Below are 144,179 nucleotides of genomic sequence, written 5' to 3'. Positions count from 1 at the left end.
GAGGTTGTAGGGGAAAAAATGGCCTTTAAAAGCCTCTGGCGATCCCAGCTGACTTGCCTGATCATCAGAAGCTTCTAAAAGCATTTTTTTCTGCAACCTCTTAAGGTTGTAGAAAAAATGCTTTTAAAAGTTAAAAAAAAAAAAGGTGGCCACGCCCACCCAGTCAAATTACCCCCCCCCCCACACACACACACACACACACACCAAGTCATGCCCACAGAACCGGTAGTAACAAATTTTAGATTTCACCCCTGGCGTGGCCAACTCAATGTCACTCACCCAGTCACATGATCCCTAGCCATGCCTACCCAGCCACAAAATCATTCTCTATGTCTCTCTCCCTATCTCCCCCTCTCTCCCCTCTCTTTCTGTATCTCTGTGTCTCTCTCCCTCTCTCTACGTATCACTGTGTGTGTCTCTATGTCTCTGTCTCTGTCTCTGTCTCTCTCTCTCTCTCTCTTTGTGTGTGTGTGTGTGTGTGTGTCCCTCCCTTCAGGCGACTGTCCTCCTCCTCCCCTCTCCTCTTGTAACCCCCTGGCCGGCTGTGGCTGAGCCAGGAGTGTATACACACGTGGGGAGACCCTCCTCAAGCAAGCGCCAGAGTGCAGCAAAGACGTGCACGGGGTGGGCAGCTGCTTCTTAGGAGGGTCTTAACAGGATGCGGCTTCTTCCTGCACTAATGCTCTGGCCATCGCCTTGCCATGTCATCCCCCACCCCCGGCAGCTCTTCAGCCAAGCACGGAGGATGCAAACTCCAGCCCGAAGCAGCAGGAAGTGAAGGCTGCCTTAAGTGCAAATGTGGAACGAAGGCAGGTACAGGGAAGCTCCACTCCTGCACTCTCTGGCGACCCTCTTCCCCCTCCTCCTCTCAGGACGTCCGGGACAGCTGTGGCTGAGCCAGGAGCATGTGCACGCTGGAAAGACCCTTCTCAAGCAAGCGCCAAAGCTCAGGAAAGGCGCACACGGGGCGAGAAGCAGCTTGCCTAAGGAGGGTCTCCCTGCGTGTGTACACGCTCTCGGCTCAGCCACAGCTGTCCAGGGGGTCATGAGAGGAGGCGCCACATTCGTGCGTAAGGCAGCCTTCGCTTCCTGCTGTTTTGGGTTGGAGTCCAAAAAATAAGAGGGGTCGGGGCAGGGCCAACCAGTGATGGGACAGGGAGCTGTGGCAGAGGGTCCAAAGAGCCGCTTGCGGCTCTGGAGCCACGGGTTGCTGACCCCTGACCTATGCTCTTCTAAGGCATCCATTTCATAAATTGGGCCTCCTTTATCCAAGTACTAAAATGTTTTAGCATGCCTTTTCCTCCCCATTTTACAAGTCACTCAATTACTTGAAGACTTCCTTTATTTTCTGGTTTTCCCAAACATTTTCCATAGCTCCCCTAAATCCTGCTTCCTGAACTGCTTTTCTCCATTGACAGTTATCTTCCATATACCTAAAAAGACATCGATGTACCAAGTCCTAGTTTGGAATAGGCTATCCTTGATCTGACCAGACTATCTAGAAAATGATCTTCCTTCCAGCTTCAACATTCTTGGAAGACTGCCAGCCTCCGACTTTACTGCTTTGGCTGCCATAAGAAACAGGTGGGAGAGAATTAGAGACCGTGGGGGGGGGAAGCGTGCTGGAGGATTTTTGAAGAAACGAAACCTAATCTCCGAAGCGGCTATCAGGTCAACCGTCATCGCGTTCCTGATGGATGACGATGCCAGACGGGCTTCCACCTGACCTCTGGAAGACCTTTGGATTGGGTGATTGATGATGGACAGTGGGAGGGGATGCTTTCTATATGCAACTTTTGCGCCTCTTGCTTTAGTTTCAGCTTTCCTTTGGTTGCATTCATTTCATCTTCCAGTAAAAGTACATTACTCTATAAAATATGGAGTTTGGCTCATTCTTTCCTGGACTTTGAAGGAAGCACACCTGACATTATATTCCTATAAACCCAGAAACACTGCAATGCAGACATAGAAAGTAGCGCTAATTTGCTATTCAGTGAAATCACCAACCTCTCCACTAATTTTCACATATAACGAGGCATGCAATCGAAGAAATGATGTTGCCCCAGATGGAATAATATTTAGATCCAGAAAGTCTGTTTCAAGCACAAACATATTTGGTCATTATAGCAGCTGCTCCATCAGTTAACATTTCCCAATAAATTGCTATGAAGATTGACTCCTCAGAATTAAGTATTACATATTTCCAAGCAATTATAGTGCACAGTTAAGATACGGAAACTTTGGGTATGAAGAATTATCTGTGACTTCCCTCAGCATCGCTCACCGAAATCATTCATATTGGCTTTGACATCAATTATTATTTTAAAATAATCAGGTTATGCTTTGGGGGCAAACATGGAGAGTTACTTGCAATAAAGTTCCTGTATTTTAATATTTGAATTTAGTTATAAGTTAGCAAAGCAAGATGAAGAAAAGATATCAAGAAATCCAGATACATCTATTTTCAACAGTTTAGGACAGAATGTGTATTCCCTTAAATTTCTGAACAATTTGAATTGTATTTTTTGTTCAACAATTATGATTATTGTTGTACTTTTACTTAAAACTAACTGTGCCCAGACAACACACTGTTCAGATAGATGTGGAACTTTTTCTGTTTATTTTTTTTAAAGATGTATTAATAAAACATATATTTAAAAATAAAAATAAAAACAATTCAGCTTTTTGCTTTGGAGTTGTATCTTTTCATTTGTTAATATAGATCCATACAAACAGTCTTCTACTTAACAACTTTTGAATTACAAATTTTCGCTGTTTCTGATGATGTTACCTAGTTTGGGTAATGAAACTTCTGCACAAATACAACCAAGCTCAGAGAAGCTCCAAGGACCCCTCATTTCACCAGTATAAACAAACCTGACCTCTATGGAGATTCTCAAAGGTGCTTTTCCTCACATTTATGCCCGTGCAGCATTCTTAACAACCATGTCACTCATTTCACAACTGCTTCTCTTCACCATGGTGACAAGATAGGGCAAAAACGTAAAATGTGAGGACAGTCGTAAGTTCGAGGACTGGTCAAAAATGCAAGGACCAGTCAAAAATAACTTTTTCAGCCCTCTGAGTAGTCCATATGCACAAAAGGACTAACCAGAGGGCTGAAAAAAGTCATTTCTGACAGGTCCTCGCACTTTTGACTGGTCCTCACACTTATGACCATCCTCACATTTATGCCCGTGCAGCATTCTTAACAACCATGTCACTCATTTCACAACTGCTTCTCTTCACCATGATGACAAGATAGGGCAAAAATGTAAAATGTGAGGACAGTCGTAAGTTCGAGGACTGGTCAAAAGTGTGAGGACCAGTCAAAAATAACTTTTTCAGCCCTCTGAGTAGTCCATATGCATAAAAGGATACAGTAATAGAGAGGGATGAAGGAAGGGAAGGGAAATTAGAGTAGGAGTGACGGTAAGAGAGGGAGGAAGAGAGGAGGAGAAGGAGAAAGGAAGAGGAAATAGGGAGGAGAAGAAGAGGGTGGGGGGAAGAGAAAGTAAGAAGGAAAGAAAAGAGAGGTGGTAGGTTTGAGGAGAAAGATTGCTGTACAATAAAAAAGATGAATGGGAAGAAAGCCAACCCCAAACAAATATAAAGATATTAAGATAAAGAATGAATTGTTAAACTTTAAAGAATAAAAGAGAACAAATATGAATAAATAGCAATAATTAGAAACACACATACAAACATACAATGTATTTTCTTTGAACAGAATATTTGGCTGGTTCACAAATTTAAACAGTGTTTAGTCATTTCAATTAAATTTACAATTTCTATATTTCCTTTTTGCCATATTTATTCCTCATCTATTTTTTTAAAAAAACAATATTACCCTTCATCCTCATCTCTAATCTTAATCAAATTCAATTTTTCCCTTCTATTCTATATTATACCCCTTCCCATTGTCATCTATTTTTATATCCATCCTCACATTGGTTAATTATGTAATTATGTAATACAGTTGTTTAATACAAATTCAACATTTTAATATAAATCAATTAGTTATATAACTATCTTTTTTGTATATTAATCAATATGAACATGAATATTCCAATTATTTCCATGCAATCCAATTTCTTACAAATCAATTAATTATACTTACCAATAATAATAAACCAAATAATTTCCCCCATATATTCCTCCAAACCACAACTTAACCATTTCTGCTTTCAACACAGTATACAATTAATAGTATCTCAATTATTACAATTCCCTAGTTAAAAAGAGCTTTTTTTTCTTTTGTGTTTTAAAATCTTGAACTCTCCTCTTTTGCCCTAAATAATTTCCCATTGTTTGCACCTACCTTTTTTGGTGAGGAAAAGGAAAATAAATCTGCTGCCTAATTTTCCAACGTTGCAAGCAAACCGCAAAGCCAACAGCCTGTTTTACTTTCAGTTTCGTTTTGAGCTTGGTTTGCACAAAGAGAAAAAAAAAACTGCTGAGCAATTTAGCAAGAGCAGAGCCCTGCGCAAATCAGCTGAGAGGGGGAAGCCGAGCTAATTAACGTAGGGCGGCCCTTTGAAGCCCCGCGGCAAGAGTTTAAACAGGTTTTTTCCCTCTAGCCATCAGCTGGGACTCAGGAGGCAGCCGGGACTCAGGAGGCAGAATGAAAAATCGGGACTTTTTTAAAACGCCGCGGGACGCAGGACAAATTGCTCAAAAGCGGGACTGTCCCGCCAAAAGCGGGACATCTGGTCACCTTAATTTTATACAAAGTCAGCTTATTGCCCCCACAAACCGGGTCCTCCTTTTACCTACCTCGGAAGGATGGAAGGCTGAGTCAATCTTGAGCCTGGTAAGAATTGAACTCACAGTAATTGCAGACAGCTGGCAGCTAAATACTACTTTAACAGTAGTTTAGTCCACTGCACCACCAGGCTCCTTAGTATTATTATGGCATACCGGCCACTCATATAAGGTAAGAACTGTATTGTGCATTTTTTTTAAGTACTTGGTTGGACTTACAAACAAAATGGACTTACAAACAGCCTCTTAGAATATAACCGATTCATAATTAGAGGACTAGCTGTACATTTTTTAAAAATGTGCTTGAATTACAGAAATGTAAATACATTCGCTCTTTGGGAAATATAAAATTATCCTCCCAAACACACACAATCACTTGTAATTAAATTATATCCTTGCTACTCCTTAGATATTTTTAGGTTTATCACTAATGGATCAAAAGAAAATAGTTTCAAACTTAACTAATCTATAGAACATAATAGACCAAAGAGGGATCAAAACTAAGAAGAAGATAGGGAAGAATAGGACATAAAATATCAATTCTAAGGGAGGAACGGCAAACCAGGGGAAATTGTTTTATATGGGACTTCCCATATAAATAATACAATGTTTACTCTCTCTGTTTTCAATTTTCTTTATACAATACAATATATAGCTAGAGACTTTTTGCAGATGTTCCATTCAATAGTCACTAAGTTATACAAAAAATTGGTTTGGATATGAAGTTCAAAGGTAATTCAGTTGACCCACTGGGAGATCAAATTGTTTAATTTAGGATCTACAAAGGGCAGAAGTGTGATGTGATTGGGCAAAGCTGACTTTCCTAATCTATTTTGATTTTGGGACTTAAGGGTCAACATGGATTTTAAGTTATCCTAGTGAAAGTTTGGCTCTTATTTTAGCACAAAGAAACCACCCGCCAACACTGGCAGTTTGACCACCAGATTCGAAAGATACGATCTGGATTAGGGGATTGTAAAATAAATTGTCTGGGGATTCATACCTAGCCTAAAAGCTGCCCCCCTCTGACCAAAAGGATTTAAAAAGCCGAACAGGGAGACGTTTGAGTAAGTGTTCCTAGCAGTAGATCTCAAGATGCATTTTGTACTTGACTTGCAAGACTTTAATAAAGCTATTTCTCTTCCGGCTTGGTGTTCCCCTCCCTGCTCCTCTGTTTGAACATTCAAACCATTCTGAACATCTGCAAAACACATATTGGAATGAAGTAGATGACACATCCTATTTCCATAAACACACAAGCTCACCAAGAAAAGTCCAGCTCCGGAGGAGAATGCAAAGTTTTCTTTAAGCATCTCTTTAGTGCCCTTTGTCAGCAGAGATTCCAGGCAGAAGTTAGTGATTAACATCATGCTGATACAAGCAGTCTAAGTTCTTTAAGGGGACCTCCAAAAAAAAGAAAAATCACCTTCAAGGCAAAATCCACCATACATTTCTTGCACGCTGTTTTCACTGGAAAGGAAAATGTCTGTTTTTATTTTCTACTGCAATTATACTTACCAAAGGAATCTGCCACAATGTTAGCCTTTCTGCTTATAAAGAATTTTCTTCACATCTAATATCACTGTTGTTAACACAGCCTTCATTTTTACTCAAAACACCTTCATTTCATGACTTCTTTCTAAAAGGAAGGAACTGTGAAGATCCTATATGATTATAATTTGATTTATTTTGCACTGCTGTTAGAACTATTGATATTTGTTGGTAGAACATGTATTATCTTTTTAATACTGCACAATCTTAATATATAAGAAGGGAAGGGAAGGGAAGGGAAGGGAAGGGAAGGGAAGGAAAGGAAAGGAAAGGAAAGGAAAGGAAAGGAAAGGAAAGGAAAGGAAAGGAAAGGAAAGGAAAGGAAAGGAAAGGGAAGGGAAGGGAAGGGAAGGGAAGGGAAGGGAAGGGGAGGGGAGGGGAGGGGAGGGGAGGGGAAGGGAGGTGGGAAGGTGGGAAGAAAGGAAAGGAGGAAAGCAGGAAGGAAGTAGGGGAAGGGAAGGGAAAGGGAAAAAGGGAGGGAAAGGAAGGGAGTTACAGGAAGGAAGTTAAAGGGAAAGGAAGGGAATTAAAGGACAGCTCTTGAAATGGCTTCATTAAATTGTATCTCCTTCGCAAATCAAATCACAAATATAAACTGATTTGAAAGACAGAGTCAAATCAGGGTTGATTCACATACCCCTAACAATAATTGAATTGACCTCCACATCTTTGTCTCCGAATTAATCCCTGCCCTTTGCCCTCCAGCCATGATGTGATAGAGTGATAGAGGAAAACTGATGACAGCCCAAGACCAGATTGCAGCCATGACATAGTGGTTGAGCCATAATGGAGAAGAATTCAACTGTTTTTCAACCTCTGATATCAATAACGGTTCCAAAGGATTCAATTACTGAGAGCATCCAAAGATATTCCCGTGTGGTAGAAAGGCCAACTCATGAAAGGGTTCTTTTTGCTTTCCTTTTTTAATCATATGCCGCACTGATCATTCTTCATTAAATTGCTTGGTGCCTCTCCATCATTTGTCCAATTATTTTATGATCCTCAGAATGAACAGTTTCTGTGTATTTACTTGGATTTGCAGATGCTGTTGCTTGTATCATTGATCAAGTGTGACAACCATGGTCATCTAAAATGCATAAAGCAAAAGCTTTACTCCAGCTAGTGATAACTACTCTGGGAATTATGATTGTACTTGTTTCCTAATTTTGCTTGAAAACAGACTTTTTTGAAGGTTGGGTGGGCAAGAATGGTTTAAACCTGTGTTTTTCTACCTTGGCAACTTTTAGATGTGGGGACTTTAGCCAGTTGTGGAATTCTGGGAATTGAAATCCATGCATCTTAAAATTGCGAAGGTTAAGAAACGTGCTTTAAACTATTCAGCTGCATTTTGGTTTGGAAGCAACATCTTATGAAATAGAGAAGTCAACATATTTGAAGAAGAGCAATTTGAGAACATGGATGAATATGAGATAGGACACGGCACATCACCTACCATAAATCTATGGACTTCAGTTGGCTCAAGGGCCACTCGCCAAATTCCCAAAGTGGTCAAATCCAGGGCTTACTTGGGGATGGTTTTAGGAGGTAAAATGGGTGCCTTAAATGCTTGGAATTGTGGGAAAGAAAGTTGAGAGCAACTGATGGGAAGACTCTGAAAAGAAGCATTTCCAAGAGATGTCACCTTAATTAACTCACCAGAAAGGAAGTTGGTGAGATATTTCTTCCAGCTTCAAGATGCTCTGTTTACCTCAGGACTAAAGACATCTTACAGAAATCCAGGTTCTTGTTGCTCCCTTGATCTTGGCAGCCAGATGGGGTTTGGCCACTATCTGTTGCAACATTTTCAAAGCACCCCCTTTAAAGTATTCTATAAACAAAAGCAAGGTTATGTCAGCCCTATGAGGCAGACCAGACCAAGAAACAAACCTGAAGGAAGTCTAGAAACTATTTATATTTAGATTGGCTATAGTAAACTTGGAAATCTGATTATGCTTCCCCCTTCCCACTCTTTAATATTCATGTGAATTCATGTTTGTGTTGACTCAAGCAATGTTTCCCTTTTCAGTAATGGATCCTTGCTCTGTCAAGACAATCTTTACTTCCTACAAATTATTAGTTTTCCCACTCTGGGGAGGTTCTGGGATCCACAACTTGTTTTGTTTTGCCCCAATTTTATATAGTGTTTGAAGCTACAACCACACAGTATGACCAGATAAGCAAACTAGTAGGTTGAATGTCCAGAAATAAGAGGTGAAGATACAAAATCCTAGAAACTGAATAAGCCAAACCACCTGTCCTCATTTATGAGTGAATTCATGAAGAGATGCTCTGTGACTTCTTCTTTTCCCCAGAATACAAAATAGAAGAGCTAATTTCCTTTTCCCCAGATAAGGCTGGCCTGGGAACATTCATCTCTTCTGCATCTGTGAAGCTCCAAAATATTCTCTTTTCTTTCTCAGCCTGACTGAGTTCTTTTACATGGATGTTTTGGGTCTCTCCTCATGATTTCAGCTTCCCATCCTTTGCTTTCTTGAGTGCCAGGCTGACCTGTATGGATAAAAATATGTATGTGTTATCTACACTTGCAGTTAGACCACTTGAGATGCAGGATGCTTTGGGATCAGTTTATATTTCCCCTTTTTCTAGCTCAAGAGAAGTTACTCGTTTCAGGGCCCTCTGTGAAAACTTTAATTCAATGAAGGATCATCCTAAAAGGTGCTTTGAAGCAAAAGAAACAGCTTTCCCCTCCAAACCACAAAGTTCGAATGGCCTCCTTAATTCAGTCAAAGCACTTGACAGACATTCGAGAATAACATGCACGTGCCCCATTAAATCAAGAATTTATGATAGGTTTTAGTGGGAAGTAAATATAATTACAGTGCAACCCAGTGCTGAAACCTGATTGGGTTGAGGTAAGAATGGACACGGAATCATAAACTACATCAAATGGACTAAGTTCTCCCAAAATGCTAAGTTCTAAAAAAGTCACTTGGTTTAGTATGGTGTAAAAAAGCACCTGCCAGATCCTGATTTGGTTAAACAAGGGACATGACCACATCTTGTATGAATAAGACTAGGGAGCAGTAGTCAGTGGAAGGTATTGGCAATGTAGCACCTTGGGCAGGGGTGTCAAACTCAAGGCCAGTGGGCCAGATCCAGCCTGCAGGGTGTTTAGATCTGACCGACAGGGCCATCCTGGAAACAGTGAAGGACCGGCCCTCAGTGCCTCTGCCAGTGAAAATGGAGCTCCGCATGCAGCCCTCCTGAGCTCCATTTTCACTGGCAGAGGGTTGCAGGAGGCCATCGCAGCCTAAAACGGAGCTTGGGAGCCTGTTTTCACTGGCAGAGCGCTCAGGCTACCACAGGCGCCCCCGACATGAGATGACGTTGAGCTGGCCACACCCATCCCAGCCCCCCGAAGTCAAACACAACCCTGAAGCAGCCCTCAATGAAATCGAGTTTGACACCCTTGACCTATGGAAATAGCGAGGGTGTCTGCAGATTACTTTTAAAAGAGACTGGAAAGCCAGTTTGGTTTAGTGGTTAAGGTGCTAGCCTTGAACCTAGGAAACTGTGAGTTCTAGTTCCTTCTTAGGCATGAAAGCCAGCTTGGTGACTTTGGGCCAATCACCAGGAGACAGTGAGTTCTAGTTCTGCCTTAAGAATGGAAGGCGGCTGGGTGACCTTGGGCCAGTCATTCTCTCTCAGCTCAACTCATGTCATAGGGTTGTTGTAGGCAAAATAAGAAGAGAATGGAATATTATGTATGTTTGTCACCTAGAATTATTTATAAAGTAGTAAAGGTAGGATAAAAATCAAATTAGTCAATGAATAATAAAATAATTTAAAACTGTAGACATGAAATGAAGAAGACCAAAGTCCCACAAGATCAGGACATCTCACAAGGTTTCGGTAGGAAACATTTAAGGTCTCCTCGGTGGCTGGCTGATTTTTTTTGAAATGTAATGATCCTGAGATTTTAGCATTTTTAAAATTATTCTTATTGGTGAATTCTCAAGGCTTTCTACAAAATGAAGGTTCCTGACTCCGGAACAGATTGCATTTAAGGTTCTTCCAAGGTTACTAATCTTAGGTCAATATTGTGTCACCTATGAAAACCTGTTAGTAGCTTGTAGAAAGCCTCCTCAGCAGCATTGATCTCCATCCATCTCAAGAAAGAAAAAATTCAGTCCTCAAAAAACGTTTCCCCTCCATGGAGAAAATATTCACAAGCTCCGTTTCATGCAAGAGCAGTGAGGGCACCTCTTCCGTTCCCCACTGCACAAGCCACCAGGCCAATCATACTGATCTGAAGGACGTTACTTTAATGAAGCAATTTATGCTGTTAAATATTAATCTGTCAAAGCAGTTAAAGCTACATCTGTAACAAAACCAAGCAATATATAATGGAGAAAGGTAATGAGGGGAAAAAAAGCACTGCCAGAAGTCAAGGTTAAGAAGCTGTCTAAATAAAACTGAGCAAGGAAGAGAAAGAAGCGGATAAGCAAAATCAAATTCCTCCTCTTTGAAGGAAGGCGAGTCGCAGACTGGACAATTGGCATGTAAAAGATGCATCAGCACACAGAAGAAGGGGAGGTGTGGGGAGCATTTCAGAAGCCCCCCAGTTTTCCAGAGAGTCAAAGAAAGGAGAAGAGAAATATTTTTAGTCTTGCAAAATTAAGGAGAAACTTCCTAACAGTGACGACAATTAACCAGCGGAACAGTTTGCCTACAGAAGTTGTAAATGCTCCATCACTGGAGGCTTTTAAGAAGAGATTGGCAGCCATCAATCTGGAATGGTATAGGGTCTTCTTCTTGAGTTGGGGGTTGGACTAGAAAAGGGGTCTTCAACCATGGCAATTTTAAGTCTGGCGGACTTCAACTCCCAGAAAAGCTGGCTGGGGAATTCTGGGAGTTGAAGTCCTCCGGGCTTAAAGTTGCCAAGGTTGGAGACCCTTGGACTAGAAGACTTCCAAGGTACCTTCCAACTCTGTTATACTGTTATACTATTATTCATGCCCTTAAAGCTTTTTGTGATGTGGACAAATCTCACTTCTTCATGGATTCCCAAATTAATATCCTTATATATAGAGATCGTGGCTCTCTGCATAATATTACAGCAGTATTTCAATGCTCCCAAACCAAGGTAATCCCAAAACATCATCACAGATCAAGCCACTGCAAAACAATGATTAAAAATCATGGCAGGTAATATACCCTTTTGGAAACTTTGAGTCTCAAAGATGCAACCAACATTTGCACTGAAAACAAAGCTCAAAATCAGAGTTTCGTAGTAGGATTTGCCTCCCTATTAAAAAGAACAGCTGCAGTCTGCAAAGCCTTCAGATCAGAGATAATAAAGTTAGTATGCAGAGGCTAGGGCACATTTAGATCAATGTATTTTTGGAAACATCTTTGTGATGAAAACAGCCAATTTCCTTGGTAAAAGAAAATTAAGCCATCAGCTCTATAGAATCCGCTTCTTTCTGAAACTTTTAATGAGCCTGGAAAAGTGAGCATCACAGCTGTATTTATATCTTAATTTATACAGCAGGCATGGGCAGCTCAGAATTGCATGATTGAATGGGGCCTCCAAATGATTTTCTCAGTTCCTCTCACAAGCCTTCCACCACGGCTGCTAAACTTTTGCAGCCAGCTCATGATCAAAAATCAACAAAACCCATCGAGGAAGCCCTAAAATAAGCTGGGAATGGCTTTGAAAGATCTTCCACAGATGAAAAAAAAAATGGGCAGGCAGGAAACAGGACAAAAACAACTTTATATCCTTTTAGAAAATGTTTTAGACAAAAGGATAGCTCAGCTCTCTCCTAATGGATAAAGCTTAAGCATTGTCAGATCCTACGTTGATGAGTTTGGAATCCACCCTATTTCTCCAATCCTTTCAGCTGGGGCCTTACCTAATCTTTTAAATCTTTCTGAACTTGGTATTATTTGTCGAAATAGAGCCATAGTGGCTGCAAGTATATCAGCCAGTTCATTCAACTGGATCAAGGGGTGAGAAATCAAGTTGTTGATGATTTTTTTAAGAGTCAAGGAAAGATAGATAGGGATGGGATTGGTGTGTGTATTTAGCATTCAAGCTTCATGATAATAAAAGGTTTAGGTTAGACTCAAAGCACCAGGAAACACAAAGCTAAAATGCTGAGCTTGTCGATCGAAAGGTCAGCAGTTCAGCGGTTCAAATCCCTAGCGCCGCGTAATGGGGTGAGCTCCCGTTACTTGTCCCAGCTTCTGCCAACCTAGCAGTTTGAAAGCACCTTAAAAATGCAAGTAGAAAAATAGGGACCACCTTTGGTGGGAAGGTAACAGCGTTCCGTTCACCTTTGGCGTTTAGTCATGCTGGCCACTTGACCACGGAGACATCTTCGGATAGCGCTGGCTCTTTGGCTTTGAAACGGAGATGAGCACCGCCCCCTAGAGCCAGAAATGACTAACACACATGTGCGGGAGAACCTTTACCTTATCAGGAAACGCACACAGAAGATGAAGATGATATTTTAGTGTTTTTTCCTGCAACAATTACTTAAGGCATCTTGATATGATTTATGGTAAAAATAGAGACATATAAATCGAGATAAACTGCATTAAGACTTTTTTTAGACTCATCTCAAGACTCTTTTTTCGGCTCTGTATTCACAATGGACTGTGATATACATATACATGTATTTCTATTTGTGTGTTTGTGTGTGTGTGGCATATGTGTATATATATATGGTTATATATTTATTTCTTTTCTTTTGAGAGCGGGCATCAGAATTTCATTTTTCAATGTGTGCCAGGGCATTCATAGAAAAAAGTGGCAATAAAGGTTATCTTGTCTACCTTATTATTATTATAATTGGTGCCCATCCCAATCTAATCCCTAGCAGCTTGCTAAAATTGCATGTTATTTTGATTTGTATCTGCAACAAATTTGTAAGAGCAACAAAGGTAATTAGGAGACTGAAAGCTAAAACATATGAAGAATTGTCGCTGGAATTGAAAAAGTAGAGTCTGGTGAAAAAAAGGACCAGGGGAGACATGATAGCAGTGTTCCAATATTTGAAGAGCTGCCATAAAGAAGAGGGGGTCAAGCTATTCTCCAAAGTACCTGAAGGCAAGACAAGAAACAATGGATGGAAACTAAGCAAGGAGAGAAGCAACCAGGAGAGGAGAAACTTTCTAATAGTGACAACAATCAACCAGTGGGATGCCTTGCCTCCAGAAGCTGTGGGTGCTCCGACACTGGAGGTTTTTAAGAAAAGATTGGATAACCATTTGTCTGAAGTGGTATAGGGTTTCCTGCTTGAGCAGGAAGAACTTCATGGTCCCAGCCAACTCTCGTATTCTGTTATTTTGTTTATTCTGAGGCCCGATACAACCCTTCTGGCCTTGAATTCATCTAATTCCTTAATGGAATAGCTTGCAAGAAATTTTTAAAAAACCATGAAGGCCATTATATTTTCTTTTGAGTAAACACTCTAAATGCTATATTTTTTTCTTGTAGAATCCGTTTTGTTGTTCTTTGATGGAGCGCTCTCTCTCTCTCTCTCTCTCTCTCTCTCTCTCTCACTCACTCTCTCTCTCTTTGAGAAGTTGACATCCAAGAAACAAGACCTTAAGAGTACCGTTCATAGTATTGATTAGAAAGTTCATAGCATTGATTAGGAAGAAGGTTAAAGTTACAACACAAGAATTCTAGCAAGTATCCTTCTTTCAAACGAGATCAATAAAGAGAACAATTCAATTGTCCGTTTCATCCTGCCTTCTGGCTCTTCCACACCCATTAAATGAAACCACCGCATTTCAGCTTTTTTTTCCCCCTAAATCAGGCTTTTTTAAAAAAAAAAATCCATTTCTCAACTCTCTCAGTCTCTTGGACAAACACAGACAGAGAAAAACATCCCTGTACCCAGCCTATCATCCTCCAAGCTGTATTGCATTTTTGTCCCATTTTTCCTACAATGATCCTGAGCAGGAAACTCATTAAGAAACCAAATTACTACCTATCTCAGGTTGGAACTAATGTATTGACATCCACAGCGGTTGTTAAATGAACTGTAAATCCAATACATGAAAATAATTTTCAAGTGAATCAAATCAGGTTTCAGTCAAAAGCAAAGCACAGGAGACTTAAGGAGTGCAGTTTTCTGAGAGTTCACCGACTAGATGGTTTTTTTTTTTCTTTAAAAAGGGGTGGAAAAGCCATCCAAATTTGAGAAATCCAGGGCAAAAACCATAAAATGGCATTAATCAGACTGTACACAATGACAAGCAAACATCAAATCAGGGGTGGGTTCTACTTACCTTTACTACTGGTTTGCAGCGGGGCCGCACGCAAGCGCAGAAGCGTTTTGATGACATCGGGGTTGGTGGGCGGAGCCTCCCGCCGGTTTTACTACCAGTTCTGTAGAACTGGTGCGAACAGGGAGCAACCCACCACTGCCTCAATTGCTTGGATTTTAAGGACAAGAAGGTTCAAATAATGTTGGTAAACCTGGAGGCCATCCATGATTTTTATTTCCAGATCTAAATAGAAGAAGAGGAGAAACCCCATAGATACAATGACTCTCCATAAACTTCTCAAGACCTTCCTTGAGTACATTCATTTAAACACACAGACACAGACAGATAGACAGAGTGCTAGAACTAGAACGAGAGATAGAGACCGTGTGTGTGTGTCTGTACAGGTAGTCCTCAACTACAACCATTCATTTAGTGACTGTTTGAAATTACAATGATACTGAAAAATGATACTGACCTATAACTCTTTTTCACACTTGCAACGGTTGCAGCATGCCCATGGTCACGTGATCAAAATTTGGACACCTGGAAACTGGCATGTCTTTATGATGGGTTGCAGAGTCCCAAGGTTGCCACCTTCTGACAAGCAAAGCCAATGAAGAAGCCAGATTCACTTAACTAGCTTAACAGCAGTGATTCATTTAACAGCTGGGTCAAGAAAGGTTGTAAAATGGGTGGGGCAAAACTCACTTAGCAGCTGTCTTCTTTAGCAACGGAAATTTTGGGCTCAATTGTGATCGTAAGTCAAGGACTGCCTGTAAAAGGATAAGCGACATGGCTGCAAAATTCAGTGCTTGGGATCGGCTACCTGTGCTTCGAAAGGGTTAGATTTCAGTTTAACATGACTTACTTTTTGTTTTTAATGCTCTTGCTTGGTTCTACGTACCATTTGGTCATACGTAAAGAGCACGGTATCAGCAAGTTGGGATCAAAATTTGCAAATGATGGCCACAGTGTTGGAATGAATAGACATCATGTGCTAAAAGGGTGGCTTCAGTTGTGATACCGCATCCATCATATTGCAGCTATCCCTGGTTTCAGGCTCTGGCCCACCTGCTGTTTGATCCTAGCCCCATGATGGCAAAACTATGGCATGTGTGCCAGAGGTGCCACGCAACGCCCTCTCTGTGGGCATGCGAGCCATCATGTAAGGATTGCCTCTCCTTCCAATTTAAGAAAGTAAAAACTCTTGAAATGTGGTTGCTCAAAAGAGATCTTTTATTAAGCAGAAGTGATAGCCACCCAGTTAAAGCAAGATCTGAAGGCAAAACGAATAGGATTAAAGCAGTAGAGACCCCTCCCTTTAAGTCACAAGTGTGAAGATGTTTTCTTTACTAGTTTCCCTGAGAACCCGAACAACCATGCATTCACACCATTATCCTTTAAAGTGAAACAACCCACATGGCTATCATAAACATTCCTCCAGGTAAAGAGGGTCTCAGGGCTCTTTGGCGCCAGGATATAGATTGTAAAATATCTGTTGACACAGGCAATGCTAGTAAATCGAATCCAAGTCTCCCCCTTCCTCCAATTGAATGGCAGTATCACTTTTAGGGATCTGACACATCACCCCAGTTCAGCTCTGGCACGCATGTGCGCACACCTCCCGCACACCAGCTGGTTTTTGGTCTCTGCCACTCATGCACAGGGGGGGGCGCATGCATGGGGTATGTGTGCATGTGCAGGATGTGTGTGCATGCACGGGGCACATGCTAGGGGCGTGCGTGCATGCATGGGGATGGCACATGCGCGGGGTCCACGCATGCATTGCATTTTGGAGGTTTGGGGGCGCGCTTTCGGCACTCTGGCTGGAAAAGGTTAGCCATCACTATCCTAGCTTAACCAACTGTTTTGACACTGGTCCTCGGCATGTTCCAGCACAATGCAGAAATATTGAGCTCTCAGAATTAAAAGAACCAGTTTGGTCTAATGGTTAAGGCACCAGGCTAGAAAGCAGGAGATTGTGAGTTCAAGTCCCACCTTAGCATTGAAAGCTGGGCCAGCCCCTCTCTTTCAGCCCAACTCACATCACAGGATTGTGGGTGTGGGAAAAATAGGAGGAAGGTGTCTTGGATATACTGTATGCACCGCCTTGAGTCATTTGTAAAAATAATAAAGGCAGGATACAAACAAATAAATACGTAAAAATAAAATGAGTGAAGGAAGAATAACATGGTAGTAAAATACAGTAGCTGATTGTGCAACCTTGCAACTAACTCTCAGGTTAGCCCCAAGGATCCTCATCTAAAATCTGTTGTAACTAGGTGTCTCCCACCACTTGATTTGTTACAAGACAGTTAGTGGTGGGAGATTCCTAGTGTGTAAAAGGAGACTTGTGCAAGCTGCAACATTAGAAGATCAATGCAAATGCTTCCAGTACGAGTCCAAGCGTAGCAAATATTTTCTCTGCCATGTGTGTGTTTTTGCTAGGGAGAGGAAGTTGGGAAGACGTGGGGGAGTTTCAAACAATGGACCTGGAGCAATTTATGAGCCTGCATTAAGGGACTGATAGAATGGGAGAAGACAGCCCATTAACCTGTGCACACAAAATATGTCTGTTGTTATTATTGTCCATAAATTCCTCAGTTGCCTGTGGAAAGAGGCACCGTAAAAGTAGTGTGACTGATAGAGAGCGATAGTAAACAGCCTGTTAAACAAAAACAGTAAACTCCGCACAAATGGACTTGGTTTTAGGCTGCAGTCATAAAACCCAGCACAAGCCACACACTTCCAAGGAGCACGGTGAAAACCTCTCCAAAATGTGTTTATGATTCTAGAAGCGCAAAGCAATGATGAAGTGGCTGGCAAGTATTCACAAAGGTGTAGTGTTTGTTTTCAAACTCCAAGCTCTTCTGTCCAACTGAGTGTCAGCTAGCTCGGTTCTACGACATTAAATAATCCACTGTTTGGGTTGAAGGCACTTTTCAAAGGAAGGTGTTTCAATTGCAGTCGTATAACACTCTTGCCTTTATGATTTTACAGCAGCATAATCCCCCTTCATAGAAGTGAACCCTAAAGATATCGGCTTTTTAACCATTTTTTGAAAAATGTTTCATCAAGTCAAGAAGAGGATGTGGAAGAAGAGGACAACATGATGTTTATTAAAGAAAGTCTGGGCTCCATAGGATTATAGAAAATAACTTGAAGGGGAAATGTGAGATGTAATTGTTTAGTCATGTCAACATTCTACAATTCTCACAAAATTTTACAAGGGTTCCAGATAGCTGTTGCCTTCCATTTGTGATTTATTCAAAATCCATTCAGACTGAGTGGTGTCTCAAATAACATTTTGAAGATGGATCTCTGGAATTTCTCCAATGTGTGAAAAGATTTTAAGGACAGTGAATAGACTGAATAGAATATTGTTCTAACAATAAAATAAGTTAAAAGTCTTTGTACACGTTGAGTAATTCTACCAACTAATAGGAGAAGCTGTTGTTCTGCTCCAGTGGAAATGTGAATTTCAAATCAAGTTTAGAATTTATTAGTCTAATTTATTTATTAGTCCAATTTATATGCCATCCTTCTCCGTAGACTCAGGGTGGCTTACAATGCAATATAGCAATAGCCTTCATACTTTTCTATATACCTGCTTAGTAGGGCTTTCGGCCCCCTCTAAGCGGTGTTCTTTTTTATACAAAGTCAGCTTATTGCCCCCACAATCCGGGTCCTCAATTTACCTACCTCGAAAGGATGGAAGGCTGAGTCAACCTTGAGCCTGGTGAGATTCGAACTTGTACTAATTGCAGACAGCTGGCAGCTAAGCGCTAGCACTTAACAGCACTTTAGTCTGCTGCACCACCGAGGCTACCACTTTAATAAACATACTGTTTTAAAAAAATACATTACTCACTACAAAAATAGATTTCAATAAGAATTAAATTCCAAGTCTTTCTTACTTCTTTGAAATAATTTAGCCCCAAACAGTCGCAGGCATGCACAAATTAACTCTAAACTAAAGAACTTAAATGAAATGTGGGTTAGACAGCATCACCATCAGATGGATTCGTATCTAACTGACCAACCGCACTCAATGGGTAGTCCTCAATGGAACTGCATCTACATGAAGAGAAGTATGCAGTGGGGTACCCCAAGGCTCTGTTTTAGGCCCAGTACTCTTCAACATCTTCATCAATGATTTGGACGAGGGGATAGATGGAGAACTCATCAAATTTGCAGACGACACCAAGCTAACAGGAATAGCCAATAGGCTTAAGATGCAGAAGGATCTTGACAGACTTGAACATTGGGCGCTCTCTACCAAATGAAATTCAATGGTGAAAAAAGTAAGGTTCTACATTTAGGCAAGAAAAACAAAATGCATAGGTACGGTATAGGTGGTACTTGGCTCAATAGCAGTAACTGTGAAAGGGATCTTGGAGTCCTAGTGGGCAATCACTTAAATACGAGCCAGCCGTGTGCTGCAGCTGCCAAAAAATCCAACCCAGTTCTAGGCTGCATAAACAGAGGGATAGAATCAAGATCACGTGAAGTGTTAATACCACTTTATTACGCCTTGGTAAGGCCACACTTGGAATATTGCACCCAGTTTTGGTTGCCACGATGTAAAAAAAGATGTTGAGAATCTAGAAAGAGTGCAGAGAAGAGCAACAAAGATGATTAGAGGACTGGAGGCTAAAATATATGAAGAATGGCTGCAGGAACTGGGTATGTTGAGTTTAATGAAAAGAAGGACTAGGAGTGACATGAAAGCAGTATTTCAATATCTATATACGAGCTCGCCTTCTGCTGCCGATAGCCTCCCACTGGCCAATACGCTCCCACAGAGAGGGGCTTCTCAGGGTGCCGTCGGCCAAACAATGTCGACTGGCGACACCCAAGGGGAGAGCCTTCTCTGTGGGGGCACCAGCCCTCTGGAATGAGCTGCCCCTAGAGGTTCGTATGATCCCCGACCTGCGTACCTTTCACCGTGCCCTGAAGACTCTTTTATTCCAACAAGCCAGGCTGGCCTAATAGGAATTTTTAAATTGGGTGTTTGTTAGTTCTTAATTTCGTGGGCCAAATTTTATATATTTGTTTTTAAATTGTTCCTAATTTTTTTGGTTTATATGTATTTTAATATGGCTGTACACTGCCCTGAGTCCTTTGGGGGACGGGCGGTATAGAAATTCAATAAAATCTAAATCTAAATCGCAGGGGCTGCCACAAAGAAGAGGGAGTCAAGCAGTGGTGGGTTGCCCCCGGTTCGGACCGGTTCACAAGAACTGGTAGTAAAACCAGCGGGAGGCTCCACCCACTGACCCGGACATCATCAGGAAGTTTCTGCGCATGTGCAGAAGCTTCTGCACATGCGCAGAAGCACGCAAATGAAGCAAAAGCGCACACACGGCCCCATTGCAAACCGGTAGTAAAGGTAAGTAGAACCCACCCCTGGAGTCAAGCTATTCTCCAAAGCACCTGAGAGCAGGACAAGAAGCAATGGATGGAAATTTAACCAAGAAGAGAAACAACCTAGAACTAAGGAGAAATTTACTGACAGTTAGAACAATTAATCAGTGGAACAACTTGCCTGCAGAAGTTGTGAATGCTCCAACACTGGAAGTTTTTAAGAAGATGTTGGATAACCATTTGTCTGAAGTGGTGTAGGGTTTCCTGCCTGGGCAGGGGGTTGGACTAGAAGACCTCCAAGGTCCCTTCCAACTCTGTTATTGTTTTTTTTTAATGAAATTAAACTAAACTAAAATTAACTCTACCCAGTCAACCATGTAGTAAGAAACTTCCACAATGTACTTGAAGGAAAATAACCATTGGAGAATTTTATTTATTTATTTCATAAGTAGATTAGCTGCCCAACTCTTGACTCTGGGTGCCATATAACTTAAGGCAGTTATAAATAAGAGTGATACAAAGATCCAAAAAAACAAAAATTGAGAATTTAGTAGACTTGAGTTTTTGTTTTCCACTTTTTTAGAGAGAAGATATTTTAGCTGAAGTTCATCTTCAAGGTATCTCCTATATGTTGATGACATCTATAAAGTGGGATATGATATATGATATGATACATATTCTATGACCCCCTGACAGTTTCTGATCAAGGTATGCTTGTCAGGTATGTTCGCTTTACAAAGGGAATTGCAAGACCCCTGCCACGCTTTTTTGATTGGGTAGAAAGAGTAACTTTTAATAATATGTGCCAGTGCCAGAGAAAAATTGATCTGATCACAGAGCTGGTATAATAGGATTTAATTCTGCTTCAGATGTGCTAGTTTTAATAAAAAAGGATTGAACAAAGCTCAAATAAATTACACAGAAAGGTCAGGCTTATTGCCTGTACAGTTCTGTTAACTCTTCCAGAGAAATTTTTAGATATTGTATTTATAAGACCTTTTGATTTGGGGAAAGCAGGATATAAACTGTATGCATGGCTCCCCCATTATTCGTGAGGGTGATTCATTTACAAATGAGAATCCCCCCTGCTTAAAACAAAGCATCTTAAGGAGGCTTCACCTATGTTGAGGCTTTGTTTACCAAGATGTCCCTGTTACATTAGCAAACCATCTTCGTTCATCTAGAAAATGAGGAGAGGTCTTAACTGGTTTGTGGTCTATGAACAGCAATCTCGTTTATGTGCTCATCTCATCCCATAAGTATACGATGGTTTTAGTCAATCATATTTAACTATTAAATAGATCGGTTTATGGGAGAGATTTCTATCTTGCAAAAGTTATAAAGAGGCAGATAAAATATAATTACACAGTTGAGAGTGAAGCAAAGACACTTAATAGATCAAAGAATATTTCTAGAAAATTAATAACTTCTTTTTTTTTTTTGTTTGTTTGTTTGTTTGAAGTTCTTGGTTAATCAGCAGCTCCTCTAAACAGTTAACAGATTTCTAAAAAAGGAGATCAACCACTAAACATCTGATCTTGCCTGGGAATGTTACAAACTGTTGTAGATCACAGAACTGAAGTCTGACTATAACTTTCCACGAAAAATTCCACGAAACCTTGTAGGAGCCTAAATAGACCTTCTTACAGTTACGCAGAAAAATATGGAGAAAAAGCAGGGAAGTTTTTTAAAATCATAAGAATGCTAAAAATACAATCACCATCTTTTAACGACCCCATAATTCCTTGCCGGGTGGAATCTGGGCAACTGAATGGAGCTAGCAGAGTGTTTACTGGCCGGATGCCCTTCCTGTCACCAATGTGGAGTTTTGTTCAGCAGATATATTCTCATTGTGCCCAGAGAGAGAAATATCTGCCTCTACCTAGGATCAAACTCACAGCCTCCTGATCGTGAGGCGAGAGCTCCACCTCTAGGCCACCACACCACTGCACTATTCCAACACCAATAATACAATGATCTAAACAATTTATTGCCAGTAAATATGGTTATGGACATCAATCTACAGTATGTAACATTATTGATTCAATTTCTATGGCCACCTATCAAACATTTGACTTAGGCAGGTGAACAACAACTTCGTCTCCTATCCTCCTCCTTCTCCTCCTCCATGTTCATCTTTTTTGTCTTCTTCATCTTCATCCTCCTCCTCCTCTTCCTCCTCCTCTTTTCCCCGTGCCAAGGAAAAACATCATTCTAAATCAAACCATCATAATTTATACTGATTTCTAGAAAAGACCTTTCCTTTATAGCTAGGACATGTGAATTATTAATATCAGAATTAAATATCAAAGAAAATGTGTCAAAATTGCTAAGCCTTATAAAGCTAGTTTCCCTGGCCATTGTCCAAATTTCAAAACCATGAGGATTTCAGGTAAGATAACGTGTCCCCCGTCTCCCAACCCCCGCTTTTCTATGCCTCGGTGGGAAAATAAAACATGAACTAGCACATGCACGACATACTGTGAAAGTCAGGGAAGCCATATTACTACATATGCTCAGCCACCTGCCTCTCTGAACGCTAATGATTTATCCCGTCCCATTGGACTCTACTGCATTAGAGTTTTTTCACTTACTTAAACAAAAGGCCACTGAATCTTTGTTTTGCAAAGGACCGGATTGAATTTGAAGGAGGGATCTATGAGATCAGAACCATGAATACGTTTTTCGGCTTCTTTTCTATTCTCAGGAACACTTAAAATTTTCTGCAAATATGGTAGCCAGAATTTTGAGGACAAAGGATTTGCTGTACCAGGCCAAGCTGCAATCTGAGCAGGCTGACTAAAGATGGTGAGGGCTACAGACCAAAGCATCTGGAGAACATCAGATTGTGGGGAAACAGCTGTATAACCCAATGTTTCTCAACCTCAGCAAGTTTAACACCGGTGGATTTCAACTCTCTGAATTTCCCGGCCAGTGTGCTTAAAGTCATTGACACTGAGAAACATTGATATAATCATTCTTGCCAAGTTGAACCAATGGGTAATCTCACTTCTTTAGAAACATGTCCTCCATCACTTGTGCCTATAAAGGTTGGCCTTCCCTCTCTTTCCTTGTTCGTTTAGCCTAGTCTTATCTACTTTAAATGACAGGACTTGATTTTTATTATCATCTGCTCGTCTGTTTGGTAAAATTCTGGCCCTCCAAATGTTGCTGAGCTACACCTCCTGCATGTTCTTATCTTTGGTCACAGTAGCCTGGCACTGACCTTCCAACACTGGTGGCTCAGAGCTTCTTCATATTCAACCCACTTTTGCTTATTACCAATCAGAGATGCCAGGGAGATGAATCTCTGGATTTTCTCAAAGGAAGGACATCTTCTACCACCAATACATAAGTAGAGAATCAATGCAATAAATATCTTGCTGTCAACCGTCCCACTGCAGCAAAAGAAACTCCTGGGACATTTTTTTTTTTTTTACCAAGAGTGTAACTTTATTGGAGATTTCATATGAGTACAGAAGTAGAAAAGCCACTTCTAACTATTTTGTGCGAAAACAGCATAGGGAAACTTTCCCTTTTTATTTATTATTGTTTATTTATTGGTTCGATTTATATGCCGCCCTTCTCCAGAGACTCAGGGTGGCTTACAATGCGTTAAGCAGTAGCCTTCATACTTTTGTATATATCTGCTTAGGAGGGCTTTCGGGTCCCCCTAAGCAGTGTTCTTTTTATACAAAGTCAGCTTATTGCCCCCACAATCCGGGGCCTCATTTTACCTATCTCAGAAGGATGGAAGGCTGAGTCAACCTTGAGCCTGGTGAGATTTGAACTTGCAGTAATTGCAGGCAGCTGGCAGCTAAGTGCTACTTAACAGAACTTTAGTCTGCTGTGCCACCAAGTCTCCTTGGACTTTTCCCCCCAGACCTCCCACTGTCCATTTGCCCATCAATCATTTGCACTCTCTTTGTTTTGAGAATGGTCTGTCTGCTTCGGATTTCCCCAGCTGGTAGCCTTGAGGTGTTGGGTCTGTCTCAGGATTCCCGTTGGCAAGCTTTGCATTCCAAATTTCCCTCCTAAACCTCCCTTACATTCCAAAGCCTTCCCAAAGCCTTCCCTCTCCCCTTGGTTGCAAGCAAGGCTGTGTAGCATGTCAACCATGGTACTGGCCTTTCTAACTATGTGGTGCCTTCACTTTGGGTTGTATCCAAACCCAAATAGTATAGTATCCAAAATAATCAAAAGCAAAGCTTCAACTGTGCTCTCTCACAAATGACCAAATGGAGATCACTCGACTCAGTTTCCCCTATTCAATACTAGTTCAAACAATCAATTTTCCCCACATGGTCACTTCTATCAGTGTCGAACTGCAGTTACTATCACCCTATCTGGTAGCTAACCAAGTTCTGATTTGAAATCAATGCATCAGCATCTCAAAGGCAGACAACCAATTTACTAAGCTGCTCCGTGAACAAGGCGAATCCATTATACAAATCCAATCTGAGATATTTTCCTCCTTTCTCGGATGTGGTGCTTATAATAAGCAAAATAACTATAGTAATTTTTCAAATGAGAAGAAAGCAAACAAATTCACCATGCCAGAAAAACTTTACCCATCCTATTTTTCACGCCACATCTCTGGAATCAATAACTGCACCTATTGATTGTGGGCATAAATTCAAAACATTAATTTACATTGAGTATCTTAACCTAATAAAGAAGCAGCAGCAGAATTTGGCAGAATTGATTTCCCTTTTGTTTTCAAGATTAAAATCAAACCTGTGGGAGAAACAGAGACATTGTAAGGTACAAATGCCGTTAATTATCAGTAACTATCACAACAACATCAAGAATCAAGTAGTCCCAAGAGGAAAAATCCATGATTGTTCAGTCTGGAAAAATTACACAGGTTATCTATGGGACAGAGGAAGAGGTCTTTTCTCACTCCTAAAAGTATTTAAATTTTGCATTTACTGTACATTGGCAAGAGCGGAACATTTTTCCTTGCAGATAATGGGAAGATAATATAACAGGTAGTATTGGGCAAAAGATTTGTTTATTTTATTTTATTTATTTATTTATTTCATCAAGCATGTATTTTATGACAGATACAAGTGTAAACATAATTATAAATACATGAAAAGGATATGAATAAAAGAAAACATTAGGACAGGCACGCTGGTGCGCTTATGCGTGCCCCTTACAGATCTCTTAGGAATGGGGTAAGGTCTACAGTAGACAGTTTAAGGTTAAAGTTTTGGGAATTTGGGGAAGAAACCACAGAGTCAGGTAGTGCATTCCAGGTGTTGACAACTCTGTTACTGAAGTCGTATTTTCTGTAGTCTAGTTTGGATCGGTTTACCATGAGTTTGTATGTATTGTGTGCTCTTGTATTGTTTTGGTTGAAGCTGAAGTATTCATTGGCTGGTAGGACATTGCAGCAGGTGATTTTATGTTCTATGCTTAGGTCAGACCGAAGACAGAGAAGTTCTAAGTTGTCTAAGCCCCAAAGTTCAAGTCTGGTAGGATAAGGTATTTTGTTGCAAGCAGAGGAGTGGAGGACTCTTCTTGTGAAATATCTCTGGACTCACTCAATTGTATTAATGTCTGATATGCAGTGCGGGTTCCAGACAGATGAGCTGTATTCAAGAATTGGTCTGGCAAAAGTTTTGTATGCCCTAGTTTGCAGTTCAATATTACTGGAGAAGAAACTACGCAAGATTAGGTTAACAACTCTTAATGCTTTTTTAGCAATGCTGTTACAGTGAGCTCTGGCACTTAGATCATTTGAGATGAGTACTCCAAGGTCTTTGACAGAGTAAGGGTCGTCTGTTAGGTCATATCCATCCAGCTTGTATTTTGTATTCTGATTTTTTTCCCAATGTGTAAGACAGAGCATTTGTTGGTTGAGATTTGGAGTTGCCAATTGTTTGACCATTCTGACACATAGTCAAGGTCTTTTTGTAGAGTAGCAGCATTGTCAGTAGTGTTGAATAGTTTTACATCATCTGCAAAGAGAACACAGTTGCTTATAATATGATCGCAAAGGTCATTTATATAAACCTTTGCAGTCCCAAAGCTTCTTTTTCAAAGGCAACTGGGCTTTGTTTTCTCTTGAATACATTTCGTTTCTCATCCAGTTCATTTCTGAACTGGAGAAACTTCTTGGATGAGAAGTCCAGCTGCCTTTTGAAAAAGTACGTTTGGGACAACTATGACCCGGATGCCTGAGAATCTCCATAGATATAAATCTTGGCAATTTTTAGGCTTGTAGAGATTAATTAACTTGGCAATGTTTAGGCTTGTAGAGTCTGGCTGGGGAACTCTGGGAGCTGAATTCATAAATTTTAAAATTGCCAAGGTTGGACTCAACCCCGATTTCAACCTTGTCCATTCTTGCTCTTTGGATAAAAGCAAGACTACAACGTTTTGTTGTTGCTCCTATTTCTGAATAAATAATTCACAAGCTGAGCAACCAACAATTTTTCTTCTTTGCTTCTATATATCAAGAAACAGCTTTCAAATAAGGGGGCAGATGATGAAAGCAAATTTTAACTGACAGATGCCATGCAACTCAAAAAGCAGTGTCAAATGCTTGCAAATGTGCAAATGAAGAAAAAAATCTATTGACGCAAAGATAATAAAAATATACCAAAAAAAAAAAAAAAAAACTTACGGCTTACCAATATTGTAATTTACTAAGTTGCTGACTTTACTATCAGGAGATAGTCCTATCATTTGATTGACAGCTAATTAAAATTTGACTAGATTAAAACTTCTGAAGGACTCTCACTTGCATTCAAGGCATTGTTCAGCAAACACGAAGGCCAAATGTTAAAACTATCTAAAGCGTAAGCACTGATAATTTATTTAAGTCCTGGAAATTGTCTGGAATATTAAAAATCCGAGAGCAAATATATTTTGCATGCAAAACTCAAGCCTCTTCAAAATTTGCCATATAAATTTGAAAACCTTGGCATTAAACAATATTCCTTCTCTAGATTTTTTTTTCCTTTAAAAAGTACAGTTCAAATGCCAGATTTCAAAAGCGCACTGTCGTTATTTTATGTAAATGTTTTAATATAATATCTTCCATAACAATGATCATTTTCAGTGTCCATTGAAAATGGAAATACTGCTATTCATGCAAGGATTTTTGGAATAAGTAGGATTTGAGTGCAGCTGTAGTTAATTTCCCTTTCTTTGTCCTGAGTAGATATTTTTCCCCAACCCTCCTGCTCATATAAAAGAAAGTTGTAATTTCTATGAAATCTAAAAAAGAATTTTGTGTTGAACTGAACTCATGGGTCCCAGAAGCTCAGATCTGACCAATTCCAGGTTTCCACACATAAGTAGTGGCAGCACAATGTTTTTGTGAATATGTATCCAGTTGTGATACACTACAGCTAATCCTCAATTTACAGCAGTTCATTTAGTGACCATTCAAATTTGCAACAACACTGAAAATGTGATTTATGACTGTTTTTCATACTTACGACCGTTGCAGCATCCTGAGGGTCATATGATCAAAATTCAGATGCTTTGCAATTGGTTCACACTTATGACGGTTGCACTATCCCAGGGCCATGTGATTTTGCAGCCTTCTGAAAGGCCAAGTCAATGGGGAAGCCAGATTCATTTAACAACCATGTCACTAACAGTGATTTATTGAACAGCTGTGGCAAGAAAGGTTGTAAAATGGGGCAAAACTGATCATCTGTCTCGCTTAGCATCAGAAATTTTTGGCCTCAATTGTGGTTGTAAGTAGAGGACTATCTATTTAGACTATCTATATAGAACTTTGACAATTAAACACCGGTGCAGCCCCAGAGAGACCAAGGTTAAATTCAATTCTTGGTTGATATTTTACTGTGACTCAGATCGGTCCTACCTCTATCGTGATCTTGTTATCAATTTAGTATTAAAACTCCGAAAATGTCCCTGATCCTCCCAAATACCAGCGTGATTTACTGCTTTATTTAATCCTTTCTTTGCACTTGGACAAAGAGCTACCTCCCATTGTTAGAGCCTTGATCTAACAGAGCAATAAAAAAAACCTCATAGGAAGTCAAAATCTTGCATCTGCGTGACAGCTGTATCATTTCCCTCCAGGTTGGATGGCTCCTTATTAATTTGTTGGTACTGTTGAGTTCATCTTCCAGAGGAACAAAAGACGAGAGGCTTTTTTGCAAACTTGTATGTGGCATTTAAACCAAAGCAAGGAATAATGGCAAACCACAGTCTTGAGAGCCCTCCTCAGCTGGCCTCCATATTTCACCAATGACCAGAAAGATAAAGGAATCCAGGGCTTCAAAGTGACACAAAGAGTTACCTTGGGCGCCTTCATCTCGTTTTGTCTTGCACCACCACAATGTAGCTTGTGTTTAGGCCTTGTGAAGTTCAAGTACGATAAACACTGGGCTGGCTTTTGTGTTGCGATTATCGAAATGTTAAATCAAAAGGCTGGGCTTGCAAACTGAGAGGCTTTTGAATGACTCTTCTGTCTCTATTTAAACACTTCAAACTTTGTTCTCTGCAACAGCCTGCGGCTGCTGCTGGTTTTACTTGCTTCCCTAAACTCATGAACTTGGTACGTGTCTACAGAGATTCTCAGTCATCCAGGTCATGGTTGTCCCAAAACTGCTTTTTAAGAAGGCAAGTGGACTTTGTTTTTCCTTGAAAACGTTTTGCTTCTCATTCAAGAAACATCTTCAGTTCTGAAAACATGAAAGTACAGTTGCCTATTGAAAAAGCACCTTTGTTTCAACTTGGCAGAGGTTGAAGAAGTGAGGCCCAACATTTTGGGCTCAGCATATCAGAAATTTGGAAAATGCCTAATGCCAGGCATTAGAGGAGGGAGGGAGAGGGAGAGGGAGGGAGAGAGGGAGGGAGGGAGAGACCAAACGTCAGAGACACAAGAAACAATTCTCTACATATTGATTTATTAAGAAAAATAATAAGTGCAATCGTATGGTGCTATGTAGTATGTCAAGAAATGTCAAATAATTACAAAAATGAAATATAAGTAAAACACACTCATTTTTGGAGGGTCCAGCAGCTGCACAAAAACACAACCCATTCTTCAACGGCCTCCAAATATCACACAAGAACTGGGCATGCTTCCAAGGACAGTTGTTGCCGAGTATTGGAGTGTCATCAAAACTGTTGGGTGTGATCTTTGATACACATATCACATTCGCCATCACTGGGTTAAAGACACTATTATCTCTAATAGTTCTAGTTTTTAATTGTTTATTGCCCAGAGTTGCTGAGATGGACAGTCTCTAAATTTGATAAATAAAAAAAACACTTCCATGTACACAGATCTGAATCATGCATTTCTGGGAAATAATATCCCACAAGCGTGCAGATGATTTTGACTGGAGAAAGCAACTTTCAGAGCAGACATGGATGCCTGGTAAAATTTGATTGTTAGACATCCAAAGTAGCTGTTTTTGTGTATTTTTGTGGAGGAATTGGTAGGAGCTGTCCGAATCAACAAAGAATATTTTGCTTCCTTTGGAAGGCAAATCTTATCATGTAAAGAATAACATAACCTGGCATGATGTCTATCCAAAACATCTATGCATCATGTGGAATTTTATTTTTTATTTATTGTATTCCATCTTTATAATTTTTACAAGTAACTCAAGGTGGTGAATATATCCAACATTCCTTCCTCCCTGTTTTCCCTATCAAGGTCCCGACTAAAGAATCCAAGCAAATCAGAACTCTGAGGCTGCTATCTTCCTCAAAGAACTTCTTTATTGGGTACATCATATCGGCACACTTAGTGTAAAATCAACTCTGAATAGGTCCCAAGGTTTCAGCATAATTAAAATAGAAAGTAACCTCTTCCCCAAGTGTCACTGGTCACATTGGCCAATTAGGTTAACTGGGGCTTTTCAGGCACACCTCCCCATCTGCATCTGTCACCTAGGAAGATGACCTTGGTTCCCACAAGAAAGCTCTGTGTTGTGTCTAGGGAGGCATTCCAACCTCCTCTTCCCCCCCCCCCCACACACACACTGTGTGGCAACAATGAACAAGAAGATGGCTTCTGCCAGGTTCAGTTCGACATTGACATTCCCCACAATAACCACCCTGTGAAATGGATTAGGCTGAAAGAGAATGACTGGCTCAAGATCACCCAACTGGCCTTCATGGGACTAGAATTCAGCATCTTCTGATGATTGGCTCAAAGTCACCCAGTTGGCTTTCACGCCTAAGGCAGGACTAGAACTCCTGATATACTCTATAACCAGAACTCTCTTCATTCTCTGATTCCTCAATTTTGTAACCAAATTAGAATGCTCTACATAACTGATAAAAGGAACATGGTGGCTCAGTGGCTAAGACGCTGAGCTTGTTGATCAAAAGGTCAGCAGTTCAGCTGTTCAAATTCCTAATGCCGCATAACAGGGTGAGATCCCATTCCTTGTCCCAGCTTCTGCCAACCTAGCAGTTCGAAAGCACGTAAAAAATGCAACTAGAAAAATAGGGTCCACCTCTAGTGGGAAGGTAACAGTGTTCCGTGCGCCTTTGGCATTTAGTCATGCCGGCCACATGACCACGGAGACGTCTTCAGACAGCGCTGGCTCTTCGGCTTTGAAATGGAGATGAGCACCGCCTCCTAGAGTCAGGAAAAACTAGCACACATATGTGCGAGGCGAACCTTTACATAACTGATGCTTTATCTCTGAACAGTAGATAAATGTAGACATCCTACATGACTTACAATCATGATGATTGACATGTACTGTACAGCTTGAAAACCTTTACACTGGGAAGCTCCATGCCCACAACAAACACCAAGATCCCAACATTTCAACCTGAGCTATGATTATTCTCCGCTACTGCTATCTTATATGGGCATCCAAGACTTGAAATAATATGCAAGCGGAGAAATCTGAGTGTAGGTGAAGAATATTTTGCCTTTCAACGTAAGACATCAAGAAAATAGCAGGATGGAAAATAACAGCGTAGCAAGAAAAGGATAAGACTGATAGCCTGCAAATAAATCTCCTTCCCTTCCAAAAAGGGAAGAACGATGCAAGAACATAACCGTAGACAAATGTCAATGAAAATTCTCAGTCATCCAGGTCACAGTTGTATCTTATTTTTGAAAAGGCAACTGATTTTTTATTTTATTTTTTGAGGAGGAGGAAGAAGAAGAAAAAGACGTTTCCATTTGGTTGTTCCAAGAAGATTCCACGTCTCTGATTCCGGTGACCCAAGTAACCACAACAGCTCTCAGAGAGTGTTGACTTCAAAGAAAACACAATCTTTCCATCCCCCAACCACCATCCTGTCAGAACCTATCATTCCCTCCCACCTCTCACCCCAAATAATCTCAACTGTCAATAACTGTCCTTCCATCTCCCACACCATCTAATATAACTGATGAAGCTTCCAGGATAGGAAGCAAAACATCTTCTTCCTCCTCAAAAGAATCAGTCCAGTTGCTTTTCCAAAAATAAAAAAAACATTTTTGATATCCTTGCAGACAATTCTGTAAGTACTCCTTTAAAATATCAAAAGCTGTACATGAAAAAGAATTTAAAATGAGCAGACAACGTTAAATGTGTCTTTCACCTCAGGCTATTTTAATTCCATTTAGTTCTCCACAATTATATAAAGTAGCAAACAATAATACAACTACGGAATCAATGGAGTGGGGGGGGGTTCGTTTGTATGAAAGCAGCAGCATATAAAACATGAAAGCTAAAAAAACTCAGCACAATCTTTAAAAGAACAAGGACCGAGTAAATTTTGCTGAAGACATGAGAAATATCACAAAGTACAAGTGCACAAAAATATTGGAATGCATAAAATATTAAGCTACTCAATAGGTAAAGGAAGGCATTGTAAAAAATACAGATTTGCAAAAATTAAAACCACGAGGAATTGAGGGAGACGGTACTAGGAATACACAGACAGCATCAAAAACATGGGTTAGAGAGGAAAATATTTTTTTTCAGTTGGATACTGTTTCTCAGTTTTACGTCTTTGCTTTCTTGGCATCTTTTTTTCCAGAGTTTTCTGTAGCAGATTCGGCTTTTCTTTTTTGAGACTAAAGGGAGGAAAAAAGAATATGTCATTTTCATTACTCATACGGTATTTTAGAAAAGTAATGAAATTGAATAGGCCATTATGTCGCCAACTGAAGGTAACAAAGAACCTTCGCTACCTTTCATCCATCCATATACACACATTTTGACCCAAAAAAAAACAGGGCCTTTGAAAAGACACACAGTGCTGAGAGAAAATTTGCAAACCTTTTAAAACTATGTGGAATCTTGTAAAACTGTCTGTGACCTCCGATGTGCTCATAACTTCAAATAAGTTCTACTAATACACAGTGATTTGAGTTAAACAGACACCATCTGAAACAGACTGGTATGCCATGTTTTTATTAAACTCATTAATCAAATTCAGTGACTTTGCTGAGAAAACTGAAAACATCCTACCAAAAAACCCCAGCTCTTTTAAAGGGGGAAGCTGAGTCAGATGTTCCAATCAATTAAACAATAACCCTGCCTGACTTTGAAGGGCTATAAAACACATAAGGTTGGTTGCCACAACTGAAGGCTGCCTTTCATAACAGAGGTACAGTATGTGGATCATGCTATCAGGCCCAGTAGGTATACTAACCAGGAGATCAACTCCACAGGAAGGCTAAAATGTCTTTTATTGAAATTGGCTCTAAGAAAAACATCTTAGAGCCATGGTGGTGCAGTGATTAGAATGCAGTGATTAGAATTAGCCCACTATAGCGGGCTAATTCTGCCAACAGTTTGATCCTGACTGGCTCAAGGTTGACTCAGCCTTCCATCCTTCCGAGGTCAGTAAAATGAGGAACCAGATTGTTGGGGGCAATAGGCTGACTCTGTAAACTGCTCAGAGAGGGCTGTAAAAGCATTGTGAAGCAATATATCAGTCTAAGTGCTATTGCTATAGTGCTATCTTGCAAGTCTGATTGTGCTGAACCTCATCCTTTTCTTATACTGGGTAGAAACTAATCAAGGAGAGAAGCACCTGGAATTAAGGAGAAACTTCCTAATCCAACTTTCCAACTTTTTCTCATCCCTGCAGTTCTAGGAGCCAGTCTTAACTTTACAAAGACTGCAATTCGTGAATTCTGTTGCAACTGTGTATTTAAAGATTTTGAATTCATTCACCAGTGTAACTCATCACATTTTAACCAGTACATTCTATGCAAACTGTCCAAGAAGCTTAACTCATAAAACCCCTCAGAGCCTATGATCCCCCTCCCCTAGAGATTTCTCCTTTACGAATTCTTACTCATTTTTTTTCCTAACAAAAGAAATTTGAGTTTCAGATACCAATATCTTTAATGTGAATCTCTCCCACTAGCAGAAGAGTCAAAATGCAATGGCCTTCCACATTCTCTCAGGAGTCCCTGAACACCCACCACTGGAAAAGACTTAACTTGTAATCTAATGTCTGGAAATGTTTTTAAAAAATGATCTTGGCAGCTGTTTTATTTTTCCCTTTTCTTTCATTCTAGAAGGATGGATACTTTTTTTTTTTTATCCAGCTGCAAGATTTTCCCCTATTGGCCAATGTGTTTTTTGAGTTGTTATTAATTGAGTTATACTGGTTTATGTTTTTCGACTGAATTTGAACATTTATTTTCCTTTCTGTTTCAAAGCTTCTTCTGCATTCACCGAAGGAAATGTGACGCGTTTTAAATGTAAAAAATAAATAAATGCGACAAGAAGATATTCATTAATTACCACTGGTGTCTTGGTTCCCCGCTTCTTCTTTTCAGCTTTTTCTTTTTCCTCAATTTCCATATTTTCCTTTTCAATGAGTGATATGAGCGTATTGCACCGTCTCTGGAGTTCCTGTGTAAGATCAAAAGAAAATATCAAGTTCTGCAGCACTTTAACCAAAGGAAGCCGAGTAGAAACATTAAAAGGCAAGATGTCCAGGCTAGGAGGCGCGGATAATTCATGCACGCTGAAAGGCTGAAACGAAGCCAAGAAATCTTATTAAAATGTGCTTCATGCTGGCAACGTAGCTTTTATGTTTGTTGACTTTAGCAGTAGGACGCACTCTAAAGTAGTTATAATCCAAAGGATTGAAGAGGAGGCGGGCCAAAGCCCTCATTATGCCCTATGAGATTGTGGAATAACTACTTGAAGTGTAGAACTGAACTGCACTTTGAATCCAATTCCAGAAAAGCCCTCTGGAGTACACAAAATTGTGAACATGACACCAAACTGCATCTCTGTATATAGATCCACACCATTCCCTGAGATCATGCAGCAGTTCCAAAAGGCAGACATTAAGACCCCAGGAAAAGGTAGAGCTGCAAACGGAATCCAAAGCACTCCACAATCCTTTAGGGTAGACACTGCCAGACTGATTTTCTGGAAACAGCTGGCCGCTTTAAGATAAACATAACTGTGCCCTTTTCTACTTTGGAGAACAACTTCATCTAAAGTATGTTTGGTGAGATTTGCTTTGTCATATAGAAAGGGGCATAAGAGAATCTTTCTCCAGAAAATTCCTTTGCCTTTCTTACATTGCCGTGTTTTGCTTTTCAGTTTGGTTTACCATAGAATCGTACATTCCTTAAAACCATAAATAGCAAAGAATCAAGAGCCTTCTTGATCTGTTTATTTTGTTCTCCATAGCGCCTAAAGGCAGGACAGGTTGCAGCTCATCAGCGGGAGATCCAACCTGGAAATAAGGAGGAATTTCTTGACAGTGAGGAAAATTAACCGAGGGAATAGCTTGCCTCCCGGAGTTGTGGGTGCTTCATCGCCGGACATTTTCAAGAAAAGATTGGACAACCATATGTCCAGGATAGCATAAGATTCCTTCTTTGGGCAGGGGGTTGGAGTAGAAGACCTCCAGGGTCTGTGATTCTATGACAGCACTAGCAATAGCACTTAAGAATTATATACTGCTTCACAGCCCTCTCTAAGCAGTTTACAGAGTCAGCCGATTGCCCCCAACAATCTAGGCCTTCATTTTACCAACCTCAGAAGGATGGAAGGCTGAGTCAACCTTGAACTGGTGAGAATCGAACTGAACTGCTGGCAGCCGGCAGAAGTAGCCTGCAGTACTGCATTCTAGCCACTGCGCCACCACAGCTCTTGATTCTGAAAGAGTTCTCTAAATTGGGTAGCATAGGCATAATTCTTAAAATTATGCACTGGACATAGAAATTCCTTGACCCAGGCCTTGGTAAGAGACAAAGAGCCCCTCACTTCTCCTGTGATATGGGTACCATAGAAACCACAGCTCATGTTCTTCTATATTGCCAGTTCTGCAGAAATATTTGCCACCAGTTGATTATTGCTCTTTATTTAAATTTACGTGGCACTCTGATAATTTTTATCTGCATGACTATTAAACAATCAAGATAAATTCATATTTATTATGTGTAAGCTTCACCCACAAACAGTTGCCAATAGTTGTTGTTAGAGGATAGTTTTGTGCTGCTTGTTTTATTCAATGCACTTTTATTGGCCAATGATCAAATAAATAAAGTGTCTGTCCATCTAACCCCTCACTTCATCCCTTTTGCCATCTTTTATCCTTCTGTTTTATTGATTTTACTGTAATTTGATTGTTAAGAGCTACCCAGTCTTATTGAATTGGGCAGGACACAAGTGAAACAAGTTATTATTTATTATGCATAGAAAAATATGAAGCCCCAGCTGCCAGTTCTTTAGCTTGTATGGGCCTTCACATGCATGAAGTTCTTTTCAAGAACTGTACCAATGTAGCGTATGTGAGGATCCATTTGTAATTGACAGATGGAAATGTTGTCAAAAAATATTTTGAAAAGTATTTTTAGTTGACCGTTTCATACACTTCACAACCAGGAAGGAAGAAGATGAGTTGGTCCAATTAACAGCAGCAATGTTTTCTCCACTGAAACATCCCTTCCTAAGCCTTACAACCATACAATAAAATTTCCTGTACTCTCTGCTAATCAACCATTTTATATAGAGAAACAGATTGTGTTATTTAAAATACGTCTAAAATTTGAATACGTGAGCGCTATAAACACCGCTTGTGATTTTAACACCAAACACATCAATCTCATTATAAATCTTTTTTGGCTTGGAATATGATCTCAATATGCTTAATTATGGTAGCAAATAATATTTCACTGAAGTGATGCTCTCATTTGAGGGCAACAAAAGCCGTTCAAAAAGTGAAATAACTACTCCTCCATAAGACCCACAGACTAAATAATGGAGGGAAGGGGGAAAAGACCTGCAACCTCCAGCTTTTCTGCCAAAACTACACCGCCTAGCATTTAAGCTCTCTGTGAACAAGCCTCTACTAAGAATGGTCAAATTTGGGGCTTGTATTCACCATAAGATGAAGAAATGCAGATACAGAACAGACCAATATGAATTATTGTCCCAAAATCAGAATGAAACAAGACCAGGTATGTTTTAAAAAAAAACAGCTATTCTTCTTCTCATGGAGTGCCATTTTGATTTAAAAAAAAAAAAAAGGACACAGGAATGACTAGAATGAAAACAGACTTTCAGCCCCCAGATTCCCTAAGAATTTCTGGTATCTGAGTTTCTTCCAGCTTTTATGCGCAGCCCAAAAACAGTTCAACATATTTTAGACTATTTAAAAATGTTCCCTAGTTATGGAGGAATGCACAATACCAGGTGTTCACCTTCCCACTCATTTAACACACTACACTGGGAATTGTTTCCTTGTTCAAATATGGCAATAGCAGAAGACCGGTGAGATTTTGACTTCCTTATGTTACAAACCAATCTCAAAACTGAATTGTGAAAACAAAAATACCTTGAGTATTTTGGAAGTATTCCAAGCCTATATAAGTATGAAACATCTTTACTCTGAACTTCTCTTTCATAATTTGAAAATTTTCCAAGAGCTCCTTCCTTCTCATATTTCTACACCAACGTGAATCATTGTTTGGCCATGGAGACATAAGGGCAATGGAGACATTAGGATTTACTGGAAGTTATCACTGCCATTCAGACCATCACTGTAATAGGAGTATTAGATCAATAAATATTGGCTGGTACTTCTGCCAAGCTACATCCCCTGCTTTGGAAAATGTATTTATGGGAGACACTGAGCACAATACCAACTCTTGCAAATTAATGGAGAAACATTAGCACTATTTTGCTGTAGTATCGACTTCAGACTGTTTTTTTCAAACCTGAATTTAGATATTATTTGTAACTATGCTATCTCTTCACACATATAAGGCACATCAAGAGTTTTGTTTCCTTATTTGTATTCCATGCTGCCCCAAATTATAAAGATTATATTCGCATCTCTAATAAGAACAGAGAGCTGTACTTGTTCACAAGGGCTCTTTATAATCACCGCTATGAGCTTTTAATTATTCCATGAAATTTCCTGTAAAATATTTGCCATATATTTTGACATTCAAATCACGTAGTATTACTAGATGCCTTTTTGTTGCTAATATTCCATTTCTATAAGTAGTAACCTTAGAGTTTGAAGTTTTCTAGGTGGTGTCCAGGTTGTTTTCTAATTAAGAGTAGTTACTGCAACACAGCCATCATTTGGAACAGAAGGAAGTAGAGTAACGAAGTGCTGGTGTTACACATATTATCAGCAGTGACTATTTTTCGATCATAAAGAAATTGTCAAAATATGGAATCTCCACTATGAGGGGCAGGAAAACTTGCCTGCATCCTAAAAGGAAGAAATATTGTTTTTCACTGATATAGACCATGAGGCATATAAGTTAATGATGAAAAATGATACAGTATACTGACTAGCTCAGAACAGAATACATACACCAACAAACCTGGACTAATAGAAAAAATGTACACTGGGAACAGGCAAACATCATGCCTTGAAAAGAACAGATCTGCAAATCAGTAGTGTTTAACGATCCCATCTTTATCACTGTCACTAAGAAGAAAGGCCGCTACTAAAGCAGAGCATCTAAAGGTAAAGATTGGGGAAGAAGAAGAAACGGGAGTCTTATAGAAATGATCGCACCACTTATGGATTCATACTGTGTAAGCTATATGCTTGCAAGAAAATAAGACTTGCCATAGAATTATATGGGTTTTCTGAAAAATAATTTTTCAAATGAAAGCAGAGCTGATGAGCCACACAGAGGTAAATCAGCTAATTTATCTAGAACCAGAGAGACATCTTGTGGCCATCGGAACATAATGAAGATCTTCCAAGCAAAATGCAGAAACATATCGTATTTGCTTTTTTTTTTTCCTTTTGTATATTTAAGCACGGATGTTTTGAGAAGTTTCAAGAATGAACCCAATAAGTGAATAGAATCGATGTCTGGATATAAAAAGAGACTCATTGATTCACATTAAGGATTCATCTGTTTTAGACGCTCACCACAATACCCCTCAGTTTCTCCTAGGAATCCTGTAAGTAGAACATTTCCCACTCCATTGTCACTTTTGAGTTATTGGCATTCAGAGATATATTGAGCCTGGATGTGGCATTACTAATCACCACTGCTCCTCTATGAAAATGGCAGATGCGATCTCTACAATAGAGGAGTCAAACAGGATTTCTTCAAGGACCGGATCAGCATTGTAGTTCTCCACGGGCCAGCTTGGGGGGCGGGGGGCCTGGAGGCTGTCCAGGCTGAAAACGGGGGACAGGGGGATCATGCACAGGCCCATGCCCCGTTTGGGCCGGCAGAGGGCTGTAGGAAGCCGTCCACGTGCAGCCCACCCCATGCCCTGTTTTGGCTGCCAGAGGCTGGTCCTTTGCCATTTCCAGACCAACCCCGTGGACCCCACAGGCCTTGACTTCGACACCCCTATTCTACAACATGGTATCCTCCAGATGTCATGGGTCCAACATGGTTGGGAAGTCAAGGAGTTGCAACACCCACACATCTGGAAGGGACATATGGAGAAGGCTTATCTAGTGTCTTATCATTATACCTTGTGTCAACAAATTCCTGCCTGTCCTGAACTCTCCACAAGTGCATTTTACTAGATGAAGCCAAGTCCTCATGTTAAGAAAATGGAAATAAACCCCTTTACCCATTTTCTTCGTGTCCTCTCTCTTAGCCATTTATCCTTACTAATTTTATAGACTTTTTACTATATTGTTCCAACTTCTTGGGCATGTTAGTTAACACCTTTTGTTCTTCAAAATCAGCTTTCCCCAATAACTTGATGTGTTTATGACAAAAAAAGGGGGAATGGGGGGAGAATTGTAGCTGTATGTAGAAGACACCAAGTTATGGTAAGCTGAAGCAGCTAATTATGGAAAATGAGATATTCTTTTACATAAGCTAGAGAGTAACATATATTTGTTTAGTATTGGTCTCTTATGGAAGCATTGGGATTTGCCATTAAATCTGAATATTCCCCAAAGGAACTCACATTTGTCTGGGTCATCTTTTCATGTTCTCTTATGCTAAAGAAAATAGTTCTAGAAATTCATGCTGAGGTTTAGAAATGATACACCGCAGAGACAATTTAACAATGATATCCTCTGCAGTTAAAATTTAATACGTCATTTCATTTTATCTGCCCAAAGTCAAACAATTGTACATTTGTTTTTGCAGGGAAAATTTATCTTCACTTCAGGCAGAATTTAAGAAGATAATCAACGTAAAGCACATGTAGATTGTTTAAATGGATCCCGATATATCCAATGGAGCTTTAAAAATATTCCAGTGCGGATGTTATCCAGAATATAACAATAACCCCAAAGAGTGACAATTCATCTAAATAAATCACAGTTACCTTGGCATTACAACAGGCAAATTTCTTTTAATTTTCAATGTCATCAAACAGACCCCAATTCTAGTTCTTTACATGCCAATATTATGTCTATAGAGATTCTCAGCCATCCAGGTCATGATTGTCCCAAAGGTGCTTTTTCAGAAGCCAAAGGCACTTTTTCTTAACTGGACTTTGTCTCTAACAAAGAGACAAAGAAAGTACTTTGAAAAAGTACCTTTGGGATGCTAGTGTTTTGTTATGTCAGTTCCTGATGTAGTTCTGCACAGATTACAAAAAAGATGTTGAGATTTTGGAAAAAGTGCAGAGAACAACAACTAAGATGATTAAAGGCCTAAAGACTAAAATATATGAAGAAGGTTGCAGGATTTGGGTTTGGCTAGTCTAGAGAAAAAAAGAACAAGGGGGGACATGATAGCAATAGTACTTGAGGGTCAACCTATTTTTCCAAAGCCCTGAAGGCAAGACAAGAAACAATGGATGGAAACTAATCAAGAAGCAAGGAGAAATTTCCTAAGAGTGAGAACACTCTACCAGTGGAATGCCTTTTGCCTTCTGAAGTTGTGGGTGCTTCATCATTGGAGGTTTTTAAGAAGAGACTGGATAGCCACTTGTTTGAAATGGTATAGAATCTCCTGTTTGAGCAGGGGGTTGGACAGAAGACCTCCAAGGTCCCTTCCATCTCTATGATGACACTTCTGAAATCTGGATATCACATATTCTTATATGGGAAATGGATAGCCATACAGATGTGGCACGAGCAAAACAGCTCAAGAGAAGCAGATTTTTAATATTTTTTTCTTTTGCAAAATAAGTAGTTAACTATTTCAAAATAAAAATAGGATGACACAATCAGATCTATAAAACCAAAAGGAGTTAAAACAAACAAACAAAAGACATGCAGACATAAACCAAGCCCGTATCAGCAGACCCTTTGCTTACCATGGCAGTTCTGGACTTAATAAACCAATCAAATCTGAACTGGGGCGCATTGCGCACACACTGTCTTAGCTCTTCATACACGTTTTCTTTATCGAATCCCATTTTATGCAACATGCATATCAAAAATCGATCTTCTTCTTCTGTGTAATTTTTGCCTTTGTTGGTTCCGTACTGAATTCGCAGCTGATGGAAAGGGGCTTTATACCTTGCAATCTAAAATTTTTTAAAAATATATATATAAACATATATGCATGTATCAGATTTCTTCTGCTAGGCATTTGTCCGCATCTCATTCAATAGCTATGCACTCTTATTTCAAAGGCAGGAAATTCACTGTAATTACGCCAAGGTCAAAGCAAATAAATCACTTCCGCTCAAAATGTATTTAGTAGTTCTAAGCATTAAGGTCTTGATACTGGCGATGTAACACCAGAATAGCGGTATGCTTATATTGGGACAAATCATCCTGTTTCGGAGACATTATGTGAAGACTTAGCTTTCTGGAAATGGCTCTAATGCTGGGAAAGTGGAAGAAAAAAGAAGAGTGACTCGTATCAAAGGAAAGGAAAGGGTGAATGTTTGTTCTCCAAGCTTGTGGGTTGGTTTCCGAACTTTTCGTTACCAAGCTAGGTAACACCTTCAGTGGAGTTTAGGGCAGTGGTCCCCAACCTTTTTATCGCCGCGGCCCGCTGAGCGCGCGCAGGGGTGGGGGCACGGCCCAGGAGCTTTTGCGCACGGCCCATTGCGCACGGCCCAGGAGCCTTTGCGCTGCAGCGTTCATGTCCCCCGGCCGCTGCGCGGCCCGGTGCCAGGTACTCCACGGCCCGGCACCGGTCCGCGGACCGGGGGTTGGGGACCACTGGTTTAGGGGATGTTAATGTTCTTCTGTTTATAAGGGCTTCAGGTATGCGTGTGTCAAGTGAGGGTCTTGTGATGGGGATGTTACAACAGGTGAGAGTCACTGGGAGGTGAACTGCTTGGGGGGGGGCTTGCGTGAGTTGGTTGAGGGTCGGTGCTGTGTCTAGTTAGCTGTGTGGTTGATTTGAATTCTGCCTACAGCCAGCCTACAAACCCTTCAGAATCCAAATCAACCACACAGCTAACCAGAGACAGCACCGACCCACAACCAATCCACGCAAGCCCCCCACCAGTTCACTTCCCAATGACCCTCACCTGATGTAACCTCCCCATCACAAAACTCCCACTTGTCACACTCACACAATTTAAACAATAATAATGCGGATGGATTCAGTTACAGTGGCAGTGGCTGTACTGTTGAAAAACTTGAAACACCAGATTAAGGACAGACTGTTGGAGAGAAAAAATATCTATGTGGTTGCTAAATGTCTAACACAAGCTTGATGTAAATTAATATATTGGGGCATTTCAATTCTTATAGCCTTATAAACATGTATCTACACAAAGACTAAGTTTGCCTACTTCTGAATTGGTTATGGAAGTTTTGAAATGAAAAATTAGGAAAGGGCAGAGAATAATTTTGTCTGCGGGGAGGAAAATCACCACCTGCTGGTTTTTGAAGGACAAGATTAATTAGGAGAATATCAATGGACAGGTTTACTTTGACATCCAGTGCTTTTTTGATGCTAATCCTTCTCTGTATTCTGGCTTCTCCTCTTTCAATCTGAGCCATGATCCTCTCAATGTCCTGGAGTTCATTGCAACGTTCCCAAAATACAGCTGAAATTAAAATAATAATAATAATAATCTTACATGTTCCATAATAAAAGGAATATTACTTCAAAGCAATTAAAGCACTGAGTTCCATAAACTGAGCTAAATGCAATTACAGCATCTCTATAGTGAGAAGAATGTTTTAAATATTTTGAAAATTTACCAAGTTATATTTTATGCCATTAACCTTTTTTTATGCCAATGCTCTCAGATCTTTCAGAAATTCAAAACAAGAAAGAAAATACGTATCTGACTGAATTTGTAGAAGTAGATGAAGCAATCCAAATTTCCTACAAATTTTTTCAGACATTTCTTTCAAAGAGAGCATTATAAATTGGAGAGAAAATGTAACTTTAAAATAAGCGATTAAGCTTAAAGCCTATTAAGTGTTATTCAAGGGTGGGTGGAAGAGGCACAGAAAAAAGAGGTACAGGCTAAAGCCAACAGGCCTTTCCATCTGCTACAAAATGCAGTTTCTCGCATTTCAAGTTGACTCTATGCAACAAAAACAGAAACCGTGCCCCATCTGGTCTAGCTGTTTATTCTCAGTGGCCAACCAACTGTACAAGGAGTCCATTAGCCTCCCAGCAGAGTTTTCAGAGGTAGATCCAGTGCCATTGAGGCAAACAGCCAGTGATCCCTATGATTCCCCCTGAATCAGTGGAATCCTTTTTTTTTAAAAAGCTGGCCAAGCTGACAGCCAGCACTATATTTTAATGATAATGAATTCCAAAGGTAAATCAGGCATTGTGTAAAAATATTGTGTCCCGATTTTTCCTGTATTCAGTTTTATGGGGTGAACCAGCTAGTTCCTCTAAATGCCTCACGGAGGGCTGTAAAGTCTTCTGAGTTTTCAGTGTCGATGTTGAACAACTGCAAATGGAACATTTCAAAAGGTGCCATCAAAGCAACTTGTACAAAAGACAGAATTTTATCCATTTTTGTATTAAACTCTTAGGGATCCAGGGACTGTAGTAATGGCTAAACTTTTGTTCAGTCTTGCCAACATCATCACAAAAACAATCAGGAACTTTCTTTTTCTAGAAGAGCATCCAGGCAAGCATAAAACAGGCTTGGCCATTGTTGCTTTTTTAATCATAACTGAAAACTACAAGATTAAAGAATATCTTGTCCCCAGGACTATCCTTGATCAATGTGGGAAGTATTATAGGAGCTCAGAGGTTGGTAGTGCATAACAACTTCTTCAATTTTCTTCTTTAATCTCTGTCATTCTCACATTGTAATTATTGAAACAATGCACCATTCCAGATGCCACAGGTAATAGCAATGAAACAACCTCTTTTCTCCCTAATTTCTACCTGGACATATACATATGTAAGTCTTGAAACTAGAATTTGTAGCTTTGGAACTGGAAGGGTGCTTGAGCCAATTACACTCCATTTAAGAAGCAACTATACTTTATTTCCTGAAATGTATTTACATGCTGTGCCTGAAGCTCCTCTGGTAACAATCTGTGGCTTTAGTACCCAACTCTATATATGAAGGCCCTTATATGTGTGAAAATAGAGGGCACAGAATGACCCCAAATGATAGCAAAGGGAGTGGCGTGTGGAAGGAAGAAGAGGCTTTTAAGTAGAGCCCTGGACCCTTCAGGATGGGAAATATTTGAAAAAATGCTGCTGCCCTTCAAAAGTATGGCCAAGTTTGCAAAGCAGAATTATGTTTGCATTGGAAATGCATCTGGGATTCTTGTGAATCCATCACTCAACCAAACAGTGATCAGCCTTATAATGCTGTCAGGAGAAAGAAATAATAAATCTAGCCACTCTCCCTCTGCCTTGCCAGCCACAGCACTGTCAATAACAAGGGTCCTCATTTTACCCACCTCGGAAGGATGGAAAGCTGAGTCAACCTTGAGCCTGGTGAGATTCAATCTGCCAAATTGCAGGCAGTCGGCAGACAGCAGAAGTAGCCTGCAGTATTGCATTCTAAACACTGCACCACCGTGGCTCTCAAGTGAAGCATGTCATAACCATTTGTCTGAAATGGTATAGGGTCTCCTGCTTGTGCAGGGGCTGGACTAGAAGACCTCTGAGGTCCCTTCCAACTCTATTATTCTATGTTCTATGTTCTATAACTAAAACTCAATCAGTGCAGGAATGGGAACAGCTACAGAGTTATGGTGCATCAATCTTGGCATAATCCCTCGGCAGATCTTAAATCTTTCCATCCAGAACATTTCCTTCTTTCCACATTACAAGTTTCTCAGGTTTCTCTATCCTTGGTAGAATTACAAAGGTAACCCAATAGGAAAAAAAATGAACTGTTCGCAATTATTCTTAATTAATCAAGGAACGATTAACGCACCTGAATACTCGATAACTTCCTCAGGTGACTTTCCTTCCACCTCACGGGCAATATCATCTATGTCGTCACGGCCATATTTTTCATTAGCTTTAATAAACTGATTGAAGTCTCTTTTGTTCCAGTTTGTAAAACCCTGTTAAAAGAAGAAGTTGTTTTTGTCAGATCTTGCATCTTAGGAGGATACAGTTGGATTTGCTCATTAATGCCTTGGTACAATGTCACATAATAATTACAGGGGTTAATGATCTTGCAGTATTTCCATAAACATCTATTATCCGGGGTTTATTACTCAAGTCATAAAAAGCTGAGTTATTTTTAAACACATCTCCTCACACATAAGGGAGAGAAGTTGTTCTATTCATGCTTGTAAATGGCAAGTCTCCAAAGAAACAAAGTTCAGTCCAAATCTTAGCAGGCTTTCACTTGTATCACACTTGAACAATTACAAGTAACTAACCAAAAAAAACCCTTTAAGAATATGAGGGCACTTGTCCAGATGTCACAGGCAATCTTCTGGAACTAAACACAGGAACATTCTGTTTCAAACACTTACAAAGCAAATGGTGAATGAAATTAACACCTGGAAGGGAAGAAAATCCCCAGTTCCCATGCATACTTTTGATAAAATATGGAGGGGAGGGGGGCATGAAAAAAATCTATTGACTATGGAAGGAATATAAACAAAAAATTGGCACTCAAAAGAGTTCCTTAAACATCATTAAACTTTTAAATAATTAAATCAGGAACCTCTAAAGGTTGGCAGCAACCAAAGTTAATTACTGGAGAGACAAACGTCAAATATTTTATATAGTGTGCCATTGATAATCAGTGTTTGACCAATTGCAAAATTACTGTAAAATGCTAGATATTACTCTTATTTCTGAGATCAGATATACTGAAAACCAGTCAGTGTACACAACAAACATTTCCTTCATCCAGAAAGAACCACTCTATGATGGAAAAACTTCTGCTCTTAGACAAAAAATATCCTTCCAACCTTTTGTATAAAACAATAAATCAGCAATAAGAAATGAGGTACTTTTTGAAGCATGGATTAACATCCGCAAGACTCCTATTAGCTACAGGCAGTTCTCAATTTACAACAGTTCATTTAGTGACTGTTCAAAATTACAACAGCACTTTAAAAAAGTGACCTACCGCCATTTCAACCACTGCAGCATCCCCATGGTCATGGGATCAAAATTTGGATGCTTGGCAATTGGTTCGTATTTATGATGGTTGCGATATCCCAGGGTCATGTGATCACACCTTTTGCGACCTTCTGTCCAGCAAAGTCAATAGGGAGGACAGATTCAGTTAACAACTTGTTCACTAACTTAACAGTTACAGTGATTCACTTAACAACTGTGGCAAGAAAGGTCGTAAAATGGGACAAAATTCACTTACCAAATGTCTGATTTAGCAACAGAAATTTTGGGCTCAATTGTGGTTGTAAATCAAGGACTACCTGTATTTGGGGAGGGGGCTCTTCAAATTCAAAACATTTTGCATATGCAGAGTCTCTTTCAAGGTGAGGCAGTTTTGGAAGACTTTAGGGACACATCCATGCTGGTCTTGTTGCAGCAGGATAGAATATAGAAGTGGCTTTCCATGTTTTCCTGTGGCAAAATTTTCTTCAAATTTTCCCAATCCAGCCTACAAACCTGGCATTTCCTGTAGGAATCTCTACCATGTACTAATCTGACTCAATTCTATTTAACTTCAGAACCCAGACAATATCAAGCAGCTGCTACCATCTGCTGAAACAGCTGTATATTTTTAGATAATAGCTGAAATGCACACTTTAACATCAAGCTGCATTTCTTTGCTTTTACGGATGTTCTACCATGTTGGGATTATCAGTTGTAAAAATAAAAATTCAAACAAAGAGCAAGACAGTCATATTGATTTGACCCGACCGATAATATGTGGATAGAAAAATGTAAAAAGAAATGTAAACAGACCAGGGCGAAAAGATTCAGATGTTTTATGTACCTATTTTCAAACATTAAACTGTTGTAAAAAAATGTTTCCTCTCTCTGAAGAGAGATTAGGAGCCATCTGTATTTTCATTGTAAGATTCACTTCATCTGACACTGGCAATTTAAATGATCAAAAGATAGTTGTTAAGTCAACCTTTCAAGTGGAGGATTCAAGTATATGTATCCTTAATATATAAGTCTAAGTGCTAATATAGAAGGATATATTAAGAATGTTATATTTTGTTGGAGAATAATGCAACAAAGCTCTATGCTTCCTATCTCATAACATGCAAAGAGTGTTAAAAATTATGTTTGAATAGCCCAGCAATTCAGGCATAAAAGTAATTACACTGATTCAACAACACTCATTAAAAACATAACAAAATCTAAACTTGCAGACTTTGTGCCAGAAAGTTACTGATGAAATGTTGAACATAAAGTGCCTGGAACCATCCACTACTGGTAGACCTCAATTTAGGATCGCTCAGCCAATAAATAGTAATCCACTGCAGAAGAGGAGATTGGTTTATTTTGGTAAAAGCCAAACCTTTAGATTCAGTTTGAACTGTGTCAGTTTCAACTGTTCTCTTTGTCGAATTCCCACTTTCTATCTTTACTTAGCTACTGAGAACTTGGTCATTGCATTTTGAAAACAAAAGACCAGAATCCCTTCTCTTTCAATATTTGCAAACAGGAATTCAGAGCATAACCACTAAAGATGGACAGCTTTTTTTCAGGAGGGTCCTTGGTGCTCTCTGAGCTTGGCTATTTTCTTGCAGACCTTTCATTACCCAAACTAGATAACATCATCAGTGCTAGCAGGAGTAGTCCTCTACTTACAACTGTTCATTTAGTAACCATTCGAAGTTACAGCAGCACTGAAAAAAGGTGAGTTAAGACCATTTTTCACATTTTATCACCGTTGCAGCATCCCCATGGTCACATGATCAAAATTCAGACACTTGACAACTTACTCATATTTATGACGGCTGCAGTGTCCTGGGGTCATGTGAGCCCCTTTTGTGACCTTCTGCCAAGCAAAGTCAATGGGGAAGCAAAATTCATTTAATAGCCATGTTACTAACTTAACAACTGCAGTTGATTTATTTAACATCTGTGGGAAGAAATGGGCCAAAATTCACTTAACAAAGTCTTGCTTAGCAACAGAAATTTGGGGTTCAATTGTGGTCATAAATCAAGGACTGCCTGTATTGATTAAGTTACCTCATTTGGGTAATGAAACGTCTGCAAGAAAACAACCAAGCTCAGAGAGCACCAAGCATTCTTCATTTCAGCCCTGAGCTACAAATATCCTCCTTTATTGGTAATGCGGGTTTTTTCCCAGCTGGGGCTTACACAATTATTTATTTTTCCCTGCCTCCAACAGCTGTAGGGGATGGCTGTCACGTTATGGTCAACAACATTATCTTATTTAGGGGATAATGTGTGAGTTTCAATGTAAAATATATGCATTAAATATCTCATTTACTCCCCCTTCCCCCCTTTGGGGATGGAGGGAGGGGCTGCATGTAGACCTGCCAACTCTGGCTTCGAGTCAACGCAATTACAAATTAATCCATATGATCAGACAACATTTGCAGTTTTCCAGGGGATAATTACGGTAATGTCTTGCACAGCAAGCAGACGGGTTGATAATCACAGGTTCTTCTTCTTTTTTAATAAGAAATAAACGTGAAGCCCAGAAGCCATATATATACCTGGGTGAGCAGCCTTTCTTTCTCTTCAGCCTCTTCGGCAGAGAGAGGAGCCGATTCATCAATCTTCCGCTGTTCCTCCTTCTGCACCTGAGCTGCATTTGGAAGGTCAGGATTCCTGGGGACCTAAAACCAGCAATGAAGTGAATGAATAGTAAGCGAGCAATGCTATTAAGAGTTCTGGATAGAGGCCTCTCTGGCTCCCTTTATGGCCTTTCTCTGAAACGCCAAAAGGCAAGATTGATGCATTTTTCATCTACTGGGGATTTGTTAGGAGAGGAAATATTTCTCTGGCATCGGGGCAATAGTAGAGAAACATTCTTTTTACTTGTGTTTACAGGCCTCAGAAAGTTCTTCAGGCAAGATGAACATAACCTATCATAACTCATTTCTTTCCCCTTCCTCCTCAATGGCTCGCAGGCACTTGTTCCACACAAGTGTACCAGTAACAGCAATACATAAGTAGCCAATACGTGTCCAGAGCTCTCTTTAAAGCTTCCAAAAGCTTCTGGATATCATGAATATAATGTGTGTGTATGTGTGGAGAAGACACAGCAGGAATACACACCGTCCAGTGCTTAGGCACTGAAGAAGTGATTTGTGTAATAACCTATATCCTGTTTGGAATGGGCCAGTGCTACAAAAAGTTGATTTTAAAAAGGATGCCTTTGTAAATTCGGAGGGGGGTGTTATTTAATTCTAGAGTATTATTTATTTAATATTAAGGTTGTAGTTTCTTACCTTATAACCTATCGTCTTCCGATAATAGAGGATTTCTTTTTCAAGAAGTTCAAATAACCGTGGTGGAAAGAATTGGAAATCTTGAATATTTGGCTGCTTGGGCGGTCGCGGAGCCTTTGAAATTAAACACATAATATGAGTATCAATGCTATTCTAATTTTTATTTGCACATTCATGAAAATGAATATATTAGCTCTTTGTTTTGTGTAACATAGAAAGTTACAGTGCTGACCTTTGGGATTTTAGGCTCACTGACACGGAGAGCTTCCCTAAAATAGGCATCCACAGCGTAGTTGGCTTTGCGTTCTCGTTTTGGAGGCTCAATCCATTCCATCATGCTCAGCTAGAAAAAATAAACTCATTAAAAGGGCAGGGAAGATTATCAGGTTCATGCTGACACAGGTGCTTCTTTTACAAAAACCTGAATAAATTGTTGTGCGCTGGGTTAATTCTTTCTGTATTTTTTTTCATGTTCTTCTCCTGAACAGAAGGATGCCTTTTTTTAAAATATTGAAACGTGAATAGTAAACAGAAGTAATGAACTTCCTTGCCATATGTTAAACCATACTAGTATTGAATTTGAGAAAATTAAGAAATAAAGGAGCACGTACATTGTTTCACGTGCATGAGCCTGGGTGACAGTTTCCTTCAGAGAAAATAAATTAATTGCATTCGTGGGACTCTTTTGAGAATTCCATTATGAACTTGACTAGGATACATTTTCCCAAGCATCCGTCGCCTGGACCTAGGTATAATTAATTTTTGGACCACTTTCATGCATCCTACATTCTACACTGGTTGGACTATGCTTATTTCATGCATTGACAGCAAAATTAATGGGGGATAGACATTTGGTAATTTAAAAAAAAAAATGGTTTGATTTACTGTATATGCTGGCTGGGGGACTCTGGGAATTGAAGTCCATAAATATTCAAGTTGACATAGTTGACAACGTTCTTGATATTACTGGATAAAATCTTCACCTATTTCTGTCTACGGGGAATGCTGGCTGATCTGATTTAACAGAATAATAGAGCTAGAAAGGGTCTTGGAGGTCTTCTAGTCCAACCAATCTGCTCAACCAGGAGACTCTATACCCATTCCAGACAAGTGGCTGTCCAATTTCTTAAAAACCTCCAGTGATGGAGCACCTATAACTTCTAAAGGCAAAGCATTCCACTGTCTGATTGTTCTCAGTTTCTCCTTAGTTCTAGAAGTCAATTAGTTTCCATCCATTGTTTCTTGTCTTGCCTTCTGGTGCTTTGAAAAATAAGCTGACTCTATCTTCTTTGTGGCAGCCCTAAAATATTGGAGCAATGCTATCATGTCACCTCTAGTCCTTCTTTTTACTAGATTAGACATACCCAACTTCTGCAACTGTTCTTCATATGCCTCCAGCCCACTAATCTCCTTCGTTGCCCTTCTCTGCAGAGTTTCCAGAGTCTCGACATGTTTTTTATGATATTGTGACCAAAACTGGATGCAGCACTCTCGGTGTGGTCTTACTAAGGCTTTATAAAACAGCACTAACATGTCACATGAGCCTGATTCTATCCCTCTGTTAATGCAACCAAAGACTGCATTGGCTTCAACTTTGCATCTCAGGCAACATCCAGAGGACAATAGACTTTCCAGTCACAAGTACACGCCAACCTAAATTTGGGGGGGGGGAGCCAATAATGAGAGCCTAGAATTTCACCCCAGCAACATCCAGAGCTTATTTTAATATTTTTTATGATCCTGCTGAAATCAAAAGTCATTCTCTGTAATGCAATTCATGCAGCTGCAATGCCCCATGTATATGAAAAATATACCTTTTGTTTCCCTCTGTAATCTTCCCCTTCAAAATTGTACAAACTCATTTCAGTGTCCATTGTGAAGTTCCGAAGGGAGCTTTCACCCATTTTTTGCAAACGTTCATTCATTTCAGCTGTCTAAAGAAAGTCACAAGTACCAAAAAAGAAAGAGAACATATTTTTAGAAATGTCTTTTTCATGTATATAAATACTATGGCTGATTTTAATCATTCTGTATGAAAAGTTAGCTAAGCTAACATATTTTTTTCCGGTTAGTTCAGAGCTGATATTTATTACAGATAGCAGAAAAAATGAACAAGGCACAGTGATTTATGTTCCACATTATCTCACCTTTTTTTCACCTCTTTCTAAAATAGTGGTAATGTCTTCATCAGTCAGTTCACTATCTTTGGAAGCGAACACGTGTGTTGCTCCGTGACGGATCATTTGCAGCATTTCATCTTTTGCTAGTTTGTTAGACTGCTGATCAATAAGCCTTCCTAATACATAAAACACAGAGAATTTTAATTCCAAACCCATTGTGAGTTCTATACTAGAATTATAAAGTCATATCCCTATCTAAGCAGGTTGTTTAATAAAACTACAATTAAAAAGTGGAAGTACAACAGGAAATTTAAATGTTTCATATCTTAGTGCCAAATTTAAAGCAAAGATTTACAGAAAGGATTGACTTTGACATGTGCAATTTGAGGAGAGCACCATATGATATTATCCAACTTTTACAGGACCATTAAATTTTAATTGATCAGGAGCACAATATGCTTTATAAGCATATATCAAGCAAAGCATTTATTTGGTACTGAAGTCACATCAAAAGTAGAAAACAAAGCCAGATACTGAACCATTCACATATTAAAACTGTACTCGTGTAATTTAGGTACAATTTTTTAAAAATAAGGTAGAAATTCCTTTGCCTGGTGCACCAGAGAACTATGCAGCAATTTTGTTCAGTAAAAAATATTTACAAGTAGTCCTCAACTTACAACCATCTGTTTAGTGACTGTTTGAAGTTACAACACTGAAAAAAATGACTTATAACCATTTTTCACTTATAACCATTGCAGCATCCCCATGATCACATGATCAAAATTCAGATGCTAACTCATATTTATGACAATTGCAGTGTCCCGGGGTCATATGATCACCTTTTGCGACCTTCTGACAAACAAAGTCAGTGAGGGAAGCCAGATTCACTCAACATCCTGTTACTAACTTAACAACTGCAGTGATTCACTTAACAACTGTGGCAACAAAGGTCATAAAATGTGGCAAAGCTCACTTAACATCTTAGCAACAGAAATGTTGGGCTCTTGTAAGTCAAGGACTACCTGTAACTGCTTATATCAGGGGTATTTTTCCAACTTGGCAACTTTAAGACTTGTGGATCAACTCCCAGAATTCCCCAGTGAGCCATGCTGGGAGCTGAAGTCCTCAAGTCTTAAAAGTCGCCAAGGTTGGACACTCCTGGCTTATATCCTCCATGTTTTGTCCACTCCAGTTGCCATTCTCTTTAAAGTTGAAGGAGGGAAACATCTCAAAGGAAGTCAGATTTTTCTAGTTTCACTATCGAACGCTACAGGTCAGATCCTGCCTTCTCTTAATTTTATCTCTGAATACCACAAATATATTAAACCATACCTTGCTGAATAACAATTGAATCCAGCCTGAGTTTTATCTCAGCTCTTTCTACTATTCTCTCTTCAACAGTGTTGTCAGTGATAAGCCGAAATACCCGCACGGCCTTTTTTTGACCAATCCGATGAGCACGATCCTAATCAGGGTAAATTAATAAAGGTGTAAGTGAAAAGATGCCGAATACCAATTTAAAGGCAAAGGTGAATGTATCGCTATTTAGTCTATTTTAATCAACCCTTCAAATGTAGTGTTTACATGCATGTTCGTTTTCAGTTAGCTTATAAGAAAGAGTGCAGCTACCCCAGAAATAAACCTTGAAGATCTCCACTTACCATCGCTTGTAGATCAACTTGTGGGTTCCAGTCTGAATCATAGAGGATCACAACATCAGCTGTTGCTAAATTAATCCCCAAGCCTCCGGCTCTTGTACTCAACATAAAAACGAATTTCCTGCTGTTTGGAGCATTAAAGGTATCTATTGCTTCCTAAAAAAAAAAAAAAAAAGATATATATATTTTTAAAGAGACTGTAAAAATACCGTTTCCTGTTGTTGTTTTGCCTGGTTTCTAAAATAGTTACAAGGAGAACTCTGACCATGATAGAAACGCAGGGAATCAAATCTCTTTCCTTCATGTCTCCAAGCAGTTCTACAAGCAAACTAGATCCCCAGCCTGTGAATTACAGAGAACTTCAAGCAGCACAGGTGATTCTCACTGGCATTCTTTGTAAATGTGCCTATCACTTATTTTCCCTTAAAGTGATACAGGTAGTCCTTGACTTGCAACCATTCATTTAAACAACCAGGCAAAGTTACGACGGTACTGAAAAAATGATGTACGACCTGGCCCTGCACTTACAAACTTGCACAAGATTGCAATTCAAGCCCTTGGCAACCGTTATGTATTTACAATGATTGCAGCGTGCCAGGGTCACGTGATTGCCATTTTCAACTTTCCCAGCGGGTTTCCAACAAGTAAAGTCAATAGGTGAAGCTGGAGTCACTTAACAACTTTGTGGGATTCAGTTAATAACCACAACAAAAAAGATAGTAAAACCAGGTAGAATTCCCTTAATGACCGCATCGCTTGGTGATGGAAGTTCCAGTTCCAATGATGGTCATAAGTCAAGGCCTATCTGTAGCTGAAACTCAAATCAGAAAGTTGAATGACATAGCATGCAATAATGGAAAATTAATCTCTGTTTATAAGGCCTGACAAAAGATAAGACCGCTGTCACAGCAAATTGGCACTCAGGAAAATAGTGAAGAAATGTTAGTTGGTACACAGCCTGTGTCCAGGATAGAACAAAATAAACGTTCAAGGGACTAGACAAATTATTCCCACCTCTCTCTCCTCGTGCGGTGTTTGCCCATCCAGGCGACAATATTCATAACCTCGCCACATGCAGTAGTCTTCCAATATATCCAATAAGCGAGTCATTTGGCTAAAAACAAGAACTCTGGAACCTGAGGGACAAAGGAGTGGTTGAAGCACTTTTAACTACACTTTGGGTTAATGATAATGAGAAGCATCTACATTAAATAGTTATGTCTGGGAATGAGCATTTACTGATATCAATAGGACCAAGGAATAATGGCTAACTTTGGTGGATCTTCATCAACTGCATGATGAATCTGGAATTGATTATTTATTTATGTATTAAATTTGCAGTTACTCAGCTGCATCACTCACTCATTCATTCATTCATTCATTCATCTCTATCCCGCCTTTATTATTTTTACAAATAAGGCAGCAAATATATCCAATACACCTTCCTCCTCTTCTTTTCCCCACAACCACCCTGAGAGGTGGGTTGGGCTGAGAGAGAAAGTGTGCCTGGACCAAAGTCACCCAGCTGGCTTTCATGGCTAATGTGGGACTTGAACTCAGGGTCTCTTACATTCTATCCTGGTGTCTTAACCAATGGACCAAAACCCTATATACTAGCAATGTGTAATATAAGACAATTAAAAATAAGATAATACAGAAATTGTGCAGGATAGAAGTCGTGTGGGGAAAAACCCCACAGAATATCACAACAAAAAAGTCCCACAAGGGGTCCCACTAGCCCAAAACTGGGAGGAAGGGGAAGGAGATAGTCTGTCTTACCCTGTTCTTTGAGTTTTGATAGTAATTTGTCCAGGGCGACCATTTTGCCACTATTGGTCACTAAATGAGTATCAGTGGTGTAAGGAGGGCCTGGTTCAGCCCCATCAAATAGGTACGGGTGATTACAGCATTTCCTCAGCTGCATCAGGATGTTCAACAACCGCATCTTGTCCATTTTGCCCGCTGAATTTAAGATATCGATATCTTTCATCAGGATCTTGGTATACCTGTAAGGTTAATTGGATAATTTAATAATAAAGGAATAGCACATTAATGTTTGAATATATAAAGGAGGAAAGAGTCTCGGTCATCTATATCTGTTTGGCCATTTGTACGTGACTTACTGTACAGCATTAAGCTTCTTTGCTTTATTTTCACACTCTAAAAGAGTTTTTCAAACCTGAGAACTCTACACAGTTTCTGCAAGTTCATCAATTTGATATTTGCTGCAGGGTAACAGCTACGGATATTGGAAAATTAGGGTATCACAGAAACAGTGTAACTCAGTAACTGGTGGGGATTAAAAAGGCTAGTTATAGCCCCAATAATTGCGGCTAAATTAACTTTACAAGCAAGAGAGTGAATGGAAGATTTAAATTCCTTTCTTCCTGCTAAAGGTTTCCCTGTCCAGTCATGTCTGACTCTAGGGCACAATGCTCATCTCAGTTTCTTGGCCAAGGGAGCCAGAGTTGTCTAAAGACATTTTCCATGGTCATGTGGCCAGCATGGCTATTTGCCGGAGGTGCACAGAACGCTGTTACGTTCCCATTGAGGTGGTACCTATTAATCTACTCGTGTTTACATGTTTTCAAACTGCTAGGTGGGCAGGAACTGGAGCAGGAATGGGTGTTCACCCCGTCAAGCAGTGTTTGGTCTTGAACCTGGGCTGTCAGCTTTCCAGCTGACAAGGTCAGTGTCTTTAACCGCTAAGCCATCCTGCCCCATTTCTTCTTGCTACCAACATAAAAATGGTCACCAATGCTCTAGGAACTGTTGGCTACCAAGAAGAGAACCCTGGAATTAAAGGGGGTGGGTGAGGCTCTCACAATTCCCTATGTTATCAATCCCAAAATGGCCACACACATTTTCGTCCCCATAAACAGTTTAAAAAGGAGAAAGGTTGACTCAGCCTTCCATCCTTTCGAGGTAGGTAAAATGAGGACCCAGTTTGTGGGGGCAATAAGCTGACTTTGTATAAAAAAGAACAATATTAAGGACCGCTTAAAAGAGGTTCAGGGACATTAATATATACAACTGCCAGTTGTTTTAATAAGGACCACCTTGCTTTCATCACATAATCAGTGTATCATTCTCTTGGTATAAGATTTTTAAAAATTACCATTCCCTCTGCATTTTGCTGAGGCCCAGATAAATTTTTACTTCTTTTTTAGGAGGCAAGCTTTTTTCCACTTCAGCTTTTATGCGCCGTAGCAGAAATGGCTTCAAAACCTGGGGGGTAAAAAACAAACAAGAGAAGCATAGGGAACATTTTAGTGACATCCCCGATTTTTCAGATATTTCCCCCTGTACAGGTAGTCCTCAACGTATGACAACTGGGACTGGAATTGTCGTTGTAATTTGCTGTGGTCATAGGTCAAGGCGCTATGTGACTCAATTTTATGACTGTTTTTACACTGGTTGTAAAGGAAAACACTTCAGTTATTAAGCAAATCCAATTATCATTAAGTGAATCCATTCTCTGGAATGGGCATATTTGCTGGAAACGGGGAAGAATATCACAAATTGTGGTCAAATAACCGTGGGATGTTGCAACCTGTCGTAAATGTGAGCCAGTTGCCAAAATGCAATCATGTGACCATGGGGTGTAGGGCAGCAGGCATAACTTCAAGGGCAAGTTTGTAAGTAGATTTAAGTCTGTTGCTAACTCTGAACAGTTATTAAAACAACTGGCTGTATCAAGAACTACTATGAAGCTTCTGCCATCTACCTTAAATACCATACTACATTGCCCGTAATCCCCAGCTTTACCGATATTATGGGAATTGTGTAAACTCCTTTCATTTTTAATTGAGGAAATGGAATGCTTCACTTTTAAAAAAGGAAATATATTTCTCCAAAAGCCATGCTGGGAAGACACAAACCAATAAATTCTATAGATGTTACAATGCTACATTATGAGCTCTGGTGGTGCAGTGGTTAGAATGCAGTACTACAGGCTACTTCGGCTGACTGCCAGCTGCCAGCAGTTCGATTCTCACTAGCTCAAGGTTGACTCAGCTTCCATCCTATCCTTCCAAGGTGGGTAAAATGAGGACCCAGATTGTTGGGAGAAATATGCTGACTCTGTAAACCACTTAGTGAGGGCTGTAAAGCACTGTGAAGCGGTATATAAGTCTAAGTGCTACTGCTATTACTCTAGATCAATGCTTTTCAACCCGTGGTATGCATACCTGGCAAGTGGTATGGGTACCCCGGGTTGAAAAGCACTGGGAAAAAAAAGTGTTAAAAAAAGTGTTGAAGTATAGGAGGGATGAGCTGAAGCGGCAGTACCACACAGATCTGTGGGAGAGTCAGCTGGAGCTGTGGTGTTGCTGGGGCTCTGCTGAGCGCCCAGGATCAGCGCACGCAGCTCCAGCTGATCGGCACTTCCGGGAGCAGCACACAGACTTGGGGAGTGAGCTGGAGCTGTATCAGAAGAGAAAAGGAGAGAAGAGAGGATATAAAAGGAGGTGGTTACGGCAGGAAAGAGAAAAAGAAAAAAGTCAAGGAAAGAGATGGGGATGGGGAAAGTGAGACGGAGAAAAGGAGAGGCTTCTTTGAGGCAAGCAGAGGGAGAGAAGGGGATAGAACAGTGCAAAGATTAATGTCAGAGAAACAGGCACAAGTTTCCCATTAAAAGTGTGATAAGGGGGTGTATAGATAGTCCTCAACTTACGACAATTGAGCCCAAAATTTATGTTGCTAAGTGAGAAATTTATTAAATGACTTTGTCCCATTTTATGACTTTTCTTGCCACATTTGTTAAGTGAATCACTGCAGTTGTTAAATTAGTAACACGGTTGTTAAGTGAATCTGGTTTCCCCCATTGACTTTGCTTGTCAGAAGGTTGAAAAAGGGGATCATATGATTCTGAAATACTGCCTTCCATCCTTCCAAGGTCAGTAAAATGAGGACCCAGATTGTTGTGGGAAATATGCTGACACTGTAAACCGCTTAGAGAGGGCCATAAAGCACTGTGAAGCAGTACATAAGTCTTAATGCTATTGCTATCATAAATATGAATCAGTTGCCAAGCATCCGAATATAAATCACGTGACACTGGGGATGCTGCAATGGTCATAAGTGTGAAAAATGGTCATAAGTCACTTTTTTCAGTGCGGTTGTAACTTCGAACAGTCACTAAGCAAACTGTTATAAGTTGATGACTACCTGTACTTTATCACTTTTTTTTTTTTTTGGTCATCAAGGTTTTGACACCTTGTTAGACAACTGGTGGTACTCGAATATTGCCAAATCCTAAAAGTGGTACAGTCTGTGAAAAGGTTTAAAAACTCTGCTCTACCTAACTCTTATTTTACACTTCTCATATAGACATATAGACATATATAGATTTGAATGTTATTTGTTTTAAAACGTGCATTTCTGAAAAACTATATGCAAGTCATATGGCCCATGCCTTTTGTAATAAATATTTACCAATTTAAAAAATCCTCCCAAACATATACAAAGCAGGAGAGTGGCACATCACACATCAATACCACCATACTTACCGCATGAAGTCTTTCCACAAGTTTTTGATCACCAAGACAATTTTTAGTATCAAACCACGAGTCAAAGTCCTGCAGATGTAAAAAATTCATTTTACTATTATGTTTGTAATTTCATATTTTCCCAGTGCTTAGGTTAGCTCAAGTAGAAATTATAGGACACGAAGAAAGAAACATCCATTTGGCTTGGAAATCAATATATCCATGTTGAATTGTTCCATCCTATACTATGTAAAACATACTCTTTGCTCTGAAATCATGGTTGTGCCACAAATATACATCACCAATAGCAGTTGGAAAAAGGGAGGAACCTAAACAATTGTAAAGTTAGGGTACAAGCATATTTTGCTATATGTAAATGCAAGCCATAGTAGTAAAATGTAAAAGCAATTGCGGTGATATAACGTTAAAAATTAGTTTGCTATAAAACGTGTAATTTATGCAATTGAAAGACTTCCATGTCAATCCCAGTCTCACCTCTGCAGAATTAAAGACATCTGGTAAAAGGAAATTGAGCAATGCCCACAGTTCATGAAGATTATTCTGTAAAGGGGTTCCTGTTAAGAGCAAGCGATTTGTTGTCTTGAATTCACGGACAATTTCTGATAACTAACAAAAAAACATGAAGAGATTTTATTGCCAATATATTACAAAAATACGTTTTTATTAATACTAACTCTGAGATTTGGAAAACAAAAGCTCTGGTCTATTATGATTTCTTAAAATTCTCTTACAGACAAATTGAATACATTGGGTGAAATCTTACTCTAAAACCTATTTTGTGTGTTAGAAAGAACTTAATAAAACAATGTCACATACCCCACATCAAAAGGCCAGAAAGACTTTCAAAAGTGTTCATCCAACTAGGATGAACTCCAGATCATTCTAACTCAAAAGAAGACATCTTGAGCCTATTCAAACTGAATAGATAAGTTTTCCATTGTCAAGGATGACTCTTCCGGAGTTTTTGCTACTTTATGCACAAGGCTGCAGTCTCAGGAAAGTTCATGGCATCATGGTTCACAGTCAACAGGAAGCAGGGGTAGATCAAAAGGGCCACCCAGTTGTTTAAAATCTGTGAAAGTCACAACTGAATACAGACTGGTGCTGGGGCAAAAAATCTTTACCAAAAGGTAACCCAACTTGTGAAGTTTCTTCTATGAACTCTCCAAGGTCCTGAAATTGTAAAGATGCTGTTCCATTCATCTTCTATTCCTCCTTAGATATCACTTCATTGATTGGATTGCTCAACCAGTCCAAGCAAGCTGAAAGTTTTATATATCAAAAATTTTTCGTTTTGTCCAAAAAACTTACCTTCCCTCCAGGTATTGTTCCTCAGTGTTTACCAAATAAAATTAAAACTTACCTTGGATTTTTCATTTTTTATCCGATGAGCTTCATCGATCACCAGATACCTCCAGTTAAATTTTTTGAAAACCGACTTTTCTTTAATGACCATTTCGTAGGAGGTCACACACACATCCCACTCTCCAGGCATCATAACATCACGGATAAAAGCAGCCTGTATGAAAAATAGACATAAAACAAACTCTCCAATAGAGGCAGCTTACAGTGTTGAAACAATGGCCATTTAGCAATGCCATTTCAGAGAAAACGGGCAGGAAGAAGAAACAGAAATATGAACTTTAGAATTAATACATTTAGATCATTTACATTAGTAAAGAGTTATTAAATAATATGAAAAGTGCATAACTTCCTGCATAGGGGAAAGGAGGATCTCTGTTCTTCAAAGGATACTAGCAGTGATGTTAAAACAAAGTTTTTTCCTCTTAAAACAGGAGAAATAGTATCTTCCTAGCAAACAGTAAACTTAACCTTTCAAAAGCATGCCTGTACTCAAAACACTGGATGAATCCAATACAAAATATGTAATTTACACCTAAATAAAGCTGAGTATAGTGAGCATTACTATCAAGCCATACATATTAAAAATTATATGCTGGTTTTAATATCTGCAACTCCCAGGTGTTATTCCAAAGATTTCAGAGACCAATAGCAATAGCACTTAGACTTATATACTGCTTCATAGTGCTTTCATTTTACCCACCTCAGAAGGATGGAAGGCTGAGTCAACCTTGAGCCTGGTGAGATTTGAACTGAACTGCAGCTAGCACTCTAACCACTGCACCACCTCAGCTCTTAGAGACACAACATTGGGACTTTACTTTTCACCTCTGCTTTAATGCTATTCATAAAAAGTATTTTTTAAAAGTTTAAACTGCAATACTTTTACAATAATCAATGAATCATTTTATACTCTGAAACAAAGTTTCTCCACCTTGGCAACATTAAGACATATGGACTTCAACTCCCAGAATTCCCCAGCCAGCATGCTGGCTAGAGAATTCTGGGAATCAAAGTCCACATATTGTCTCAAAATTGCAGAAGTTGCAAATAAAGAACTGGGAACATTACATCCTGACTTACAGAGTAAATCTCCAACTGACTGACTGACTAAGAGTGACACTTACTCTGGCATCCTTGTCTCCAATAAGGCAAACTGCTCGTAATGATGGAACCCAACGTTTAAATTCATTCATCCAGTTATGCAAAGTTGATTTGGGCACCAGAACCATATGTGGACCAGGAATGTTTCGATAATGCTTCAGATAGCCCAGCAACGCAATTGTCTGTAATGTCTTTCCTAGACCCTACAACAGTTTTAAAAACAGTATTTAAATGTTACGCATCTCTTTTTAACAGTTCTGAAATAATCTCCATCCATAATCATGCATAAAGGAAGCTTATGATCACAGTATGATCTATGGAGTCTAAATCAGCCATAATTTCAATATATTGCAATATACAAATTACTATTCTGATTAGCATTTGTTTCCAGACAATAAAATAACTTCTTGAGAACGATCCTCTGTAATTCATAAGAAATATTACGCAGAATGAAATGTTTAATTACAATTCACTCTGAGCCACGCTGCAACTGAATATTTTAGTTGTAGTTCGTATTATTGTTATGCATTATGTATTCCTTCCTTCGCTTTATATTCATGACTCCTTGGGATATCTGCTGCTTGGTTAAATTTTTGCATGCAAAAAATGATACGCTGCATTAAAATATAATGCTATAGTCACGATCGCCCAAAACTCCCACTATCTGGGTTTTTTTTAAAGAGAGAGAGAGGGGGGGGAGGGAGGGAATGGGACCTACAAAATATGATAGAAAAGGGCACAAAAAACATAAAAAGAACCTCATCCTGCTTGAACCACAAAAAAATTACATTTTGCCCGTCTTGCTATATATGGTTTGTTGGAAATCATGAAAAGAATGTGGAAAACTGGACTCAGATTGTCAACAACCCATGAGCTAATAAATGCCAGACCCATTACAATGGGGTATGAAATTAGAAGGAGTTTGTGGTAACTTTTCTGGCTAAACATGTTTTGTTATAAGATATGTAGATTGGGTAGGTCGAGGTAGGATTTAAATTTAGGGTCTAGTCACTCTATGCATCTGATAAAGTGAGTTGTGGCTCGCAAATACCTTTTAATAAAATGTGTTAGTCATAAAAGAGGGTCCTAGACAACTCATAAAGAAATGTGTCTCCTCCCACACCGGGGTATGAAAAAGTGCATGATAGCCAAAATTGCTATTTTATTAAATCTTTTTAAGAGCTTGGAGTCTTGACAGGAAAACTAACAAACTTACAGCTCTTGGGTTTTTTCCCCCATATCTCAAACCACATCCACAAAGGTGAGTTTCTTTACCATTTCATCTGCCAAGATGCCATTTACGCCATTTTCATACAAGGAGATCATCCAGTTCAACCCCCTAACTTGATAGTCCCGCAATGTTCCTCCTTTAACATCTGCAGAAACATAAAGCGTCCCTTTGTTATTCTGTAATTTAGTTGATGTATCTTTGAAAGCAGAGATGACTAATTGGTACACTCACAAGAAGGAGATTCCTCAAATCGGATGCACACGTTTGAGGTTTTCCGGCTTTCCGAAAGCAGCTCCTCGTCTTCCTCTTGTTCTGTCCTCCTGTGGCGATAGCTAAAAAAAGAAAACCCAACACATGTGCTTCTGCTTTGGGGACAAATTCCTTGTGTGTCTAATCACACTTGGCCAAATAAAGTGTTCTGATCTTTTCTTATGCCGATGCCTATTCCGTCCTGTCCTGTCCCGTTCCATTCCATTCCATCTTCATGTCACCCATGTCCCATGCCACCCTTAATTGTTATTAACCTTCCAACTGTTTGTCACTGACTTCACCTGAAATACAAGGCTGAGCTGGATGCAAACATCTCTTGAGACTGAGGTCAGTTCTTCTCATTCATACAGATAGTCCTCGACTTACAGCACTTTGTTTAGGGATCATTCGAAGTTACAGTTACACTGAAAAATGTGACATGACCAGTTTGCACACTTATGACCATTGCAGCAGCCCCATGGTCACCTGATCAAAATTCAGACACTTGGCAACTGGCTCATATTTATGATGGTTGCAGTGTTCCACCTTTTGCGACCTTCTGACCAGCAAATATTCACTTAACAACCTTATTGCTAGCTTAACAACTGCAGTGATTCACTAAGCACTGTGGCAAGAAAGGTAGTAAAATGGGGCAAAATTCACTTAACAATTGTCTCACTTAGCAACAGAGATGTTGGGCTCAATTGTGTTTGTAAGTCAAGGACTTCCTGTATGAAACAAATAAAATGTTAAAAAGTTCTGATATTTATGTAGTTACTTACCAAGCACACGTAAATTACATTAAAGTGACCAAAATATCTTTACAATCCACAAGGCATGAGCTTTTGAGCATCCCTACTAATGTTTGGAAATTGAAAGCTGAAAAATTTGACACGCTCTACCTACATACAATATGTTTTAAGATGCAAATAGTTTCAACATAACTTCAAAAATAGTTTAAAAACAATGCATACTCTCCTGCCGAAAGCAAGCTCTGCTTTTCATCCTTCTTTACCCGTGGTCGTCCCAGTTTCACTTTGAGGGGAGAGGTTGGTGACTTCTGGGCTGCAGGTTGAATAAAGTGGGCAAAAAGTTCGGTCTGCTTTAGCAGGAATTCAAATCGCTTGGCTCGGTCGGTTTTCTACAGCCCACACAAGAAAAGCAAAATAAGATAAGGTGTGATTTAAGAAAGCAACCCTGAACTCATACATTGGGGTGGGGGGGGGAGGATGTTTGACTCTTCCCAATTAAAATTACAAACTCTCTTCCAAACTTCTTCACTGCAAACCTCTGAAGAATTAAGAATAAGTTCGGTAAGAGACTTAGGAGTCCAGTTCAATATAGAGATTAAGAAAAATATGCAGTCAGACAGTAAGCGCCTTGATTGCTCCTTCTAGCCCAACTGTTATTTGTCAGGAAGGAAGAGTCTAAAATATAGACAATGATATCAAAAAGATAACTAAGACTGGAATCTCCACCCAGCTCACAAGTAGGCTATAAGCATTTTTATTTATAACTTTTGCCAACCTGAAATCAACCTGGATATATTTAACTTCAATTTCTACAAAGGAAGAATAGCTAGTAGCCATGCATGATGACGGTGATGTGAGTTTAATCCAAGATCCCTGGAAGGTACCGAGGCTCTAATGCACCTTTTTTTCATGACAAAGATTGCTAAAACAGGCACAGATTAAATTTTGACTGAATGACATCCTCTGATTAGGACAATCTGGGCATCACACTGAATGGAATAACTACGTTAATATTGATTCCTGACAATGTGAACGAGGAACCTGTTCAGCAATTCCAAGGGCTATGGAAAGAGGACAGCTCTGGAACTCTGCAAATATCCTGAACTATGATCAGATTGCAAGGATATTCTGATTTCAGGACAATCACGCTGATTACTAATGTCTCCTCCTTGCCTCACTAGAACATTTTATGCAAGAATTGTGGAGTATTGTCTAGCAAAACACTTGCAACATGGTGAAGTTCCAGAACAATAAATCAGAACCATAACTTTGTAAAAGAACTTAAAGCAGCACAGAATAAAGACATCTATATTATTCAATATAAGATGAGTGTTGCACAGATTGTATCCTGTATCATCCAGATTTAATGAATATGAGATTTCCAAGTTTAAAACACAGCTCTGATATTTTCAGCAAAATATTAAGTCTGGATCCAGACTAAATCAATAATCATACATATACATTCTTACTCTTACCTGGGAAAAATTCAACAATTCAGCATCCATTTTCAGTAAAATTTACATTGATCCAAATTCTAAACAACAGAATTTATTTAATTATCATTTAATCATGATAATTTATTATTTTAATTTCAAATATTAGTCTGGATCTAAACCAATATTTCAGAAACACTGCTTATGTGGTTGGACAATATAGAACTATGAAATAAATACTAGAGGCAATATACAATTTTACCACATGAGGGCAACCTAATCCACAACTTTTTGATAAATCCCATAGGAAAAAAACACCATTTTACATAAACATAATTTGTTCATTCTTCTAAACTTTATATTCAGCCTGTTAGGTTCAAAATGTTCAAAAATATCTGATTATTCACTATTTGAATAGAATAGAGCTGGAAGTAACCTTGGAGGTCCTCTAGTCCAGCCCCCTGTTCAAGCAGGACAACCTATACCATCTCAAACAAGTGACTGTCCAGTCTCTTCTTATTTACTTGTTACATTGAAATTTATTTACTTGTTCTACTTTCCTCCTTTTCAAAAACTATAGGAGAATCAAGGATTTTCAAAGCTAATTGCAGTAACTTCCAAACATAAAATAATCTGTAAAGTCCAGCAAACATAATCCAATCTTAGTCCTTTGTATTTATAAAACACGTTGAATTCAATGGGACCCAGGGACCAACCCAGATTGGATCTTGCAACATTATCCTGGAACATGTATATTTGCCTTCACTTCCATTTTTATTTGAAAACTTTTTTGATTTTCTTCTGCTCTTTACCAAGTAACAGTCCAGCAATTAGGAACAGCCATTAATCTCAAATAAATTTCAAATATAAAACCACTGAGGTTCAAGAAAAAACACACAGAAATGTAGTTTGAAGCTGTTCAGCATAAAGCAACTAGACAGCAGGTTCAGCTATTTTATCCATCCCATGTACTTCTGATATAAGTTTAAGAATTTTGCCCTACGCAAAATATGGCAGCTGAAGTTTTCATGTTCTCCAAGTACTGGAGTCAGATGAGGCTGAAGCATGGAGATTGTTATTATCAGTGAGGAGTACCGCTTTCGGGCACCAGGTGCTGGACTTTTGGATCTTGGGGGTTTTATAATTTTTATTGTTACTATGAGCCAGCTGGAAAGCTGGCAGCCCAAGTTCGAGACCCGGTGCCACGCGACGGGGTGAGCTTCTGTCCTTCCCTTTAGCTCCTCACAACCTAGCAGTTTGAAAGCATGCAAGCATGCAAGTAGGTAGATAAGTGCCAATTTGGTGGAAGGTAACAGTGTTCTGTGACATCATGCTGGCAACATGACTACGGAAATGTCTTCGGACAGCGCTGGCTCAATGGCCTTGAAACAGAGGCGAGCAATGCCCCCTATAGTCAGGAACGACTACTGTAGTAAAACTTTTTTTTTATGAGCCAGAGCTATGATATATAAGATGGATGGCCATATAGGTTTCCTAGATAAAGGGTGGATTCATCATCAGGGTAGGGAAAAACAAACCACATTATGGCTGTGCATTATGCAGAACTATTTACTTATGGGATTTTCTATTATTTCAGCCCTAAAGTCTTAGGCAATGTACTAAGAATAAAATAATAGTGATAATAAATAGGAATAACACACCCCGGTAATACAATAAAATGAATAAAAGTTCAGATTATGATCTTAAATCTGAATGCAAAATTCTGAGATCTGATTACTTTTGTGCTCTTATTTCAATTAGCAGAAAAAAATAGCACAAAACAACCCAGGAACTGAATGGATTCACATACTGTAGTAATGCTACTCTGTATTGTGTGATTGTTTTATTACCTTTGAATATTGTATCTTATTCAAAAATATAGTTCATATAAATTCATGAACCCAGTGCTATATAAAGGAAGATAATAGGAAAGCAATGGAAGATACTCTACCTCTAATAGATATTTAGAAGAAACATTTTAGAGGTGCAGCTTTTCTAACATGTCATGCCAAATTTATTTATAAATCACTAATGTATCAATGGGGGATGTGCCCTTGCAAACCTGGGTTTTTTTAACTTATTAAAGTGATGCTGTTATTATATCTTATGTGCCTTTTAGCCTACAAGCTCCATGTTTTATATTGAGATTTTATGGCTGGCTGCACTACATTATTATTGCTTTTATTCTATGGTTGTACTGTACCAAAAAAAAAGGGCCATAATACTTACTGCTACCTCGAGACACAAAACACTAAACTGTTTTTCCCAAGCTACTCATCGAGAAAAAGATTTTATTCTTAAGTTGTAGAGAAAAATCATTGCAGAACCAAATGACAAACTCGCTCAGGAAATGCCGCCTGGATTCTAAAACATTAGCCTTTGGCACCGAAAGTTTAAAATCAAACCTGTAATTATGTGTTGCAAGACTAACAGTAACTGGCTGTTGGAGGCAAGGAGAGACATCAAGTTGTAAATCAACTTACAGTTAACTTTTTCAGGCCGGGAAACAAATGGACTCTTTAAAAAAAAAAAAAAGACTTCTAACTCATCAAAGACAATAAGAACCTGATTTCCACCAAGGCAGCTTAATGCCCTTTGTCCTCCTCAGCTTGTATAAATGACCACACTGGGAGATCTCCCTGACAAGCACAGTGAGGCCTGAAGCTAAAGGGTCTTGAGTGTACACAGCAAGCAGGTACATCCAGAGTAGGACTAGGCAACATCTGAGGAACAAAGGGTACAATTCAGCCTCCCAACCTTCTGGAGGGAGGGAAGGAGGAAGTCACCTGTTAAGGGGATAATATCACAGGAAGAGGCATGACCATTTTTTTTTAGCTCAATTATCACTGAATGGAACAATCGGTTAGATCGTTTTAAAGGTAGATACAGGGACTTCTTATCAGCACAATTAAATTTAACAAAAGACACCACAGGCAAAAAATCCAAGTAACAAATTTACCATCTTCTCTTCATATTCCGGATCAATTTCTTTTTCAGACTTAGTTGCCTTTGGAGGAAGTTTGAGTTGAAATGGAGGATCATTTTTCTGCAAATAAAATGAAAATTCTTCAATCACAATATATTTAATAAAGAAAAAAGACAGGCTCTTTTCCCAGCATAATACAGATTAAAACATGTTAAAATGGAACAGAGTCGTGGGTCTCAACCTTTTCTTCACCATGGACCCCTTTTAAATGCCTTTTGTGGCCATGGATCCCCAAGACTTAACTCAAAATTTAAATCATAACATTTCTTCAAGCCTTTGAGGGCCCCCTGTGACAACATCACATCCACCCACCCACCCAGGGTCCATGGACCACAGGTTGAGAACCACTGAAATAGAGCAGTAGAAACTTCTTGGGTGAGAAGCAAAATGTCTTCAAAGAAAAACCAGAAAGTCCAGTTGCCTCTTGAAAAAGCACCTTTGGGACACTAGAATAGAGAAATTATAATTAACACTGGCATGTTCTCTATACTTTAGGGTACTTTCCATAATCTTAAATAATGTGTTTTATCTTCATTGGCAACACTATACTAATTTTATATGTCTACCAAATTACCCTTGATTGTTGTTTGGGAATATAAACTCACTGTGATAGAAGCTTACAATTACTAAAGCTTGTATATCTATAAAAATCCTTCACAACATGCATCTGGGGATAAGCAAGACTATCTTTAAAAAATCTTCGAATCTTGCAATCCTACTTTGTTGCTGTACCCTATAAGCAATATAAATTACAATATAGATATTATAAGATAATAATTCTCTTTCACGAACTACAGGACTGGGAACGTACCAATGATACAATGATAATAGAAAAAAAAGCTTTTTTTACCCAGTTACCCAGTTTATCTTTACCCAGTTAACTTATGAAAGTTACAAGCAGATGTCATTGTAGGCATCCTTATATGCCTTTCAAAGAGAATTAAACAAATTTATGGGGAGAAAGTGATTAATTACTAGATATAATGGCTAGATCAAGAAGAATACAACCTTTAGTATTAGAGGATAGATCAATATTGTACAAAATTCTTAGGAATATCAGCAAGAGGAGCTGCATACAGTAGTAGCTTGACACTCAACTGCTATGAAACTCATCAAATTTGGTACTCGGTGCATTTTGACACAAACGTTTTGTCCTGGCACTCATGGTTAGTTTGGTACCCACTGCACAAGCTAGAATTTGTCAGTGTCGGTTGCCTTGTGACTCATTATATTATTCTTTGTGGGAAAAATTTGTTTAGTACTCATTGTTTTTGATACTCATCGTGCCTCCCGGAACCAATTAACGATGAATATCATACTTCTGTTTGGGAGCTTGAGCTCCACAGAGGCAGCTGTTTGATCAACGTAGGAACAGAATAAGAGGTCTTTTTGTCTGATACAGCATGGCTTTTCTTACATTCTTATTAGAGTAATTATAATTTAAAACTGTACATATACCACCTTCACCACAGTTTTTCACAAGCCCCTAGAAAGACTGAGGTTCAGGAAGGTTCCACTTCAGTATCTATCTTGAGTCTTCCTTGGCATAAACTATAAAGACTCTTGAGAAACAATAAACACCTGCACATTTTTCTGTATTTTATCAGCTATATGAAGTATTATCATATGCAGAGTTTCAAAGATGAACATTAATGGAAATAAAACAGGATTTTTTTTTTACTATCAGGTAAAGCAAATAACCAAAGTACATAGGAAAGAATTATACCAAACAGTATATTGATATGCATCCTGTAGAAAAAGAATTAAAGAGATTAAAGAGATTTTGATCGACTAAACCTATATATATATATATATATATATATATATATATATATATATATATATATATATATATATGTATACTAAGAAGAAATTCTACTGTGTTCAACATTGCACACTCCCAAATGAATCTACTTTGTTTGGTGTGTCTATCATAAAAGTACTGTATTACCAATTTGAACATTACTGTGTATTAAACAAAGCCATCATAAATGGCCAGTAATTTACTTAGCTTATTAATGAAATATAAAGAATTTGTTAATAGATTTACAGTTCACAATGCGTTTAAGCTGTTTTGACATTTCAAGGATTGTAAATCTCATTTTTAAACAAGTTAGAGAAATAATCTATCACCTGAGAATACTTCATGCTTAGAGTATACAAATATATAACAATAAAGCTACATAATCTTATTTTCCCCAATGCTACTTAACACAGAGTGGCTTATTTCTGAATAAACAGGCATACAATGTTCTGTAAAAGTTTCGACCCTTGGTTCACAAATCACTGATTTTGTTACAACAGACAAACATGTCCACTTCCCTAGAATATTTATGTATAAACTGACTGGTTTGTTTATAACACTAGTAAATACATGAGCAGATTAATTAATGTATACCCAATATACATAGATTAAGGCCAAGGGGATACAGGGAAAAATAGATAGCTACACATACTTTTGGTCAGCCTATTCCAGTTCAGTGTAATAAACAACAAAGGCTGGAAATTCCTACAAATGGAATAGGTTTGCTGCCAGATTATACACTAGATTTGTTCAAACAGTATCTGAACCCATGCTTAACTGAAATAGATTTTACTGAATTAGCCCACTTCTTACACTGAACCAAAAAAGAAAAACACAGGCTGGATTTCAATTACAAACAGATAGGCAGGCATTTATTGCAAAACTCATTTAAAACCTATGTAGCTTAGCAACTGGTTTCCAAGCTTGTGTCAAAAGCTAATAAGTGAAACTGACTAGCTCTCTCTGTCTCCTCCTCTCTTTCCCATCAGAAAAGTCATGCTGGATCACATAAAAACTTTGCCTGTTCAACATTTGGCACCTTCAGTAACCAGTGAAGTACAGACTATACCCTATAGCTGAATTTGAATTTGTCTGTATGAGTCTAGGGAATCAGCCCCAGTGGAGGGATAAGCATTTTACACTAAGAGCAAAGAAATTCAAATCTGATCTTTCACTGGACCTCACTGGACAAACTGAATCTCAGATGCTACTGCAAAATTGTTTTTTTTTTCCTTCTTCAAATGAAACATTTAAATGACAGGGAACACTGTATGTCCTCAAATGGCTCATAAATAACCACCCTTCATCATAAAACCAAGGAGAACCTTACAGAATGTGCCTGAAGCATCCCATTTTCAACAGTGGCCAAAAAGATGAGGCCAGGATGCTACCTCAGCAACTGTTCCCACTTACTGTTCTCCCAGCAACTGGTAGTTCAGAGAAAGCTCCAGTTCTTGGAATGCTATTATGAGACATACTGCCTTCCTTTCTTTCACCACCCTCCCTCTTCAAAAAAGACAATTATTTTTCAGAGGAGTGATGCTTCAAAGATTGAATATTGTTGCCTTGGAAACCAAGGACCAAAACTGACTCTTACCTTGCTCTTACCTTACCCATTTGGTCTATGCCAATGGTTCTCAAGCAGAGGCCATATGACAGGACATTTCAAGGGGGGAAGAAATTAAAAACATATACTGGGGGGCCATGGCAGATGCCAAGGGAACTACAGAAAAGCAAAGGCTATTTATACTGCAAATACTATCTTGTTGATGCCAAAAAATGCACCAATTATCATCCCATGTTCCTATCTGATTATTTACTTATTTAAATTTATTGGCTGCCCAACTCCAATGGATTCTGGGACCAGGATAGTGAAGCAACAGGAAAAAAAACAAGGAAAGCATGAGCAGAAAGTGATTTGGAAAATTCTGCTCTACGCTATAATGCCTCTCATAATACACATCCCAAAGCCATGCTAGCAAGGATGATGGGGATTGGAGTCCAACACATTCCAACCTCATCAGACTAATCACTGAGTGGAAAGGCTGGTCCATGACAATCAGAGGACAGGGATGAACCACAAGCAGGGGCTGACAGGAGGGGAAGAGTTAAAAGCAAAGATTCCCTCTCTTCTGAGGGCCACATAGACAAGACCTTGTTCATGACCTGGTAATGGTTGTCACTCTTTCTGTCAACCCATCCAAGTATCAATTATCCATATAGCAATATACCAAGTACAGGTAGTCCTCATTTAGTGAACATTCAAAGTTACAATGGCATTGAAAAAAGTGACATATGCCTTTTTTCACACTTAAAACTTTTGCAGCGTCCCCATGGTCACATGATTTACGTTCCTATGCTTGACAATTGGTTCATATTTATGATGGCTGCAGTATACCGGGGTCATGTGATCCCCTTGTGCAACCTTCTGACAAGCAAAGTCAATGGGGAATCCAGATTCACTTAACAACCGTGTTACGAATCTTACAGGCGCAGTGATTCACTTAATAAATGTGGCAAGAAAAGTTGTAAAATGGGGCAAAACTCACTTAACACATTTCTCACTTAGCAACAAAAATACTGGGCTCAACTGTGGTTGTAAGTCGAGGACTATCCTGTATCAAATCAACCTAGAAAGCTTCAAGAGTTCAGCCTACTTCAGCCAGGTGTCAGCGAAAGAAAGCCTCCCTGTAGTCAAACATGATTTTTGGGGGTGCCTCAATGCAGAGATTGGGGGTGTTTTTGTTTTTTTTAAATAGCAATGCAAGGGGGGAGGGGTTGCTCCTGCCTTCTCCATAAATTTCGGGCATATTATGCAGAGACTCTAATAGTGGGAGAGGGAGAAGGAAAGGGAAGAGGAGGACCAGCAGCAAGAGGGATGGATTCAATTCATTGGAAGCCCTATAAGTACAAGTCCTAGGGCTAGATCGTTATGGAGAAAATACAGGTAGTCCTCAATTTACGACCAACATTGAGCCCAACATTTCTGTTGCTACGTGAGACATTTGTTAAGTGAGTTTTGCCCCATTTTACGACCTTTCTTGCCACAGTTGTTAAGTGAATTCCTGCAGTTCTTAAGTTAGAAGCACGGTTGTTAAAGTGAATTTGGTCTCCCCATTGACTTTGTTTGTCAGAAGGTCGCAAAAGGGGATCACATGTTACCAGGGCACTACAACTGTCATAAATGTGAGTCAATGGCCAGGCATCTGAACAGTGGTGAAATCCAATTTTTTTTACTACTGGTTCTGTGAATGTGGCTTGGTGGGCATGGCTTGGTGGGCGTGGCAGGGGAAGGATACTGCAAAATCTCCATTCCCACCCCACTCCAGGGGAAGGATATTGAAAAATCTCCATTCCCATCCCACTCCAGGGGAAGGATACTGCAAAATCCCCATTCCCACCCCACTCCAGGGGAAGGATACTACAAAATCCCCATTCCCACCCCACTCCAGGATACTGCAAAATCCCCATTCCTACCCGACTCCAGGGGAAGGATACTGCAAAATCTCCATTCCCACCCCACTCCAGGAGGATACTGCAAAATCTCCATTCCCACCCCACTCCAGGAGAAGGATACTGTAAAATCCCCATTCCTACCCCACTCCAGGGGAAGGATACTACAAAATCCCCATTCCCACCCTGCTCCTGGGGAAAGGATACTGCAAAATCCCCATTCCTACCCCACTCCAGGAGGATACTGCAAAATCCCCATTCCCACCCCACTCCAGGGGAAGGATACTACAAAATCCTCATTCCCACCCCACTCCAGGATACTGCAAAATCTCCATTCCCACCCCACTCCAGGGGAAGGATACTGTAAAATCCCCATTCCTACCCCACTCCAGGGGAAGGATACTACAAAATCCCCATTCCCACCCTGCTCCTGGGGAAAGGATACTGCAAAATCCCCATTCCTACCCCACTCCAGGAGGATACTGCAAAATCCCCATTCCTACCCAACTCCAGGGGAAGGATACTGCAAAATCTCCATTCCCACCCCACTCCAGGAGGATACTGCAAAATCTCCATTCCCACCCCACTCCAGGGGAAAGATACTGCAAAATCCCCATTCCTACCCCACTCCAGGGGAAGGATACTACAAAATCCCCATTCCCACCCCGCTCCTGGGGAAAGGATACTGCAAAATCCCCATTCCTACCCCACTCCAGGGGAAAGATACTACAAAATCCCCATTCCCACCCCACTCTGCTACCGGTTCTCCAGAACCCTTGCATCTGAATTTTTATCACATGACCATAGGGGATTGCTGCAAGTCGTGAGTGTGAAAAATAGTCATAAGTCACTTTTTTTCAGTGCTGTTGTAACTTTGGTCACTAAATGAACTGTGGTTAAGTCGAGGACCACCACCTGTAAGGACTATGGTAGTAGCAAGGTGCCTGAGTGGCGTAGGAGGCTAATGCCTCCTACTAAGGCAGCATTTAACATCCAGCTGCCTGCAATTACTGCGAGTTCAAATCTCACCAGGCTCAAGGTTGACTCAGCCTTCCATCCTTTCTAAGGTAGGTAAAATAAGGACCCAGATTGTGGGGGCAATAAGCTGACTTTGTATAAATATACAAAAGTATGAAGGCTATTGCTTAACGCATTGTAAGCCGCCCTGAGTCTCCGGAGAAGGGCGGCATATAAAAATAAATAAATAAATAAATAAAAAGGTGGACGGTTTCAGTTACAGTGCTGATGGGGAAGAGGCAAAGGACCAGGTTTAAGGGCAGATCAGCCTTAGAAATATTACGTCTATATAATCACTAGGGGTCGAAAATGACCCGATGGGACCAATCCATCCCTCAAATATTGCCAGAGGTCTTTTCTTCTCCTCAGCTTGGCCTCCGGACAGCGGGATCTCCTCGTGGTCTCCCATCCATCCCCGAACTTGCCGGCGCGCTTCTCTCCCTGAGGCCCGGCACTCGCCAGTCAGCCGACCCGAAAGGCCCAGGGAAGGGAAGGGCAGGGAAAGGGCCCAAGGCGAAGCCTGAATCCAACGCCGGCGGGGAGGTACGCGGTTGCCAGGGGCGACCAGGCGACGACCTCCCCCGCCGCTTCTCCCACCACCACCACGGACCCACCTCGTCCTCGACGGGCTCCTGCGAGAAGGCGGCCGAGGTCGAGGGCTCCTCTTCGCCGCCCGACAGGCCCGGGCTGGCCGAGGCCGGCGTGGAAGCGGGCTCTGCAGCGGCGCCGGCATCCATTTTGGGCCGGTTAGCGGGAGGCGCGACGCTGAAGCTAACGGGACTCCCGCTCGCGCCAAGCATCGCGAGAGCCCCGGCGAGACCTCCGCGCGCAGGCGCGTTTCGGAAACCGAAGAGGGGCGGGGGAGGCAGGCAGCCTGGCCACGCCTCCTGGGCGGGGCTCCCCGCGGGAAGCGCGAAGAAGAAAGAGAGCTGTAAGCGTTCATTTGCTGCCCGGTAAAGGTAGCTGGTTCTCACGTTAAAGCGGTCTACTCGTGAAAATGAGCTCGACCCGAGAAGGTTTCACTTGCAGAAGCGTCCTTCCTTGCTTCAGCTAAATCTCGGCTGGCCCGGGAGCTGCTAAAGCTGAGCGAGGTTGGACAGGAGACCACTCGGAGAGCCAGGGAAGCAAGTTGCTCCGGATGGGGTGCCCCGTTTTTATTCCAAAACTGGAGAAGAAGAGTGAACAAGATGCACCAGTTATCTCTTGCCTTTAAACCAGAGATCTTCAAACTTGGCAGCTTTAAGACTTGTGGACTTCAACTCCCAGAATTCTCCAGCCAGCAAAGCAAAGCAAAGCTGGCTGGAGAATTCTGGGAGTTGAAGTCCACAAGTCTTAAAGCTGCCAAGTTTGATGAAGACCTCTGCTTTAAGCTATCTGGGGAATTCTGGGAATTGTATTCCCCGTGTCTTAAAGTTGCCAACTTTGAGAAAAAACTGCCTGAAACCAAAATGAAAGAAACCACATTAAGATCTAAAATAATTCTCTGTTCAGCTGCTCGAATGGCTTGTAAACCATGGATTAAATGAAGCGTGAATTAATCTAACCAGACCTGCTCAGCTAGTTAAAGGTTAAAAGAAAGGATAACTTAATTCAAACTGTCTTTCACTTTTCAGCTTTCGGGGGATTTGGCAAAAGTCGGTTTGTGCTGAAAAGCGGAGCACCTCCAGAACCCCTGTAATAAGTGAGCCCGACTAAAGATGCTGAGTTTGGAATCTGGACTCTGCTAATTTAGACGATGCCCTGCGGTTGATTTACATTTATTTCCTAAACAAATGTCTTATTCAAAACAAGTTTTTCACACACCCCTTCTGAAATGCATTGGTTCTCCAGATCACGCAAGCATGGCTGGATACAGTGGTGCATAGTTGACATACCAAAAAGAATTCAGTCTAGACGAATGGGATTTATAACAAAATTCTGTGGGCTGGGAAGGGAATTCTTCTCTCCCTCTTAAGGATACACCACTCCGTTCTTCATCTATTTCCCCAGCTCCTCCCATTCCTAATAATCCCTCAGGTTTCTCTGGATCCTGAATAACTTGAGGATTCGTTCTGGATTTCCCCCGTTCTTCGGTTTTTACAAACCTTTCTAGAACACCCAGGAGCCTGGATAGCTCTGCAGACAAGGCACTGTAATTTAACACCAGCTGCCTGCAATTACTGCAGGTTCAAATCTCGCCAGGCTCAAGGCTGACTCAGCCTTCCATCCTTTCTAAGGTAGGTAAATTGAGGACCCAGATTGTGGGGGCAATAAGCTGACTTTGTATAAATATACAAAAGTATGAAGGCTATTGCTTAACGCACTGTAAGCCGCCCTGAGTCTCCGGAGAAGGGCGGCATATAAATCAAATAAAAATAAATAAACATCCCCAAACTCTTTAATGTGTATTTCAGTGGTGGGTACTTTCTAGTAGTTAAGGCGCCAGGCTGGAAACCAGGAAGCAGTGAGTACTAGTCTTGCCTTAGGCTTGGAAGCTAGCTCCATAACTTTGGGCCAATCACTCTCTTTCAACCCAACCACTTTACAGGGTTGTTGTTATGGGGAAAATAGGAGGAGGGAGTATTGGGCACATCCTGAAAAGAACTTCTCACATAAAAGCATTTTGCTAGCAGCTGTAGAAACCTGTTTTGCAACATCAGATTTTATACTTCAGATATAATGATCCCCCAAAATCCATGCAATAATCCATTAGTTTGGTATTAAAACCGTCTGGAATCTCTGAAAAAGGCAGGGCAAATTATTCAAAATTAGAGAGTTGCAGAATAAATGTGTTGCTTATTCTTTTTTTAAAAAAGGGATGTAAAATCACATGCCATAAATGTTTATGTCAGCTGACATGAGTTTCAAGTCCTCCCTCAACTAAATTCACTTAAATATTGGCCAGCAATATTTCTTACCCTAACCTCCCTGGCACGTTTGGCTATAATCTAGCATCCGATGGTGGATGCATCCTTATTCCATAGGGGTCTGTCTCTGAAACTCTTGGGTCTACCTGGCTGAGGAGGATGGGGGTTGGAGTCCAGAGCTGTTGGACGTTCCTGGTTTGGAATAGGCATTGCTTGGTGGTAGTACTCAGCCAAAAGCTTGTTTATCACCTGAAATATTGATTTAATGGGAATTATCGAATATCAGAATCAACAATAGTTATTTCAAGTCTTCAAAAGTTATATTAGGAGGAAAAAACATTTGATCACTTGTTGCTTGTATGTACACTGAGAGTTTATGCACCAGAGGCAAATTCCTTGTGTGCCCAATCACACTTAGCCAATAAAGAATTCTATTCTATTCTATTCTATTCTATTCTATTCTATTCTATTCTATTCTATTCTATTCTATTCTATTCTATTCTAACCTATCCTAATTCTAATTCTATTCTATTCTATTCTATTCTATTCTATTCTATTCTATTCTAACCTATCCTAATTCTAATTCTATTCTATTCTATTCTATTCTATTCTATTCTAACCTATCCTAATTCTATTCTATTCTATTCTATTCTATTCTATTCTATTCCATTCCATTCCATTCCATTCCATTCCATTCCATTCTATTCTATTCTATTCTATTCTATTCCATTCCATTCCATTCCATTCTGTATTTTCTATTCTATTCCATTCCATTTCATTCCATTCCATTCTATTCTATTCCATTCTGTATTTTCTATTCTATTCTATTCTATTCCATTCCATTCCATGGCCCTGAACTCCTGTTTGACTGTTGGCTCCAATGAAGACCTAAAGACTTGGATCCTATTGGCACTTCGCTTCCTACCAGCTCGGGGGCGGGGGGGGGAGGGGGAATGCTGGCGCCCCCGAGCGGCCGTGCCCCTTCTGCTCATCCAGGCCGGGTTTTTCCTCTCCTCGGGGCGGCGCTCGGCCGCGGAGCAGCGCCTCGCTCGGGGGATCCAGGCCGGGTTTTCGCACCTCTGCCAGGGAGCGCCGGGTCAGCTGTGGGCGAACGCCCGGGCGGGCAGGCAGGCAGGGCGCGTCGCAGGGAACCGCTGGTGGCAGCAGCTGGTGGCTGCCCTCCTTCTTCCAGGGCTGGCAGGGGACGAGGGACTCTTGCTGCGGCTCTCCGGACGGTGCTGTCCAGGTAAGCCGCGGTGGGGTTTTGCCGAAGGAGCTGGACGGGGCACGTGTAGCCTTGGTGGAACTCGACCCGCGTCTTGAGGCTCAGCTGCGTCCGATTCCGCTGGCTCCGGAGCCTGCCCTGGGGCTGCGTTCGCACGACCGCCCGGCCAGGTTAGCCAACTCCAGCCCGGGTCCTGACTTGGCCGAAGATGCGGGGCACGGCAACCTTTCCCGAGCCCGTGACTTGCGGGACAAAGGGTTGTGCGAACGGAGCCCGGGACCGGGAATTCCGGCTTCTGAATCGGGAGCGCCTGTCTACATTTCGGAACTCCGGAGGGGGTCCAGCTGTTCTGGCTTTGCCCGAGTTACATCGAGCCCTAAGAAAGATACGAGTCTGGCTGCCCACTAGAAGTTCAGGGTGTTTTGCGAACGCAACCTGTTGATTCAGGCCGTGCGCGATAGAAAGCCGTGGCTGGCCGAATGCATTTATATATTTAATTCTGCACCACCATTCAAATCTCGGGAGCTATTCTTTTGAATTCTATCCCAATTACGTGGGGACGTGCAGGAGAAGAACGGGGAAATCAATATGATTTCATTGTGTGGTCGCAAAAAAGTTTTGCAAACCTTGGAAGGAAACTCTCTCCCATCTGACACAAAACGGTCCAAAAGCTTTTTCTTTCACTATATTTAAGCAAGCGTTTTATGATCTCTAATCTTGCCTTGAGGAACATTTAGAAGTGTTGACTCTGGATATATGTCGGGGTATTCTTTCTTCCTTTCTTCCTTCCTTTCTTTCTTTCTTCCTTCCTTCCTTCCTTCCTTCCTTCCTTCCTTCCTTCTTTCTTTTTCTTTCTGAGTGTCTAAAAGGAAAGCCATAAAAATGTTTGCACATACATTTTTCAATATCTCATACACACACACGTCTTCATTTGATTAGTAGAAAAGAAGTGTACATTTCCGTAAAGTGCGTTTCCCTTTGTTTGTTTGTTTGTTTTATTTTGTTTTTTGTGTTGTTTTTTAAAGTATGGTTTGTTGAATGAGCCGTTATTGCTTGGGAGTTGCACACCCTGCTAAGCCAAAACCACCAAGCAAATTATACTGTGGTTTAACTTCATACGGGAATCAGGCTACTTTCTGACCCTAAGTCACAATTCCCTGTAATTAACCCATCAGAGAAACATAATCATTTGCGGTGACTTGCTTGGGACTGTGACCTGAGTTCCTTTGATGTCTTCCCAGGGATTTTGAACACATTTTACCCAGTTTTGCACGACAGGCACCCAGGGAATGTAGAAGGACATTCAGGATTAATGGGTGGTTTGATTGAGCTTCCTTCCCCCCCACAAAAAAAAAAAAAAATTAGCAACCCTGACAATGCCCTGACGTGGCATTTTCTCACTTTCATCAAAGGCATTCCTGAATAAAATAGGAATACACCGAGAGATGTTGCCCCATCAGTTTCTTTTGGGAAAAAAATAAAATAAAGCGGTTTGGGATTAACAGGTAAAGAATGAAGGCATATTTGTTAGTTATTTCCTGACTTTTCTCCAAGAGCCCAGGGCAGCTTCTACAAAGATCTCCCTTCATTTTTATTATAAGAAGTCAAGGCCAAGCAATCATTCTGGTGAGAGAGAATTACAGACCCAAAGTTGTCTGCTGAATGTTCATGGCTACAGGATGGTACATTGATCCTGGGCCTCTGCAGCCCTCACCCGCAAATTCACCTGACTAGGTGGCTCAGTGGCTAAGACACTGAGCTTGTCAATCAGAAAGGTCGGCAGTTCAGCGGTTCGAATCCCTAGTACAGGTCTCCTGCGTGAACGGGGTTGGACTAGATGACCTCCAAGGTCCCTTCCAACTCTGTTACTGTTAAATTAACCCAGGTGTCTCAACTTTGGCAGTTTTAAAATGTGTGGACTTCAACTCCCAGAATTCTCGAAACTGAAGTCCACACATCTTAAAGCTGCCAACAGTGAGATATCCTGCTTTGACCATTAATCCCTCTGGGACTGACGCTGGATCTTGCTGAAGCTTGTTGGTTTGAAACCATGATATCATGTTTATGCGTGACAACTGTTGAAGCCTACGGTCTGTACTGAGCTGTGTTCTTGTTTTGTATATTATACACACATACGTGTACCCATCGGATATACCAGAAGACAGATCCCATAGTCGGTCACAATACGTTTTATTGAGCCCTATTATTTTCAGAGAAAATGCTACTTAGGCATGTTCAATGATCATGCATCAAATTAAGTAAGGAAGTATTTAGAAGAAAACAGCAACTCATTCAAACATTGAGTGTAATTTGTAGGACAAGTTGTCTCTGGGGCCTGACTTTTGGTGTAGTGCTTGAAACAAGTTATATAGCTTGTTGAATAAGCCTCAAAAAAAATTAAGTTTGGTCGTCATGCTTAGCTATAACCAGAGAAATCCACCTTTGTCCTTTTCCTTGATGAGTTTCCTGCTTTACGCCATTTATTTATTTATGTCACGCCTTTATTATTTTTACTAATAACTCAAGATGGCAACATATCCAACACACTTTCCTCCTCCTGCTTTCCGCACAATAACAACAACCCTATGAGGTGGGTTTGGGCCCAGAAAGAATGACTAGCCCAAAGTCACCCCGCCGACTTTCATGCCTGAGGCAGGACTAGAACTCATCGTCTCCTGGTGATTGGTGCAAAATCACCCAGTTGGCTTTCATAGCTAAGGCAGGACTTGAACTCACAGTCTCCCATTTTCTAGCCTGGCGCCTTAACCACTAGACCAAACTGGCTTTCACTAGCTAGTTAAACGATAGGCTGCTTTGCAAAATCAATTGCATTCCTGATTGTTGGCTTTGCAGACGTCCAGATGGATTGGCCCACAAGTCCTAGAGCACGAGTGTCAAATTCAAGGCCCAGGGGCTGGATCCGGCCCGCATGATGCTTAGATCTGGCCCGTGGGGGATGTCCCTGGAAACAGCAAAGGAGTGGCCCGCAGTGCCTCTGCCAGAGAAAACGGAGCTCCCTTTTTTCTGGCAGAGGGTTGTGGGAGGCTGTCGCAGCCAAAAACAGAGCTCGGGAGCCCATTTCTTCTGGCAAAGTGCTTGGGCCGCCACCACCCCAACACAAATGACGTCGAGCTGGCCACGCCCACCATAGCCACGCCCACCCCAGCAGAGGTAGTATTCAGCAGGTTCTGACCGGTTCTAGCGAACCGGTAGTGGAAATTTTGAGTAGTTCAGAGAACCGGCAAATACCACCTCTGACTGGCCCCGCCCCCATCTATTCTCTACCTCCTGAGTCCCAGCTGATCGGGAGGAAATGGGGCTTTTTCAGTATCCTTCCCCTGGAGTGGGATGGGAATGGAGATTTTACAGTATCCTTCTCCTGCCAGCCCACCAAGCCATGCCACACCCACAGAACTGGTAGTAAAAAACTTTGAATCCCACCACTGCACCCCAGAGGTCAAACACAACCCTGATGTACCCCTCAATGGAATCGAGTTTGACACCCCTGTCCTAGAGTGTCTGGAAATTAAACCAGGGGTCAACAAAGAACTCATGGCCAGGTGGTTAAATTAGGGGATTATGACCTAGAAGACCCAGGTTTCTAGAAGCTTCCTCATGGCCTTGAGCCAGACACTCACTCACAGCCAACCTACTCTTGTAGAGTAAAACTAAAAACAGAAGTATTATAATGTCACCTTAATCTCCTGAAGGGACGTGGTGGCTCAGTAGCTACGACGCTGAGCTTGTCGATCAAAAGATCGGCTGTTCCGCAGTTCGAATCCCTAGTGCCACGTAACGGGGTGAGCTCCCGTTCCTTGTCCCAGCTTCTGCCAACCTAGCACTTCGAAAGCCTGTAAAAAAATGCAAATAGAAAAATAGGGACCACCTTTGGTGGGAAGGTAACAGCGTTCCGTGCGCCTTTGGCATTTAGTCATGCCGGCCACATGACCACGGAGATGTCTTCGGACAGCGCTGGCTCTTCGGCTTTGAAACGGAGATGAACACCGCCCCCTAGAGTCAGGAACGACTAGCACATATGTGCGAGAGGAACCTTTATCTTTACCTTTAACCTCCTGAACTAAAAGAAGGATACAGGTAGTTCTGGACTTATGATCACAATTGAGCCCAAAATGTATGTTGCTAAGTGAGAAACTTGATAAGTGACATTTCATGATTTTTTTTGCCCCATTTGTTAAGTGAATCATTGCATTTGTTAAGTTAGTAACACCGCGTTAAGTGAATCTGGCTTCCCCATTGACTTTGCTTCTCAGAAGGTCACAAAAGGGGATCACATGACCCCGGGACACTGCAACGGTCACAAATATGAAGCAGTTCCCAAGCATTCGATGGTAAATCACACAACCATGGGGATGCTGCAATGGCCCTCAGTGTGAAAAATGGTCAAAAGTCACTTTTTTCAGTGCCGTTATAACTTCAGCGGTCACTAAATGAACTGTTGTAAGTCGAGGACTACCTGTATGATTTGAATTAATTGAAGGCAGACGAAACTAAGAAATACTTTCCCAATATTCACATTATAATTCTCTTCCCTTTTCCACAAGGAACTCAAGGCTATTTGTCTGTGGATCCATAGCAGTCTGATTTCCCAAGAAAATGCATGCATAGAAACAGAAAGCATTCCTTTTTTTAAACTAAATCTCATAATTAAATTGGTGGGCCATGGCTGAATCCAGCTCATAATTTTGCTCCCTGAACCCAGCAATACCTTGGTTTCTGCTACTTGTAGACATATAAAATACACTTGAGGATTCTTGGCTGGCTGAAATGCAAGCTTTGAAGTTTGACTTTAGCCATGAACTGCAAATCAACATTGTACATTATAAAAACAATCACTAGAAATGCATCTGAGCTTGCAAAGGAACCCGAACATATGGAAAGTTGGAAGCTTATCAAAGCAGGGGAGGGAAGTCCTTTGTTCTCTATCCTGCTGTCGATCCCAAGAAAGTTTTCAATATGTACTTTTAATCACCTCTTCAACTTTCTAGAAAGCCAACCCTGTAGGTCAGTGTTTCTGCAACTTGGCAACTTTAAGACACGTCGGACTTCAACTCCTAGAATTCCCCAGGCATCTTAAAGTTGCCATGTTGGAGAAACATTGCTGTGTAGACCATGGTTTTGAGTAGACTACTTGTTTACTCATGGTTTGGCAGAGAGGGAGGAGGCATCCTCCCCCCCCTCCCCTTTGCTGCAGTGCACTGCTAAATATTTTGGCTTTGTGATGCTGGCCAAAGGATCAACTTCACCCAGGTAACAAAGTTTTGGAAAGGTTATGATCTTTCTACTAGCACTGATTGCATTAGCTAGTAGAGTAATGAAAGGTCTGCAAAAAAACAACCAAGCTCAGAGAGCGCCAAGGACCCCCAGAGCTCAGGGGTTTACTTTGCTTCTGAGTCAGGCTGCCTCATGGCCCCTCAGCTGAGAGCTTTTGTGTTTTTCACAGCAGGAGTAGGCATTTAAGAATCCTTTCTCATTTCTTCCAGCACAGTTTGGAGAGGTCCCTTATTTTTCGGTCTTTCTTCAGTCCAGTTCAAGGTCTTACAAGAAGACTCGTGGTGGTGCAGTGGTTAGAATGCAACACTGCAGGCTAATTCTGCCGACTGCCAGCCGTTCAATTCTCACCGGCTCATGGTTGACTCAGCCTCCCATCCTTCCGAGGTCGGTAAAATGAAAACCCAATTGTTGGGGGCAAGAGGCTGACTCTGTAAACCGCTTAGAGAGGGCTGTATAGCACTGTGAAGTGATATATAAGTCTAAGTGCTATTGTTATTGCTATAATGCAGAACTGAGCAACTTCACTCTCCATGTACATCCTCTGTAGGAAACCAGAGGAAAAATCATTGGGCTTCAGTGTTCTCTTTCTAGCCTTTTGTATTTAGAACATAGACTGCTAGGAGGTTGTGGCCCGCCAGCAGCCTGCACGGATCGTGGCTGATCCCGACGAAGTGTGGTGTGGGGTCGCGCCAGCAGCCTGCGCAGCCAGCGCTCGCGTTGGACAGCGAGGAGGCTGAAGAGGATGTGGTGCCAGAGGCAGAGACTCAGCCAGGGCCTTCAGAACCTCCAGAGGCTCCTTCAAGTGGAGAGAGCGAAGTGGAGGAGCCTCTCCTCAATGCTCGAGCGCGCAGGGCTGCCAAAAGGCAGGAGTGGCTACTCAGGAAGAGGAGGTCTCCTTGAGAGTAGGGCTTGAGGATAATTGGCCACTCCCTTAGCCTATTTAAGCCCCACGCAGCTAGTGCTTTCTTGCTGGAAACAACTCGTATTTATGATCAGAGTATTTTGTTTTATCGTATCTTGTTTTCTGGGCTGGTTGCCAACCTTTGCCGGTCTTGTTTATTCTTGCTACTTAATAAATTTGATAAGGACCGTTGGTGTGTGTCAATATTCTCAGAAATCTGGAGCTGGGGCAGAACATAGGGTTGGAAGGGATCTTAGAGGTCTTCTAGTCCAGCCCCCTGCTTAAACAGGAGACCCTATACCATCCTGAACAAACGTCTCTTCATGAAAACCTCAAGCGATGGAACACCCACAATTTCTGGAGGCAAGCTGTTCTTCTGATTTAATTGTTCTGGCTGATAGGAACTATATCCTTACATATCCAGAAAGGTTGGATCGTTCTTTGTTAAGTTTCCATCCATTACTTCAGGGGTCGCCAACTCTCAGCTATGAACCAGTACCAGTCCGTGGCCTGTTAGGAACCGGGTCTCACAGCTGGAGGTAAGTAGTGGGTGGGTGGGTGAGTAAAACTGAATCTATTCCACCCACCCCCAGTCCATGGAACAATTGTCTTCCACAAAGTCAGTCCCTGTTGCCAAAGAGGTTGGGGAACCCTGCATTACTTCTTATCCTGCCCTCTGCTGCTTTGGAGAATACATTGACCCCTTCTTCTCTGTGGAAACTCCTCAAGTACTGGAGGACTGCTATGATATCATATATCGATACATCATATGATATATCATTTTAAGAAAGATGTGGAGACTCTAGAAAGAGTGCAGAGAAGAGCAACCAGGATGATTAGGGGACTGGAGGCTAAAACATACCATGAACAGTTGCAAGTATTTAGCATGGCTAGTAGTGAAGAGAAAGACCAGGGGAGACATGATAGCCATCTTATAATACTTGAGGGGCTGCCACAGAGAGGAAAGGCTCAAGCTATTTTCCAAGGCACCTGAAGGCCAGACAAGGAATAATGGATGGAAACTGACCAAGGAGAGATTCAACCAGGAAATAAAGAGAAATTTTCTGATAGTGAGAGCAATCAACCCATGGAACAGAAGTTGCCTTCGGAAGTTGTGGGAGCTTCATCCCTGGAAGCTTTCAAGAAGAGACTGGACTGCCATCTGTCCAGAAATGGTGCAGGGTCTCCTGCCTGGGCAGGGGGTTGGACTAGATGATGTACAAGGTCCCTCCCAACTCTGTTAATCTGTTAAATATCATATATCATCTCATATATTATATCATACCATGTCATATCATATCATTCGTTGGTTTCCTTGTTCTGGATTCTTCTTCTTTTCTTCGTCTTGCACCACAAGCTGGTGAGAAAACTGCAACTTTCTCCAGCGGCCTGAAGCAGTAGGACTTCTGAAATTGAAGACCACAAATTGGCGTCCTCCCCCCCACCCCTCATCGTAACTTTGAGTAAACTCTGAAACTGTGCTTAGGGCTGTTTTGCTGAACACTTTTCTTTCTGGAATAAGTTGAACTACGGGTTGAAGTAAACCTTAATGTTTGCAAACCACCCAGAGTCACCTTAATGATCTGAAAGGTGTAGAAATTGGATAAATCAATAAAAATTTCTTCGCATTATAGCATGAGGTTCATGAGGTCATGAAGTTCTTTCTTCCTGGAGGTATTTCTCCAGGTTTATTGAGCGTTGCACACACCCCCACCTTGGTTATAGACCCAGCAAGCACAATGTAGTCCTTGTAAGGCTCTTAGCTCTGGCTTTGATTGCCTCTTAAAGCAGCCGTGTTATCTGCAGCCCCCAAGATTACAGCCCAACAGAATTAATAGCTAATTATCTAGAGTAAATTTCTGATCAAGCCAGCTTTTGGTAAGAATAGTAGGCTTCTTGCCGTCAAGCTGCCACATTATCTTCAGTGTAAGTGTTGGGCTCTCGGACTGAGAAGGCTAAGAAGGATTTGGAAGTGATGCCAAGTAGACCAATCCGTCTTTATCAAAAGCAGGCTGAGTTCAGGGAATTAAGCAAAATCAATTAAACAGACTGATCCCCCACTCAAAGGTGCCGGATAAGTTTCATTGAAAGTGGGTTACCTTGGAGCAACTAAAGTGGAAATCTACTTGGGGAATTTTGGAGGCATGATCAATTGGATCCTAGAGAAAAGAGCCAGAATTTTATTTTTTCACTAAGTCTTCTTTCAGCCTGTTTAGTGGAGAGATTGTGGCTCAGGAAAAAAATACTATATATTGAATGCAAAAATTCAAACTTCAGATTCTGCAGGTCCAGCTCAAAAAGGTAATCTAGATCAGGAGTGGGCAACTGTGGCAAATTTATGACCTGCGAACTTAGTTCTGCATAATTAAACTTTTCTTCCATGATGAAACTTTTTATGGCCAAAAACAGGGGACTTGCTTCAAAAATTTGGCAGAACGATAGCAATAACACTTAGACTTATATACCGCTTTACAGTGCTTTACAGCCCTCACTAAGTGGTTTACAGAGTCGGCATCTTGCCCCCAACAATTGGGTTTTCATTTTACTGACCTCGGAAGAATGGAAGGCTGAGTCAACCTTGCGCCTGTGAGAATTGAACTGCTGGCAGTCAACAGAATTAGCCTGCAATACTGCATTCTAACCACTGCATCACCACAGCTCTTTTCAATCCTGGTTAGGCTTTAGAAATTGTAATGCAATTTGCCAATGTTTCTGCTAAACACCAAAGATTCATCTAATTCCAGTGTTTCCCATATTTTGGCGACTTTATTTATTTGTTTATATTTTTTATTTTTATTCATTTTTATTGTTTTTACAAATAATTCCAGATAGTGAACATATTCAACACACAGTCCTCCTGTTTTTCCCCACAACAGCCCTATGAGGTGGATTGGGGTGATAACAATGGCCCAAGGTCACTCAACTTGCTTTCATGGCTAAGGTGGAACCAGAACGCACAGTCTCCTGGTTTTTGGTCTAGAGCAGGGGTCCCCAAACTTGGCAGCTTTAAGACTTGTGGACTTCAACTCCCAGAATTCTGGCTGGAGAATTCTGGGAGTTAATTAATTAATTAATTCAATTTATATGCCGCCCCTCTCCAAAGACTCAGGGCGGCTAACAATACATTTTAAAAAATCATTATTAAAAAAAAAACATTTAAAAATTAAAAACATTAAAAACATTAAAAACTCATTCACACCATTCATGGCCGGATCTCGCCAGATCACAAGAGCGAGATCAACGGCCCCAGGCCTCCTGGAAAAGCCAGGTCTTCACCGCTTTTCGGAAGGCCAATAGGGTGGGGATGGTCCAGACCTCAGGAGGTAACTGGTTCCAGAGAGCTGGGGCAGCCACAGAGAAGGCCCTCCCCCATGGGCCCACCAGCCAGCATTGTTTAGCTGACGGGACCCAGAGGAGACCAGCTCTGTGGGATCTTACCGGTCGCTGGGAGCTATGCGGTAGAAGGCGGTCTCGAAGATAACCTGGCCCTGAGCCATGTAGGGCTTTAAAGGTAATAACCAACACCTTGAATTGTGCCTGGAGACCAATAGGGAGACAGTGCAGTTGAAGTCCACAAGTCTTAAAGCTGCCAGGTTTGAGGACACCTGGCCTAGAGCTTTAACCACTATATCAAATTTTATGGAGGCTGGGGAATTCTGGGAATTGAAGTCCAATGTCTTAAAGTTACCAAGTTTGAGAAACATGAAAAGTCCATCAACTGAGCCAGCATTTCAGCCTAGTTTTGAAGACGTGGTCAGCCACTGCCTCAATCTATTACTCTGCCTTCATTCTGAAATTCACAAGCCTTGACCCTGATTTTTTCTCTACTTCCACTTCTCTACCACTGGCAGGTCACTGAAAATGACCTCATTTATCTTTTCCAGCCAACACGGGCTTTAAATGCTCATCTGAGAGCAAGCAATTTTATATCTTTGTCACTGTATCTGCCAGGTCAACAGTCCCATGTTCCCCCACCAGCCTCCTTGCTGTCCGACTCCATTGCCAGCTCCGCAGGCTGCTGGTAGACCAGAACACTGATCTGTGTGGTCTTCCATTGATCCAAACTGCTTTGTTTGTGATCAAACAGAAGAGAAATTACATGAGGCTACGTCCTGCGGTCTGAACTAGTCAAACAGACTCCACCTAGAGAACTCAAACAGTATCCAAATATTTAAACTGCCGTTCTGAGTTGCAGCCTTGTCATAGAATCCAACATTTATTACAGAAAGTTAAATAAGCAGTTCCTTTTCCTAAATAAATTAGATCTGCGGTGGTTGGCGAAGGAATGGTGTTTCTATTCCTTGTATCTTGAGTGGCAGTGTCCAGCTAATCTTACCTGCGCTGAAAAGGAGCTAAACAAAGTCAGATTTGATGGGCGATAACAAAGAGACCCTAGGGTTGTAAAATAGATGATGGAGGAGGAGGAGGAGGAGGAGGAGGAGGAGGAGGAGGAGGAGGAGGAGGAGGAGGAGGAGGAGGAGGTGGAGGAGGAGCAAAGCACATCAGTATTGCTAGAAAAAAAATTATGGGGGCATCTAAAATCACGCTCAATTCAAGGATGTGCTTATTTTTCACTTTCTTCACCAACTTTCTGTGCTATTACTTCAGGACAGTACTGTGACACAGGTTCCATTGCCTTTTCTGTTTTAACTTCCTCTGTGGGTGTCATTGCACCAACAACTGAGTTTACATATCAGTGAATTCTCCACATGCCTTCTATGCCTTTGGCTCAGCCTCTTGTATGACTCCGAAACAATGGTGGTTTATTCCACAACCATGGTTATCCACCACTTCCAAACCTGGACCGCAAGATTCCTGTTGCAAGCTGATTGAAGATGTGACTCTGGAAACCTGGAATGCTGAATAATGATAATAATAATAATCTATGATTATTGTCTAATAAATCATAATGACTCGCAGGTCACATAGAAGGGAGGTTTCTTTGCAAAATTTTCAGTTGGAGACTTGTGAAGTCAGACAATCAAAGCATTCAGAAGAATGAGGTTGTTTCTGGATATTGGCCAAGTCTTGGCCTTGCAGGGGGGGCAGGAAGTGGTTGGAAAATTGCAGGTGAGATGGAAAAGCTGTTTGTTGCAATAACCACACAGGCTTCTTTGTTAATTTATGCCAGCTCAGCAGTCCCGCCTTCCAGAGGTGTCCTCACCTGGTCTCATTCTGGTGTTGTATGTTTTGGGGTTGTTTTTTTTTTTTTTTTCTATCTGCAGTTGCAGCTTTGAAAGAAAATGTTGCACAGATAAAACATCTGTGGGGGCTATAATCACGATTATTGCTTATCAGATCTTTTTAAAATCTATACCATTTTATGTAGAGCAGGGGTATCCAACCTTGGCAACTTTAAGCCCTGTGGACTTCAACTCCCAGAAGTGTTCTAATATCTGAGAGGCTGCCACAAAGAAGAGAGCGTCAACCTATTCTCCAAAGCACCTGAAGGCAGGAGAAGAAGCAAGGGATGGAAACTAATCAAGGAGACAACCAACCTAGAACTAAGGAGAAATTTCCTCATGGTGAGAACAATTAGTCAGTGGAATGGCTTGTCTCCAGAAGTTATGGGTGCTCCATCACTGGCGGTTTTTAAGAAGAGATTGGACAACTTTTTGTTTAGAGTGGTACCGGGTCTCCTGCTTGAGTAGAGGGTTGGATTAGAAGATCTCCAAGCTCCCTTCCAACTCTGTTATTCTGTTATTCAGAATTCCCCAGCTAGTAAGCTGGCTGGAGAATTCTGGGAGTTGAAATCCACAGGTCTTAAAGTGCCAAGGTTGGACATCCCTGATACAGAATATAGAAATATTTTGTAAAACACTTCTCTATTTTTATGTACTATTTGGTCTGTGGCCTGGGATGTTAGAATTCAGCATAATTTGCTTTTCAGTGTATACTAACAAATCAGAGGTAGCCCTCAACGTACGACCACAATTGAACCCAAAATTTCTGTTGCTAAGCAAGACAGCTGTTAAGTGAATTTTGCCCCTTTTTCAGATGTGCAACTGGCTCATATTTATGACGGTTGCAGTGATCCAGAGTCCTCTGATCCTCTTTTGCAACCTTCTGATAGGCAAAGTCAATGGGGAAGCCGGATTCATTTAACAACCATGTTACTTAATTGACAACGGCAGTGATTCACTTAACAACTGTGGCAAGAAAGGTTGTAAAATGGGGCAAAATTCACTTAAGAACTGTCTTGTTTAGCAACATAAATTTTTGGCTCCATTGTGGTCCTACCTAGAGGACTCCCTGTACAACTTTTTTGACATTCATAGTGGAAGTGGGGAACATGAGCTGCTCAGGGTCCTTTTCAGTGGTGGGTTGCCCCTGGTTCGCACTGGTTCTATAGAACCGGTAGTAAAACCGGTGGGAAGCCCCACCCACTGACCCTGACGTCATGAAAATACTTCTGCGCATGCACAGAAACTTCTGTGCATGTGCAGAAGAGTCACACACGCACGAGCTTTGCTCGTGCACGCGCGGCCCTATTGCAAACCTATAGTAAAGGTAAGTAGAACCCACCCCTGGTCCTTTTGAACAAGCAGGACAGGATAGGGCAAGTAAGGAAGGAAAGAAATAGATTCTGGCAACCAATTTTTTAAAAAGGTATTGCCGTCAAAATTTCCTTTCTTTCCACTTGTCTCCTAGGAACCTCTATTAGAGAATATGCTTTTTCTTTCTTTCTTTCTTTCATGCTTGCTTGCACTGCCTGGCAAGCAAATATTTTCTTTGAACTCTTCATGGGTCCTTTCAAGAGAATACGAGCTTTTAAATATCCCTTTTTTTCTTCTTCTTCTTCCAAAGGCTAATATAAAACATGCAGCCAGCTGGGACTTTCTCATGCAGCTGATTTGTGTGATCAACGGAGAGGGTGAAAAACGAACAAAGAGAGGAGACCTTGATTTATTTTGCTGAGGATATTTTATTTTATTTTAGATTTTTGTTAGATCCTAGCACCCGTTTTGCTCCTCCTGACGTTCTTGCAAAAACTGGATAGCCGCAGAGAGCTCCTTTTCAGGCATCTGGCAGGCAGTGGCTGATAAGGGCCTGGCAAATTGGAGAAGCCCTTCAAGAAAAGAAAAATCTTCCTGTATTAACATATTAAGAAATTTTTCTGCTTTTCAGCTAATCTTACAGAGTCAAGCAAAGAAGAAACTGCTTCCATCCAATGGATTTCCCCCCCCCTCCCGCAATAAAGGGAGCTTTTTGTGACAGGATGTATGATTCGCATGGTGGTGAGCAACATCTTGTGATTTTGTTTTTTGTCACTCCTGATCTCTAGAGATGCACTTGAAAAATTTGAAAATTTTTGGGACATTCCAAGGTTGGAACTTGTTCAGTTCCCCAATGGTGCTTCTGCAGGTAGTTCTTGACGTAAGAACACCCCAGATTTTCACTGCTAAGCAAGACAGTGGTTAAGTGAGTTTTGCCTCATTTTACGCCCTTTCTTGTCACAGTTGTTAAGTGAATCACTGCACTTGTTAAGTTAGTAGTACGGTGGTTAAGTGAATCTGGCTTCCCCATTGACTTTGCTTGTGAGAAGGTTGCAAAAGGGGATCATATGACCGCAGGCTATGCAACCGTCATAAATATGAGTCAGTTGTCAAGCATCTGAATTACATGGCCATGGGGATGTTGCAATGGTCGTAAGTGTGAAAAACAGTCGTAAGTTGCTTTTTTATTTGCTGTTGTAACTTGTAACGGTCACTAAGTGAACTGTTGCAAGTCAAGGACTACGGGTATTGTCTCAGTCCAAAGATTCTTCAATCTTGGCAGAGAAATGTATTTTTCCCCCGTAGCACTGCATCTATTTGCAGTAAGTCAGACTGTCCATTCTCCCAAAGACTTGAGGGTGGAAATAAAGACTATCTAAACAAGAAAGATCGAAATGTATACAAATATGGCATGCAAAATATTAAAATGTCTTCTCTTTACCCAGTGGTTATTTATTAACTTTAAGAACAAAGCTGGTGTGCTTGGCGGCCAGCTTCACGTCAAGTTCAAGAAAGGCAGGCAGGGGCTCGGCACGGATGGGTGCTGAAAAAGGATGAAAACCATTTCGACTTTAACAGCTGGACTTAATATTTCCAAAAACATGGCAGCCCAAACATTTCTGGCTTTCTTCTTCTTGACAAATCATGGCAGGTTCCCAAGGCAGCCTGCATCCAATCTGGCAAAGGAGAACCAAATCTTAATGGGCCATTTTCCTACTAAGAATTTATTTTTCTTCCTTTCGATTGTGTCTGTCCCTGCAGGTCAAGTCCCTGCAGTTTGCCTGGCAAGGTTTTTCAGAAGCCGTTTGCCATTGCCCCCTTCCTAGGACAGAGAGAGAGGAACTGGCCCAAGGTCACCCAGCTGGCTTTGTGCCCAAGGAGGGACTGGAACTCACAGTCCCCCGGTTTCTAGTCTGATGCATTAACCACTACACCAAACTGGTATATAATCAGTGGTGGGATTCAACCGGTTCTGTCTGGGTCATGCGAACCTGTAGTGGTGACTGCGGGAGGCTCCGCCCACCCACCCGGATGTAAGGCCTGACATGAGAGAGAGAGAGAGAGAGATGGATCTGTCTGTCTGTCTGTCTAGATATCTAGCTATCATATTAAGAAGCATATTCTTACAAGCCCAAACTTTTGATGGGTCCCCTGTATTTATTTATTTATTTATTTATTTATTTATTTATTTATTTATTTATTTATTTATTTAATTTCTATACCGCCCTTCTCCCGAAGGACTCAGGGCAGTGTACAGCCTAATTAAAAGCACAAAGACAGACAAAGTTTAAAAATAATTAAAATTATTAAATAATAGGCCCAATTTATAAAACCCCAAATTTAAAATCCCATTTAAAACCAATTAAAAATCTTTACATTGATAGCCCAGCCTGGCAGAACAACAAGGTTTTGAGGGCACAGCGAAATACACGGAGATCAGAGATTTTACGAATTTCTGGGGGCAATTCATTCCAAAGGGCAGGGGCTCCCACAGAGAAGGCCCTCCTCCTGGGTGTTACCAGCCGACATAATTTGGCCGATGGCACCCTGAGGAGACCCTCTCTGTGGGAACGAACTGGCCGGTGGGAGGCTACTGGTGGCAGAAGACGGTCTCGAAGGTATCCAGGTCCAATGCCATGGAGCGCTTTAAAGGTGGTAACCAACACCTTGAATCGCACCCGGAAGACCACTGAGAGCCAGTGCAGCTCGCGCACCCCAGATATTAGGTCCAGACTATTTATAAGAGAAAGGCTTCAAACCCTGATGACTGTTGGGACCAGTCCATGCAGGTTTTAGCAAGATTTCCAGAAATGATTTACCATTGCCTTCTTCCTGGAACTGGTCCAACATCGTCCAGACACAAGTCTCATGGTTTCCCAGTTTCTAGCCTGGTGATTTTAACCACTAGGCCAAATTGCATTGACATCTATATCTATTTGATGGATGGATGGATTTTGCACTATCAAGACATTGTCAACTCCTAGCGACCCCGTAGGTATATTCTCTCCATGATGATCTCTTCCTAAACCCCTCCTTCAGCTCATCTAATGCTGCCGCCATCACCATTGTAACTGAATCTGTCCCTCTTGTTGCTGGTCATCCTCGTATCTTTCCTTCCACCATTTCCTGCATTAGGTCCTTCTCCAGGGGTCTACTGTGTCCAAGTAGGATAATTTCAGCCTGGTGTCTTGAGTGAGAACTCTTGAGTGAGATCTCTGGGTTGATCTGTTTGATGACCCACTGGATTCTTTTCTTGGCTGTTCGCGATCTTCTCAGTAATCTTCTCCAACCCCAAAGTTCAAAGCTGCAAATATGTCTATGGAGACTCTCAGTCATCCAGGTCATGATTGTCCCAAATTGAAGAAGCTTCTTGGATGAGAAGCGAAACATATTCCGGGAAAAACAAAGAAAGTCCAGTTGCCTTTTGAAAAAGCACCTTTGGGACAAAGCGGCCAATATTTTTCCTGTCCTGGACCTTCAGAGTCTAACTTTTGCTTCCATAGAACACCGTAACTTGCATTATTTTGATGTTTGTAAGTATAGACATCTAGTCCACCGTATATATCCTTGCCTGTATTTTTATATATCCTTTTGTGTGTGTTGTGGCCTGCCAGCGGCCAGCAGAGCTGGTGGTAGACTCAGACAGTGAGGAGATTAGGGAGGAACATGGGCCAGTCCTGGAGTCTGGGGAAGGCTCTGATGAGGGCTCTGCATCGGAGGCAAAGGGGGGGCCAGGGACGTCTGACAGTTGTCAGCTGCCTTCAGAGTTGGACATCAGTGGGGCAGAAGAAGAGCTGGAGCCTGTTCCCAGTGTGCGCATACACAGAGCAGCCAGGAGAAGGGAACAGCTAAGGAACAAAGGTCTACTCAGGAGTAAAGCCACAGATGGACAGTGAATGGCCCCTCCCATAGGAAATAAAGAGGAGCGAACAGGGAGGGGAGTTTGCAGGAGACAATTAATTCGCTTAATTGGTTCATGACTCTCAGAGACTTCTTGCCAAGTTTTGAAGATATCAGCCTGTCTGTAAATTCTCCCTTGAAAGACTTTGCTGGATGTGAATGAGAAGAATTCACAGTAACTTAATAAAAAGGGGCTTTTGTCGGGATAAGGAGTCTGCTTCATGCTCTTGGGAAGCCTAGGCCAGAACAGTGTGTGCGGAGAGGGAGGGAGAGGGAGAGAGAGAGAGCGCAGTCTGGAAATTCCAGACTTTATTAGAGTCAAGAATGCTGTAGAATTCAATGGAATGTGAAAGCATTAAGTTCTTAAGACTTGGGCTTCCTCAGTAACTGTTATATTTATAATCCATTGTTGGAAATCAGTGTTAACAGGGTTGCAAGACAGGAAAAACATAATATGAAGCGTAATGTTCCCGTTACAGAAAGCTGGATCTGTTACAGATTTATTCCAAGGCTGAAGGCTGCTCAGTTCTCAGAAAGTAGTTTTACTGATTTACTTACCCTGACTTCCTAACATAAAATCATGTAAGTGGCCTTATGTTCAGTGGGTCTGGCAGATCAGGAAGTTGATTCTACAGTCCTGAATATTGTCATTTCAGGCTCTCTCAATGGGATTTGATACCTAAGTACTGTAGGTTACTAAAAAATTCATAGAATTAATGTGAATTCTATAGTTATGATCTCTCCATACAATCTATCACCCCCAGGATAAAATCAAAAGAACTATACAAAGCATCTATTTAGATCTCTGAAGAAGGTTGGAATCTAAATAAAGTAACTAACTTCTAGTTGTCTTGGTGGGGGTTTTTTTTTACAAAAGGACCAGGATTCAGAAAACTTTGATAAAAAATGAAATTCCTTCATGGATCACCCCAAGCCTAAGTTACAGAGCCCAGTTACAGGTGACCCTCAACCAAATTTAGTTGCTAAGCAAGGTGCTTGTTAAATTAATCTCAACCAATTTTATGACCTCTTTGCCAAGTGAATCACTGCAGTTGTTAAGTGAATCAGATGGTCATTAAGTGAATATGGCTCCCCCCCCATTGACTTTGCTTGCTGGAAGGCAGTTGAGAAGGTTGCAGGTGGCATTCACCTGATCCCAGGATGCTGTAATAGTTGAAAATATATGAGGCTTGCAAAGCATCCAAATTTTGATCACATGAGCATGGGGATTCTGCAATGATTGTTAACATGAGGACTAGTGAGAACTTAGAATAAGCTTATTGTCACTTTGAATGTTCACTAAATTCGGCATACATTAAAATGAAATTTCATTGCGTAGAGCTCTCAAAGGATCACCACCTCCAATATATACTACCATAAACATGACTAAATAAACAAACAAACATAAATACAAAATTATGCATATACCCACATATATTATATGACACGGAGAAACAACATGAGCCGAGGTGGCACAGTGGTTAGGGTGCAGTACTGCAGCTACTTCAGCTGACTGCTAGTTCAGCAGATCAGCGGATCAAATCTCACTGGCTCAAGGTTGACTCAGCCTTCCATCCTTCCAAGGTGGGTAAAATGAGGACCCAGATTGTTGGGGGACAATATGCTATTTAGTATACTGTCTTTGGTGTAAGCCGCCCAGAGTCCTCGGAGAGTGGGCGGCATAGAAATATGAATAATAAAATAAAATAAATAAATAAATAAATAAATAAATAAATAAATAAATACATACATACATACAACCTAGTTCAGAGCAGAGGTGAAATTCACTTACCTTCCCTACCGGTTCGCAAATGTGCGCCGCGCCGCACATGCGCAGAGGCTGAAAATCATCACAAAAAAAGGGACGTCATGACATCCACAAGGATGGGCAGGGCTTCATGCAGTTGGCCCTACCGTATGGCGCGATCTGGTAGGAACCGGCTGAATTTCACCCTGGTTCGGATGTATACATGTACATGGCGAGAGAAACGAATCTTGTGAGTTTACCAGATGGATGACTTAGTTGTCAATCACCTTTTCCAGTACTGTTGTAACTTTGAGCGGTCACTAAATGAATGGTGGAAAATCAAGGATGACCTGTATTGTAGTCTTTCAACAGGAAAAAGGGGCCACCATTTGGTGCATTAGGATGGACTGTCTGACCATAACTGAGTCTCCAAAAGACGTTAAGCTATTAAATTGCCTGTCCTCAGTTTGATTGAGAGGTGCGCCTATAAACCATACTCCATACTGTTGGTATTGCATTTGACTGACTCTTTGTGATGAGATGTCCATTGGCTTCAGCTTTTACTAATATTTGTTCATTGCCAGCAAAAACGGGCTCCCGGGTTCCATTTCCAGCTGCGATGGCCTCCTGAACCCTCTGCCAGTGAAAATGGAGCTCGGGAGAGCCGGACACAGTTCTCCCGAGCTCTGTTTTTGCTGGCAGAGGCACTGCGGGCCAGTCCTTCATTATTTCCAGGGTGGCCCTGCGGTCCAGATCTAAGCACCCCATGGGCCGGATCCCATGTTTGAGTTTGATACCCCTGTGTTAGAGGATAAGAACTGCATCTTTTTGACAAAGTGGGTGTCAGCACTTCAAGCTGCATTTACTCTAGTGCTGACATAAGAAGGAGAAGTGGAGACGTCTGGAAAGGGACGTTTGACTTTTCACCTACTTATTTTCCCTGGAGATAATATCCCCTAGGAGATGGGATGGGAGGGGGGAAATTTCTTTGAGCTGGAGCAGTAAATTAGGGGTCGAATGACTTGGAAGATGGCCAATGAGTGCAGGGGAGTGGGGAACAGAAAGGGAGGGTTTGGGTCTGGAAGTCAGTGTTGGCTTCGATGGAGTCGGATTTTAGAATGTTGTGCTTAATAAATAGGAGTTTTCCTTCAAAGACTTTGTTTGAAATGCAATTTATTTGAGACGACCTTGAAACCTGACAGAGGGTTTCTATACTAAAAATAAATGAAGCGATAGAAGGACTTGATCCAGTTAGATGTGCTTTAGATTTCTGTTCAGAACCATCTTCTTTAGTTGGCACATTATCTGTGAACTAGTAAAGTCCAGGGATCCTGTTTGTTCTCGGCTCCTGTTTTTATAGCAATAGCAATGGCACTTAGACTTACAGTGTATACCGCTTCACAGTGCTTTTACAGCCCTCTCTAAGCGGTTACAGAGTCTTGGCCCCCCCAACAATCTGGGTCCTCATTTTACCCACCTCGGAAGGATGGAAGGCTGAGTCAACCTGGAGCTTGGTGAGATTCGAACTGCCAAATTGCAGGCAGCTAGCAGGCAGCAGAAGTAGCCTGCAATAACGCATTTTAACCACAATAACATGTTCCCTCATTTTTATAACAGAGCTTAATTATATTAAGACAATGTAAACCCTGTGCTAAAAACATCTTCAACACACACACACACCGCCGCCTTTTTTTCCCCCTTAACCATTCTGGTTCAATTTGTTGGAGGAATGAACAGCAACAGCAACTTTCTGTTCTTTAACTTAGAGAAGAAACCTTCACAACTGTCAGACAAGGAGTCCAGAGGCTGTAGGTCAGCATCCTGTTTTCCGGCGTGCAGAAGTCTCTTTCTTTGCAGGAAGTCCACATCTGGGGAATTCAATGACAGGTCTCCACTCCCTAGGGAGTGATTTCTCTGCTCTTCCATGAACAGATCTTTCATTTATGATTAATGAGCACACAGAATATTGCTTGCTTGAATTCATGTGCTCAGGCACAGATAAATATTCCCAGTTTACAGGTGATTGCCATGTGTTGTCTTTATATAAAATATCATCACAAGTACATTCATTTTCCTCCCTTTCTCCCTCTCTCCCTTTATTTTCTTTCCTTCCTTCTCTTTATTCTTCTTTCCTCCTCCCCTTCTTTTAATTTTTCTTCCTTCCTTTTCTCTATTCTTCTTCCCTCCTCCCCTTCTTTTAATTTTTCCTACCTTCCTTTCTTCCCCCTCCCTCCTTCCTTCTTCCCCTGTTCCTGTCTTCTGCAGGCAAGAGAAAACTGGACGGGCAGACTTCTTTGACTGAAGGCAACTGATACTGGAATGTTCTCCAATGTGCTATTGCAACCCTTTAAAGCTCACCATTGAGACCACTCATGCAAATGGCTCACCCTTCCCCCTTCCACTCAGACCAAGAAGAGTAGGAAGAAACATTTTCATCGTTCCACCAACCAGCTCTAAGAGTGTCCAGTTGTGCCTGGTCAGATTCAGGCTTTGCAGCACCAACTGGACCCTCCAAAAGGCCCTTCTGCCAGGCAGCCTGGCCTGAATTCTTGGCACTTGTCCCTTCAGACAGCTTCCGTGTCGATGACCAGCTCACTGCTCTAGTTGTACATCTGAAGTGCCGGCCTTTGGGCTGGATTGTGGGACACCAAGGAGAAGATGCTGGACCTCAGTTTTCTGACCGAGGAAGAGTATAGCAAGCTGATGAGAGTGCTGCAGAGGGATGCAGAGCTCAAGAAAAAGGACAGCGATCGGATCAGGTAGGAAGAACTTCCTGGAAGTGGTCAAACTATACATATGCACAGATATACAAGATTATGTTTCCCAGATGGTAGCAGAAGAGGGATTTCTGCTTTTGAGAAACCAGAGAATTTCTTCTCCCCCCCACCCCAGACTACTATTTGTCAACCTTGGCAACTTTGAGATGGGTAGAGTCCAACTCCCAGAATTCCTCAGCCAGGCATGATGTTGGGCTTACAGGCAGGGGTGGGTTCTACTTACCTTTACTACTGGTTCGCAGCGAGGCTGCATGCGCGCTCTTCTGCACATGTGCAGAAGCGTTTTAATGACGTCAGGGTCTGTGGGTGGAGCCTTCCGCCAGTTTTACTACCGGTTCTATAGAACCGGTGTGAACCGGGGGCAACCCACCACTGCTTACAGGTCTTTATAAGATGGAGTTTTGCAATTTGTTTCTTTGGCACATTTTCAATGAAAGACGCTTAAGAGATGCATGAAAGGAATATGTTCATCAAATGCCAAGCTATGGTACATGCTTTTCCTTTTTCTGTTTTTTCGCTCTTCCCTTCTGCTTAGGCGATTGCAAGATTCGCTGAAGGATGAAAAGAAGAAGAAGTTTGTGACGGGCGAATGGTTCCACGAAGCGAAGGCCCAGCGTTTCCGAGAAGATTTAGAAGGCTCAGATCTGCTGCGAGCTTCAATTAGGAAAAAAAACAGCCACTCTGACGGTGAGTGCAGAAGCATTTCAAGGGCTAGACTAGCATTCAAATCACACTCGATCTGAGGTTCGCATCCGCTCTTGCCTATTCTTAGAAACTTAGCTCAGACTTGCGTTTCTTTTTTTTTAATTGTTTAAATTTTTATCTTATTATATAAAATATAAAATGCAAAAAAAAGAGAAGAGAAAATAAGAAATTAAGGGCAGGAAAGGGAACGTGAAAAGGGGGTGTGGGATACAAGGGGGAAGAGGAAAAGAAAGAAAAGAGAGCATTAACTTCCAACTCTTCCTAGCTCAGTCCAAGATAAACAGCCTCCAGCCTCAACTTTTTGCTTTTACACACTAATATATAACTAGCCATTTCTATAAAACCAAATCTTTCTGATCAATAAACCAAGATCAAAGTTTCATTTTTTTCTTCACAAGAATTGTGTTTCTGATTCAGCTCAAGGGGGAGATACTAGCCATGATTCCCATCATATCAGAGGACAGGTAGTCCTCAGCTTATGACCATTTGTTTAGAACTGTAGGGGCTGTTTGCAGGCACTGAAAAAGGTCACTTATAATGGTTTTTCCCATTTATGCCCATTGCAGCATCCCTGTGGTCACGTGAACACAATCCAGACACTTGGCAACTGACTTATATTTATGACCGTTGCAGTTCCCAGGGTCACGTGATTTCCTCTTGCGACTTTCTCATAAGACACATCAATGGGGAAACCTGATTCACTTAACAACCGTGTTACTAACTTAACAACTGCAGTGGTTCACTTGACAACTGTGGCAAGAAATGTTGTAAAATGGGGCACAATTCTCTTGCTTAGCAACCCAAATATAGGGCTCTGTCGTGTTTGTATGTTGAGAGCTATCTGCAAACAATGGCTCAATTATACTGTTCTGTAACCTGCTTACTAAGACTCTTGGCTAGAGTGGAAACTCAGCTATGACAAACCACTGCTAGATTGCAGCCTACAGAACTTCTGAGCCACTCCATGAAGTCACCAAAAATTGAGCCTATCTTGAAATGGGGTGTTAAAATAAATAAAAAATTATTAAGAGCTTCTACGATCTAAGACAGTGGTTCTGATTTCTGATCTGTGGACCCTGCGGGGCCACAATGTCGTCACAAGAGGCCCACGAAGTCTTGAAGACATCTTATGATTTAAATCTTGAGTTAAGTCTTGGAGGTCCATGGCTATGGTCCGTGACCACGAAAGGTATTTAAATGGGGTCCATAGGGGGGGGGGGAAAAAGGTTGAGAACCACTAATCTAAGATGTTAATGGCTAGATGGGTTCATAAGCTTTGACAATACTTGGGGCAGTTTACAGTAGTGGCCAAAATTGTGGAAACCTTTTGGGAGAAGTGTATTTTTGATGGCTAATAATACCACTTTGGGGGGGGGGATGTCAAGATAATCATATTCTACTGCTGGAATGGTTGGGAATAGCCCAGACCTTCACCCAATTGAAAATCTATCGAGCTGACTAAAGAAACTTGTTAGTCAGAAGCGACCCAGCAATAAAACCCAGTTAATAGAAGCAATCCTTCAATCTTGGTTTCACATTATAACAGCTGCCGAACTAAAAGACTTGGTTCACTCCATGGGAAGACGTTGTAAGGTCATAATTCATGCTAAAGGTTACCCAACTATTAACTGACAAAAACTATTCAACCGACAAAAATTATACGACGATAATTTTTGTACATCTCGTTTTTTTCTACATGTTTCACTTTTCTTCTTTATACTGTAACTGCTATTCTAATAGCAAATCCTTCATAAAGGGTATTGCATTACATTCTTGATTAAATTATCTTTCCATTGATATATAATTTTATGGTACTACTCCAAAAAAATGGTGGTGTTATTAGCTAGTTTTAGAAAATACACTTTTCCCAAAAGGCTTCCACAGTTTTGGCTGCTACTGTAGTTTCAGAGGAAAACAGCACAAAGCAAGGAGGTGCCTATGAAAGAAGGAGATGCCATTAGGCATGACTCAGAGCAAAGGACTGGAGACTTCCATTTTGTTTTTGAGATGCGGTGCAAAAACATGACCTACCGTGTTTGAATTCTCATCACTCCCTGCAGCTCTACCAAAAGAAAACCCAGCGAAAGTTCTTTTGTTATTGTTGTTGTTTTTTGGTTTCTTCTCTTCCTAAGATATATGCTTTCTGCTGAAACGCTACAGATTGTATGCCTTGTAAGAGGAAATAACGCCAGCGAAGGTTTGCCCTCTTTCCAATAAAAACATTTACATTTAGCATGGCAGAATAAATCCAGCTGGGCAGTTTTACAAAGTCCTTGGTTAAATCTCTTGCCAAGAAGACTTTGGCTCTGGGTTACTAGGGGTGTTGCTTGCCCTGATCAGGTTAAGAAACCTGATTAAGTCTTGCCCCACATGCTATGTTGAGCAGCCTGTTTTTAGGGAAAGGAGACAGGCGTGATTTGAAGATGGATAGTGACCATCATTGAAGGGATCTGAAGTCAGAAGAAATGTCTTCTCTTCTTGTGGGACTTTCTGACTTTTTGTTCTGTTTTCTCTTAAATCTACCGTGTTTCCCCGAAAATAAGACCCTGTCTTATATTTTTTTGAACCCCGAAATAAGTCCTTATTTTTGGGGAGGTCTTATTATTTTGGGGCACGTGGAGCAAGATGGGGCTCCTCTTGATGTCTTACCTGATTTCTAGCTCTGCGTTTAAATATTTTCAGGAAGGGCTTATTTTCAGGGGTAGGCTTATTTTAGCGCATGTGCTCAAAAGCCCAATTGAACTTATTATCAGGGGATGTCTTATTTTCAGGGAAACAGGGTACATGGCAGGGGTGAAATGCTCCCGGTTCGGACCGGCTCGGGCAAGTAGGTAGCAATGACGGCGGGCAGTTCGGAGAACCAGTAGCAAAAATCCCTGCCCCCGCCCCTCATGCCCAGCTGAGCTGCACGATCATCAGAGATTTTTTTTTCTTTTAAATGGCTCTGACGAGCCAAGCTCTGACGAGCCAAGCTGAGTTGCCTGATCGGCAGAGAGTTTTTTAAAAACCCTCTGATAATCAGGCAACTCAGCTGGGATCGTCAGAGCCTTTTGAAAGCATTTTTAACATAGTTTTACATGTAAAAAATGGTTTTAAAAGTAAAAAAAAAATTGGCCATGCCCACCCAGTCACATTTCCCCCACCACCAAGCCACGCCCACAGAACCGGTAGTAACAAATTTTAGATTTCATCACTGGTACATGGTCTCTCATAAAATACAGGAAAGCTAAATCTATATGTTTTCAGTTTCTTTGACCTTATTCCCCTCAAGGCTCTCATAATTTTTCTCCCTTTGTCTAGAATATCTTTCCAACAACCCTAACAAAGGACTGAAAGATACAGATTGAATTGATCATAAATTGGCCTTGACTAAAACATAGCTGGCTAAATTCACACAGCATCTAGGCCTAAGCCATAAAAATATGTTCTGAAAATCTAGGGGTAAAATTCGCTTACCAACTGTTTCACCTAGCAACAAAAATGTTGGGCTCTATTGTGGTTGTAAGTTGGGGACTGCCTGAATTCAATTTTGATGCCACCCAACCAGTGGTGAAATCCAAATTTTTTTATTAGCGGTTCTGTGGGCATGGCTTGGTGGGCATGGCAGGGGAAGGATACTGCAAAATCCCCATTCCCATCCCACTCCAGGGGAAGGATACTGCAAAATCCCCATTCCCTCCCCACTCCTGGGGGAAGAATATTGCAAAATCCCCATTCCCTCCCCACTCCTGGAGGACGGATACTGCAAAATCCCCATTCCCACCCCACTCCAGGGGAAGGATACTGCAAAATCCCCATTCCCTCCCCACTCCTGGGGGAAGGATACTGCAAAATCCCCATTCCCTCCCCACTCCTGGGGGAAGGATACTGCAAAATCCCCATTCCCTCCCCATTTCAGGGGAAGGATACTGCAAAATTTCCATTCCCTCCCCTCCTGGGGGAAGGATATTGTAAAATCTCCATTCCCACCCCACTCTGGGGTATTTGCCGGTTCTCCAAACTGCTCAAAATTTCCGCTACCGGTTCTCCAGAACCTGTCAGAACCTGCTGGATTTCATCCCTGCACCCGACTCTGATCATTTTACTTGGTGTCACTTTTAAATTTGGGGAGGATTGAGATCTGGCTCACCTCTGAAAGTAGCATGAAGCCATTGGATTTAACAACTATTTCTCTGTTCTAGAATTCCCTGAAGCAAAGACTTGAAAAAAAGTTTTAAGTGAAATATAAAATTAAGTTAGCAACATAATGGTTTGATAGATAAACAAGAATCAGTTAATATGAAATTAAAACAGCAAATGGAGTTACTGTAACTGCTAGACCAATTCTAACTCTATCCTGGGTAGCTGATCCTCAGTTTACAACCATATGTAGAGTTGGTGCACATTTGAGCTTTATCGAGAAACTTATACATTTGTCTAAGTTCATTTCATATATTAAATAATATAACGCAAATAACCATCGCTTTTTGCTGGTTGGTTGGTTGGCTGTCTGGCTCCGTTTTATTGGTGATATCTGGGTTAGAACTCAATTGACACATCCAACTTTTGCATTTGACAACGTTGCCCTAATTTTGACATGGCATTTGAATAGAAAATAAAATGCCATATCAACCTGAATTTGTTTGAGCTTGTATAACTCTGAAATTCTTGTGTTTATCAGGCTTCTGTTTTCAACCAGATAGTAAATCGGTGAAGAGATTATAACTTTTAAAAAGGTGGACCTTTAACCAAACAAAGAACCCAGCCAGCGAAACAGGTTGGACAACTGTTGAGTTCAGAATGTTATTTATATGAACACCAAAGTTTCTCCTTCCGAGTCATTGTTTTCTTAGCTTTTATTGAAAACCACCTTTTAAATTTTGTTAAGGCTCAAGAACAGCTTTCCATATAATTCAGATAGACAACTTCCAGTAAAGAGAAACCCCTAAAACAAATTGCTTGAATGTTAAGATGATTAGATGAGATGGAGAATTTTTTGTTTTGAAATACTGTATTCCTTAGGAGAAAAGTTGCAGTAAAGATGGAATGTTATGAATTGTTATGAATTGAATGGCATGAACGAGTTTAGACAAGTTACTCTTATTCTTGTTCTTTTGTCTTAAATTTACAAAAGAAGGATGCCTGCATGGGTCTCTCTTCCTACTTAAGACATTCTAAGGTGATCTTGCCAGACGGGCCCAGAATTGGGAGGATCTTGATCAGAGATCAGTGTTTCTCAACATCAGCAACTTTTAAGCTGAACTAAGGAGAAATTTCCTAATGTTGAGAACAATCAGTGGAACAGTTTGCCTTCAGAAGTCGGGGGGGGGGGGTCCATCACTGGAGATTTTCCAGAAAAGATTGGAAAACTGACTGAGATGTTATAGTGTCTTCTGCTCAAGCAGGGGTTTGGACTAGAAGATCTCCTAGGTCCTTCCAAACATGTTGCTCCATGTTCTATTGCACCCTATCTTGCCATCTGGCCATGTGATAATTGAAATGAACCTTCCCTTGGCAGTTCAGTCCTAACAGATGAGTTCGAAACTCCAAGGTTTCATTTACCCCCATCCAGGCAGTTTCACTCTTTGCACGCTCTCTGCACAATTTACCTGGCCTGCATTATTTTCCTTTCGACTAGCAGAGCAAAAAAAAAAAAAATTGATTGTGTTCTTCTCTGCCAGGGCAAACAAGCACAGCCCATCTCCTTTTATGAGCCCTTACTCAGTCACCTCCTCTGTTTGCCAAGTTCAAATGATTTGGGTTCCAAACAGGAAGTTGCTGGCTTCATATCCTGCTCTCCTGTTGACAGACTCAGTTCTGCCTTGTTTAGTTTTGATCTGGGATTGGTTAGTTGGAAAGAAAAAGCCAAACTGGATCTCCAGGTAGGGCTTACCGTAAATACGTGTTGAGTTTTGATAGAGTTTGTTTGTTGTCAACCTCCTACCCATTGCCCATTTTCTCTTGAGCTACATGTGCTAAAGTTCTCACATGTTGCTATGGCCCTGTCAACTCTGGCTAGCTTTAAATAGCCAAACATAATCAGCATTTGTAGGGACCAGGGAGAATTTCCAATTATGGGAAGATGATAGATATACTTAAAGTTTTGCTTGCTCAGTGCAGAGAAACCAAACACAGATCTATAGATTTTAACCGCCATGTTTCTTCTGTTTGTTGAATTTCTGCAACATGAATTCTGGGGATTTTTTAATTAAAAGGGTCAGAATAGAACAGAAAAACTTGCAAAATCGGCAAAAACATTTTAAGGAAAAGAAACATTGGATCTATGCATATAAACACAGGCAATCCTACAAAAATAAACATTTTAAACATCCGGGTTCATTCAATCTTTTTTGTCAAAGACAGCTTTCATATAATGGTTACATTTTAGGAAAACCATTCAAAAATAGCTATTATGATTTAAGAGAGGAGTGTCTCTCTTAAATCATAATAGCTGGCTGGGGAATTCTGGGACTTGAAGTCCACAAGTCTTAAAGTTGCCAAGGTTTAAAGGAATCATTGTTGAAGTTTCTTTTTTTGTCAGGTCAGCTTTTCAGCCAAAACAGGTTTGCCAAAGCAAGAATTTTTTTACTGTTCTAGTGTTTTATGGTACAAGTCCTGTCTACTAACAACTTAGCCTGGCTCCAAATTCTTCTCTGCATCACTTTATGCATAGGTAGATGGATGGATGCAAATATAATTTGCATTTGCTATTAGGCAATATAGACAATAAACTAACAGCGTGATTCATTCTGAAAAAGTACTTTGCTCAGTTCTTGGAAAACTTTCAGTGAGGCGTCGCCCCCAAAGCTGTTGATATGTACCAAATGACCTGCAACACTGGCAGTTCCGTTTTGGAAGATTGCAATTCAATAACTTGAATGGGAATTTTTCCAGCAATGATGATGACGATGATATTATGACAATGTGCTGGTGATAATATGATGATGATATGATAATAACATGGTGATGAAGTTATGATGGTGATGATATCACAATGATGAGAAGGAGAAGGAGAAGAGAAGGAGGAGGGGAGGAGGAGAAGGAGGAGAAGGAGGAGGAGGAGGAGGAGGAGGAGGAGGAGGAGGAGGAGGAGGAGGAGGAGGAGGAGGAGGAGGAGGAGATGTCAAAAGGATGATACAGAATATGAATGATGAGGGGAGAGTGAGTTTCTAGTGTTCTGAAATTAGGACTTTGGCCAAGCTCTCCCTCTCATCTCAAGGTCCAGCATGGTCTAAAGCTAAAGGTAGTAGAGTAGGAACAGAGAGACCTAAGGCTGGTCATTCTCCCCATCCCCTCATCATCATCATCCTATCTCATAGGGTGACCTTACAAGGTAAAAAGTCACAGTGTATATTATCTGAAGCTTTGGAATGAAAAGGCAAAATAAAAAGCAAAAATAAACTGGAAACAGTATGCTAGCATTGTGTACTTGCATCCTGGTGACACACACCTGTTGTCATTTGCACACCCATCTCTCAGCCCCATGAGTGCTTTCAGCCCCATGCTACTTTCTGGCATGATGAGACTCATTTCCTGGAAGAAGAAGAAAAAAACACGATTCCAATCACTGTCAACTCAAGAACCTTTCAACCCTGCTGCATTACCTTGGCATGACTGATAGGTTGCCAGTAATAATTGCACCTTGTCCTATTCTAGGGAGGGCAAAGGGATCTCCAAATGTAGCATTTTTAGAAAACAGATGAAATATGATTGGCTTTTCTTAACAGGCACAGATAATGAATTCATTCCCCAAATCGTGGAAGGTGGACAGGCGGTGTTGCCAACAGATGTAGCTGTTTTGTCTTCGCCTCTCTCAGAAGAAGGAAGGTAATTCTTAAATGCATGTGGAAAGCACAAACCCAACAGTGTGCTTGTCGCTTAGTTGTGAACTTATTATTAATAGATGACATTTATATCTTGCTTTTTCTCCAAGCACAGCCTTTGTTTTTTAGGATGAGCTTAGGCAAAATATAGGAGCTTCAGATGGAATTTGAGGGCAAAATCTAGATGAATCCGAGGAAAAGTAATTGGAGATAGGGTGGGTCAGTGGGCTTAGGAAGGAAAAAAAGAAGTGTGACAGCATAATGGTTTTTATTGTGGCACCTGCCTTATGGAACAGCCTTTCCTGCTGAGACTTGGACAGCTGAAACTCTGCTGGTGTTCTAGAACAGAGGTCTCCAACCTTGGCAACTTTAAGACTTGTGGGCTTCAAGTCTTAAAGTTGAAGTCCACAAGTCTTAAAGTTGCCAAAGTTGGAGACCCCTGTTCTAGAAGGCCTTATTTTTTTCCCAAGCTTTGGGACCGCGATGTTAATGGAACCTGGTATGTCAGTGTATTTGCTTTCTGCTGTTTCAAAGTGTTGGAAAATGTTTAGGATTGTCTTGACTAGGTTTTTCATCCATTGTTGCGTTTACTGTGTTTTTATATTTTCCTGTTTCTGTAATTTTCTGTTCTCCACTGGCAATCAAATGCAACATGCAACCTTTAAAGGAGAATATGTGTTCCTCAGGGTTGAAATAAAGGGTCCTTGGTGCTCTCTGAACTTGCTTGTTTTCTTGCAAATGTTTCATTATCCAAATTAGATAGCAGCATCCTTTCTTGATTTCCCCACACCAAGAATTATCTTGGTTAAGATGGGTGGCTATATTGATGTCCTTCATCCATCCATCCAATCACCCATCTTGGGAGCATTCACGGGATATGGGGAAGCATGAGGAAAACTGCAGAATTGTGTTAGGCACAAGGAGACCTTCAGCCTAAGTCAGGAGAATAGTTTGGGGGCAAGAGAAGAATAGGAAATGAAAGCAAGATCATAGTGAGCTTTCGGCAATGCGAGCAAAGCTTTTGCAGTGAGGAATGCAGACTCAGCATGGGGAGTAAAGGAGGAAGATGCTCTGCTTATGTGATTTAGGGGCTCTAAGCACTCAGTTGCAAACTTAGAGGCTGCATTACATGGTGATTGATTTTAACCTTGGTCTGGTTAACATTAGGTTCCCTGTCTCGAGCAAATCCAGAAAATCCAGTCCTTCACCATCCCAGCTCAGGGTGCTGCAGGAATGCAGTTGTTTGTCTGTTTATACTAAAGCAGAGTTATTTTAAAACCTTTTGCAGGAATTGCCAAGATATCTTTATCCTGTTAAGGTCTGGCAACATATCAAGCCGTGTTTGTTTGTTTTTTCCAAATGTGATTCAGCAAAAGGCTTTTGTTTTGATTGCTTCTTTCAAAGTGGAGGGTGGGAGAGTCTGTTTTGGCACTGCTGGTGTTAGGTTATCAAGAAAGGGGGCATTTTGCATTTAACCACCAGTGGAAATGGGTTCCTTTTGTATTTTAATTTTTAATTGTGCTTCTTTTCCGGACTTTTCCCAGTGAGGTCGTTGAAGTCCGTTGCACAACCAAGTTTGAAATCTAGAGACTGAGCAAGAAGTAAAACCTGCCCTGTTAAAGCTTCATTGCAAGAACAGGCACTATTTGTTCTTTAAACTGGCAGGTAAACCACAGCTGTCAATTCCGGTAGTGGTTTTGTTGACTGCAAAAGAAAGCTTGCAAAGCCAGAAGCTAAGAGAAAGGTTAATCATGAATCTTTCCAGTTGAAATGCTGGAGCACTTTAATGCCGTTTGTTAGATTATTTATCCAGGAACAGAATGCCTTTCTGCTTCAAAGCAGTTCATTTGCCAATAAACTAGAAGATGGAAAAAAAAAAAACCCGAGCATTTTGCAATTCAATACATTAAACATATAGATTTATTTTTGGATCAGATACTGGTTTAAATTGGGCTGACGTCTGGAGCACTTGGATTCTCCAATATTAAATTAGATTTCTCACTTATTACGGGAAACTTTCTCAAGATGTTTTCATCTTGCAGCTGCATCTTACAATTCCAACCCCACTTTGCTTCAGTAGAACTGTTTTAATAAACCAGCATTAGTTAAGTCCTCAGCCAACTACACATCATCGTCTATACACCACTAAAGCAAGTCTACACAGCAGACATAAGTTAAAGCAAACAGCCATCATTGTTGATCCTTGCCTGAGTCATACCCATATATGTATGAACAAGCAGATGTGGGGGAAAAATGTGCGGTTGCAATGATATAAAATAGCCTTTTCCACTTTAGAAATTACAGAGTTCTTGCTTATCTGTAAGAACAGTGGGAGGAAACCATGAGATATAGCAACATGAGACAGCCTGTGTCCAGAAGCAACATCCTTTCTCTTGTCTCTCAGGTTTTGGGTCTTCTGATAAAGTGCCCTTCTGTCTCTGCAGGTTGTATGAACCTGGTTCGAATTCTGAAGAAGGACAACTACTCAAGTCAAAGCCAAGAGTGAAACTTACGGCCCGACCCTCATCTTTAGAAAAGGTAGTAGAACCCAAGGAAGTAGCATGGAACTTGATCTCAATAAACTGAGGTCTTTTTAGACATGTCCTCCCTCTGAATCTTAAACACATAGAGAGGAAATGGATAAGAGAGAATCCCACCTTACTCAGTGGAAGCCTGAAACAAATCACAGACATCAGAATACAGAATAATACAGAGTTGGATGGGACCTTGGAGATTTTTTAATCCAACCCCTTGCTCTAGCAGGAGACTCTATCCCATTCTGGGCAAAGGGCTGTCCAACTTCTTCTTAAAAATCTCCAGTGTTGGAGCACCCACTGTTTCCAGAGGCAAGCTGTTCAATTGTTGTCATTTTCACCAACTTTATGGATGCAGATTTTCATGACATCAGGAAACCTACCGTAACTGGGATTTTTGACAGTTTGGACCTACCTATAGTTTGTGTGGAAGGGTGCATTGAAAAATCCTTTCATCCTTCTGCTAAATCTACTGAATGGAAGCTAAGATGAGATGGTGGGCATGTGTTCCCTTCATGCATTCAATTCCCAAGTAGTGGGGACATCTAAAAGGAGCTCTCCATTCTCCATTTTGTGATCCCTACCATTACGGTTTAGTAGTTTTGTCCTTGGTGACCCCATAAAATTCTAATAAACCAACAGCCTTTCTGTTTTGGTCACAAAATCTAATTTTATTTTTTTTCCCATTTCCTTCAGAAATCCAGTGTAGAAGATGTATCTCCAGCAGACAGTGGGGTTGTGGTCAGTCCATTTGTGGCTACAAGGGAAAACTCAGAAGTTGGTAAGGAAACCAAGCATGGCCTACAAATCACGTTTTAAAAACTTCAGCTCAAGGAACAAGGCTTTCCATAAAGTATAATGCAACACATTCTCACAGGGAGAGAATATGGCTAACTTTATTTCAGGGCAAGAGCCCCTCCCCTCACCCCTTTTAAATGTTATTTTTAATGGTTGGAGACCTCAAAAGAATAGGGCACAAGTATTATTGCCCAAGTAAACAAGGACAGTTTTTGTTCGTTGCAAGTGTGCATTTAGAGTTTCCTTGTTACTTTAAATCAGAGGTCTTCAAATTTGGCAGATTTAAGACTTGTGGACTTCAACTCCCAGAATTCTCCAGCCAGCTAGTCTTAAAGCTGCCAAGTTTGAAGACCTCTGATTTAAATATATCCTAAAACTATGCATCAATTTATTTCTTCTATTTTTCAGCTGAAAATAAATGTTCACTACTAATGTTTAGCAATTTGCCACCCAATTTCAGAGGTATTGAACTCAGATGAAGGATGGGAGGCTGACACCCAAATTGGATCTAAGGGACAATATCAAATCAACGGATTTGTTGCCCCCTGCTGCAAGTGAAAAATGAACAAGATAAACTTCGTGTTTCTGATCAGCTGAATATTTTAAGGAGGATGATGGTGATTTGAAATGGACACCTACCTTATACTGTTTCCTTCTGTCTTATTTCCATTCTATTCCAGATTAAGCGGACCTGCCATTTTTCAGCAAGGTTCAAACTGAGCAAGAATTTAGTCGATAAATGAAACCATAAACTAGACCAGAGATTAGCCCACTAAAAAAAATCTATTTTCAAGTTTCTCTTCTCTTTTGTTTGAACAGAATGCTTTTTTTGGCTTTGTTAAACCATGGTTTCCTCTTCCATTTTAACTGGGAAACTATGATTTGCTATCTAACTACAGACTATAGTGTTATCCAGTCAGATCTTTGAGATGTCTCCACTCGGACAACCTGGTGGACTCATCTGGATGTGGTGGCCGATAAGACCTGGATTACAAGCAATATTGGGCAGATTATCCCATCATTTACATTAATAGCCACACTATTTTTATGTGGAGGAGCTCTTGAAAATTTAAAAATAGCCCAACGTACAATGCCCCTTGCCAGAATGAATATCCTGAGGCCTATCTGAGATTACCAGATGTGGTCCCAGCCATAGTACTATGTAACCTTTGGTGATATAAGCAATAATTCATTTTAGATGGAGAAGTACCAGTGGTGGATTTTTTTACTACCGGTTCTGTGGACGTGGCTTGGTGGGTATGGTGTGGCTTGGTGGGCATGGCTTGGTAGGTGTGGCAGGGGAAGGATACTGCAAAATCTCCATTCCCTCCCCACTCCAGGAGAAGGATACTGCAAAATCCCCATTCCCTCCCCATTCCTGAGGGAAGGATATTGCAAAATCTCTATTTCCACCCCACTCCGGGGCCAGCCAGAGGTGGCATTTGCCGGTTCTCCGAACTACTGAAAATTTCTGCTACCGGTTCTCCAGGACCTGTCAGAACCTATTGAATAGCACCCCTGATGGGTACCATGTTTGCTGAATACTTATCACTGGAGAACATCTAGGAGTTTCCCCATAATGATGGTGTCCAGATATGTTGGTTTTCAACTTCTAAAATTCTCACTGTTTTGGGAAGTGATGGGTAATCCAATGCATGTGGAGGACCCATATCTGAACTAACAGGTGTGTGAACTCAGTTCTTTCACTACAGTTCCGGAGAGTCATTCATTTTCTTTCTTTTGTGTTTTCCCCATAGGGTTTGAACTCTCACCAGGTAGCTCCACCAAGCTTCTTGATGAGTTCTCTTACTCAGTGGGAGATTATGTTCCTAAAGTTGCAGAAGATATCCCTGATGGTGTTAAAGAACTCGGAGGATTTCAACCAGCTCTGCAAAGAGAAGTCAACCCACCTAGCAGAATACCAGTTAACAGAAAATCAAGCAAACCATTATTCTCTCCCAACTTCACCAACAGTGACGGAGCTAAAAAATCTGGGCTGGGTTTAGAGAAGACACAAGTCTTGAAGAGTTTCAAATTTCCACCTGTAGGAGAGGAAAACGGTCCTCCACTGAATCCGGATACCAATCGCATTATCATTTCATCAGTCAATACCAAGGATGACGAAATTGGTGTCGACCATGCACACTTCAAGAACTTGAAAAACTTTTGGGAGAAAGGAGGTGAGTCTCTCTTGGCTAACGATACAGTGGAAAAATCAGTGGAAAAAGCCAACCCCATAGAGGTCAATGGAAGGCCATCCAGACTGAACCGATCTCTGTCAGCCCAGCCCAATCAAGATCAGACCAGTGATGACAAGTTTAGTTCCAACATGAACACTAAAATCAGAATCGTCTACAACAGATCAGTGACCTTGTCTTCCAGTGAAGATGAGCCTGTTTATACCAGCCCACCAAGGAAAGGATCAGGCTCCAACATCCCCAGATCGTCCTATGACAGACGCAAAGGCTCAATGGGAAGTCGGAACCATCTAAGTGAGGGTAATGGGAGACAGTCTTCAGTGGAAGAAGAAAGAAAAGTCCATCGTTCCACCAAGAGATCGAAATTACCTGTTTGGGTACCTTCGGTCAAAATAGAGACACCCATCAAAGGACAGACAGGGATCATTTATGAGCCAGAGATTCCTGCTGCTGAGTTTGTCATGATCGAAGAAAACAAACGCAAGATGGATTCCTTGGCAGGAAGGGTTCAGATCTTGATTGAATCCGTACCATCAGAGGAGATAGATCCAGGGGATGATGTTGTAGGAAGGCGTCCTGATTTGGACAATCTGGAAATGAATGAGATCCTGCATGAATTTGAACTCTGTAGTTTTATGGAGGACCTTCCAGAAAATGAAGTGGATGATGAAAATCAAGATACTCAAGAAGTGGATAATTATGTGCCTTCAGGTACTGACGTTTCCTAGTTAAATAAAATAATTGCATTGGCTAGTAGATTTATAGACACACACAAAGATATAGAAGTACACAAAGCCATCCACACATACATAGAATGATTCATACATTATGCAATTATTTATCTACTCAATAACATGTTTTTCCTTGTTTAAACCATTTGATATTCAGAGCTTTATGCATTCCCTCATTATTTGGAGTTGCCCCCTTACAATTCCAAAAAAAATGGTTACCAAATTGCAATGCTTTTTATATGGCAGAAATGAAAATTGTTAACTATATGACTGGAAAAGAATGGTAGCAACCAGTGGTGGGTTGCCCCCGGTTAGCCCCGGTTCTATAGAACCGGTAGTAAAACTGGCAGGAGGCTCCGCCCACCGACCCGACGTCATCAGAACACTTCTGCGCATGCGCAGTAGAACGCACGCACGTGTGAGCAAAGCAAGCGCACGTGCATGGCCCCGTTGCAAACCGGTAGTAAAGGTAAGTAGAACCCACCCCTGGTAGCAACTATATTGAATATCAAATATAAATCAAATCAAAATTATTTTTCACCCTGATTTATCCCATCCCTTTCCAATTCCATTTGAGAATGTCAGTCTGGTACACCAATTAAAATTCAAGCATAAGCCTGCCCACACATAAGAATTCAGGATGGTTTATAAGACACACAAAAAGAAACTATTAAAAATACTCAGTGTTCCTTGATTCTGCTGCTTCTTTTTCTCCTCCTCCTCCTTCATCTCCTCCTGCTCCTCCTTCATCTCCTCTTCCTCCTTCCTCTTCCTCCTTCTCCTTCATCTCCTTCTCCTCGTGCTGTTAATTTTAATAAGCAATGTGGATTAACATTGTTTTTAATGTAGAATTTTATTTAATATTTGTAGGTATTAGACAAATATCTGGGTATTAATAATTATTAGAATAGAATAGAATAGAATAGAATAGAATAGAATAGAATAGAATAGAATAGAATAGAATAGAATAGAATAGAATAGAATTTTTTATTGGCCAAGTGTGATTGGACACACAAGGAATTTGTCTTGGTGCATACGCTCTCAGTGTACATAAAAGAGAAGAAATTCTATTCTATTCTATTCTAATAATTACTACACATCTCTAGCCACCCAGAAAATGCTAATATCATTTGGTCACAATAGGCAAAAGCTCACGTCATTTTGTCTTCAAATTTGATGGTGAATTCAACTAAAGAAAATGCAAGCTGCTCGAGTTGTCTCTCCAAAGCAACACAACCGTTTTCCTAGCAGCAACAGTGGATAAAATCATTAACTTTGATTGCATTCCAGCAGAACAGAGAAATTCTTCTCATTTTTTCCCTGCCAGTCCTAATTGAATATGAGGAAGGAAAACCTGCTTTTAGAAATGCTTCCAAGGGACAATAACATGTCGGAGGGTGAGGAGAGGATGTGTGGGAATGTCCTAGAAAGTATTGTGGGATGGCCAAGAATTGTCTCAATATCTTAACAATCCTCTCGCCATGTTCCCAATGCATCAGTAGTGGACCTTTTCCCATAACTATCCCCACCAAGAAAGACTCCCATTAGTGAGAAATGAGTGGTGAATTTTTAGAAAACAACCTCCCAAGCTCTCTGCCCAGAAGTTCAGAGTATTTCAAAAACCACTTTGTGCTCAGTTACAGTTTGCAGTAAAATTTGTATCCGAACACAGAACTCCCTGGAGTAGCTTTCAAGTCTCGTTAATGGTTGAAATTGCATTAGTAGCCATCATAAAGTAATTAGGGTTTGTATATATAATTTTCATGGATCGCTGCTGTTCTCCAGGGTGATATCCACCAGCAATATCAACCAGACTTTGGCTCTGGAAACACATCAATACACAACTACTCTTCTCTTTTGCTTTTGGTTGTTGTTATGGGAGTGCATTAGAGTAAGGACATGTAGGCTGATCTGGACTGAGATAACCGAGAAACTTAATTCCTTCCAGCTCTCTTTACTTTAAAATTCATATAGGTAATCCTCAATTTACGGCCACAATCGAACCCCAAATTTCCATTGCTAAGCTGTTAAGTGAGTTTTGCCCCATTTTATCACCTTTCTTGCCACAGTTGTTAAGCGAGTAACACAATTTTAAGTGAATCTGGCTTCCCCGCTGACTTTGCTTGTCAGACGCTTGCAAAAGGTCATCACATGACTCCAGGATCCTTCAACCATCATAAATTCATGCCGTTGCCAAGCATCCAAATTCTGGTCACGTGACCACCAGGATGCTGCAATGGTCGAAAGTAGTCACAAGTTACTTTTTACAGTACTGTTGTAACTACACATAGTCATTAAATGAACGGTTGCAAGTTGAGGACTACCTGTACTCTTATGTGTATGAATGATGCCGTCCTAATGTTATTTACAACAGCAAATTGAGCTTGGAATGCTAGGGGATGGAGGCTAAAACATACGAAGAACAGTTGCAAGAATTGGATATGTCTAGTCTAGTGAAAAGGACTAGGGGTGACATGATAGTCATTTTCCAATATTTGAGGCTGCCACAAAGAAGAAGGGGGTCAACCTATTTTCCAAAGCACCAGATGGCAAGACAAGAAACAATGGATGGAAACTTATCAAGGAGAGAAGCAACCTAGAACTAAGGAGAAACTTCCTAACAGTGAGAACAATTAACCAGTGGAACAGCTGGCCTTCAGATGTTGTGGGTGCTTCATTACCGGAGTTTTTTAAGAAGAGACTGGATGGTCACTTGTCTGGTATAGATTCTCCTGCTTGAGCAGGGGGCTGGACTAGAAGATCTCCAAGGTCTTCCAGCTTATTCTATTCTATTCTATTCTATTCTATTCTATTCTATTCTATTCTATTCTATTCTATTCTATTCTATTCTATTCCATTCCATTCCATTCCATTCCATTCCATTCCACTCCACTCCACTCCACTCCACTCCACTCCACTCCACTCCATTCTTATTCTATTCATTTCAGAAATTGAAGTAACAATGTTTTTTTCCCCTGAAAGTTCAATCTAAAGCCTGTGCTTGCTTGTTTTGGTAGGGCTAGTTCCTCTTCACCAACCAGGACAGGCCTTCACCTCCACCGATCAAAAACCAACCCTCAAAAGCCCCTCCCCATTTCCAAATGGTAGTTGGAAGTTGGGTCAGTGATCAAAACGGGGGGGGGGGGACGGGACCCAAAGTATAAATCTAGTTGGGAATACAAATTCTGGGTCCATCAACCAGTATCTCTGCCTCTAATCAACAATGAGAAGAAAGGGAGGATGGAAAATTCCACTGGCAGGGAGTTAGAAAAATCAAGGTGACATCCGTGTTCGTGCAATCAGTCACTCCCCTTTTTAATGTCTGGGACACACACAACAAAGGAGTGAAGCTTTCATTGCATGTAGAAGTAGTCCTTGAGTTACAACCAGTTGCTTAGTGACAGTTCAACATTCTGATGGTTCCACCTGGGTGGGTACTTATGATCCAAATTCTAAATTCTGACGGTCAGCCCCCCACACACACACACACATACACACACCAATCAGGCTCTCAGCAACTTGGACTGATGGGCAGGCTGCATTACAGTCATAAAGCAAGGACTACCTGGATGTGGTTGTCACCTTGCTTTTTTGACCCTGCTGTGAATAGCCTTAAACACGATGAGTTCAGTTTTGAAAGCTGTGAAGCTCAAGGTCTGCCATTGTTTGAGACAAGTCGATGGATTTCCATGTGTTCCAGAAGGAGAGGTCCCTCCTGCCCCCGTTTTCAAGAAAATAAGACGCACCAATGGCTGCAATCTTGCAAAAAGCATGGTCAACCTTTACACAACCACTGAAAGTAAGTAGTAGTGCCCCAATCTAGGAGGGGAAAAAAAGTTTGGACTTGACCACTGGAGGGAGACAAATCTAAAGAGAAAGATGCAATAAATAGCTATTTATTCCTTGCTCGTCCCCCCTCCCCCTTATGCTTTTAAGATGCTGCCCTAAAGTCTCTCACGGTTGGGGGGGGGGAAGGGGGGGGAAACAATGCACAAAATTAAAAAGCTGCTGTCTGTTCAAAAGGCTGTGCCATTTGTTGCAGTGCCTTGATCCTGGGCCTGAATGGAATTTTTGCAAACCTGAAAAGTGCCTGCCCAGGGAGGGGTGGAAGACTACAACTCCCAGCATTCTCAGCCAAGATATTTCTCTCCCCCACCCCTCCAGTGATTTTGGCCTTTTTGGAATTATGATATTTTTGTCATTTCTGGAGGGATGCTTCATGCAAGCAATGCCCTATTAACCTTGCAACTTAGCAAAGGAGAACGTTAAAAGCACATCTATTTTTGTTCCTAGCTTACACCAAGCCTCAGGTGCTGAGTCATCAGTATCTTGAACCTGAAAGAGCCAAAGAGCTCAGCAGATCCTCTCCTTTCCTCCTCTCTGAGGTAGGTTGATATCTTATTACTTTTATTGTTGTTCTAGTAGATGTTTTTATCATCATCATCATAACCAATAACGTATCTTTTCTCCTGGATCTCTTATTTAATCCCCAGAGGGACAGTTTGTGAGGTAGGTAAATTGAGGGATTAGACTAAAGTCATGGCTGAAGGTGGATTTAAACGTCAGGCTCCTTTTTCCCAGTCAGTTTCATAAACAGTTGCCTGATGTTGGTTTGCTGGATTGAGGTGAGATCTTTGGGCGCTTCTTAAAAGTAGGACGTGAGGCCCACCCATCAGAAGCAAGGGCTCAGATGATCCAGAACATGGGATAATGTGATAATGAAACCCTTGTGAGGAGAAACAGTGACTGGTTCATTCATCAGAAGGGTCTGCTAATGGGACAGTTCGGTTTTTGAAGTGCTGATGTGGCCCAAGAGTAATGTCACTTTGTAGCTCTGTTGGGGATCCATCTTTATATGGTTGTAAGTTTTATATGGTGCCAGATTTGAAGTCTCTTTCGATGTGCTTTGCAGACAGAATCAGACACAGCTTCAGAAATCAGCTTCCAGTTCAACAGACACAAGAAGACATCAAGCGTGGGCAGCCATTCCTCTGACATGGCGTCTGTTTCTTCGGTAGGTTCTTCAAATGTTGCTTCTGGAAGACAGTCTTGGGGGGAGGAAATCCTCTTAGCTCCTCCAAAATTATTCTAATTCTTTTCCACCCTCTTCTCATCACCCTGATTATTTGAAAGCTTCCTGAGGTCCTCTCTGAGACACTGGTGAAATGTCATAGTCTTAAATGTCAAAACTCACTTAACAAATTTCTCACTTCACAACATAAATTTTGGGCTCAATTGTGATTGTAAGTTGAGGAGTACCAGTGGTTGCATTAGGAATTACTGATTTACTGGTTACTGGTTTTCAGATTAGAATTGTGTGCAATGTTCTTTCTTTGTGCCTGAAGTCTTAACTACAAGAGGTGGAACATCTTCTGATTATTATTGCGCTACACCAGATGATCTGCGAGAATGCTTCTAACCCTTAAATTCCATGATTCTACTTGTAGATCTCTAGAGCCGAATCTGTGTCATAGTTCATGAGCTCTTGGTTCAATTGACCTGATTGGGTTGATCCAACCCAAATTCAGTTTACCTTAAATTCTGTCTAAGTAAGAGAAAGCAAGTTCATTAAAATGTATGCACTGTATGTACCCTTCTCTGGGGAATTATTGTGAGTGTAACATGCTGAGTAAAACTGAATAATCTTTCTGCATAATTAGCAATAGCAATAACACTTAGACTTATATACCGCTTCACTGTGCTTTTACAGCCCTCTCTAAGCAGTTTACAGAGTCATCCTCTTGCCCCCAACAATCTGGCTCCTCATTTTACCCACCTCGGAAGGATGGAAGACTGAGTTCACCTTGAGCCTGGTGAGATTCGATCCACCAAATTGCAGGCAGCCGGCAGTCAGCAGAAGTAGCCTGCAGTACTGCTCTCTAACCACTGCGCCACTGCGGCTTTGGTTCCCTCTTCACTTCAAAAATGGCATAGAAAACTCATAGTTTTCAGAGGTTAGGGTTGAAGTTGAATTTGAGAAAATTCAGAAGATTTTTACCTAATTCTGTCCAAGATGTATTCAAGATCTAAGTCTCTGATATGACATTTGTCTTCTGCTTGAAGCACGATGGTATGCTTAAATGATGGAGGTTTGTTAAACATCTGGTGAACTTTCTCTGTTGTACTCAAAGACATCTTTATGGTCTTCTCCTCTATCTAGGTGAGTGGCAGTGTCTTGAGTGTGTACAGTGGTGATTTTGGGAGTGTCGATGCTCAGGGGTTGGTCCAGTTTGCCTTGGATTATGATGAGAAGAACCAAGAATTCCAAATTTTTGTTTCCCAGTGCAAGGACTTGGCAATTGTGGATGAAAAGAAAGAAAGGACAGACCCGTAAGTAAAGTTGGTTTTTTTAAAAAAAGTCTTAGCAATATCTACTGTCCTAATTTTTACACTTTAACCATCCCTAAGTATAGAAGAGTCTTCTCCCTTGCTCGTTTCAACGTCTTGCCCTCAGCATTGCTGGACGGACGATTTAAGAGGCTCCCGATAAGTGAGTGGTTATGCCCCTGTGATAGAGCTGAGGTTGAAACTGTGGAGCATGTTCTTTTATACTGCCCTATGTATAACGTAGGCAGGACTAAATTACTGTCTCTCCTAGAAACAGATCTCTCTGGATCCAATGCTAGTAATTTGACCTTATATTATTTAGGGGATGGCTCCTCACACATTACTTTTCAGGTTCTACATTTTTTTTAAGAGCTGTAACTATTAGAGGAGAACGCTGTAAATTCCTCTCAGCCAAGGCTTCTGGTAGCCAACTGTTAATGATGTTACTTTCCCCACGTTCTTTTGCAATTATATTTGTATTTTGGTCTGTGACCACAAATAAAAGTTATTATTATTACTGTCCTAATTTTATTGTTAAGCATTGTTTGCTTGTCTGGAATTTGATTTGAAATATCCTGATGCCGGAGAATCCTCCAAGAATTTTACTTCTATCTCAGTTCTGCTGGACAGAATGGGGGACCTTGGCGCAGCCAACTTGCTCTGACCTACCGTATATTTTGGAGTATAAGACACACCTTTTTCCCCCCTAAAAGGGGGTGAAAATTTAGGTGTGTCTTATACACTGAATGTAGCCCCGCCCACCCACCGGCCCCCACCCTTTGGCCTCTGCCTCCCAGCAGTTTACCTCCTTGCAGCAAGCAGCAAGAAGAAGCAGCTCGTTTCAGCTTCAGCACAGCCTGATTAGCACAAGTTGATTGGATCAGCCTCCCGACTCTCAGCTGTTTTGTGGGGCCTCTGCAAGGAGGTAAATTGCAGGGAGCAGATTTTTTTTTTTCCTTGTGCTAATCAAGGAAAATGAAAATGAAAGTAAAGCAGGCTATTTGCTGTTCGCTGCAATGAGGCAAAATTGCTGGGAGGCAGAGGCAGATTTCTTTTTCTTGTTTTCCTCACCAAAAAAGGTAGGTGCGTCTTATAGTCCAGAGCATCTTATACTCCCAATAATACGGAATATACCCCAGTCGTCTCATCCTGGTCAACTCTCCACTTGCACCTTGAACCTAAAGCAAGACAAGGGCCTCTGCAAGTCACTTGTCCCTCTTTCGAATTGTCCCAGATTGAAATGTCCCGCAGTGAGTTATCCTAGATTCTGTTGGGACTCCTCGTGAAGTTAATGGATTTGGCGAGCAAACTCATGCAAGGATGATCTGGCAAGGGAACATCTTCCGGAGGACACAATAGCTTCAACAAGTTAGAGACAGGCACTTTGTTTTCATCAACATACCTGGCCCTCTTAAACTTTGGATGACTCTGGAAAAAATGTTCAGATTAGAAAAATAGGCGAGCATAGCTTTTGTCCAGGGTTGTCCCCAAGTCCATCAAATCATCAGAATGCAGAAGCCAGATCATCTCCAAGAACTGGTCAATTGAATGTTTCACTTAGTGGACATCTCTTTCCAGGTACGTGAAAACATACCTGCTTCCAGATAAGGCAAGGATGGGCAAGAGAAAGACATCAGTGAAGAAAAGAACGATCAGCCCCGTTTACAATGAGGTGTTGCGGGTAAGGAAAACCAGGGATGGTTTAAGGAGATTAAAAATAACAGAATAACAAGAGTTGGAAGGGATCTTGGAGGTCTTCTGGTCCAATTCCCCTCCCCCACTCAAGGAGGAGACCCTATACCACTCTGGACAAATTGCTGTTTAGTCACTTCTTTAAAACTTCCAGTTATTGGGACATCCACAACTTCTGAAGGCAATCTGTTCCACTGGTTAATTGTCCTCACTGTTAGGATTTTTTTTTTTTAATTTGATTTATATGCCGCCCTTCTCCGGAGACTCAGGGCGGCTTACAATGCGTTAAGCAATAGCCTTCATATTTTTGTATATTTATACAAAATCAGCTTATTGCCCCCACAAACTGGGTCCTCAATTTACCTACCTTAGAAAGGATGGAAGGCTGAGTCAACCTTGAGCCTGGTGAGATTCGAACTTACAGTAATTGCAGACAGCTGGTGTTAATCACAATGCTTTTAGTCTGCTGAGCCACCAGGCCCATAAATTTCCTAACTTAATTACAAATTGCTTCTCTCCTTGACTAGTTTCCATCCATTGCTTCTTGTTTTACCTTCAGGTGCTTTGGCAAATAGGTTGACCCCTTCTTTTTTGTGACAGCCCCTCAAATGCTGGAATACTGCTATCATGTCACTCCAGTCCTTCTTTTAATTAAGCTAGCCATACCCAATTCATGGGTCGTAGGGCTTAATTCTAAGGTGTTTCCCAAAATGAAGCTACAGGTGACTTTAAGTGTATCCATTTTCCTTTCACCTTCTCCCCAGTATAAAATACAGAAAATGGTTTTGCTGATTCAAAAGTTGAACCTGTCTGTGTGGCACAACGATCCCTTGGGAAGGAACAGTTTCTTAGGTGAGATGGAAATTGACTTGGCCAGCTGGGACTGGAGAAACAATAAATTAAACTGGTACATGCTCAAACCACGGGTAAGCGCAGCTCTGCTGATATTCTGCTTTAAAGATTGATACCTCTGGTGACTGAGCAATCTGTGGTCATTCCTGATTTTTTGCCTATCGTGGCCTCCTCTTTTCCAGAGCCTCTCCGCCATCAATGGCGTTGACCATCGAGGGGTGATGAATCTTTCCATCAAATACGTGCCACCAGGAAGTCTAGGTAAAAACAACCACCTTCAACTCAGTTGTTTTCAGAAGTTCGGTTGATATTATCAGAACAGAAATAGACAACATAGAGCTCCTGATACTGCGAAGCAAACTGACGTCCTTCTTCAATCATTATTTTATTCAAAGAAGCAAATAAATAAACGGAAAGTGGTATGCTGTGGGGGAAATTCCACTTTTATTTCCAGAAATGTCTCCATAACCTATCAAGAACCCATAGACATTCTTTACAAATTAAAAAAAAAATGTATATACAATTTGGAGGTGTCCACAACTGTCGTGGACAGAAAGTAGCAGGAAATTGTCCGTGCTACTTTATCTTCTAATAAATTGATGCTCTATAGACATTTGGTGATGATTTAAGCCCCTCACTCCGTTGAGTCACATTGGGAGAGTGTCCACAACAAGCTCTTTTAATTTTATTAGGTGAACCCAATACAAGAAGGGTAAAAAAGCTGAAGCTTCTGGATTCTATCTGAGAACAAGTAGTTGCAGTAGATACCGTCAGATATGTTCAGTGTCAAAATTTATAGAGAACGTAGGGGGGTCCATTATGCCCAAACAATAGCCATCATCTTTCTTTTAATGACACCATAATCCCTTGAGGGGTGGAGTCTGGGCAACTGAATGGAGCTGCGTGTTTACTGGCCGGATGCCCTTCCTGTCACCAATGTGGAGTTTTGTTCAGCAGATACATTCTCATTGTGCCCAGAGAGAGAAATATCTGCCTCTACATAGGATCGAACTCTCAGCCTCCTGATTGTGAGGCAAACGCTCCACCTCTAGGCCACTGCACCACTCTACCCAAACAATAGCCATGAGAACTGGAAATTCAAGGGACTGAAATGCCTCAAAGTCTGGAGGGAAGTAGACTGGGGGGAAATGAGGTGGATTCAATTACCTGTATTGTAATATTCTTAAAATTATGGATGTTCTTGTATTACTTATTTGCTTTCCATGTTCATGATACATCATAGCAGGCCGCAAAAATCCCCCATCTGGAGAGGTCCATATCTGGGTGAAGGATACCAAAGATCTGCCACAGTTACGCCCTTCTGGAGTAGATTCCTTTGTGAAATGGTAGGTGTGCCATTTGTGGGGTTCTGATCTTTCCTCTGGTTGATGCCTGATTGAAGTTCCTGGTTTGAGCAACCTTGTTTGAAAAAAATCCAAGGTTTGCTGGATGACACAATGCAAATCCTGAGGTGGTCAGAGATCTCAGGGGTTTTTAGGCCCAGAGGGCATCAAGGTAAGGAAATATGTCCAATTTTGACATGAAAAATATTGCAAAAATAATCTAATGGCTTTGGTTGAAAAATTGCTATACAGGTCGTCCTCAACTTACAACCACAATTGAGCCCGAAATTTCTGGTGCTAAGTGAGACATTATTTAAGTGAGTTTTGCCCCATTTTATGACCTTTCTTGCCACAGTTGTTAAATGAGTCAGTGCAGTTGTTAAGTTAGTAACATGGCTGTTAAGTGAAGTTGGCTTCCCCGTTGACTTTGCTTGTCAGAAAGATGCAAAAGGGGATCACGTGACTCCGGGACACAGCAACCGTCATAAATATGAATCCGTTGCCAAGCATCTGAATTGTGATCATATGACTATGCAATAGTCATAAGTGTGAAAAATGGTCATAAGTTGCTTTTTTCAGCACTGTTGTAATTTCAAACGGTCACTAAATGAAAGGTCGTAAGTCAAGGATGACCTATATTGTTTTGACCAAGGCCCACATAGTGATTACCAAACACAATTCAGTCCTGAACAAACTTATTTTATTAAAACAGCTGAGAATCTCAGCTTAATCCAAAACATTCTCAGCTTAATCCAAAACAAATTCTTCAGCCTTATCACCAACCTTTGATGTCTTTGGCAACTTGCCAAAGGCTTTCCTTGGCAAAACCCCCACAAAGATCAAGAGACGCTGACAAGAAACACTGGAATCACCGTTGCTTTTCTACAAAGAACCCAACGGCTCATTGCTGCTCTTTTAAGCCTTATGGGAGTGGCCAATCATCTTCTGGCCTTACTCCCGAGTCGTCCTTTTTGCTTCAGATGCTCTTGCCTTTTGGCAGCTCTTCACATGCGTGCACTAAGAACAGGGTCCTCTTGTTCCTCTGCCTCTCTGCTGTCCGCCTCTGGAGGCTCCGGAGTCTGCGCATCGCTCCCAGATGGCCCTGGCCCCATCTCTGCCTCCAATGCAGAGCCCTCTTCGGGGCCTTCCCCAGACTCCACGACTGGTCCATTGTCCTCCCCAGCCCCCTCACTGTCTGACTCCGCTGCCAGGTCCACAGGCTGCTGGCGGACCACAACATGTACTTACCAAACCAGGAAATCTCTATATTGGATTTTGTTATGGCTATGAATCTAGCCTTAGTCAAGTAACTCTCTCTTAGAGTACCATAGTCACCTTATTTATCACATATGGGGTTAATAATTATTTTGCTTGTATCAAAAGATACCTATAGCACTTTGAAAACAGCAAAGAAAATGTTAAACATCAGGAAGCACCTGAAGAGAAAACTGTGGATGTTCCACCAAAGCTAAAATGCCAGTCTCTTCTTTTTAAGCTACGTGCTTCCAGACACCAGCAAGAAAAGTTATCAAAAAACCCGAATTGTCAAGAGAGACTCCAACCCTGTCTTCAACCACACCATTGTATATGATGGATTTCACACGGAAGATCTGAAGGATGCCTGTGTGGAACTGACGGTCTGGGATCATGAAAAATTGACTAATCACTTTCTCGGAGGGATCCGACTAGGACTCGGCACAGGTAAGTAATGGCGTCTGAGTCTATCTTGTTTCATTTCATTCTCCTGTGATAGTTGCCTTAACAGGGTTAGAATCAAGATCACGTGAAGTATTAGCACCTCTTTATAAAACCTTAGTTTTTTAATTTATTTATTTATTTATTTTTATATGCCGCCCTTCTCCGGAGACTCAGGGCGGCTTACAATGCATTAAGCAATAGCCTTCATACTTTTGTATATTAGTAAGACCACACTTAAGAATACTGCATCAGTTTTGGTCACCCTATTATAAAAAAGATGTAGATACTCTGGAAAAGAATGCAGAAAAGAGCAACAAAGGTGATTAGGGGGCTGGAGGCTAAAACGTATGAACAACTGTTGCAGGAACTGGGTTTGTCTAGTCTAGTGAAAAGAAGGACATGCGTTGACATGATAGGGGGGCTGCCATAAAGAAGAGGGGGTCCATCTATTTTCCAAAGCATTAGAAGGCAAGACAAAACACAATGGATGGAAATTAATCAAAGACAGAAGAAGATCATCTCTCCAGAAATATAATTTTGCAACGGCAACAGGCTAAACTTCTGCAGTGAGAAGCTATATAGGGATGTGGAGTTACACAGGCAGTGGTGATAGAAAGCGCTAAGAAGCATGAACACTTAACGAAAGAGCACGGGATTCCTTTCAGGTGGAAGGCTGAAGTTAGTTCTATCCGATTATGATTGGGTTGATAGTCCACTTTTTCTCCAGAACCTGAAAGCAGTTGCACAGGGTTCTCTGTTCATTTTAGCCTCATAGTAGAATAGGTGGTCCAGAATCATCCAGTGAGCTCCTGTGGCTGAGGATGGGCCAGAACTTGGGTTTTCCCTTTCCTTGTCTGATGGATTAATCACTACACCACACTTACACTCTGTATCATGCTGGAGGACACAGTTCCCAAAACTCAGCTGAGACAAAAGGTGAAGGCAGCACGAGTGGAAAACCCAACCCAACCCAACCCATTTCAACTAAATTTGTTTCTATGAGTTCAATACCAGTTTAATTTTCACCTTATGTCAAATTAAAATTTACATTTTGGTGGCAAATTTTGAAATGACTTAGGTTTAGGGCAGGACTGGAGATGGGGAGGCAAGTCTCTTTTAAGGGGGGGGAGAGGAACAGGTTAAGAGCACTCATTTGGTATGTTAGTTGAGCAGTGATGTGACATGTCTAGAGTGCTGGAAGTTCTATTGCAAATAGAACACTAAGGCAGCTTAATTAGGTTTAGCAAAAGAGAAGGAGAAAAGGATTCAAAGCAGCTACCATCTGCCCCTTTTTGCAACTACCATGGCCATTGGTTTATTTCACAAAATCCATCCATGACTCGGGACACAAATGTGGTCTTGCCTAGAGGAATGCTTGGGAGTTGGACTTGCATGCTAGACCACCATTTCTAAAGTGCCTTATTGCTTCTTGCTTTGGGCCAGGCATCAGCTATGGAATTGCTGTCGACTGGATGGATTCCACACAAGAGGAAGTAGCATTCTGGCAGGAAATGATGTCGACACCCAATGAATGGATCGAAGGCTCCCTCCTCTTGCGCTCCTTGGCTGGGAAAAGCAAGTTGAAGTGACACTTCTGCGGTTCAGCTACGTGGCAGGGAGAACACGCAGAGGTCATCTTTGGTTTGTTGTCAGGTACATAAGAATGCAAAAGCTACTTCAAGGGAGCCAAAAATTAAGGACGCCACTGAACCAAAGAAAGATTTTAAGAAGAAAGGTGCTAGCATCACACCTTGCTTTAACTCATAAGGCATGGAAGAGCTAGACCATACCTCAGTGGTACAGATGTTCTTTGACTTAAAGAGCCAGAAGGCAGGGCTGAAGAGGTAGAGATGGGGGATGGGGGAGTTAAATTACTAATGCAACCACTTTTTGCTTTTCTGCACATGTGAAACTGAACTAAAATTGTGGGTAGCAGAAGCCTCCACCAACAAACTCACTGTGCATCTCTTAAAAACTCTCTACTGGGATGAAACTGTTGGAGATGAATGACTTTATTCCAAGCTAAAGAAGGAGACCATATCTAGATGATGGTCTCAAGCACCTGGATGGAATCATGGACTTTAACAAACCCTTTAAGGTCTTCTAGGTCAACCCTGCTCATTGGAGGAGCCAAGATTAAAGTGTTCCTGACAGATGGCTGTCTAGCATCACCTTGGACAGCTCCAGCGATGGTGAGGTCTCTTGGTCATTCTTTCCACTGCTCTTTACTGTTATGAAACTTGTTCTGAAATTCAGTCAAGAGTCTGCCTCCTATGATTTCATGTCTAACTCTTTGGAACCCAAGAGAAGAAGCCAGTCATCTGTCAAAGCTTCTGGCAATTGATGGACATTTGCTTTTCGGTAAGTGAGTGAAGGGATAACACAACGTAGGCGACAGAGGAGCTCGGAGAGGAAAACAGAACTTGTAGGCTCTTCAGTTTTATTTAAGAGGATTTTAACTTTCCACTTGCAATTTAAATCAGAACATTCCTTTTCAGGATGATTTCAAAGCTAAAGGTAGCATTTTATCAGGCTGGTTTTTTTTTAATGCATTGGCTGTGGTAAATCTGCTCATTGTGAGCTGGAAACTCTTTTTAACGAATGGCTGGTCAGCCTCTGCTGGCCCTTTTTTTTAAGCACACTTAAAAAAAAAACACTTCATGCTCTCTGTTTACTATTCCTCTCTCTCCTACAACCCTACCTTATGAACTGTGGTTATCTAAAAAGACTGCTCTTGGGATAATACTTTATGTAACTTGATGAAATGGACTACAGTCCATACAATGCCATAATAAATGTGTTAGTCTTTAAGATGACAAAAGTGTCTTGGTGTATGTCAATGAAGATTCAATCATCCAGGCCAAAGGTGTTAAATGGTTGATTCAGGGCAACTGGATCAACCTTTCTTAATCTTTGCTAACAGAGATTGGTCCAGTTGCCATTACTCAACATTTTGACACAAGGGTCTTGGTGATTTTTGCTGCAACTGAGGTTGTTGGTAGGTTGGCCTTCTTTCTGAGAACTTACATCCTTATATCCAATGGTGAAATGTAAAATTTGTTACTACTGGTTCTGTGGGCGTGGCTTGGTGGGAGGGGTAATGTGACGGTGGGCGTGGCCAATTTTTTTTTTTTAACTTTTAAAAGCATTTTTTTCTACAACCTCTTTGGCCGAAATCCCAGCTGAGTTGCCTGATTGTCGGAGGCTCTTGTTTTCTTTTAAAAGCATTTTTTTTTGCTTTTAAAAGAAAAAAAAGCCTCTGACGATCAGGCAACTCAGCTGGGATCATCAGAGCCTTTTAAAAGCATTTTTACAACCTCCTTGGCCAAAGAGGTTGTAGAAAAAATGCTTTTAAAAGGCTCTGACGATCCCAGCTGAACCGCGTGATCATCAGAGGCTTTTTTTTTTACTTTTAAAAGCATTTTTTCCACCGAAGAAAAAATCCTTTTAAAAGTAAAAAAAAAGCCTCTGATGATTGCACGGCTCTGCTGGGCATTGGGGGGTGGGCAGGGATTTTTGCTACCAGTTCTCCGAACCACCCACCGTCATGGCTACCGGATCAGGCGATCCGATCAGAACCGGGAGCATTTCACCCCTGCTTATATCCTAAAAGTTGGATTGTGGGTTTTCCTCCTGAATAACCGTAAAGCCTATCTGTGTATTCTTAGTCAATGTTTTGCTTTGTTTAAATTGACTTAATTGAAATTAAGCTTTGTGGAATGCAATAGATCAATGGGTGATACTATAATTTAATATTAATGTACAATCTGAATAGCATCAATATTTAATAGGGATATTACATTGTTATGTTAAAAAGAATATTAACCTTAAATAATGCAATATATGCCTTCCAAGTACATTGGGTTTTCTTCCCATAATTTCTGCATCAACGTTGCCAATAGGAAATAACATCTTGAGAACACATGTAGTATAGTCAAACATGGTGCATTTTATTGGGCAAGTTTAAAATACTGGAATTGTTTTACTTTCAAAGGTGGAAAAGTACCACTAGTAACCACTTTACAAAGCCTTAGTAAGGCCACACTTGGAATACTGCATCCAGTTCTGGTCGCCACAATATAAAAAAGATGTTGAGACTCTGGAAAGAGTGCAGAGAAAAGCAACCAAAATGATTAGGGGGCTGAAGGCTAAAACATATGAAGAACAGATGCAGGAATTGGATATGTCGAGTCTAGTGAGAAGGTCTGAGGTGACATGATAGCAGTGTTCCAATATTTTAAGGGTTGTCACACACAAAAGGGGCACAACCTATTCTCCAAAGAATCTGAAAAGAGGATAAGAAGCAATTGATTGAAACTAACCAAGGAGAGAAGCAACCTAGAACCAAGAAGAGTGTCAGATTTCGCTGCTATCTTAAATAAACTTCATTCTCAAACGCAAGGTCTCTGATGAATCTTTTCTTTATTTCAGAATAGAAAGAACGACATCCCTGAACTCTTTGTGCAGCCAAAACTGGCACCTCCTTCCAAACCCCTCCCTTTCCGTTCTTCAACCCCAATGTCTCATTGGCCATTGCGCAAATCCATCTCTCCGTCCCAAGCATTTTCTTTTCACAGGAATTCCCCCCTCCCTCTATCACCCAGGTAATGCTATCTACTAAGGAGCGGGAAACTAGGTAAAAGTTCATCTCAGCCTTATAGCAAAATTCCATGCAGACCACCCAGACAAGCCGGGAGGGGGGGTTCGCATCCAAGGAGGGGATAATGATACTTATCTTGTGTTTTTTTTTCTATGGGGCAGGTTACATCGGAGAAGTGAAGGGAGAGGGGCCGGATGTCAGCGTTCCAATTTATAATCTCCCCCAGCGCTGACATGAATGAGAGAGGGAGAAGCTTTGCTTTAATGCTGAGATGAACTTTTACCTAGTTTCCTGCTCCTTAGTCGATAGCGTTACCTGGGTGATAGAGGGAGGGGGGAATTCCTGTGAATAGAAAGTGCTTGGGACAGAGAGATGGATCTGCACGATGGCCAATGAGACATTGGGGTTGAAGAATGGAAAGGGAGGGGTTTGGAAGGAGGTGCCAGTTTTGGCTGCACAAAGAATTCAGGGATGTCGTTCTTTCTATTCTTAAATAAAGAAAAGATTCATCAGAGACCTTGCGTTTGAGAATGAAGTTTATTTAAGATAGCAGCGAAACCTGACACAGAAATCTCAACTAATGGTGTAAGCAATAAACCAATGGAATAGCTTGCCTCCATAAGTTGTGAGTTCTCCATCACTGGAGGTTTTTAAAAAGAGACTGGATGGACATTTGTCTGAAATGGTAAAGGGTCTCCTGGTTGAACACGGGGTTGGACTAGAAGACCTCCAAAGTCCCTTCCAATTCTGTTGTTCTGTTATTTCTAATCTTCTTAAACCAACCTGGTTTTCCTTACCCAGAACACCTTGTTGTAAACGGGACTGATAAGCTAACTGTTCCTTTCATGGGTAGGGCTGGAGAAATGTTTCTTGATCTTAGCAGCTTGAAGATGAGTGGACTTCAATCTAGAATTTTTCAACCTCCGAATGTAACAGAGAGACTTGTCATGCATTGACCGTGAAGTGTGAAAACAATTCCTTCCTTTTCTTTATTGTTGCAATTTTGATCATCTGCCAGGGAGTGGCGCACGTCTTCCATTGTTCATCAGGAAGCTTTGCATAAAATCTCCACTGTGTGGACGTCAGGAATGAAATTCTGTGCATTCCTGTTCGAAAGCAAAGCCCATTCAGTTTAGTAAGACTTATGCCCAGTTAAAATGGCAAGCTATGCAAGGAATAAAGAATGCAAACAGGGGATCCTGGATCAACAAAGTGAGATGAGGCAAAATGAAACATATCCTGCCCTGTAAACCCAAACAGTCACCATCCAACCTGAAGGTCACCAGCTACCAACCAAGGTCAAAAAGGTATATCTCTGAGCAGAGGGGGGGGGGGTCTGGAGAGAGAGGAGGATTAAAAAAGAAAAAAGGAAAGAAAGTGGCTGTGACTGTAATCAAAGCCTTTTTCTTTTATGTGTATCACATAGGTGTAATGTGTTTGTTTATATCTCACCTTTATTATTTTTAGAAATAACTCAAAGTGGCAAACATATCAACATACCTTCTTCCACACATTTCATAACAACACATTTTCCCCACGCTAGCCCTGAGAGGTGAGTTGGATTGAGAGAAAGCAACTGGCCCAAAGTCACCCAACTGGCCTAAGGCAGGACTAGAACTCCCAGTCTCCTAGTGTATTGGCCCATCCAGCTGACTTTTGTGCCTAAGGCAGGGCTAGAACTCAGTCACCTGGTGGTGATTAACCTGAAATTACCCAGCTGGCTTTCATGTCTAAGATGGAACTAGAATGTGCTATCTTAACGTTTTTCCTGTTCCAGAGGAAGCAGGTAGCAGAGGATGGGGGCTGTGGCTGGACAGGCCAGTTGGCTTGATACAACCCCCATATACTGTATCTCTCAAGAGTATTAAATTCTGAGCAGACCATCTCTGGTTTTCAGACCAGCCAGGCAAAGCTGAATGCAGATCACTAAAGAGGCCATCTATGCCCAGAATTTGTGAATAAACAAATTAATTCTGCTTTGTCTTACAGTGTGGCATCATATAAAAACAGGAACAGCCAACATCGCACTGAATTCCACTTTGCATCAGCCTGAGCTCCCAGGCAGGGAGTAGAATTAGTCCCACACAAGTTGGGAGAAGAGTTACTGTTTCCCTCTACCTTAGAACCAAAGTACAGAGCCGGTTTGGTGTGATGGTTAAGGCACCATCTAGAAACCACAGGATCCTGACTTTTAGTCTCGTCTTAGGCACAAAGCCAGCTGGGAGACTTTGGGCCAGTCAGTAACCCACAGCCCTAGGAAGAAGGCTCTGACAAGCCACTTCTGGAATCTTGCCAAGAAAACTGCAGGGACCAGGAGTCAACGCTGACTTGAAAAGTGCAGACACACAGAGAGGGCCAAAATAGCTTCCTAGGACTGAGAAGACTCTAGATCAGTGACAGAGAATTTACATGGTTTGTAGAAGGTTCTATGTTCAATTGCAACTGTAACCCACCCCTCTCCTAGAAGAATGAAATATTTTAAGAAATATTAAAAAGACAGAATATTGTATTTCCCTGGATGAGAAATGGAGAAACATGGTTTTTTTAAGAGGGAGAAAGCAGCCCCCACCTTTTCTTAATAGCCCACAGCAGATGTCAGCACTTAAGAGATAGAGAGATAGGTAGCTCTATTCATAGGCAAAGCAAATACTGCAGGAAGAAATCCATTCAAGACAGGCTATTTTGAAATTCCCTGCACCAAGGTCTGAACAAAGGTAGGATTAGCCCTCAGCCACAATAGGAATTACCCAACACCCTTTCAGAACACAAGGCCTTCATTGCATCACCCTCAGAAACTTCCATCAAACCTGGGAGTTCAGACAAATACCTAGGATTTGTACTTTGCCTATAGAGCCAGCTATGACCCCTACATAACCCCTCCATGGCCCCATGGGAGTCTGACAACAGCCAATATCCAGCTTATCCAGGACCAGCCCAGAGTCTGCCAGTTGCTGTCTATGACGATATGATCCTGTATGAAATGGATCCACCAGCTGGTTTGTGAGAAGGTAGCTTCTGCTATTCGGGTAACCTTAACCCAAGATTAACAAACCGCCCTTCTGAACTCACATAGCTGAGACTAGGTTAGAATTTCGCATGATGTTGGCCTGTGACCAAAAAGGGCGGTTTGCGACAAGACAGGAAACTCCGAGCTGGAGTAAAGTAAAACTAGAACTCATTCTATTGCAATGCTTTCAAGCTGCTCAACTGGAAAAAAAAGTTTTCCTGGAGTTTTAGTCCAGGCATTCCAGCTTTGACACTGCCTGATTGGCCATCCCAGAATCCTCACAACAAGGGAAGGCTGACACCAATGTTATGGAATGATGGGACCAAACAACATTCCTGGGTCAGCCAGAGACAGTTTTATTGCGCAGTTTCAGAACCAGATTTGTATCTGCAATTCTGAACCAAGAAGAGCTCTGATACAACTGCTTTTATACATCTCCAAAACAAAGGATTTTGCAAGCACAGCAGTTTTCTATATATGGTTAACATACATTTGTTACATGATAATTGACACTTTCTAATTACTAAATTCCTTCATTATTTTCTAGTTCATAATGTTATCTTAGCTAAACAACCTTCCTCAGTTCTGTAATTGCTGATGTGTAGATTCATGACTGCTTTGGCTAATAAGTAACTTTTTGTTTCAGATGGTTGTCTTTGCATCCTTGACATAGGCCCCTCCGAAGATATATATTACCAAGAAAGGAATTTAGCTGACCTAGTGTAATCTCTAAACAAGCACATTTGTTTCTTATAATAATGTGAATAAAGAGGGCCCTTCAGGGTTCATATAGCTGATCCGGTACTATTCCTACATCGTTCACATTACCAAAGCTGGGCCCCTCCGAATCATATGGATTTCCCCTCCCATCCTTCCCAGAAGGAGGCTGGGGTGTCAAACTCATTTGTGGGGCATTTGCGTGGGAAAGGCAGCCGTGGGGCATACCGCATCACTCGGTTTGGGCCATAATTGGGCAACGGGGGACCAGGACGGGGCCAGAGAGCCTGATTTCTGCTGCCGGATCTTTTCTAAAGCAGGCGGTAGCGAGCGTGGTCAGAGGCGGGGGAGCCGCTCTTAGGGACTATACGGTACGGCGGCGGCTGCCGCTGCTGCCAGCAGTGATGAGTCAGACGGTTCGCTGCCGCTGCCATCCCTTCGCCTGCATCTCCATCTTTAGAGCATCTTCGGGAGGCCGCCGGCTGCGAAGGTGGCCGTCGGCTGCCTGGCTGGCTCGGTGGACGCGGAGGGGAGGTCGTGGGAAGGCGCGCCGAGAGCCGCCTCGCCCGCTCCCCAACCGGGACGCCCCCATCGCGGCCCGGAGACCTTGACGCACAAAAAGGCAGCGCATCCGCCGGCCCGCCTCCCCCGGAGCATGCCTCCCGCTCCCTGGACCGGGTTCCGAGGCGCATCGCGGCCCGTGCCTCGGGCCCAGCGGCTCAGCGGCGTCTTGCCGGGGCTCCGGCCGGCCGGGCAGCGTTGCTGAGAGCGTCTTTGCTCCCCCGCGCGGTCGCGAGTGGGCAGCTTTGCGGGAAGGGCGAGGGCGCGGAAGGTGGGAAGCCCCCCCCCCGCTCCACTCCCCCTCGAGGCGGGCCGGGGCATCCAAGCCTCTCTCGGCCAGGCTTCCCCTCCAAGCTCGCCCGCCCCGTCCTTCCCCCCGCGAGAGGCGCTCGGCGCGTCCCCGGCTAGGAGGAGCAGGCGCCCCCGAGGCGAAGGCAGGCCGCCCAGAGGCCGGTGCGGGGACCGCGCTCCTCTCGCAGCAGCGCTAGCAGCCTCCGCGCCGGCCGCCCCTGCAGTAGCTCCGAAGGCGCAGCGTCGGGCCTCTCCGGGCTCGGCCCCGGGGAAACGATGGAGGCCATTTGGCTCTACCAGTTCCGCCTGATCGTCATTGGGGACTCGACGGTGGGCAAATCCTGCCTCATCCGCCGCTTCACCGAAGGGCGCTTCGCCCAGGTCTCCGACCCGACCGTGGGCGTGGATTTCTTCTCGCGCCTGGTGGAGATCGAGCCCGGCAAAAGGATCAAGCTGCAAATCTGGGACACCGCCGGCCAGGAGAGGTTCAGGTGAGCAGGGCTCGGTCCCGGATGGGTCCTGGGGGGGGGGGCTGGGGAGGGAGGTTGCCCTTTGCTTGGAGGGAGAGGCAGAGGGCAGGAGGAAAGACCCTACTGGGCCTGGGGGGAGGGACGCCTTTCATTTTACTTATTTATTTTTTAATTTGATTTATATGCCGCCCTTCTCCGGAGACTCAGGGCGGCTTACAATGCGCTAAGCAATAGCCTTCATCCTTTTGTATATTCATACAAAGTCAGCTTATTGCCCCCACAAACTGGGTCCTCATTTCACCTACCTTAGAAAGGATGGAAGGCTGAGTCAACCTTGAGCCTTGGAGAGATTCGAACCTGCAGTAATTGCAGACAGCTGGTGTTAATAACAGGGTGCTTTACACCACTGTACTACCAAGGCTCATTGAGTCAGTGGGGAGTTGGATGCTCTTTGGTCAGATTTAATCTCCCCCCCTCCAAGGGAAAATCCATGGCAGGCAGCAGTGGTCTTAGTTGCTTTTCAAGAAAGAAGTCTCCCCTGGGGTGCAGAGAAGGATCTCCAGACCTGGAGAGTGGGGGACAAGGGGTGCCACCTCCAGAATGCGTCCCTTCCTAAGGTTGTGATGCAGCAGGGTCTCAAGACAAGCTTGTTCACGTCCCTTGTCTTCTCCTTCTTGATTGGGAGCCTCGACAACCGTTTGGGAAACCGACTTCTAGCCACCATGGACTTTACAGGGGCCATGATTAAAGAACGGGGCAGACCCAGGTTCAGGTCCAGCCTCAGCCCTGGAAACTCATTGGATGACTCAGGGCCAATCGTTTTCTCTCAGCCTAACCTACCTTCCAGGAATGTTGTGTGAATGAAAAAGAGAGACCTGCCCTCAATTCTCCCAAAAAAAGAAAAGAAACATGGAAAGTAAATGCACCAAATCAAACTAAATCTTCCCAGGGGCGAAGGTGCCACGGTTCCTCCATCAAAAGGTCCATGCCACAGCCTTGTTGTTGTGTGCCAGACAGGTAGAGCTTAATATTCTTGGTCACAAAGCTAGAGATGCCCAAAGGGAAATAGTTGATGCCACCTCTTCTAGGAAAAAGGTATGCTTGTCCCATGGAGAAAACTCTTCTGCTTTTAGCCCTACCTTCTAGGGAGGACCTACCTGTGGCTCCTCTCTCGGCTCCATCTTGAAAGCCAAAAAACAGAGAAGAAAACCAGCCTTCAATCAAGACATGACTTCACATCTGGCTCTATAGGCATTTGACCTGCTATTCAGAAATTTACTTGTCCGGCAGAAGGCTCACAGATGACTAGAAATAGAAGCTATTTCTATTAGCTTCTATTACAGAGAAGTTTTGTCCACTTCACAAAAGACAAGACCATTATATAGGTCTCTGCTCCAAACATGAGGCTCTTTTCTTACACCTTTCTTAGTCAATAGATAGTTGGCCACTCTCTTGAGAGCCAGGGAAGGCAATGAATTATAGTGGCCTGGTGGTTCCATCTCTTCTGGTAGATTCCCGATTCCTGCCATACCAGCTTCACATCTTAACACCAAGAGCAAGCAAGAATGAGAGAAAGAGCAAGGGGGAACTTGAACCTCAACTGTTTGATTGCTCCATCCATTTGAAGGTATCTCCGCAAGTTTGGAGACCAGCTACAGCCAAGAGGCCAGGTGACTGCCAAAGACCAGGAACTGGAAGCACTGCTCCACAACAATTGTCCAGTCTGATGAAGTAGGTTCCAAAAGGCAAAAGAACTTCCAGAGGAAATGGAGCAATGACGACAACCATCTTTCCAATGCAACTGGTGTCCCAATGCACTTGGCAAAGGGCAGCACCAATGGCTGCAACTTTGGCAGGCTGAACAAATACTAGGCAAAAGTAGAAGTGATTCTTTGGCAGTTGAATCAGTACTAAGTGCCCCAGCAGTGATGATCTTTTGGTGACTGGGATAATCAGAAAGCAGGGCATCGGCATCGAAGCCATCAAATCATGTCAAAACCGAATGAGTTAGCTTCTCCTTTCCTCCATCAACAGAATGGCAGTGGAAGAACCAAGCAGCTCTGGATGTAGTGGTATGTCAGAGGAAGTGGGAATGAGGCCCAGTAGTACAGGAGAGACACAAACCAGCCCAACATGGCCTACTATGACAACAAGAGGAACATCCCTCATTGGGCTCAGTCTACCCACACAGAACATGGGAGCAACATCAAGGTTACCTCCCTGAGTGTGAAACAGTCTTCTGGGCTAATTGATAATGAGCTTCAGAATAACTCATGGAAAAGATACTGGAGAAGAAAGGAACCACTGCCCTTATTTCCAGAAGGCCTCAAATGAATCATTTTCTTCTCCATTCTTCACTTACTTGCAATTTTCTTTGCATTTGCACAGGAAAAAAAAGAAGTAGGAGATCCCAAAAGTCACGACAAGTAAAGACCCAGGGAGGAATTGGACATTCACCCTGGCAGTATCAGAAGCAGAAAGAGGGTCAGAAGAACAAGGAGATGGGCCACTGTCCCTCAATCAGTATCTTCAGTTAGTAACACAAAAAGTCATGAAGAATCTGTTTAGCCTGCAAGAACTGAAGAATTAGTTATGTGAGATGCCTGTGGCCCATTCTTCTTGGGATTCAGATTGAGAGGAAGGCTACCTGTCTAACCATGGCTTTACCAACCTGCATTTTTTTTCCATCAGAGACTCTGTAATGTTGACATATTCCTGGTGATCTCAATAAGTTAACAGAGGTACTCATCCTGGATCTGGGCTTCAACAATCCCACAATCAGTGCCTCCTGCAAATATCCCCTTCCGTTTCCAGCAGAATGACCTTTCCATATTTCTTCAGAGAGAAAATCTCTGAAGTGAATAAAATCAATCAAACTCAGGACTGTTCCGGATCCATGCTGGAAAACAACTTCCCAGCCAGGAACATCATGGATTCTCCCAGCCGTATCTGAGACTGATAAGCTGATACCATCATTGGTTTCTAAACTGATAGTGCCAAGAGATTTAAGAGAGATGCTCACAGAACCAACAGAACGGAGTGGCTCAAGCAAATCCACGAAAACCAGTTCTAGAACCCAGGGTTGAAGCTACCACTTGTATCATCTTTGGTAAGATGACCTTCTCCCAGAAGTCCCAACAGAAACCAAACACCAAAGAGAAAAGAGAAGGCATCAACAGGTGATTCAGAACAGCAATTGACTACTTACACTGAAATTAGGTCCACAACCTTTGGAATGGTGGCATGAGGGGACGATGACTCAAGCATTGGGAGACGGATCATCAGTTATTTGAAATCTGACTACCTAGCAAAGGCTTTCTTGGGGGAAAAACAATCTGAGGAGGTAAGTCAACTCAATTGGAGTGGAAAATATGAAATCCTTGCCCTAAATTCTGAAGAACTGATACAGAGACTCCTGTCTCTTTCAGAGGTCACCAAGATACCGATAACCCTAGGATTCTATGTCATGGTGGCCCATTTATCAGAAAAACTGACCTGTGCTTTCTCTTCAGTTCCAATGCTATCCAAAAGAGGTCACAAGATGATGCTTGAGGCATGGGTGATATTAATTGCTTTATTCTGGCCCTGGAGAACACTTTAATGGATGAGCAAGGAGGCTGAAATTCAGACTTCCTGTCCTGCAGCAGCTGACATCCTAGACAGGCGAGGGATATTTACCCGAGCTACATGACGCCATCCAGTTATTCACTGTTTTTCCTCCTGGGACTTGTCATTGGTTCTTAGGGATTTCATGACTGCTCCCTTTCAACTTACTCGTCATGCTCCCAATAACATGTTAATCTACAAGACAGTAAGGCAGTCCTAAATCTGTCTAGAAGGATTGAGGAGAGGTGACAAAGGATTTGTGTGTATTCCAAAAAGACAAAGTGGTGCTAAGATTGGATCTCTGCTTCATGCCCCTGGTCAGTTCAAGATTCCACCAAATAGAGGAGATTGTATCTTCCCATATCTGGCAGAATGAACCACGAACAAGTTAGATGTCTGCAAGGCCCAAAGAAAATCCTTCAACTCAAGCAAGACAGAGGGCTGATCCCCTATCTACAGAACAAGAAACCTGAAGAGATGAGTTATATAATCCACCATCAGCAGGAAGGCCAAGAAACACTCTTGTCCAGTCATCCAGCAAGAAATCCATTGGCAACAGGATGTTTGGTGGTGGCTGGATGGACGGACTACATCAATAGGCATGACAGTTGGAGTCCCATTAATGGTCCTTTGTATAGCAATCACCTGGACAGAACTATTCATGTTCATGGACATATTTGCCTCCACAAACACAATCTTGAACACATGGTGCCATTATCTATGGAGGTTCTCAGTCATCCAAGTCATAGTTATCCCAAATGTACTTTTTCAAAAGGCAACTGGATTTTGTTTTTGCTAATAAAGTCCAGGACTTTGTTACGAAAAACAAAATACTTAGGAAAGGACAAAGTCCTAAGAAGCAAAGTCCTTAGGAAATACAACATCCAGTTACCTTTTGAAAAAGCACCTTTGGGACATGGTGCCATTTACTGACCCTACCTAGGAAGTCTAACCTAGTTTATACCTTCCTTACCAGCTAACTTTTCAGTAACCAAGAATGGTGGTAGAACTACTGCACAGCAATAGGACCTTCCATGAACCTTTCACGAGAACAATTCAATGTATATAGATGTGAAGTCGTACCGGAAGCAAAGAAATTTTGCAAACTTGAGAAGGAAGGAAATACAGACTTAACTTTTACAATCTTTGAAGGAAAGAATTCAAGGCTTCCTTTTTAACATTCACAACAACCTGTGTAGTAGTGGAAAGGGATTGATGCAAAGTTATCCAGAAAGAGCTTTGTTGCAGAGTAGATACGAACTTGTGACTGCCTAATCCTAGTCTACTGTGGTAACTCAATTCACATCACCCTAGGGCAAAATGTGGGGTTTTTTGGTTCTGATGTGAGTCCAACTATTTTGATTTATAGTTTAGCCTGCTAAAAAGATTCAGCCATATCATAGATTTATTAAAATTATGATTCACTGTGATGCATGAACCCAGTTACAGAGGGGTTCAACATTCCAAGCCACAATGTACTCAGCATGTTCTGGGACCCCAGCCATTCTGGCTACACAATGGCTTAGCAAAACTTTAAACTATTCTGGCTGTATTAATATCACACTGAACACCAGGCAAATCAACTACATTTTGCCTAGCATGTGTGAATTCTGCTGGGCGGTTAATTCAAAGTGTTCCGTGCTCTCAGGCAAAGTATCACATATAACAGCCAATACCTACTAATATTGTGTCCTCTAGCTTATTCTGGTAGGATCATGTCCAACCAGGAACAGTTTTGCTGGCCACAATGACTTGACTTAAGACATTGTGCTCTGAAAACAGATTGTGTTTATCACAGTGTATGACACTTGTCATGAATGCGTGGCAAGATAGTCCTCGACGTATGACCACAATGGAGACCAGAATTTCTCAATTTGTTGTTAAGCAAGGCGGTTGCTGAGTTTTACCCAATTTTACCAACTTTTTGCCATTGTGGTTAAGTCAGTCATTGCCGTTTTCAAGCACATCCAGCTTTTCCCTTTGACTTTGCTTGCTGGAAGCCAGCTGAGGAGGTCATAAATGGTGATCAAGTGACCCCAGGATGTTGCAATCATTGTAAATACATGTCCGAGGCCAAGCAATCAAATTGTGATCATGTGACTGTAGAGAGGCTGTTGGTTGAAAGTATGAGGACTGCTGGTAAATCACATTTTTCAGTGCCGTGATAACTTCAAACGCTCACTAAATGAATGGTTGTAAGTCGAGGACTAACCTATAATGCACTTGTAGGAACCATTCCTCAAAATAGTGCATTATCTCTTTGTTAGTCTTTAAAATGCAGCATTAATTAGTTAAATGAGCACCAAATGATTGGATTTGTGCAACATGCTAAACCACGCATGCAATTTATAAACTGGAATGGCTGAGTTTACTCAGCATAGTAAGCCAGGGTTTGTATAACCAGCTTGTTGAACAAGCCACAGTTGCTCTCTATGCACAATATAAATCACAAGCCATCATTTTAATGCCATAGTGGCTGGGCTTGAACCACACATTAAGCCCAAAGGAATCCAGCTTGGATCATATTCATACAGCAAACCATCTTTTGGATCGATTTGTATCTGATGGGTACCTGCAAGACAAAAAATAGCTATGATTTGGTGCTTGCATTTTAATTTTTTCTGACGATCTTTCTTCCTCTCTTGGGTCTTTGCTCTCTTCCAGATCCATTACGCGAGCCTACTATAGAAATTCCGTTGGTGGCCTGCTCCTCTTTGACATTACCAACCGCAGGTCCTTCCAGAATGTCCACGAGTGGCTGGAGGAGACCAAGGCACATGTCCAGCCTTATCAAATTGTCTTTGTACTAGTGGGCCACAAATGCGACCTGGACACGCAGCGGCAAGTCACCCGACACGAGGCCGAGAAACTGGCCCTCGCTTACGACATGAAGTACATTGAGACCTCGGCACGGGATGCTATTAACGTGGAGAAGGCCTTCACTGACCTGACTCGAGACATCTATGAACTCGTGAAAAGGGGGGAGATAAGCATCCAGGAGGGCTGGGAAGGGGTCAAGAGCGGCTTTGTGCCCAACGTTGTGCATTCTTCAGAAGAAGTGGTGAAGTCAGATAGGAGGTGCCTGTGCTAACTGGGAAGTCCCCGCGAGGAGGAAGGAGGCTGACTCTTGAGTAGCCCCAATGGGTTCCATTCTACTCCACAAACTTGGTGGGAAGGCAGAGAAGGTGCAGTTTGGTAGGCAAAGCACCGGCGCTTGGACTGCTGGAGGACAAAAGGAGGCTATAACCCCACCATGTACGAATCAATCCAGATGCATGTTAATGTGGTAGAGATAAGGCCATGGGAGTCTGGAAAAACGGGGTAGGGATAGTCACCATCAATGGGTTTTATGTACCCTGGTTTAAATAGATTCATCTATCATTGCTTTTCGCTTTTCTTCTTTTTTTTCCTTTTCTTTTTCTTTTGAAGCCATAGTCCAAATCGCCTATAATTAGGAAGTGTATTTAGAGCAGGAACAAGGGAGAGAGAAATCATATGCTTGCTACCTTTTAATAATCACCATGGCTGAAATAATAATAATAAAAGGCTTGCTGCAATAGAAATTAAATGTTAAAACATTGCAGAGCCACTAAAATTGAAGCCAGAAAGACCCTTACTTTATTAGTTCCAAAGCTTCTGGGAATTTGATAGTTTAGGTTCCACCATTAATCTGGGAAGAACTCACCAGTTGAATCGGTAAGGTAAATATTTATTGGTTCTTTATGAGATGCATAGCTGCATTCCTTCAAAAGCCTAAGGGTACATCATGCTCCCCCCTTATTTTTCTCCAGAAAAGCAGCCCCACGAAGTAAGTTGGTGACTGGCCAGAGTCAAAGTCATCCATGGTTGAGGGGCACCTGAAAGACCCTGGGTGTCCCCAGTCCTAGCCCAACATTTCAACCATTACAGTACCCATATTGATTCTCAATCCTGAAAGGATTCCCATGATGATATTTTCTAATTGAGCTCTATGAGTCAGGTATGCAATACTTTCCATGTTAATGTTAGAATTACACAGTGATGAGTTTTCCCTTTGTATTTGATGATTCCCTCTCCCTATCACTTAAACCATGTTCAGTTTAAAGAAATCTTTCAGTTCTTGCTGGGTCTTTCATCCAAGAGCTGAAGGAATTGGAATCTCGGTTGTTAGATTTCTGCAAGAAGAGGTAACCCTATTGATTTATTACTAATAATGGTTATTAAAATACATGATTGCATTTATATTCTACCTTTTCTCAGGGAGTCCCAGCATACTTACAGTATGTGGGCTCTCTTTCTCAATACCACAAACCTTTGAAGTAGGTTGGACTAAAAGGTTAACTGGCCCAAAGTCTCACAGCGAGACATTGATCACCTCATTAGATCACCCTGATCTAAGTCCAGTTCATTATCCACTACATCCCTTAATGAAATGTTGGTGGTTGCTTGGGCCACCTGGAAAGTTGCATTCCAATAAGCGATAGGAAGAGGGGGGGCTGATGTGTGTGTGAGAGGGGGATACTATTTAATCAAGGATGTTCTAATTTTCTTCTGGAAAAAGCCAAGATTGATTAAAGTTGAAATAGCATTGAAACCATGCTTCCTGCTCTTTCCACGTTGCATTTCCTGCGAGTCCCAGCTGAAAAGAAAGAGGATGCATGGTAAGATAGGCAAGATAGAAACCATTGTTTTGCAAGCCAGTTAACTTGCAAGTGTTGTAGTTTTAAAGGCCTTTCTTTCCCTTCCGGACACATTATCAATCATTTAAGCGTTGCTTTAAGAAAGCAAGCTAGAATAGTTAAGCAAGGGCGCTCATGACACGACCTGAAATTCTTAGAGGAAAATCAGTGTCTTCAAAAGCGATGGAAGTGAGCAGAGGGTCTTGATGTGAGCAGAGGGAAGTAATCAGCGACTTGCAAGTGACATAATGTCGTTTGGGAGATGCTGAATGATGGGAAACGGCTTTTAAAACCAAGATGAATCTGTGCATTTTCAGCAGCAGTTCCACTTTTTCTCTTGTTGATCATTTTGCATCTGGAGCTGGGCTTTTTCTGAATGCAGAAAAAAGGAAAGGAGGGTTGGATTCCTTGAGAGCATTGTAAACATTCCTGAAGAACGTTTAGGAAGAAGCCAATGTTAAAAGAAACAATATTAATTTTGAGTGTTGCTTTCTTTTAACGAAATAGTTTGCTTTGAGGCAGAAAAGGGCTATACTGTTTTTAATGACCTACATACTGTACATCCAGGGTGTTTACTTTTCTTTTTTGGAGGTGACGGTAATAATGTAATAATCAGCAGAAGACACAAGTAAACATACATCCCATTTGTTAAGGCCATTGAGAAACATTTTTATAGTAATA

At 41.4% G+C, this 144,179-nt stretch overlaps 4 protein-coding genes across 4 annotated transcripts in view; 2 read left to right on the top strand and 2 right to left on the bottom strand.

Moving 5' to 3' along the window:
* Positions 1-31,470: 31,470 nt before the first annotated feature.
* Positions 31,471-74,523, bottom strand: SMARCA1 (SNF2 related chromatin remodeling ATPase 1). Its single transcript, XM_070952104.1, has 24 exons — positions 74,338-74,523; positions 67,423-67,509; positions 63,253-63,419; positions 62,261-62,361; positions 62,074-62,174; positions 60,822-61,001; positions 59,696-59,851; positions 58,807-58,938; positions 58,333-58,401; positions 55,941-56,050; positions 54,602-54,828; positions 53,837-53,958; positions 52,826-52,978; positions 52,497-52,629; positions 51,189-51,337; positions 50,856-50,975; positions 49,274-49,384; positions 49,042-49,155; positions 48,304-48,426; positions 44,604-44,736; positions 42,163-42,281; positions 40,584-40,796; positions 33,648-33,758; positions 31,471-31,960 (listed from the first exon to the last, which is right to left on the bottom strand). The coding sequence occupies exons 1-24, from the start codon at positions 74,521-74,523 to the stop codon at positions 31,889-31,891; spliced, it is 3,189 nt and encodes a 1,062-aa protein (XP_070808205.1). The 3' UTR covers positions 31,471-31,888.
* Positions 74,524-98,708: 24,185 nt separating this feature from the next.
* LOC139322918 (synaptotagmin-like protein 2) lies at positions 98,709-128,348 on the top strand. Its single transcript, XM_070952177.1, has 16 exons — positions 98,709-98,890; positions 99,444-99,595; positions 107,320-107,419; positions 109,860-109,953; positions 110,646-110,730; positions 112,505-113,656; positions 117,377-117,475; positions 117,970-118,061; positions 118,589-118,690; positions 119,837-120,006; positions 121,582-121,684; positions 122,460-122,621; positions 122,730-122,808; positions 123,791-123,893; positions 125,386-125,591; positions 127,032-128,348. The coding sequence occupies exons 1-16, from the start codon at positions 98,790-98,792 to the stop codon at positions 127,175-127,177; spliced, it is 2,946 nt and encodes a 981-aa protein (XP_070808278.1). The 5' UTR covers positions 98,709-98,789; the 3' UTR covers positions 127,178-128,348.
* Positions 128,349-135,040: 6,692 nt separating this feature from the next.
* Positions 135,041-142,404, top strand: RAB39B (RAB39B, member RAS oncogene family). Its single transcript, XM_070951696.1, has 2 exons — positions 135,041-135,255; positions 141,505-142,404. The coding sequence occupies exons 1-2, from the start codon at positions 135,041-135,043 to the stop codon at positions 141,929-141,931; spliced, it is 642 nt and encodes a 213-aa protein (XP_070807797.1). The 3' UTR covers positions 141,932-142,404.
* The window catches only part of VBP1 (VHL binding protein 1), a 13,668-nt gene continuing 11,837 nt past the window's right edge, over positions 142,349-144,179 (bottom strand). Inside the window, exon 5 of the mRNA XM_070951698.1 lies at positions 142,349-143,458. Coding sequence (XP_070807799.1) covers positions 143,360-143,458 — 99 coding nt within the window. The 3' untranslated portion in view covers positions 142,349-143,359. The remainder of the gene's footprint in view (positions 143,459-144,179) is intronic.

This window comes from Pituophis catenifer, unplaced genomic scaffold, assembly GCF_029215685.1.
Source record: "Pituophis catenifer annectens isolate HBS135680 unplaced genomic scaffold, rPitCat1.0.hap2 SCAF_11, whole genome shotgun sequence".
In the NCBI taxonomy this organism is placed as follows: Eukaryota; Metazoa; Chordata; class Lepidosauria; order Squamata; family Colubridae; genus Pituophis; species Pituophis catenifer.
Note: the sequence above shows the minus strand (reverse complement) of the source record. Positions and strands in the feature narration are given on the sequence as shown.

Bases quoted from the DNA above. Each gene is read 5' to 3' on its own strand.
- LOC139322918 (XM_070952177.1), top strand. From the start codon at position 98,790: ATGCTGGACCTCAGTTTTCTGACCGAGGAAGAGTATAGCAAGCTGATG. The intron at 99,596-107,319 runs GTGAGTGCAGAA...TTTTCTTAACAG, and splicing joins AAAAAACAGCCACTCTGACG to GCACAGATAATGAATTCATT. The intron at 107,420-109,859 runs GTAATTCTTAAA...CTGTCTCTGCAG, and splicing joins CCTCTCTCAGAAGAAGGAAG to GTTGTATGAACCTGGTTCGA.
- RAB39B (XM_070951696.1), top strand. From the start codon at position 135,041: ATGGAGGCCATTTGGCTCTACCAGTTCCGCCTGATCGTCATTGGGGAC. The intron at 135,256-141,504 runs GTGAGCAGGGCT...GCTCTCTTCCAG, and splicing joins GCCGGCCAGGAGAGGTTCAG to ATCCATTACGCGAGCCTACT.
- SMARCA1 (XM_070952104.1), bottom strand. From the start codon at position 74,523: ATGCTTGGCGCGAGCGGGAGTCCCGTTAGCTTCAGCGTCGCGCCTCCC. The intron at 50,976-51,188 runs GTGAGATAATGT...GACTTTCTTTAG, and splicing joins TAGAAAGAGGTGAAAAAAAG to ACAGCTGAAATGAATGAACG. The intron at 40,797-42,162 runs GTAAACCTGTCC...AAAAAATTTTAG, and splicing joins AAAAAGCACTGGATGTCAAA to ATTGCAAGGTATAAAGCCCC.